Source organism: Polypterus senegalus, chromosome 1, assembly GCF_016835505.1.
Source record: "Polypterus senegalus isolate Bchr_013 chromosome 1, ASM1683550v1, whole genome shotgun sequence".
Taxonomy (NCBI): domain Eukaryota; kingdom Metazoa; phylum Chordata; class Cladistia; order Polypteriformes; family Polypteridae; genus Polypterus; species Polypterus senegalus.
This window is the reverse complement of record NC_053154.1, coordinates 237,634,372-237,778,550: the sequence shown is the minus strand read 5'-3', so window position 1 is coordinate 237,778,550 and position 144,179 is coordinate 237,634,372. Positions and strand designations below refer to the sequence as shown.

Here is a 144,179-nt window from a genome sequence, read left to right as displayed (position 1 = left end):
GCAGCTCCTGCAGTGCACAGAGACAAGGAGCAAAACACTGAAAACAATTTGCAAGACCTAAACCTATATACACAGTTTATATACACCGTACATTTACACTGGCTCTAAAGAAATGTTGTTCCTGTGGCAGTGCATCTGTTATAACTGGCTAGGGAGAAGTTAGGCTTGATGGGAGGAGTGCGTCATTATAAAGTCTGATAGTTTGAGGTTAAAAATGGCCCCTTTAGTGTATCTTAGCACACAATGGTGGAGTAAGCCAGCTATTGAAAGGAACTCTAGAACAACACTTCATTAACAGCATTAGTCATGGTGTCCTTTAATTTTGTCTTCATTATGTTTTCTGCCACTGCCCTACTGCCTTTCTGATCAGTTTATTCAAGTGAAAAAAAAGAATAGCTTGAATGTTTATCTACAGCAGTTTTTTTTTTCCCACCCAAACCAGTCTATCATTTTCATGCAGACTCAGAATTTAGAAGTACTGCACCACATCTTCTATAATACTGACTGGTTTTCCTGGGCCCCAAGCATATCAGAAGCCCACTACCAGAACCAGTCCACCTTTGGGGTTGTAAAACCTGCTGCTGTTTGCTAGAAAGGTAACATTAAAGAAGAACTGGTCTTTTCAGCACAACAGTGATACAAAGTGCATAGTGAACTTAAATAAAGAACAGTCTAACATTTTGGAGTGGCCTGGTCAGACCCAAGACCTTAATCCAATAGAACAGTGGTTCGCAACCATAATTTCTCCAGGGTCTTCCAATGAACTACGAGAATATGTGAAGATGTCCTATGCAGGTCAAGGCATTTAACTCCTTGTATTTTTACTGCAGTCTTGTCTAAGGTGCTTGTTTTTGAGCTTATATACTGCCTGTATTTTTAAAGCATAATATAAAATTAAGAAGACTTTTCAAAACTGCCCGTGTGTTTTTTTTTTTTAACAGAAATTATTTTTACTAGTGAATGTATTTCCTAGTCATAACATACATTTTTTAGGGATAAATAATAACCAGTAATTACCAAAATACAAAATGTCTCACTGCCAATATTTTTTATAAGAAAAGCTGCTCACTTGGCTTATGTATTACTTTTGAGATTGTGCATAAAATGACTTATTCCCAAAACTAAAAAATAAAAGGTAATTTTTAAAATGCAGAATTAATCACTTTTTTTTGTTTGCTTTTCATTATTTCATTATCCTCTGGTTTCACCACTAGTGGGTTTCCATCAGCACTAGCCACATTTAAGACGAGTGGAAATTCAATTGTGTTTTCTCTCCACATATAACATCAAATCAGTGGAAAAGACAGAAGAATCGAGTGGGAAAATACAGTAGCTGTAGTCAGGAAAGCTACAGAGACACCCCTGGTTGGCCCCGATACCTGTGCAGCTTTAAAAAGTGAGCGGACTGGCAACCTGTCTAGTCTTTGACATCATGCTAAAAACACCAGATTTCTTTATAATAGCATGGAGTGTCACCTTCTTCTCGCTTTTTCTTGTTGGATCATTAAGTGTAGCTGCAGTGTACTGTGCTTGTCCATTAACTGAAGCTGGCATTGGGAACACATTTTAATGGCAAGTGTAAGCGTGTTCTGGCTTAGTAATATACAGGAGCAGTCTTTGAAATGAATGTTAAATGGGATCTTTGAGAAAATTATCAGTCATTCTGGGCTGTATTTAACATATTTTGGATATTGATAAAGTGGCTCTCTTTAAAAAGACAACTTTGACACCTCTACTGTAGTTTGATTTTCAGTGATTTTTTGCATTTTGCTGCAATTTTATAATTATTTTCAATCATCTTACAGCCCACTCCGGTGTTTACTGAGGCCCCTAGCTGAGAACCGCTGGTATAGGTAATGTGTGAACTCTCCTAAAGAGAGCTGTGCACAGCAGATTCCTCGAACAGTTTCGTGGAGCTTAAACTCTTTTGCAAAGATGAATGGGATAAACATACAAAATTCTGGTGTTCTGTGTTACTGTCCACACAAACTGACTGCTCTAATCAATACAAAAGTTGCTTAAACAAAGGATTAGTTAGAAGAGAGACATATAAAAAAACTTTTAACATTTTTTTATTATTTTAAAAAATTCCCACAAGTGATTCATCAATAAAACCAGATATTTCAAACAATGTCTGTAGCATGTTAATAATAACTCCCTCTTTCCCAAGTGAAAAACATTACACTTACACATTTAAAATGCAGCTATCCATCTCTTTTCTAGGCCAGATATTTCCTGTACAGGAATGAAAGGGAGCCACAGCAGAATGCATAAAGTATAATGCAGGAGCCAACCATGAACAGGATGCAAGTCCAGCACAAGGCACACTCACTCACACACACACTTCCAACGTTTTCCACCCTGAGCCAGTTTAGTGCTGATAATCAGCCTTTAAACTGTACACAGTGAGTGGAAAAAAAACACACCAAAATGTTTTTCATCACATCTTCAACAATAGTCGGCTGATTTACTTAATGTTTGATACAAAGTGTATGTAATATGTTTTCCAACAACAGTTGTATTAATTACTCACATCAAACAAACAACATCGCTGCACTAGCTTATTGAACTTAAGTCTTCGTGTTTTGACATAAATAAAATGAGATTACCTTTTCTTTCAAAGTTATCAACAAGATGTGGAACAGTAATTTTAATAAGTGTTTTATGATTTATTAAAGAAGTTGTTCGAAGTGCGAATCTTTCGTAGCAGCACATCGAGGCCGATTTTTGTTCCAACCTTTCTGTGGGAACTCTTTTATCAGTCGACGACTGCTGTAACCCTTTAGCAGAACCAAATTCTTAATAAAAATTCGGTCTTCTGTACTGAAACCCATTTTTATCTGCAAATTTAGCAAGGGTCAAACTTGTTTACAAACTTTATCGTCTGCTCGACGTATCCATGGCAACCAAATTTATAAATAAGTAAGATCTTATACTGCTTTGACCAGGCTTTGACACAAGTTTATACAATGTTCCAAATTTTATCAAAATCGGCCTACTATTGTTGAAGATGTGATGAAAAACATTTTGGTGTGTTTTTTTTCCACTCACAGTTGGCAGTATATGCATGCATGCACAGGGAAGCCTTGAAGACTCCACATGGAGGACACCTCAGCTGAGAACTGACCCATTCGAATTGACATTATTTTTTGCTTCTATTACTTTGTTAAGTAAGACTTCAAGCAGACACTAACAATATGCTAGTGCATGTTAAATGAGAAATTCAGAGTTACTTCATGTAGATATCATGTTTAAAGCCACTTTAGAACAATTAAGTAATTTACTGACTGCTACAGTGAATCTCTATTATATAGACAATGTCACCAAACTATGCTTTTACATATATACTGTGTGTGTATATATATATATATATATATATATATATATATATATATGTGTGTGTGTTTTTTTTTTTAGGACACGCACATCTCACCGATTTTAATATAGCAACCATAATAAAAGATGGGGAAAGAGCTACTGCATTAGCTGGAACAAAACCTTACATGGGTAAGACACATTTTCATTTTTCCAGATATATTTAAAACAACAGAGCAGTTTGGCATCAGCATGTGCCTTTGGTCTTATTGATTCAGTGATGCAGTAGGTGTCTTAACATTGGGCAGTTCATGTTGAATGCCTTGGGCTATCATCTTTCACCATTACAAGGCTGAGCATTAAATGCTTTGCATTTATTTCTGTACTGTTTTGAAAACCTGGAAAGGTCAGTACTTCAAGATAGTTTTGGAAATAATAAAGCAGTATATTAGACTGCAATATTCATTCTTTACTCTCCTCTTCAGAAACTTATGAGTGATTGAAGGAAACATGCATCCTGTCAATGAAAAATAAATTTAGGAAATGATATAAGGACTGAAATCCACAACATCTTTGACAAACGTTTCTTTTCAATTCAGTAAAAATTAAATTAAATTTGTAATTTTAGTTGATTTTGCTGGTTACTTTATAATGAGATAGCAATGATCTAATCCCATGATTAAATAGAGAATTGCCTTACAAGAAGGCAGTTTATTATTAGGGCTATGTAAAGTGTATTTCTCTCAGTGATACTTCATCCATTATGTCAATTAAAATAATTTATGTTTGTTTAGTATACTATGTTACAGTTATACTTTATTAAAGATTGATTAATGATGTAGTCTTTCAATGTCTTATTTAATGTTTAATTACCTACCGCCATAGCATTGAATTTTTTTCTCCAAATAATTCCTGGTGACTTTGTACAGAGGCTGCAAACATTTATTGCTGCTTTAGAAATAAGCTGCAACATATCAGTATTGTTTTGTTGATCTTGTAAAGAAGCAAATAGCTTATAACATCTGAACTGACATTTTCTGTGTAGGTCTTGTAGTCTTATGAGGTCATAGTGCAAAACCTAGAATATTGGTGTATTGCTAAAAATAAAGCTTGCTTGCCTTTCCATTTTGCCATTAACTGTTTAGATGCTTTTTTTTCTTGATGCCATTCTTGTGATATTTTGGTATCTGCTTACTTTAAGCACCAGAAATTTTCCACTCGTTTGTAAATGGAGGGACAGGATATGCCTTTGAAGTGGATTGGTGGTCCCTTGGAGTGACAGCTTATGAAGTTCTTCGAGGATGGGTATTAATTCTTTGATGCAGAAATCAAATTTGAACACATTTTTTGAATGTTGAAAATCAAAGATGAAGTAAATAACTGTCTTATATCATATTCCAGAGACCTTATGACATTCATTCCAGCAACACTGTTGAATCCTTACTACAGTTATTCAGTACTGTGAGTGTGCAGTACTCTTCTGCCTGGTCTAAGGAAATGGTAGCTCTGTTGAGGAAGGTAATAAAGTTATGAATATCATTATATTTTTATTCTATATAATGTTAAATAATGCAATTTTTTACCATTGTAAATGTATGCATTATTTTAGCTAAAGGTTATCGCAGTTCCATGAGAAGTACCAGTGTACCTAATGAAGTGGTCACTCAGTGTATTCTTTGCAGTTTTCTGCTGCTTGATTCATCTGTTGTGACAAACCTTACTAGCCTTTGGCAGTGCATCCCTTGTCTTTCCTGAATTAAAAGGGACATCTACATAGGATGACTCTTGACATGTCTGTCATGTTATATGACCAATTAAACATAAACAGAAGAAAAGAACAAACACTGTAAACATTATTTATAAACTGTAATCTATTGTTAGTTTTGTAGCAGTCTGTTATTGTGATAAAACACAAAAACTCTTTTTTAGGTATATTCAAGGACAACATTGAAACTAGTCAGTTAGTCAGTCATTTTCTAACCCACTTAGTCCTGAACAAGTCACTGGAGTCTATCCCAACTACCACAAGACACAAGGCAGGGAGAAACCATGGACAGGGCGCCAGTCCATCACAGGGCAACCACATAGACACACACAAACCTCACACTGGGGCCAATTTATGATCGCCAATTAACCTAACCTGCATGTCTTTGGATGGTGGGAGGAAACCAGAGCATCCAGAGGAAACCCACGCAGACATGAGGAGAACATGCAAACTCCACACAGGGAGGACCTAGGACTCAAACCCTGGTCTCCATACTGTGAGACAGTAGCGCTTCCATGTTCTGATTTTTAATTACATCAAAAATAAATAATGAGTAAAGAATATCCCTTTAAAATTTTTTTGGTAAATGCAATACTCTAAGTTACATTTAGTTTTTCCAGTATCCTCACTTTATTTAGTAATGGACTGAACTATTGTTTAGTGCTAATTCTTTTCTTACAGGCAATTCTGCCCAGAAAAAAAATTTGTTAAGACTAGCTGGCTCAGATAAATGAATAGATTGATGAAGGATTTATTAATTTTATTTCCTTCCTACCTTTTTCAAACCTGCTTAACCCAACCCAGTTAAATCTGGGTGCAAGGCACAACCCTCCACGCATTCTCATTCTGACAATTTTAAATTGCCAATTAACTTAGGAGAGACTAGTAAAAGTGAGAATTCAATTTAGACATGGCAAGAACCTGCAAGTTATACACAGGGATTCAGCCAAGATTTGAACCCAAGCTGCTTGAACATCCAGACACTGTGCTGCTTCCGTTTGATTTCTATTTGTACTTATTTTTAGACATTCAGTATAGCCAAGGGGTTTGTAATGTGTGAGAATGCAAACCCTATGAGTGCTGATTCACTTTCTCCACTTACACTTTGTGAAGCCCCGAGTGAGTCATTTTACTTGCCTGTGCTCCAGAAAAAAATGGACACTTTATATGGAGATAAAAACTTGTATAAGGTATTTACTATAGTTTGGGTAAAAAATAAAATAGATTGTGTATTTTTAGTATTGCAAAATACAGTATGTATATTCTTTAAGAAACAACTTGTTTTTTATTTTGTAGTTATTAACTGTCAATCCTGAACATCGCTTCTCCAGCCTAGCAGATATGCAGACCTCCCCCTACCTGTCTGACGTGGATTGGGATGCTATTACAGAAAAAAAGGAAGACGCTGGATTTGTTCCAAATGTAAGCCTTTAATGTATATGTCATTAACTGGTTTAGCCAAATCTGACACTTCTGCAAGAAAACAATCAGCTTAGTAATATATTAGTAACCCTGAGATCCGATTAAGGCGTGTTTTATTGCCGTCTATGAGGTTAAAGAGGAGACAACACAGACAGTATGTCCTTGAGAAATACCAGCATCACCTGACAGATTTGCAGATGTGCATAGTTTGACATTATTAGATAGTGCAGCTTTATAGGACAATGTATGCTAATTTCCTGAAAAACTTGATTTAAAAGTGGCTACCAGAGTGCTATTTGTTAAATAAATTGGAACAACAGGGTTCATTTATAAAAGTACTAGCAGAATACCCGCACTTCGCAGCGGAGAAGTAGTGTGTTAAAGAAGGTACGAAAAAGAAAAGGAAAAATTTGAAAAATAACGTAACTTGATTGTTAATGTAATTGTTTTGTCATTGATATGAGTGTTGTTCTCATATCTATCTATCTATCTATCTATCTATCTATCTATATATATATATATATATATATATATATATATATATATATATATATATATATATATATGTATATATACTTGGCAGCGGAGAAGTAGTGTGTTAAAGAAGGAAAGAGAAAGAAAAGGAAACATTTTGAAAATAACGTAACATGATTGTCAATGTAATTGTTTTGTCACTGTTATGAGTGTCGCTGTGATATATATATATATAGCAAAATACCCGCTTCAGAGATGTCATGTGTTAAAGAAGTTATGAAAAGAAAAGGAAACATTTTAAAAATAATGTAACATGATTGTCAAAGTAATTGTTTTGTGTATTTGGCGGCAGCGTCACAAAGTTTTTTCGTCTAGCTGCATCAGAAAATGTACCACAACGCCTGACACGCCTCCTTTTTAGTGTTTTCTCACAGCTTGGATTGCTGCTGTCATATATATACACACACACACACACACACACACACACACACACACATACATACATATATATACACATACATATCTTCATATCTACATATCTATATACATATCTACATATACACACATATATATATACATACCCTTCTACATCATATATACACAGACATACATACATACACACAAATTATATATATGTGTGTATGTATGTATGTATGTATGTGTGTGTGTGTGTGTGTGTGTGTGTATATATATATATATATATATATATATATATGTATATATATAATGTAGATAGGGGTGTGTGTGTGTTTATATATATATATATACATACATACATATATATACACATACATATACTTGTGTGTATGTTTGTATGTGTCTATATGTGTGTGTATAGCTTTGGTCACTGAGTGCAAGGGAAAAATAATAAAATATAGTCTATAAGTTATTAAACAGTAAAACATTAACGTTTTAAGAAGTACAGGTACATTGAGCACTACTGGAGTGGTTTCAGGTAAACTACATTTTAAAGACTGTAACACAACAGGTAAGTAACTAACAGCAGCTAAAATGTATATGGATCATCTCTCGGTAGTAGATCCCTTTTGAAAGGCGCTACACGACGGCTGTGGTATAGAAATTACATTTTCTATGTGAACGCTCAAATTTGTGCCTCTGGTAATGTGCCTTACCGGCATTTAAAGAAATTTAGTTTTGTGTCCTCTGCACTGTTAAGAGAGAAAGGCTTTGGTTTGGGATAAAAGGTGTAAAGAAAGGAAAGTTGCCTTTTCTTTTATATAGTATAGAGAGATGTGTTCGCTGACGCTTATGATCGCCTTTTGGGGACAGTTGCGTTGGGTCTTGTGTAGACTGGTGAGACGTCCCTGCCATTAATCAGCTGTGATGACACTGTCAGTCCTCCACTCGTGTGCGTGTCTTCATAATCCGAGGTGAGGATCTCATAATCGTATACGTGCAAAAGAAAGTGTGAATCGCCTTAATATTATTTTGCCGTGGTGTAGAAAAGGGGTCCCGTGTTTGCACTTGTCTGGGCTATAGCGCAGGGGGAGGATGAAAAATTAAAAGTGCTCACTTTGACTTAAGGCAGAAGCGCAGTCAGCGTCTCAAAGGCCGGCACAGCTATGCACGCGCGCTGGCTCCTCGACTTTTGCTGGGCAGGAGACCACAGTTTTGCAGACACGTTCATGATATCAAAAGTCTCAGCTCTTTGGAGGTCATTCATATATTATATATATAGCAAAATACCGCTACGCAGCGAGAAGTAGTGTGTTAAAGAAGTAATGAAAAAGAAAAGGAAACATTTTAATAATAACGTAACATGATTGACATTGTCATGAGTGTTGCTGTCATATATATGCCTGCCTAAATAAGTCACCCTCGCTTTGCTCTTACTTTATTTACCGTTCATTTAATCATGGCTATTGGCGGAAAAATTATAAAATGGAAGGAGGATGGCTTTACCAAAACAATTATTGATGGCTTAATCGATTATTCATAAAGCTTGAATTGGTGATGTTTTTCTGTGTTAACCTCATATTTTTTCAGACTTCTTCTCAAACTAAGGTGGTGCCCGCGTATCGCAGCGGAGAAGTAGTGTGTTAAAAAAGCTAGAAAAAGAAAAGGGAACATTTTAAAAATAACGTAACATGACTGTCAATATACAGTATTTGTTTTGTGAGTGTTACTGAGTGTTGCTGTCATCAAGGATTTGATTATCATTATTTCTTTCAATCAGGTTCGTATTTGTAGGATGTGTTGTGTTCAAGTTACATTCCGTGTTTGTCAATCGTTGTAAAGATGACAGGTTTCATTCATCGATTCGTTTCTTACTGCATCAATAAACAGCTCGTCTTCTTCTTTATCTGAGACCTGACACACTGCATGCACGGGTTTTTTACACTGTCTTCCTTTAGCGGGACATTGACTTTTTCCAACGTGTGCTTTGTTTCCGCAGTAGTTGGATTTATGAATATGCTTGTATGTATGAACGCCATATATTTTTGCTGCCTTTTCAATTGTGTAATTCGGTTTTGTTCAGCTCTTTGGAACTGTTTCCTTTTATCTGTGCACTGCGCCAGGTTCACGTGAGCCACTCGGTGTACATGCATCGAAGGTTCCCAGCTGTGCTGGTGCCATCTCCTGCTATGTCCATGGCTGTATTTAATGTTACCTTAGTCCTGGCACTTAAAACTTTCTCTCGCAGTTTCGCTGAGTTTGTGTCAAACACCACCCTGACCATCTCATCTTCCTCTGCATAAGCACAGTCCTTCACCCGTGAATATTTAGTGGCAGTTTGCTATTGGATTGCCGCTGACGGACGGCCTTATATGGGCAGGCACTAAATTACAAACGCCAGCGCAGCCTGTCTATGAACTTACTTTAAAGTGTAGGTTTACATCGTGCTTTGTTTCCGAAGTAGCAGAACTCATGAATATGGTTGTATATGTCACTCGCTCGCTTCTTATTGTTTCGCTGCCTTCTCAATTATATAATGCATGTTTTCTTCAGCGCTTTTTTCAGGTCTTCCTGGTTTTCTATGTACTGCGTGATTACGTGGGAGGCGTGATGATGTCACACGAAACTCCGCCCCCACGGCGTTGAAGCTCATCTCCATTACAGTAAATGGAGAAAAACTGCTTCCAGTTATGATCATTACGCGTAGAATTTCGATATAAAACCTGCCCAACTTTTGTAAGGAAGCTGTAAGGAATGAACCTGCCAAATTTCAGCCTTCCACCCACACGGGAAGTTGGAGAATTAGTGATGAGTCAGTGAGTGAGTGAGTCAGTGAGTGAGTGAGTGAGTGAGTGAGTGAGTGAGTGAGGGCTTTGCCTTTTATTAGTATAGATATCAGTCATTTGTAAGTCAGTCTTCGTTTCTGTGATCATTGCACACGGAACCCACTACAAAATCTCTCTCTACCTTCTTGAAAGTTCCCCTCTGTCCTTCCTCATGTCCTCATCTTGTTTTTTTGAAGTCCTGTTTATAAAATTTCTTCTCTCTCTTAAGTCTTCTGACATTGAATCTTTTCCTAACTGGCTGTCCTGAGTGCAAACTCCATGAAATATCTGGCATCTCTTCCTCTTTACATCACATCACTATAATTAATTACCTGCATAAAGAGGGTGCTAAAGACTCTGTCCTCAGACCTCACATTCCCTTATCCTTAATTTTAAAATTGGTTGTTTTTGTTTTAATTTTGTTAGTGCTACACTCCACCATACCCCCCACAAAATTTTGGCAAGAGGTTAACTTTCTCCTGTCTGAATTTCTATGGAATACCAAAAGACCCTCCATCAAATCATTTATCTTGGCGCATGACAGATGTGATGATTTGTAATTCTATCACTGGGCATTTAACTTGAGAATTCCTGGAGTTGTCTGGAACCTCTTGGAAGCACCTCATATTGGATTTCAATCAAATCTAACCTGGACTGTCTTAGATCTCTTTCACTTCTAAACCAGAAATTCTTTAAATTAGACCTGTTAACATATAGATTATATGCAGCAAAGTCAATGAATTTATAGGTCCCTCCCAAGTGTGCAAGTTCACACCCCATCTTTAATAACTCCAGTCTCCATATAGGAGGTAACCTTATCTCTTTCCCAGGCTGTGTGGAGCATGGCATTATATTTGGTGATATTTTTGATGGCTCGGGGCTCAACACATTTTAGTTTCTGAGATCCACATTTTTTAACTCTAACTCTGGTCTGTTATCAAATCTTGAGATGTTTCTCTTTCTTCTTCACTCTTTTGTCATCCTTGTTGAACTTTCACTCTCTGTTTTCTGAGATGAAATTTGTCTCTGCTACTTACACATTTTTAAGCAAGGCTGTCTCCAAGCGTTTGGACCACATTTTTAAGAACATCACTTTTACATCTAAAAGTTTCAATCATCATTGCCTGTATTTTACTCCCTGTAAACATTTAGTTATGGACCTATCTAATTATCTCCTTTGTTTTTTTTGTTATTATACACCCCAGAAACTTACTTGCATATGGACTAGGTGTGTCCTAAAGTCTGTGGTTTTGCTGAGCTGGGTCACAGTTTATTTTGTTTTTTTTTTTTTTCTGTCTTCTGATTTCTCTTTCACTCCTCACATTTTCCATCCTATTGGATCATTCTGCTCTTTCTCTTTCCAAAAGAGATTGTTCTTTTTGGGTGCAATTGCCCCAGATAGCTTTGAGTTAGGATTTAGAGTCAGGAGAGGAGACATGCAGGTGGTGGGTGTGACAGAGCCTGATGCACAGCACATGAAAATATGGAAACAGAGGATCCGCTGTGGAGACCCCTAATGGGCGCAGCCAAAGATGAAGAAGATTTCTTTCATTACCTGAAATCCTCTTTTTACAACTTTGTTTCTTAAACTGTCTGGTAGTTGAATTATTGGTGCGAATAGCTCCCGTATTTCTAATTACCCAATTCTGTGTGCAACTTGCTAGACTTGCTTGGTTAGGAGCTCTAACTTTATGTCTACATTTTTTTTTTTGTGTAGCTGTGCTGTCTCTTCTCAGAGATTAACGTCTGCTACTTGTAGGTATATGGTTGGTGTTTTTATAGGTATTGATGTTTCCTTGGTTGTGTTTGGGGCGGCACAGTGGCGCAGTGAGTAGCGCTGCTGCCTTGCAGTTCGGAGATCCGGTTTCGCTTCCCAGGTTCTCCCCACGTGGAGTTTGCATGTTCTCCCCGTGTCTGCGTGGGTTTCCTCCGGGTACTCCGGTTTCCTCCCACAGTCCAATGGCATACAGGTTAGGTGCATTGGTGATTCTAACTTGTCCCTAGTGTGTGCTTGGTGTGTGGGTGTGTGTGCGCGCCTTGCGGTGGTCTGGCGCCCTGCCCGGGGTTTGTTTCCTGCCTTGCACCCTGTGTAGGCTGGGATTGGCTCCAGCAGACCCCCCATGACCCTGTAGTTAGGATATAGCGGGTTGGATAATGGATGAATGGATGGTTCACATACCAAGAAATACTTTTAAACAAAGATGTGGTAATTTTTCAATAACATCATAGTGTAATATATCGCATTGTCTCAAATGAGTAAAGCCATTATGTCCTACTGTATATACTGTGTCTCCTGTTGTCTGTCAAGAACTACAAACCTTCATTAGGGCCAGGAACTCCTGTATGAAAAACTTGAACGCATTTTCAAGCATTTCTATTATATATAAACACTATATATGCTCCCTGCTCACTTTGCTCGCCAACCCCTGTTCGGGCGTTACGCACTAGCCACTTTTTGGCTCTGCCGCTCGTGTATGGGGATGTGGATGTGCAATTTAAACAGATTGTTATTTTCATGGGAATTGTTGCATATGCAAAGTAGAACTAACTATTTTGCCAATGTCAATTTATTTATATAGCACATTTAAAACAACATAGGAATGCTGTGGCCAAAGTGCTTTACAATAAAAGAAGAAAAAACATACAATATCATAAATAACATAAATAGAAACAAAATAAATGAACATAAATAAAATAAATAATACATAGAAATAACATTACATAATCACATAAACCATCAGTATTACTGAAGGTCACGGAAAGCAAGTGAATAGAAATGAGTTTTTAATCTTGTTTTGAACAGTTCAATTGTAGACGACTCCTTTATGTGACGAGGTAAAGAGTTCCACAGGTGAGGAGCAGCAGTGGCAAAGGCCCTGTCCCCCTTTGTTTTACACTTGGTACGAGGGACAACAAGAGACAACTGACCAGAAGATCTAAGCACTCTGGATGGCTGGTGTAAAACACACAATTCAGATAAATAGGCAGGAGAAAGCCTATGTAAAGATTTAAAAACTAGCAACAAGATTTTAAAATCAATTTGAAAACTGACAGGCAGCCAATGGAAAGAAGCTCATATTGGAGAAACAGTATCATACTTTCTTGCCCCAACCAGAAAGCGCGCAGCAGCATTCTGGACCAACTGTAACCTGCGTATCAGGGATTTGCTAATCCTAGAATACAGTGAGTTGCAGTAATCAAGGCGAGAAAAGATAAAAGCATGAGTAGCTTTATGAAGATCCCTAGAAGATAAAAAAAGACTTGATCTTACCTAAAAGACAAAGCTGGAAAAAGCAACTTTTGACTAAAGAATCAATCTGTTTCTCAAAAGAGAGGTTACTGTCAAAATAACACCAAGACTGCAGACTTGAGGTTTGCAAAAGACAGAGAAAGAGCTGAGAAGTCCAAGACCAATTTGGGCTTTAGCTGATAGACCCACTATAAGCACCTCCGTTTTATTTTGTTTCAGATCAAGAAAATTATTAGCCATTCAGTTCTTAGTTCAAAAAGACAGTTGTGCAGTTGATTTATTGCAGAGTTGTAGACGGGAATATAAACCTGTGTATCATCAGGATAGCAGTGAAAAGAATTGTTAAATTTCCTAAAAATAGCTCCAATAGGGTGAAGGTATATAGAGAATAAAATAGGACTCAAAATGGATCCCTGAGGAACACCACATTTAAGATGAGCAGTAGACGAAAAAGAGAATTTTAAAGTCACTGAAAAGTGTCTACCAATTAGATATGACCTGGACCAGTTAAGAGCAGCGCCTTTAAGCCCAACAAGATGTTCAAGCCACAACAGCAATATCTCATGGTCAATAGTGTCAATGGCAGCGGACAGGTCAAGGAGGAGAAGGACTGCCGCGTCACCTGAGTCAGTAATAATAGAGATGTCATTGAATACTTATAGGAGGGCTGTCTCAACACCATGATAATGGCTAAGACCAGACTGGTAGATCTCAAATAAATTATTGGAGTTAAGGTGATCAAGCAATTGATTAAAAATAATATTTTAGCCAGAAATGGCAATTGGGAAATCGGGCGAAAATTGGCTAAATCTCCATGATCTAATTCTGCCTTTTTTATTTTACATTACTTTACATTACAGAGAGTAATTAACCATAGTAAAAAGTAATAAATTGAAAGAAAATTATGTTTCATGTTGCATTAGAGGTATTTGTTGCGTTATACATTTTTGTTTTTTTTGGCTTTGAAATTAACACGCAAATACCTTTTATACTTTTTTTTACTGAAGTTTTACAGTAAAAGTGTAATATTTGGAATTAACTTTTTGTCAATATTGCTTTGAATTTTGATTCTGTGTTTGGAGTTACATTGTGACAACTGTAAGATATGGCCGGCCATTCATCCCGGCCAATGCCCCCACGCCGCTAGATGGAGCCCTTCGAGGTGCCCCGAATTCCAGCAGGGCATCATGGATATTGGAATTTTTCTTCACAGCCCTGTTGGATACCTTGGGGGCCGCAAGGGGACGCTGCAGGGAGGCTCAGAGACTTTTATGTTCCCTATAGCCTGGAAGTACGTCCTGGTCACAGGGACAGAGGAAATGACGTACTTCCGGGATGAAAAAAGAAGAGTTTTGATCTGACCCGGAAGTGCTAAGAAGTCAGATGGACTGAGGGGTCAGAAGCACCTCCGGGTCATGGACTATAAAGGACTATGGGAAATCCCAGACAGACGAGCTGAGTCGGGAGGAAGGGTGGCAACGCGTCTGGGTGTGGAGGATTATTGTATTGTTATTATTGTAGTGGTTTATGAGTATAGTGGAGTGGAGGGTGCTTTGTGCACTTTATTATTATAATAAATTCAACATTTGGACTTTTACCTGATGTCTGATGTTTGATCTGAGGGTTCAAGGGGACGACAGCGCCCCCTATCTGTCACACAACGCAACATATAGCTGCCCGTGAGTGAATATCGTTTCTTTCTCTCTAATAAATAAACCGACTTTTTGGAATTTTTGGCCCTGTGATTTGTTAATTGTCATAGTAGTAAATGTTTTAAACGTTTTAATATGAATGGCATATCAAGATCTCTTTTGGTGTCTAATGTTATCCGCGGAAGATGTACTACATTACCTTTCTTGTCGCCTGTTAAAACTTTACATGTCAGAATTGTTTGACCAATTTTGAATACAACTAATCTTGTCCTATTGCATAGCCTATCACTAGTACATATATTTTGCAATAACATTAAGCTACATCCTTCTTCCAACAGTAATTCTGCTGGTTGTGAATATTCTATGGGATATTGTAAGTTGATGTTTTCATCTTCAACACCATGACCACCAACTGTTTCAGCATATTCTATTGATACGCATTTAACCAATTTGCAGTATAACCGATTAACAATTTTTGCGTTAATTCGTTTGACTTCATTGTTTCTCGGTGCTAGGATTGCTCGTGTATTCATTTCTTCTGTTGATAACCCTTTGGGATGAAATTGTTCAATAAGATTTGGACATAATAAGTCTTCTTTTATTGGGAACTTAAAGTGAGGAAAACATAAAAATTCATAAGAGATTTGAAAAAATCTAATTCTCACTAGGAGGATCTCTGCAGAACGTTTTCAAAACCTGGAAGGATGTAATTAATAAACATTTTAGAATAAGCATTTAAAGCACTTGAGGAAGCATATTCTCTCCCCATTTCTTTTTCTTCTCCATTTATCTTTATTTATCCTTTATTTACTTATTAATTTATCTATTTACTTATTTTTACTAGCTTTAAGGTTTACTCTGCTGGCTATGCTCTCTTTCTCGGGGATGATTTGTTTTCAATCCTATTTTTGTAAAAATGTATCTATTTGTATGGAACGTTGTGTGATTACAATACAATCAATTAAATTAAAAAAAACATAAGAGCTGAGAAAGCAGGAACTGTTTCTGACAAAAGCATTCACACGAATGAGAGGTGAGAGGACCAAGGTGCGGGGACTGTTAACCATAAATGTTTGAGAGGAGGGCGGGACTTGAAAAAATCTTTTGTTAATAGTCTTGTCTTGCGGGTCTTGAAAAAATGTCTTGGCAATTGTCTCGTCTCATCTCAAGATTTCCTTTTATAACAGAGAGATATACTCAGTTTGGGGAACCTTCAAGAATCTGCAACATTATAAGGTGTCACAGATTACCTAGTCTGCCTATGTTTAGGGAAGTGTCTTACTTTGTTAAATAACCATAAATCTAATGATTGCTCTTAAATAGCTTAATTCTAAACTTTTTGTGAGTATTTCTTATCTACAAGATTGAAAAAAATAGCATAGCAATTGGTTGCTTAGACAAGAAAGCACAATTACAGTATCCATTAGTGCTTTATAAAATTGCTGAGATACATTGAAATCATTTAGAATTCTTGAAAGAGAGCCACAGGCACAAGGTGAAGGCCACAATAAGAGTTTTGTTTTTTCTGGTTCATGGACTATTGTTTAATTAATTGGAAGTTCATTCAATAATTAAATTATACATTTACAGAAAGGCCGTTTGCATTGTGATCCAACCTTTGAACTTGAAGAAATGATCCTGGAGTCAAGGCCGCTTCACAAGAAGAAAAAGAGGCTAGCAAAGAATAAATCTAGAGACAACAGCAAGGACAGCTCCCAATCAGTAAGTCAAAAATTAAGCAATAATTGTTTGGATTCTGCTAATATTTGTGTCATTTCATTTTTATTTACTTTTTTACTGTCAGAGTTATTGTATCTGTTGTTTGTAGTACTGAGGTGTTGTAAAATTTTAGCCATTATGGATGTAATGAAAAGTCAATCAAAATGACACCTTTTATTGGCTAACTAAAAAGATTACAATATGCAAGCTTTTGAGGTAATTTAGGACCGTACTTCAGGCAAGATGTACAAAGAGCCTGAGTTGCTTCGAAAGCTTGCATATTAGCAAAGTTAGCCAATGAAAGTTGTCATTTTGCTTGACTTCTCATTGAGTCTGTTGTTTACAAATTTTATTACTAATTATTTTGATGTTATTGAATTTCCATATTATTTATATTAACAGCACTTGTTGCAAGTCACATGATATGGAAGTCACTTAATGAGTGATGTAATCAAGCTGCCACCGTAAAACATATCTCCAGCCACAAGAAAGTGTCTGAAACTTGACCAAAAATGAAAGGAAGGACTCAGTGGAGGAGTGGCTGAAAGGACTTCTAAATAAACATTTAAAGTTTAGAATTCTGGTTTTCACTTGCTTTGTTTCTCACCTTACTATTTTTGCCTTCTTTTTGGTGCTCTGGCTATGTTCTATGGTACATAAAATGTGGCTTACTTACTGACTACTACTTAAAATATCCCTTTTTGAAAGAACTTTATTTCTCAGTCATTTATTACTTCACAGTTCCACAAGATCTGTTTGGACTTATATTTTTCCAATTGTTATCATAATAAATAAAAACATGTCAAATACAAGGAGTGCTTCAAGGTCAGTACATTTTATTAGAACATTAGAACAGTTGTGAAGAGAACAGGCTATTTTCAGTCAAACAAGTTTGTCCATTCTATTCATCTGTCTTGTCCAAAATAACATTAAGTCAAGATCCAAAGGTCTCTACAGTCCTACTCTCCACCATACTACTTGGAAATTTGTTTCATGCATCCAAGGTTCTTTGTGTGAAGAAAAACATTCTGTCAGTGTTGTGAAATCTGCCCTTTACAAGTTTCTAACTGCACCCCCGTGTTCTTATTGCAAAATTTATTTTAAAGTCACAACTGGCATCCGCCTTAGTAATTCTGATAATAACTTAAACACTGATCATGTCCCCTCTTAACCTCTGTTAAACGGTCAAGGTTTAACTTCTTCAGTCTTTCCTCATAGCCCAAACCTCTAAATCCTGGAATCAAGTGTAGTTGCTTTTTTCTGGACTTTCCTTAACACCGCAATTCCATTTTTATAATATGGAGACCAAACCTATATAAAACTCTAGGTAAAGCCTTACTTGTGCCTTATAAAATTTAAGCATAATCTGCCTTCACTTGTACTCCACACATCATGATATATAACCTAAGATCCTATTGTCCTTCTTGATCACTTCTGTACACTGTCTTGATGTAGGTAGTGATGAGTTAATTATGACTCCTAGGCCCTTTTCCTAAGGTGTACTGTATTCAAGTTTAAGACCTCACATTGTACATTCAGCTCTAACATTTTTACTTCCTCCCTGCAGTATCTTACATTTACAGTACATATATTGATACATTTACATATATTGAATTTGATCACAGACATCAGCCCAAGCCTGTATGCTGTCCAAGTCCCTCTGTAACAGTTTCTTTGATTCTCCATTATCTGCTCTTCCGTCTAGTTTGGTATCATCTGCAGAGTTAACCACCTTATTGATTATATTCTTGTTCAGGCTGTGTATGTATAATAAAAAGAGATGCAGGATTGACCCCTGAGAATCAATACTTTTAAAGTCATCTAACTCTAAACTAATGTTCACCTAACCATAACCTTTGCTTCCTGTGTTTCAGACAATTTTATACCCACCTACACTCCATGCCTTAAAATTCCACTTTTTTTGGCTATGTTATGTTTATTTAATAAGAAATTTATTAACAAGACTGTCCATGAAAACAACCTAATTGTATTTTTTTCATTTTTGAAACATATCATCATTAGATTTAATACTTGTGCTGAAAAGTGTGCACATAATAAATGGATCTGAATGCATATATTATTCATGTGAAGCAAACTGTTTTCAGTACAAGAAGAGGACTGGCAGAAGATATTTATGGTGCTGAAAAGTAGAACTGAAAAATATCTCTCAGAAAGCTCACAAAGTAAATCATGCCCCCTCTCTGTGCCTTATTTTACAGATGTTATCCTCCCTATTGTCCTTTTCAGATGGTAGGAAAACCACACTAGAGCACTCTGTAGAACACAGTTGTTTGAATTTTAAAAAGCTAAGGTCTACAAGGGCATTTCCAGTCTATTGGATTTAAAGTCACTTTCATCTAAAGTCTGCTGCAACCTAACTGCCTCTTACCAGCTCTTGGGACCACAATATTTAATTTCTGTTGAGTATCAGGCTCAAAAATGTTTGTTGTTGTTACCCCCATGGCAAAGTCCCTTGTTACTTCCTCTTAATTTCAAGACCCTGTGTTTACTTTGAGCACAGTGGTTTTCCAAATCTGTGTGAGATAACCTTGTTCATGTTTTCCATCTTCCATTAGTTCATCAAGAATCAAGGGATGGGTCCACTGCACTTTACATTAGACATTTCTTTCAACTGTCCTTTGGATGAGCTGTAATGAAATCTGAACTATCCGTAACCCAAAATTTATTTTTTATCAGCTAAGCATCATATTGAGAGCTATTTGGCAACAAGCTCCTTTTGTATTGTTTAGTGCAAAAGTGTATACCAGTCTTTAACAGCCTTCCATTCTTGAGAGAATACACCATTAAAAGAAATGTGACTTTAGTATAGATGACATAGTTCATTTTAACTTGGGCCTGTCTTCTCCTCAGATGAGGTACAAAAAATTATGCCAGGCTAATGTGCTTTGTCAAACAACTTATGTCCTCGTGAAGAAGCTTCATATTAGTATGTTGTCAAACAAAAGTACTTTACAATATATAACTGCTTCGCATGTGTCTGCACTTTAAAGCTATGAAGCCATGGCAGACATAGGGAATTAGTTCATTGTGATTCGCTCACTGGCAGCTTTGGTAGTATACTCCTTGGGGGGGATGTAAATACTGAATTCTTGTGCATTGTAATCAAATTTACTGTCAGGTGACATTCTAACCTAGCCTTCAGATTCATTACATAACATGTATTACAAAAGAAAGTAAATATTTAGGTAACTCAAATGCAGCATGTTCTCATGCATTTTGATTTACCTATTATGATAGGTTATATTCATTTCAACGTAGGTTTATTAAAAAAGTTACTAACATGACAAAAATAAATATCTATGTACTCTCTCAATTTATCACAATACATATAGCAAATGAGACATTAGTTGTTTCTGATAGTAAAGCTTTCCAGGATGTTCTTCTCAGTCCCATGAAGTGTTCCATTTTGTAAATCATTGTATCAATGAATACTTTCAAAACTCTTGTTAAGTAAGAGAGTATTTATGTATGTGTTACAAACAAATATCACAGATGGGGAATCTTTTTGGATATATCACATAATTACATGGAAATGATCATGCAGTTACCTCATTCTAATGGATGTTCCAGCATATGCAAGCAAACAAACACTATAAAAACAATCATTTCTCATTTTGGTATCCTGAAATGTAATAAAATTATACAGAAAAGGTACAGACTTTGTCTTAAACTGAGCTTTTGGGGAGCAGGTCAACAAGAACCTTTTCAGGCTTACATTTTAACAGAATTGGTGAGAAATACCAGTGGATCTTACTGTATATTGTACTGTAATTTCCATTGCTGTGTAAATGTTTTGCTGCTTCCATTGACTGAAAATGAGACACAGGGGACATTTCAAAACAGGGAAAGGTAACTCATATATGACCATGCCTTTTCACCTTTTTTACAGGAAAACGAATATCTTCAGGAATGCCTTGAAGTTGTTCAGCAAGAATTTATGATCTTTAACAGAGAAAAGCAAGTACCAATTTCAGTGTTTCCTTTTTTCTAGAATGAAGTATTATTTAAAAATTCTGTTCTGGGGAGGAGATGACCACTTCTTGCCTCCAGGGATCTAAATTTTGTTGTTTATTACTTGGATTCTTGATGGATTAAGCTGGGTATCTCACATTCCACATGGGAAACAAGGACCGACAATTGGCTCTGCTTGTTGGGGTGTGTTTGTGTGTGATGCCCCATGTAGGATTAATTCCTGCTTTGCAAATTTTTTTGAGTTACATAAAATCTAATGAACATAATAATAAGAATAGTGTTGTTGTAACATTAAAAACCAAATAATATAATCCAGTTTTAATAAATAATCACCACACTCGCAGCTTAGCAAGGGGGCGTGGTGGTATGTGGCCGTAGTGGTTCCTGAGGAGTTCGTGATGTGAGTGTTTCTCACCTAAGTGCACAGGTGAGAAGTGGTCCGCATCCGTAATTGTTCCTAGGAGCTGCTGATTGCCACGACTACCGCGTCCTCTTCATAAATAGAAGTTCGAGTCGGCTAAAGGGAAAAAGAAGAGAACAGGAAAGAACGGGAGGTTGCAGGAGAAGGCATATATGTATGTGTGTATATATATATATATATATGTGTGTATATATATATATATATATATATATATATATATATATATATATATATGTATATACACATATATATATATATATATATTTATATATATATACATATAATTGAATTTCTGTCTGTCCAAGCATCATGTGAAAAACACTATACCAATTTCAAAAAAGCTTGCAGTTATTTCAGGTATATCCTAAATTTGATTGTTTCCACCTATACATTTCTAGAAAAAATGAAGACTGAGACAAACTCATTAAAAGCTATCATTTTCACCGGACCTTTGTACCTTTTAACATCAATATCCCTAGAACACAGCACAATATTGATGTTATTTTTTACTTTAATAAAAACTCAAGATGACTGTGTAACAAAACAACATAAATTTCAGGAGTTTATGTTGACTACAGTAATTGCTGAGGATTTTTAAATATTTTAGTGTTTAAAAAGAACAGGATTTTTACCCTTGCCACTTAATAACTTTTGTTTGAGACAATGAATGATTCCATCAAAAATCTGGGCTCTCTTCCTTGAATGCTCATTTTATGACTAACAAAAAATGTCATATATTCAGTTTTTGTCTATAACAAATAATAATATTTGAGCAAATGACCCATTTGTGATGAGATCCATGTATGATTTGGAATAACTAAGGTTCTTTGAGACTGTGGGAGTGAGGATTGGTGGACAGTTCATGAGGATCCTCAAGGAGGGCATTCGTGCCACTCAGCTCTCATTAGTCTCTCATTAATCTTCATACTGCATGCTCTGTAATGTTTCAATATTATTACTGATCTATGTTTCCAAATGTTATATTTAATAATACAGTTTAATATAACAAAGTGTGCAAGTGTATAATAGGCTCAAAGCACTAAATGTAAAATAATGCTAAAAAAAATTTATTTCATAAGTCTACATAACTACATAAGTAGTTTTTTATTTATTTTATGAACGTAATGTAGACGTTATCACTTTTCCAGCTGTAGTTAAGTAGAACAGCTAATACTTAAATTATTATTTATCATTTTCTTCTTTAAAGGTTGAAGAAAAGACAGGAAGAGCTAAGCCGTTCTGAAAGCCAAGCAGAAATTGAACCTGAAGGTGAAGGTGAAGGTGAAAGTGAAGCTGTAACAGAAGGAGAAGCTGATGTGGAAACTATAGAAGAAACAGAAGCTGAAACCGAAGCAAAAGCATATGTAGAAGACGACCCTGAAGCAGAGAGCTCCACCGTGAACATGTGCACTTCGGTTTGTTCATCAACAAGCAGCAGCTAAAGTCTGATTCTTTACAAGAGGAGTGACAGGCACTCTGAATCTCAGTTATTATCTAATGCTGCTTACACCTTTTTATTTCATGTAGATTCATCCATGATATGCTGTGATGGAAACCACAGCTTTTAATGTGGTTCTGAGAGAAAGTGTTAGCGTGACCTAGAATCTGTGACTTTAACAGCAAGGACATTATAAGATAGGAACCCTGTCAACAGAGTAGCAATGAGTGAAGAAATACAGTACAGTCATGAGCTGTTCTTTTAGGTTTTTATCTGTAACTCTCAGGATACTCTTTGAGAATAAATTACCCTGAAACACCATTCCCTTATTTTGCTTGACGTTACCAGTTTTCTGGTCTTCCTTGTAAAAAAATCTGTTTTTGCATTAGAGGACACTAAGGAAAGCACACATAATCAGATTAGCTAGACCAAGATTATTTTGAAAATATAATAATGTACAATGGCCATTTTTAGCATATTGGCACAATCAGCCTTGATTGCTGTTAATGAAAGGCAGTGAAAAAAGAAAAGCATATTGTGCTTTCCCATATATTGAGGCAGATGCTTCATTAATCCCCTTCGGCTCTTATTGTTGCCTTCATTGTAGTGATACACTGTTTTATCACATCTCACTAAATCAATATTTCTGATTATCTTAGACAAGGGAAATTTAATTACAGCTACCACATGGCCATTTCTGTTTCAAATTACATTGCCTTTGAATATTTAAATAGTTTATAGCATAACAGAATTAAGTAAGAATGATATGTTATATAGTAAAAATGCATGGTAATACTTAATATAGCTGCGCTTTCATTTGATATTAGATCTAATTGGAGCTGAAGGGGTCAGTCATTGAGCATTATAGATGTATACTATTATTATACTGTTAGAGTGATGATGCTGCCTCATAACTCCAAGGACCAGGGTCTGATTTCTGCTTTGGTCACTGCCTATATGGAGATTGCATGTGTTGCTTTTCTCCAAGTTCTTTAGTTCCCTTCCTCCTCCTAAACGGATTTTTAGGTTGACTTGTGACACTAAATTGGCTTGTTGTGGGTATGTGTGCCTTTGATTAACTGCATCCTGTCCAGGGTACGTTAACCCTTATTAACCCAAAAGAGCAGCAGTGTAGAGGTCTTGGGTTTGATTTGTGGCTTAGTCATTGCACATTCATTCCATGTTTACTTGAGTTATCTGGTTGCCCGTCACATCCCAAAGAAGTGCATGTTAGCTAAGTTGACAACTCTGAATTTGCCTCCTCTGAATATTAGAGTTCCCTGTGATGGACTTCATCCAACCTGTGCATGGTTCTTGATTTGCCCCAGATGCCACCTGGATAGGCTATGGCTCAAAAGTATCCTTTACATAACAAAAGGAGATTTGTTAAAAATGGACAAAACCCCAAAGGCATACAGTACTGCTAGTATGTCATTCTATATTTAGATATCACTGCAGAATAGTCTATGTATATGGGTCATGTAAGACACTACTTCTCAGAAAGTAAAATGACATGTTCAATCACATTTCAGTCTGATATAAAGCCTGGACATATCTGAGTTGAAAACATGCATTCCCTTTGTGAACCCTTTGGAATTCTCTGGATTTATAAATTAATTTCTCCAGAAAATGGAATCTGATTTTCAAAAAGTCACAATAATAGACAAACATAATCTGCTTAAAAACAATTCTACTTATTGTCAATACTTACACTATTTAAACTTTGAAGTCCTAGCTGGAGATGAAGGTGAACCCTTGTATGTAGTAACTGATAGGATCTCCTTCAGCAGCAGACGCAGCTCTGCCAAGTGTTTGCTGTAGCTGCACATCCGATATGCACAATGGTTTGGAGAAATTTTAGAGTACTGCTCTTTACAAAGCTGTTTCAGTTCAATGATATTTCTGGGATTGCCACAGTATGTGAGTTAGGTTGAGATCTAGACTCAGCCATTCCAGAACACACATTTTCCTTTGTTCAAGCCTCTCTGTTGTTTATCTGTGTTGTGTTTCAGGTCATTGTCTTTTTGTATCTTCCAGCTTCTGTCAAGTTTCAGGTGACAGACTGCTACTCTGAGAATCTCATTTGAATTTATTGGCACATTTTTGAATTCATCATTGACAGCAAGCCATCAAGGCTGTGAGGCAGCAGAGCAGTCCAAGCCCTGATGCCATCTCTTAACACACTTAACAGTTGGGGTGAGGTTTAGTGTTGGTGTACACTCTTTTTTTTCCTTCCAAACACAGCGATACATGAGTCTGCTAAAGATGTCAGCTTTTTTTGGGATTGTCCACATTCTCTGAGGAGTGTTTTGGAACATCCAGGTGGCCTTTTGCAAAATTGACACATGCCACGGTGTTTTTTTTTTTTTAAAGGACAGTGGTTTGCTCCATGGTGTCTTTCAATAACTACCATTCTTGGTAAGTGTTTAATCTTATAGTAGACACACGAACAGCGAGTTTAGAAAGTTCAAGAGGTTTCTGCACTTCTTTTGCCATTCCCCTGAAGTTCTTTATTGTTCTGTTCAGCATTGCACACTGCACATTTACCATCCCACTCCTAGGAAGATCCGCAACAGTACTGAATTTCCGAAGTGGACAATTTATCTTACTGTGATTTGATGAGCATTGAGGCCTTCAGAAATGCTTTTGTAGCTGCTTCCATCTTAATGTAACACTGTGATTTTCCTCCTAGAGCCTGCTGATTTTGGCTGGGCGTTGTCCATGTGAGCAGATCCTTCTTAAGAAGAGCACACTCTGTTCGTAACCAAACTTTGTGTGCCTTTTTTGTAGAGCAGGGTGCCTCTGCTGTCCACCTTTCATCCCATAACTGAAACACCTAACTCCAGGTATCTTTTTGGAAAGTCAATAGCCTGGAGGGTCAAATGCTTTTTCTATTGTGCGCTGTGTATGTTTAAGTGATGTTTTCAGTACTAACCAGATGAGGTGCGATTTCTTAATGTGTTACTAGATGAAGCAGATTGTGTTTGCCTGTCATTGTGACTTAGTCAAACATCAGACCAAATAGATATGAATATGTAAAGCGGAAACATTTTCCTCATGTCTGTGAGGTGTTTTTTTCCCAGGTACTTCAGTTTTCATCCCATATTACATAAAGAGTGCATTGTAAGTTTGCAGGTATCTCATGACATGAGCAAGTGTTGGGTTGCGTGTCAGTGTAAACTCCAGGCCTGGCTCTTCCCTTGTACCCAATATTGTCTATTGGGAAATTGAATGAGTGGATGACATTCCATGTCAGATGTCCCCAAATAAAGCTTTGCTAGCCCCCCCAGCCCATTAGACAGATGTCTACTCCCAGAAACATGCATGGAAAGGGACCAGAGAGAAGACCAACAATCCCTAGTATTTGAAATGCTTCATCTCAGATTATTTTGTTTTGTATTATTTAGCGTTCATCCCTGCAAGAACTCTAAATCTAGATTTACTAACCCTGCCAGCTGTTTTAAAATGGCATTTAAAATTTTACAGCCAGACTCGCATTGGACTGACAAGTGAACAAAAATTGCTGGTGCCAACTGGACGTCAAACAGAAGATGGTGGAGACAAAAGGAGGAGGTCCTCATTCTGCAGTGGATGAAGTGAAGGTGAAGTAAAATTCTACCCACTCCAGCAGTGACGTTTATCTTGTACCCTAATGCTTGCAGTGTTCAATCTCTCCTGTGGTTCCACTTTGATTTGCAGAGCAGTGAATGACATGGTGTACCAGTGCATGCAAGCAACCGTCCAAGATGTGAAATTCAAATGCAGATCTCAGTCCTTACAGGCTGTTGGTTAATTGTTCCTTATATTGTTTGTTTGTCACCCCTCGTAGATTACCTCTTGGTTGAAAGAGGAGCAATGCCCTTTACTTAATTTTGAATAAATAAAAAACTTTTGTAAGGAAACACTTTGTGATATGTAATCTTATTGTTTCATAGACTACTGGTAGTGATAATTTAGAAGTTACAAAATACAGTATGTGCCTAATATGGTGTAAACATGTTTTCCTTTACCTAATTTTTCTATGTCTTAACATCAAACATCTTCTTGTTAGAATAGCTACATTAACTTTAGTTAAAGAAAATCACTAAATATTTGCTTGTTACCAAAATTAGTTCCTGTTGCCAAGCTGTGCTTAGATATCTTCATATTGCACTGCTCCTATTCAAGAGCTCCTTTGGATTATACACCTATTTATATATATATATCTACTGTATGTATACATATATAATAAGATATATTTGTATGTAAACAAAATTATTGCTTGAAATAATCAGCCGTTTGCTTTTAAGCTATAGTCATAGAAAACAATGAATGTGTCTTTCTGCCAGCAATCAGGGAGAAATTGCATACAGCAGTCGTGTTTGGTGTTGCCATCCTCAGATAGAGACTTCCCTTTGAGATATCAAGGGAATATATTTTAATGTAACATAATTTTGTTATAAAATGGATAGCGCAACTTAAAACTAATCCTCGTTTATTTTGGAATAGTTGCAGAAACATTTAAGGGGATGTGAGCTGCTTATTTCTAGATATTTAGGAACATTCAGCTTGGCAATCCTTGAATTTTAATCCTAAGGACGTTATATGTAAATACAAAAAGCATAACTTTTTTCTCCACAGTTTTATGTGGAAAATTTATTAGTATTTGCTCTGGAAATAAGTACACATATAAAAGACGTATGAAGCTAACTTTTCATACAGTGTTGTTTGAAATTTTTTCAAGTGTGCAGGCACAACTTGTATAGGCAAAAGGCCAAAGCTTTTGTAACATTTACATTGTCATTTCTAACGGAAACCTAGTAAATGTCAGTCTTGTTAACATTATAGACAAAGCATATTTCAGCAGGTGGCTACACCTGCATTTTGAAAGCATTTAATATGAAGGAGTAAAGAAATAAAGAGTGCAACAAGCCTCGTTAGAGATGACCCCACAGTGCAAAGAAATGGAGCCTGGAAATGGCAGTGGTTAACCTGACATTTAGGAAGGGGTTAAATTACCTGAAGGACTGGCTCCGTCAGCCAGACTGACCTGCACATTGTCTGTAGCACCGAATCTTCATTTGAGTGGGCCAGATCCCACACCGCATGCAGCACACTGTCCTAGTTTACCGGGAGGAGCATTCTGTATAGCCATAAAAAGGGAAACTTGCGTATCTGCCTTTGTCAAAAGCCACATACGAACCTAGACTGTTAAAATCTTTCATGTAAAAATGATTTCCTGTACTCCATACAGTTGTTCTTCATTGTGAAAAGCACATTAAGGTTTTCTTAAAGTTTATGTCAGATCTCCCCAGTGTCCTGACTAAAACAGCATGATATTGGTCATGTTTACAGATACTCCTCCTATATGTTATCCTATATTAGTTGATCCCAAATGAATTGTATTGGAGTAGCAGTTCCTCTAACCTGGGAATGGGTAAACGATAAACGACGAGAGCGTGCTAACAGTTTAGCAGTGCAAGGAATGTATGTATTATGGTGTAATTATCTGAGTGTTATTGTTGTTTGTCATTTTTTAATGCATGATCGCTCTAGGCTGTTGAGAAGCAGGGACTGGCATTGCTAAGTAAACTGATGTTGAAATTACAGTATTGTATTTATGTAGCAATGAATGTGAAGTTTTTAATATGTAAACACAATATACACACCTGTATACTCAATGTAAAAATTATATTCATGTTGTAATGAAGAAATAAAGTAGATCTTGTAAAATATTTACAAGTTTAATATTTATTGCATAATACGAAGCTAACAACATCACAGTGTGAAAGTTTCAGAATGAAAACACTAAAGACGCAGCAAATTCGGTTTATGTTACAGTCCTCATCTTTTTAAAACAGACAATGACATCAGCCCATACTTTTTTTGTCCTTTATTTTGCCTTATACAATTTCTCGTATTAGGAATTTTGAGTTTTTGCATACCCCTTGGGGTCAGAGAGCAGGGTCAGCCATTGTACAGCGCTCCTGGAGCAATTGAAGGTTAAGGGCTTTGCTCAAGGGCCCAGCAGAGTAGGATCTATTTTGGCAGTACCGGTAGGAAAGGCAAGCATAGTCACTTAAAAATGTGTCTCTTGCAGCTTAACTGAAACTCGTGTGACCAGCAGTCAGGATGCAGGTAAAACGGTGCCAGCTCCAAAACAAAAAAAAAATGGAAAACAGCAAAAGAAACATTCCTGACAATAAAACAACTCAGGCACCAAAAAACTGAAATGCTATCAAATTAAATTCACCCAAAGTCAACTGACCACTCGTCTCAGCTCCTCTCTCTTCTTTGGCCTTCTCAAGAAAAATGCTACCTTTCTGAAGCTCTGCTTTTTATGTCTCGTGAACCGAAAGAAACTTTCTTTGGACGTTACTGCCAGACTTGGTTGCCCTCACTGGGCGTGTTTTCTTAGCTGTGGAAAGTGAGAGGAGAGCATCAGTGACAGCATCCCCTCTTGTCTGGAAGTGGAACTGCTTACCTCAGCTGAGCTGGTCGGGGAGCCTTCCTGGCGTGGATGTGTGACACTAACATCATGACATCCACTGTTCTAGTGGGGTATAAACCATGAAAACATAATACAGAAATACAAAATATGAGAAAACTCTTTTGGCACGTGTTACTGTTCCACAACTCTCTGCAGATATTTTAGGAACAGAAGGTGCAACTAAACTGAAATGAGAGGCAGACAGACTCACTTGTGACAATTTTTCTTTTAGCCTGAGTAATCCTTCCTTCAGGCGGCACGGTGGCACAGTGGTAGCGCTGCTGCCTTGCAGTTAGGAGACCTGGGTTCACTTCCCGGTCCTCCCTGCGTGGAGTTTGCATGTTCTCCCTGTGTCTGTGTGGGTTTCCTCCAGGTACTCGGGTTTCCTCCCTCAGTCCAAAGACATGCAGGTTAGTTGCATTGGTGATTCTAAATTGTTCCTAGTGTGTGCTTGGTGTGTGTGTGTGTGTGTGTGCTCTGCGGTGGGCTGGCGCCCTGCCCAGGGTTTGTTTCCTGCCTTGCACCCTGTGTAGGCTGCGATTGACTCCAGCAGACCCCCGTGACCCTGTGTTAGGATATAGCGGGTTGCAAAATGACTGACTGACTAATCCTTCCTTCTGATTGCTGTCCACCTGACCTACTTTATGACTCTTTTCTGCCAGAGACAATGACAGAATTAACTCATAGATAGATAGAGTGTATAGGTCAGGATGGAAGGACAAGATCCTGTATTCTTTTTTTCTGTCTGTTTATAGGCCAAGGAAATGTAAGTTAGAGTTCACAGGTGAGTAAACTTATCCCTCCACATTTTTTTTGGTATTGAGGCATCACAGTGATGCTCCATATTGATAGCCGTGTGCACCTCAGTTTTTTCTCACCATTCCAGGTCAAGTCAATTGTCACTTCTCAATTGTCCATGGCTTGTGGCGGTTGAAGGTTGATCAGTCGTGGATTACTGCAAAGTCCAAAATGGAGGAGATAAGCTTTGGCTCCCTATAGGCCTGATATGAAAGTACTATGTATAAAATGGATAAACACTCCATACACAAAAAATGTACTGTAGGTAATGGAAGTCCTATGTAAACTTATATTTTTCTCATGATTTCTAAATTATTGATGAATGTTGTTTAAAAAAAATTGTTGGCATTTTTATGTTCAGCATGCAGTTTGTACATTTGCTTTATTGTTGTGGGTTTTCTCCAGGTACTCAGATTCTTCTCCCACATCCTAAGAATGTCAATCAAAACCCTAAACTGAATTAAGTGAGTTAGAAAGTGGGTGGGTAGTTGAAACCTGCACCCTGCTTATTCTTCCTTTATACCCTAAAACTATATCTGCCCCACAGACTGTTAAGATGTGACAATATTATAGATTGATCCTCTCAATAGTACAGTCCTTCGAAAGACCACCTAACATACTCAAACCTTTTGTCCACGGCTTACTTCCAAGCACATTCTGATGTAGTAACAGCCATTATACCACTTGCAAACATGTCACTAATAGCACAACTGTATATTGTAAAGCATTCAGCTCTCTACACCTGGAAAATGGGGAGACGGCTTGCGAGATGTTTTCAGGGAACACATTCAGGCAGTTAAGTTCAGTGCCTGGTCACATCCACTCATCATAGCATCACTGGGTTCTCAGTTTCTGTTTTTGTGAAGGTTTTTAAAGACACCTTTTGAAGAAAAAATGCAAAGCCAGGGTTGGATCAGAAATTTCTCCAGAACTAAATCACGGACTACCTTTTTAATCTCTTCCTTCATCTTCTATTACAGCAATTTTTGCAAATCTTCTTGCCAGTATATATACTGTATAATCACCATATTTTAATTATTAAACAGAATACTTGGATCTGTGTTTCACTTTTTTAAATTACATTATAGATAAGTGATTGAAATGTGTCTATTCTAAATATGCAAATCTGTCATAGAACGGATAAACATTTTAGAATAATATTATAATAGTCTAAATTCTACATTTAAATTTGGAATACAAACAATTATTGTTAGCATGTTAGATGAGTGATCAAACTACTGTTATACATAAGAAGATTCATTCTGAATATGAAATTTTAGAGAGAGAAGTGTTGCTTAGATTAAAAAAGTTGAACATTTAAAAAACATGTAATTCCAGCTACAGCACTGCCTCACAGTCATAGTGTTGGCAAATTAATGAATAGGAACACAAAATAATCGCAAAGCAAAATAATTTTAGCATTCAGTATAAAATTGACAGTCAGAATCTGCTGGGACATCTGTATTAAAGGATGATGGGAATGAACACAGCAGTAATTTTCCTGCAGAAGTCTGAATAGTGGAAGATTACAGAGGGCAGCAATTCCCACAGCTGGACAGTTCAACAGTTCTGGTGCTCAAGCTATTATGGTTTGAGCTAATTTGTTCATTTTTCTTGCTTTTTGTAATTTTTTTTCTGCCATCTTGTTGTGGGTTTTTGTAGGTTTCATGGGTCAGGGAACATTAGTGCATGGTCATTTTTTATTTAAAATTAAATGACAAGTTAATATAAGTTTTATTGTTTATTTTTAAGTGCGTCATTATACCATTTTGTAGGTTCAAAATTGTGTGATTCTGTTGCTGAGAAGTACTGCACCATTGCTGAGGACTCTCTCCATGAAGGCACTACGCACCACTTTGTGAATTCTCCACTGCATAACTTACCTTAGTGTATCCGGTACAGTAGCTGAGATTCTTGATCTAGTAATCAAACAACTTCAGTCGCAACAATTCTTGTTTTGGCTTCCATACTAGATCTGTGTCTAGAGTTTATGGTTTCTACATGTTGTAGCAGCTCCCCAGCAGATTATTTTGTGGTTTCAAATCTGGACGTTTGGTGGCAGTTTTCCTTGTAATCGTCACTTTCTGGCAGTTCTCATTTTGACTTTAATCATGGTTTTACACTTCGCTTTTGGCTATGGCCCCTCTGGTTTAAGCATTCATCCCTTAAACAACTTACTCCCTTACTCAAGGTTTTGAATGTCATCTAATTTTAGATTGATAGCTGTTCCTCCCTTGACTCTATTACTAGTTTTACATCTCGTTTTGGTCTAATTTTTTTTTTTTGACTGTCAATTTCATGTTCAGGATTTGTGATGGGACATCTTTTTATAGCTGACTTCTGGCTCTTCTCATTTTGGCTACATCCATACTTTGGCACTTTGGTTTTGACAATAGTTTATCTGTTGTTCTGTATCAACCCTCACTACAGTTTCCCTAATAAATGCACATGTTCCTGTGAGGCTACTTCAGCCCTGCGGGTGGAGAATTTCGCTCATGACAGAAGGAAATTTGGGAGAGTTTGCCTGGAACTAAAAATGTGGGTGGGGGTTGCCTGTGTTGTGGTCCAGTAGAGTAAATTGGATAAAGTGACTCGCCAAGGGGCCAACACCTGTGGGGGATGAAATATCAACATGTGATAAAACTTTTTACAAATTTAAGATAATACTCTTTTGATACAATAAACAATTAAACCACAATTTCCCACCCCCACTACCATGTTAGAGGTTTCTGGCAGAGCCCAAGAAATAACTTTCTCTTAGACTGATACAGCACACTAATGAAAACAAAAAGTAAGCAAGGGTAATAATATAAAGGAAAAGCCAGCAATGTAACATTAATAAAAAAGCAGAAATTATATAAATGCTGTATATAAAAGAATAAGAAGGAGTGCAAAGCTAGGTAACACATTGAATACTGATTGAACTTCATGGAAGTCTACAGAGAAAAACTTTTAAAATTTCACAAAAATCATGTGGATTTACGTCGTTTACGATGCCAACCTTCAATGCCAATTCAGTTAACAAAGGTCTTAATACTGCCATAGATAGATAGATAGATACTTTATTAATCCCAAGGGGAAATTCACATACTCCAGCAGCAAAATACTGATAAAGAACAATAATAAATTATAGAGGGATAGAAATGAAATTATAACAGACAGACAATAATTTTGTATAATATTAACGTTTACCCCGGTGAACTTAAGAGATGCATAGTGTGGGGGAGGAACGCTCTCCTCGGTCTGTCAGTGGAGCAGGACAGTGACAGCAGTCTGTCGCTGAAGCTGCTCCTCTGCCTGGAGATGATACTGTTCAGTGGATGCAGTGGATTCTCCATGATTGATAGGAGCCTGCTCAGCGCCTGTCGCTCTGCCACAGATGTCAAACTGTCCAGCTTCATTCCTACAATAGAGCCTGCCTTCCTCACCAGTTTGTCCAGGCGTGAGGTGTCCCTCTTCCTTATGCTGCCTCCCCAGCACACCACCGCATAGAAGAGGGCGCTCGTTACAACCGTCTAATAGAACATCTGAAGCATCTTATTGCAGATGTTCAAGGACACCAGCCTTCTAAGGAAGTATAATTGGCTCTGACCTTTCTTGCACAGAGCATCAGTATTGGCAGTCCAGTCCAATTTATCATCCAGCTGAACTCCCAAGTATTTATAGGTCTGCACCCTCTGCACACAGTCACTTCTGATGATCATGGGGTCCATGAGGGGCCTGGGCCTCCTAAAATCCACCACCAGCTCCTTGGTTTTGCTGGTGTTAAGATGTAAGTGGTTTGAGTCGCACCATTTAACAAAGTCTTTGGTTAGCTTCCTGTACTCCTCCTCCTGCCCACTCCTGATGCAGCCCACAATAGCAGTGTCATCTGCAAACTTTTGCACGTGGGAGGACTCCGAGTTGTATTGGAAGTCTGATGTATATAAGCTAAACAGGACCGGAGAAAGTACAGTCCCCTGCAGCGCTCCTGTGTTGCTGACCACAATGTCAGACCTGCAGTTCCCGAGAAGCACATACTGAAGTCTGTCTGTAAGATAATCCACAATCCATGCCACCAGGTGTGAGTCTACTCCCATTTCAGTCAGCTTGTCTCTAAGGAGCAGAGGTTGGATGGTGTTGAAGGCGCTAGAGAAGTCCAAAAACATAATTCTTACAGCACCACTGCCTCTGTCCAAGTGGGAGAGGGATCGGTGTAGCATATAGATGATGGCATCCTCTGCTCCCACCTTCTCCTGGTATGCGAACTGCAGAGGGTCGAGAGCATGGCAGACCTGTGGCCTCAGGTGGTGAAGCAGCAGCCGCTCCATGGTCTTCATCACATGTGATGTCAGAGCGACAGGCCGGAAGTCATTCAGCTCACTAGGACGTGATACCTTTGGGACTGGGGTGATACAAGATGTTTTCCAAAGCCTCAGGACTCTTCCCCTGTTCCAGGCTCAGGCTGAAGATGCGCTGTAGAGGACTCCCCAACGTACAGGCCTTCAGCAGTCGTGGTGAAACTCTATCTTGACCTGCTGCTTTGCTGGCACGAAGTCTCCTCAGCTCTCTGCTTACCTGGGCTGCTGTAACTGTGGGTGGGGATGTCTCACCTATGCTGGTATCAGCAGAAGGATGGTTGGAGGATGCAGTACTCCGAGGTGAGAGTGGGTTAGGGTGATCAAACCTATTAAAGAAGTTGTTCATTTGGTTTGCTCTCTCCACGTCTGTCTCGATGGTGGCACCCTGCTTCGAGCTGCAGCCAGTGATGATCTTCATCCCATCCCACACTTCCTTCATGCTGTTATTCTGCAACTTCTGCTCCAGCTTTCTCCTGTACTGCTCTTTTGCCGCCCTGAGCTGGACTCAGAGTTCCTTCTGCACGTGCTTGAGCTCATGCTGATCACCGCCTTTAAAAGCCCTTTTCTTCTGGTTCAAAAGGCCCTTGATGTCAGTCGTAATCCATGGCTTGTTGTTAGCATAGCAGAGTACTGTTCTTACTGGAACTACAATGTCCATACAGAAGTTGATGTAATCAGTTGTGCAGTCAACAACCTCTTCAATGTTCTCACTATGTGACCCCAGCAGGATATCCCAGTCTGTAGTTCCAAAGCAGTCTCTCAGAGCCTGCTCTGCCTCAGGGGACCACTTCCTGAATGATTGTGTGGTTGTAGGTAGCTCCCTCACTCTTGGTTTGTAGTGAGGCTGAAGCAGAACCAGGTTATGATCTGCTTTCCCAAGCGCAGGCAGCGGGGTGGCGCTGTATGCGTCTTTAATGTTTGCATACAGTAGGACAATAGTCCTGTTTCCCTAGGTGTTACAATCCACATACTGGGAGAATGCAGGTAATGTTTTGTCCACCGTCACATGGTTAAAGTCTCCGGCTATTAGCACAAGCACCTCGGGGTGCTGTGTTTGTAACTTATCAACAGCAGAATGGATGATGTCACCCGCTATCTCCACATCCGCCCGAGGAGAGATGTAAACAATAACAACAATCACGTGTCCAAACTCTCTGTGCAAGTAATAGGGACGCAGACTTACGGCCAACAGTTCGATGTCCCTGCAGCAAGTGGAGATTTTAGTTTTTATATGTCCAGAGTTGGACCATCTTGTGCTGACATAGAGAGCGAGTCCTCCTCCTTTCTGCTTCCCGCAGGTATTTGCGTCTCTGTCCGATCTAACTGTGCTAAATCCGGGTAGCTCCACGTTAACATCTGGGATGGTAGTTGTTAGCCACGTTTCACTAAAACACAGCAAATTGCATTCTCTGTAAGTCCTGACATTTTTCACCAGCGCAGCCAATTTGTCGATCTTATTTGGTAGTGAGTTCACATTTCCCAGGATCACAGAAGGCACCAAAGGTTTGTAGCGCCACTTTCTTGCTAGATGTTTAGCTTTTAGCTTAGCGCCAGCTCTGCTGCCACAATACCGCCTTCTTACCTCATCAGGTAAATAGGGAAACACACCGACACGGGCATTTGTTCTCAGCACTTGGAAGCTGACTACTTGAATAGATAAGTCTCAGCGTGTAAAAATCCATGTCCAAGTGGTAAAAAAAAGTGCCCAGGGAATGAGTCCACATAAAGAAAGTGGTAGGAGTTATCAGAGAAATAGAGAAAAAAGGTAGAAAGATAAAGTCATACACGGAGCTGCTGGAATGGCTGCCACTCGTGGCGCCGGAGTTTAACTTTACTATGTTACTATTACATTACTATTACTACATTTAACATTCTCGACTATCTGCATTTGGTTGAAAATTTAGATGGCCCTGGGGATCCGGGAATGTCTGAAACATCTTGTGTAGGTCTTTACAGTGACTGCAGTCCCTGAAGTTAAATGCTGCATGTAACTGGTGGCTGTCATCAGCTGAGATGATTTCCAGTTTCTTCATCCTTACCCACTGACACATGCATCTCAAGTCATACACATCATCACCAGTTCTCTCGGGAGCCTGTCTGGTAACCTGGTGAGGCTTTTTTAAAATTCTGATCTGTGGGTCACTAAACCAAATAATGGAGCTGAAAGTGTTGACAGACGGGATCAGGCAGCAATAAAAAAGGAATCAGATCCTTTGTCCACTTCAAATAGTCTGAGTGCACAGAGGACGCATAAGCAGTAATTGCATTTGGAATAGATATGCTTTAATGAATATTCCAATTTAAATTATCAGTGTGACTTCCTATATATTTATATTCTCTTGCTAGCTGAAGGTACAGATTTCTGTCTTTCTGAAAGTCAAATATCATTTCTTTGGTCTTTCTGAAATTCGAGAGAGATAATTATTGCACCAACCCACTAAAAGGTGCACTTGATTTAAGCAATGACTTTCATCGTCCCTAGTGTTCTATTACCATAATGTCATTGGCATACTTGATAATGGAACAATGATAACTACTCTTTCTCAGGTCAGTGAGATGGAGTGTAAATAGTAAAGGACAGACAACACACAACCTTGAGGAGCCCTTGTGAATGACTGACTGCCCTTTGAAAAAGTGGTATGTGTTATATTTATCTGCAGACGATTTAAAGAAAACCCTGAGTTCATGCTGTGATAGACAGATTAACATTCATGTTGGTCACTTTATCAGTTAGCACAGGGGCTCGATGGAGAGAAGTAAATCCAATGCGGAAGTAAAAGGTCTTATGTAGAAGCCAGGCTTATCAAGGTAAGAGTACATATTGTTATACATAACAAGTTTTTGTGTCTTTTCTGTATTTTGCACTGTTCTTTACCTGAGGATTGAATTTCTGAGGTTTATTTTCTAATTTGATTTAATTTTACCAAATGTATTTTTGTTGATTTCTTGTTTTTCTTCACATGATGCAGAGTTAGAAGCTTCGCATGACCATATTCATCGCACCAACGTCATCATGAGAGTGTCATTATAAATTCCCTTCCCAGGCTCATACTTTTCTTATTTTTCCCTTAGGATTAATTTATTTTTCATTTGCATACTGTATGCATATTATTGATTTTTTGAAATGGTTCATCATTAATTTTATTTCTATTCCCCTGTAAACCGAAGAATAGTTACTTGATATTGTGATTTGTGAGACGGATTATGTTTAGCATACATACATGAAACTGAAGGAAGGACAGGGACCTTAAGAGATTAGAACAGATGCACTGCTGACAGATAGTCAAAAAAATGTATGATGATGAGGTCTTTGAAGAGCGCAGTCCATATTTATCTGAATATAAATAGTTACCCATATTTGTCACAAATAGCTCACTGAATACACTGAATGTGTGGATATTTAGGCTTGTTAGGGAACCTCTAGCCAGGAGCCCGTCTACACAGATGTGACGTTGACTTTGTGCCAAGGAGGAACCGAACAATAATTGCACTGTTCCAATCGCTTCTCTTCAGCTGTTTTTCTATGTATAAATATTATACAGTGATCCCTCGCTATATCGCGCTTCGACTTTCCCGGCTTCACCCTATTGCGCATTTTAAATGTAAGCATATCTAAATATACTATATATCACAGATTTTTCGCTGGTTCTGCTGACAATGGGTCTTTCAATTTATGTTACATGCTTCCTTAGATTGTTTGCCCAGTTGATTTCATACAAGAGACGCTATTGGCAGATGGCTGAGAAGCTACCCAATCAGAGCACATATTACATATTAAATAAAACTCCTCAATGATAAATAATAATAATATACGATATGCTTCCCACTCGGTCTTTGCATAGTTGAAAGCCCGAACAGCACGTATTGATTTTTTGATTGTTTGTTTTTCTCTCTGTCTCTAACTCTGACACTCTGCTCCTGACGCACACTCCTTTGAAGAGAAGATATGTTTCCATTCTTTTAATTGTGAGAAACAACTGTCATCTCTGTCTTGTCATGGAGCACAGTTTAAACTTTTGACTAAAGGGTGTTATTTCATGTCTAGAGGGCTCTAATAATGTTAAAAACGTATTTAGAAGGTCGTAAACAGGTTTTCTATGCTCTAACTGCGAAAATATTCGATTTATAAATAAAGAATCCTACTTTGCGGAAATTCATTTATCCCGGTAGAGTCTGAAACGGATTAACCGCGATAAACGAGAGTTTACTGTACTACAACGTATATTTGGAGGAAAAGCTAGTGAAGGTTAAATATAGCCTTTCTTTTGTACCATACTTCTCCTGCCTTCATATTTCCATCATGGTTACAGAAGGAGTATATATATATATATATATATATATATATATATATATATATATATATATACAGGTTCAAGTTATGTGCTGCATTTCTGAAAAAACACATTCCCAAGGAACGCGGGAGCATGCACCCCCTGCTGGACACTTCACCACTGTATTCTGATGCAGTAACCTTCTCGTGACAGTGGTTGGCACATACAGCGGTCCCAGAAAGTTTATGAATTACATCAATGACATTATGGTAGCGGTTTAAAGATCTGCATGATGGAACTGTAATCATCCGAGTTTGACAGATTCTGAAAAAAACCTTTGCCCACTTTCTTTTGTAAAAAGTTCATTGTAAAGATCCCGTGGTTTCTGCTTCACGTTTTTCTGCAACAATTTTTAGATTGTGTTTCCAGTTTGATGCTCTTTCTAGTAACCCCCTGGTTATGATTCCTTGCTTGTATTACAGCTCTTGTCCTGTTCATTCTGTTAGTTTTGGTGTCATTTCGCTGTCAGCCTTAACAAGGGTGGACACACAATGTGCAGAACTTCTCTTAGTATGTTTAGCTTCATTTCTAGGTAGACAGTTGTGTTACATTGTTGTTTCTACTTTGACTGCTGATTGATGTCACATACTTTTATTTGCGGTTACTCGATTTGATTTTTAATTTCCCAGTTTTGACCATTTGCTTTGCCTGACTACATTTTCATCTTCATTAACCATCTCCTGGTTAACCTTCAAGTCTCACACCAACCCTCAGATACATACCACGTTTCAATATACATAGATGACCAGCAGTGAGTCCTCTACAGGCCTCTTGGCGCAATAAGCAGATTGGCAGTTACCCTGAAAGAGCTTCATTTGTGCTAGCAAGCTGTTCTTTAGCAAGTGTCCAAAGAGGTGAGGGCTGCCGATCATTCCGATGCTTGTCTAGGAAACCTGCGCTAATGAGTGACTCTTTGTTGAGCTTAGTGTACATTACTGGGTTCCTTTGCTTTTTAAAGCTAATCAGTTCTTGTAAAAACCCTTCATATGGCAAATTGTTGTTTCCATTACTTTAAGTGCGGAAAAAATTGTAAAGCAAGAATTCGCTGCCCATAAATTGACCAACATTTTGCTGAAAAAAAAAATATGAACATTGACAGAATAAATGAATAGCATTAGTCATCAATACAAACCATTCTAAGACGTGTTCTCTTCCTTTAAATACTGTCACCTACACGTGATCACTTCAAGTTCAAACAAATCAAATTTCAATTTTTCAACTCTTTTGGAGCCATGAAGACATGTGAGTAACACACGTGACAAGCTGAAAGAGCATCGGCTGAGGAGCTGGCTGGGTGTTGGCACGGGCACCAAGCTTTTGACTCGGACTTTGTAATGGCAAAAATTCAGCTGTGGTTCATAAGATGCAAAAAGGCATGAAATGATTTCCTATGCACACATTTTCAGAAAGCAGCTGTTCATTTTTCAGGGATACCATGTTTATGCATCGAGTACCAATGTTTCTTCACTCATTTGAAAATGTGGCACTGATTAAAAGATGGAAAAGAAGAATGTGTGTTCTTTGGTCTTGATGATATTATCCTTTGAGTGTATCAGTACCTCTTATATTTTAATTAGCAATGTTCAGTTACATTTTCTTGAATCATTGTTTGCTTTTTGAACTTCATATCCAGCACTAAATAAACATTAAGTTGTCACACACATTCATTCCATCAAGACTGCCATTAGGGTGATTAGTGATAATAATTTAGCTGGTCCATGGAAGAGTTGGTGTGCCCAGCTATTATTTTTTTGATCTTCAACCAGCTGCTGTGGAGATTTTGGCAGCTTGCTATGGTATGAATGGATGATATACCATGTAGTGTAAAAGGCATCATTATCCTGCTAGCAGATGTTGAACCCAAATTAAAAAAAACAAACTTTTGTTAAAAGTTTCTAACTATGCATCCGTTATCAAACCTGCTGGATCCAAACCAGGGTCCCGAGTTAAGAATCAATTGCAGTGCAGGCTTCCATCTTAGACAGATCACACGTCCATCACAGGATGGCCAGTTAACATAACCTGCATGTGGTTGAGACCCTGGTGTGAGCCCACCTTTAGGAGACTGCTCACAGTGTATTGGTCCATAGGTGGGCACCTGCCTTTTCTGAGGTTTACCACCAACAGCCAACTTCCAGACAATATCTCTGACATTTTACCAAATCTTTCCATTGTCATCTGCATCCTGTTTAAAATGGACCGGACCCCCAGCTGAGGCAACTCTGACATTAATTAGCCCCATAAGACTCAATTAGGCCAATTAAGAGCAATTTAACATTAACGACCTTCCTGGCTGCAACCTGACAATGTAATGTACAGCACATCTATTCTGGCGGCTTTATGACCTCAATTAACTTTTTAGGATGAATAATGGATGGGTAGTTATGTATTGAAAAAGAAGGGAGTAATGGAAACGGGAGCAGCAAAGAAAAGAGGCAGCATAAAATGAATAAATGAGGTGTATTTATGAAGCCAAGAAAATCAAAGGGAAACTGGCAAACTGCTAAGATCAACAGTGATGTGACCAAAAGAAATCCTCATCTATAAATAACATAAAACAATGCCATGGATCTTCGAGGTAGTCCATATTAAATAAGCCAAAGTCCTGCAGGATTTGCTGTAAATATAATGAAGGCTTTGTACATCGAGGGATGAGAAGACAGCTGGCTGGGAGACTCGAGGAGCAGACAGGAACAGGGCTGTCCTGCCATGCCTGGTATGTCCTCTTTCACTACAAGTCAACCAAGGGAATCGTTTTGTTTTCTGACTATGATAAGGTGTTTCAAAATTAGATGCTTCACGCGTAAATGATAAACAGTGTGGACCCCTGTTCAGACTAACACAAAGGGGCCTGTGAGTTTGGTGGGTGTCCAGAATGCACTCAACTAAAGCCATCAGCTTTTTGTGGGGGATACACTGTGAGAAAGTGGTACGTGTTGTAAGTGTCTGCAAGCATTTTTAGAACAAAATCCTGAGTCCTTCCTCTTATTTATGGATTAACATTCATATAGCTTGGCTTATCAGTTAGCATGTGCACTAGAGAGAATTAAATGCTGAAGAAAATCCAGAATTAATGACGTGGAAACAGGGCCTCTCCAGATAGAAGTAAATATTGTTCTATTAGCATGCTTTAATTTGTGCATTTCTTCTGAGGTTTTTGATTTTTATTTGGCCTTTCAAAGCTTCTGTTCATTTATGTCTTGTTAGAAGTGTCACGTGACAGTGCTAATCACAACAATGACATCACAAAGATGACGTAAGAAATTCACGGTAGTCACATAGTGAGTTATCCTCAACGTGCAGAAAGTTCTCATAGTATGGTTGGCTTCTTTTCTAAGTAGACCCTACTGCTTGGTCTGCGCTTCTGCATTCACTGCTAACTGAAGTCTTGTGCTTTTTTTCCTTAGTGGCTCGATTTGATTTTTGATTTCTCGGTTTGGGCCCTTTTCCTTACCTGACTACACCTCCATCTTCATTAAGCACCTCCCGTTCAACCTTTTATTCTCACAATAATCCTCGGACCCGTAGCACGTCTGAGTATACATGTTGTGTGCATCCTCTACATGTCTGCTGGCACAATGGATGGCAGATGGGAAGCTATCTAGAAAGGGCTTACTCCACGCCACTAAGTTGTACTTTATAAAGGAGGATTCATTGACAGAAATGGAAAAATACAACAAAAGTGTACAAAATGATCAAGAATAACATCCCTAAAAGATAATCCCAAGCAAACAAGTCCCAAATCAAAATCCACTAGGACAATCCAAGTAACAGAGCAAAATAAGATGAAAACCAGAGCAAAAATACGAAAGAAAAGCAAAACTTACTAGACCCTCAAGACTCCATCAGGCTGCACTGGCCTTCAATTCCAGAGCTCCTTGTGCATTACGGGCTTCCTCTTCTTCGTAAAGCTAAATCGGTTCCTGAGAAAACCCTACATAAGGTGGATGTTTGTAAGATAAACACACCATCAACAGATGTTGGTATGTAAGATTTTGCATATAACTTGATAAATGTTTTGTATGTCTTTACTTGTAATTTAGGTGAAGCAATGTAATTTAGTTTTACTTTGGTGAGAGGGATTCGTGTTTGCCCCCCCGTTTACGACTTTTCTTTGTACTTTTACGACAGGATTTGGGGGATGTGTCTTAAACCAGTTTCATGAGTATTTCTTTGCTAAAGTCTTTCTTTCATCCTCCCACAAAGCCAGGTTAGCTTAACATATGGTCTTGGAGGGTTGCAGGTGTTAAGATGTACTATTTCCCCCCATTGGCTTGTCTCAGAGGCCTTTAAGTACCATGATATAATATTGGCTGTAGGGGGTTGGACAGAAAACCTATAAATTTGCTTGCTCAACCACATTCTCTCTCTCTAACCAACATATGATGAAGAAGCATCTCTCTTGCTAACCTGCGATGATGTAGAAGTAACTTTCTCTTACTGGTCTGATGAAGAAGACCATCACACCATGAACTGGACAACACAATGAAGAGCACAGCTTCAGCCATTTTGAACAGACATGTGGCTGAAAGCTGAGCACCAATGATGCCTTAACTAGAGATATTAAGTAACTACAAGTCTGTGTGCCACCTGAGTCACACATCACTATTTTATCAGGTTGTATGGTTGCCAATATTCAAATGTACTTTGCATTTTTGTTATTATTTAAGAATATTATCCGTAATACATTATTTTATGTGTAACTTAACTCCTGCTTGTCTTTTTACTACATCTAATTGCCTGAGGTTATAGATATAGAAGGGAAGGTGGGGATAAGTTATATACAGTGGTAAGTCTGTGAGATTAGGTATTCTAAGGCTACATATTAATAATACAATAGGGAAAAGTAGAGCAATATATATATTACTCTACCAAGATAAAACAACAGTCCTTTAAATGGGAAAAATACAGTTAGTGTTCCCTCGTGTTTATTTTATCTGAGAAGGGAGTAAATGCAGAACGACGCCATTGTCACTGCTTGCATGCTGCATGTGTTTGAATGACAGCTCCCATTTGAATAAATGCTTTGAGGATGTTCCTGTCTTGAGAACAATAAAGCTGATTTTTTTCTTCTTGGAACCTGGACTCACCTCCATCTCTTTGGTGCAAGTCTGTGACCCACACATCACAACTGGTACTAGAAGTGGGGCCTTGCGATAGGCGCAAAATGTTCCACTTCCAAAAGGCTGTAGGCTGTCCCAGAGATGTGCTTGAGAAGATGGCCCCTTTGTAGGACCCGGAGTGTTTCCCATTCTGTTTTGAATGCATGGCCACGTTGATGTGCTGGGACAACAGGGGAAGCTGGATGGCTATCTTCTTCTTCTCTTTTTTGACTGGGGATGCCCTGCAAGTCATACAAAATCTTCCTCCCTAAAGATGCCTATGATTTCCTGAAGCAACAAATCCTCCTCAGTACAGCTTTGAGTTCCTTTGGCCAGGTAGTGCAAGTTCTGGCTGTGGCAGATCGATCTGGATCATCCTATCCAGGTGCAGGACTTAGTAGACCTGATCCAAAACTGGTATAGTGGAGACACCTTTGAGCACATTGTGGAAAAACTCGCTATTGACTCTGTGTTGTTTGGGATAAGCGACGACATGAGTGAAGAGATGATTCAGAGCACTGTCAGCACTCTATTGGAGTTGACCCGCAGATTGGAGGGAGCCCAAGTCATAAGGAGGCAGAGGGGCTACCCTAGTCTGGATCCAACTCCTGTGGAGCCGTCCCCATGCTGCTAGGGAGGAGACAGGTAGAGGAAAGATTTCATTCAAAGGTGTTCAGTCCTGAAGAACCACAGTCATTACATTGTTTGTTTGAAGTTAAGTTTCAAACAAAAGAAAGATCCCTCCTTGTAAATGAACTTGTTGTTTAGCCCAGTTGATGGTTTCATTAGCTCTTATATGGAAAGGAATGGAGCACATTAGTTAACTTTTTACAACAGTTTAACCTTTCACTTGTGAATACCAGTCATAATGTGAAGAGCTGTAACCTCCTGTAGAAAGAGATGAGATGAGCATAATGATGGTTTTTCGTAATAATGGGGGCATTTCAGTTTGCTTAGTTTCTTAAAATCTAAAAATGCTGTTACAGTAGATAGACGTGATGAATTAAAACGAGATCTGTTTGTCTGCTCTTTTTCACTTGGACTTTAGCCACAGGTTTCTCCTGTCATGAAGCAGAACACTAATCCAATTTCTCCCTTTTTACTGTGACCTTTTCTGTGTCATCAACTTGTATTTTGTCTTGTTTCACTATTATGAAATAATGCATATTTTTTTCAGTAGACCATGTAATGATAAACACCTAAAAATCAATTCAATTCAATTTATTCACGTATGAAGCACTTTCAATTAGACATACTCGGGGCATTGCACATATTTACAAATAAATTACTTTTAAAGGTCATCCATGGATCTACTTTCTGATTTACTTAATTCAGTTTTTAGCTCACATGGAGCGAACAAAAGGGTTACATTGTGTCACTCAGAACATTCGCCATCCTCATTGTCCCTCAGACACCATGGAGACTTCAGCTGTGGCCTATTCAGGGTCCACGTACACACACACAGACACTGACTTGCTAGGGAGAGATGCCATTTAGCATAACGTGAACACGTAACTGTGTGAGGAAAACATCAGACTGTTCAGTGATATGTCCTGTTTACAGAAAACGATGTGCAGTAGCACGCGATGGCATTTGGCGCTCATCTGAATGTATGCAGCGCACACGCAGTACTGGCCGATGCGACCTTAAAGTACCTGGGGCCTCATGTATAACGCTGTGCGTAGAACTCGCACTATAACATGGCATAAGCACAAAAGCCGAAATGTGCTTACGCACAGAAAAATCCAGATGCAGGAATCTGTGCGTACTCCAACTTCCACGTTCTTCCGCTACATAAATCCCGATCAGCGTGAAAATTAACGCTCGTGCACGCACATTTTGTAACGCCCCAAATCCCCCAGAATTACGCCTATTTGAATATGCAAATCAATATAAATCGCCCTTAAGCGCAGCCTTCTGTGAAAAGACAATGGGAAAAGCACGGGGAAAATATAAGAATTTCAGCGAATACCAAGTGGAGGCAAAGGAAAAACATACTATTTGTTCAAATAAACCGTGGTATAATCAACAAAATGAAGTTGACCGAGTGACATAGCGTGTTGGAGAAACTTGAAAGCTCACATTCACAAAATCGCACAGTGCCGGAAATAAAAAAGAAGTCACATATCAAAGTTGCCGTGAAAAGAAGAGTTGTAAGCCCACTGTCTGAGTGTCATATGAAAGTTTATTAGGGTACAGACAAAAAAGGCACACGGTGGGGAAAAAGCACGAAATGTCAACTTTAATCTCGAATTTTCCACTTTAATCACGTAGTTTATTTTGTCATTTAGTAGAACATTATAAACTTCATCTTAAAATCGTTTAATTAACCAGTTTCTCAAATTACATCGTAATTAAAGTAGCACGTTAAATGCTTTGTTTTGTATTTGATCTTCTACTCGTATGTGCTCTGTGTGTGTGAATCACTACTTGTTTCTTAAACCGGCTCTCTTCCTCCAACTGGACACAGAATCCATTACATTTGTGATATTACAGCTCTCTGAATAACTAAAATACTGAGATGTATACGTGATGTCATTTTCATGATGATAGGAGTTAAAGCATGTTATTAAACATGTGTTTCACTTCGATGAAATAATTTATTGCAGCAGTACTCAGGGGTGGCTCTAAGCTTGTGGTGGCACTGGGCAGAGGAAGAATCGGTGGCTCCTTCGTCGGCCAATGTCAGTAAGGTAGCTTATCATGGTGGATGGCCATGTCCGTTGCGGACACTGCATAGCAGCCTCGTGCTCATGACAAGCATTTATCTTTTGTCGAAATTTGTCGCTGCGTTTTTAGCTGTGTTGTTATTTTCTCTTTCTGTTTTATATTCAATATGTATTGGCGTGGCCGCCCCAAGAGTCCTTACTTTTCTTTCCCCAGGTAACCGATCGCCACACAATCAGCTCTGTAATAGAAGTTAAGCCATCAGTAAGCTTAGAGCGCCGATTCTTCAAAACGTTTAAGGAACATTGAAATATCTTCGTAGTACATGTTTAATTATTCTATCCTTCACGACACTCCCAGTGAAGAATATAGATTATTTAAATGAAGTTAAAAGTTTTATCTGTATAATTTAACAAACATATTTTGCTGCATTTCACCTTAAAAATGATATCGTCATCATATGTAAATACGCGCTTTATAAAGTGGCCCAGGTTGTGAGATATTATAACTGTGGTGCAAGTTTACAGTGGGGTGATTGTATTTATAAGTACAAACAGTTCTACAAGGTGCAATTGATTGAGTGCATTTAAAGTTCTTGGGATGAAACTGTTTCTGAACCGCGAGGTCTGTACAGGAAAGGCTTTAAAACATTTTGCAGTGGCTGAGGTAGCGTGTCCTTAAAGTTTTATACCGATAATTCTCTTTCCGATCAGCTGCTGCTGTGATTCACACTCAGATACAGTGATATAAATACTCCGAGTCGTGCAGTGAGAGTAATATGGAAAAAGATGATCCGCTGTGGCAACTCCTAACGGGAGGAGCTGAAAGAAGACGAAGAAAAATAAGAAGAAGAGGAAGAAGAAGAAGTGAGAGTAACAACGCTAAAGCAGTTATGGTATTTGGAATACTATGGCTGTTCCCTGGACAATTACATTGTTACAAGTTAATTACAATCAGATGCATTACACTAATAAACAATATGCGGTTAGCTTCTGTGTATTTATAAAGCCGCGTCATGAAAATAATGAGTAACCACACAGGAACAGTACCATTGCTTTGACGCTGGGTGCCGCCAGTCTGCAAAACCGAGCGGAGAACTTGCGTACGACAAGGCATGAGGTACTGTGGAAAAGTGCGTGGCTTTACGCCAAGTGTAGGTTTTATACATCGCGATTTGAACATGGAAAAGTTCTTATGCAACATTTCTTTGCGTACGCACCGTTTATACATGAGGCCCCTGGTGCGCAGGCTATGGTGAGTGGTGGGCACGAGATATATACAGTACATGGTGGCACGAGATAGTAAGTTGTACGCACCAAATTGTTTCCTAGGAAGAAAAAAAAACACCAGATCTCTTCAGGTGCTCCGTACGAGTGTGCAGTAGAATACCTGTAAACATAAAGCACGTAACTAAACCGTTACCCTCCCACAAGCCTAATCTTAACCGTAGTGTAACGGGGTATGTGATGGGCATTTCGTGACTGATGTTATGGGCATTACCTGACGTACGTCATAGGTATTGCAAGCTGCAGTTAAACCCATCTCCAACCATCCCACACTCGTTTAATAAATGAAAGCCCAGCCGTCTGCTTTTTTATATCACTGCCCTACCACAGCTGGAAGTGACATCAAACTGAAGCGCAGAAGCCTTCGTAAAGACGTAATTAGGTAGCCCCGAAGCGCACTTTTGTCATATTTTAATTTAATATTATCTCGTACGTACGTGAAACTATTCCATACATATGCGAAAACGTACGTGAAAGTATCCCATATGTACAAGATATTTTCATGTACGTACGAGATAAGGGTTATCCCATAATTTGTTTTCACTGTGCGGTTCAAAGCTTCCGTAAATTCGCACTTTCAGGATCTGTGCAAAATCTTTTCAAAACCTGGCAGGATCTAATCAATAACATTTTAGAATGAGCCTTTAAATTGAGGAAGTGGATTCTCTTCCCTTTTTTATTCTATTTATTTTTATTTATTTATTTACTTATATTTCCTATAATTAAAGTTTTACTCTGTTGGCCTAGTTCTCTTTCTCATGGTTGGGGGTTGATTTGTTTCAAACCTAGTTTTGTAAAACTAGTTGCTTGTATGGAATGTTATTTAATTTGAATAAATTCAATAAAATGTTAAAAAAAGAAATGAATAAGTGTAATGAATAAGCAAAAATAGAGTAAATCGGGAAGGGGACAAGTACGTTTTCATGGCACTTTTTTATATTGTTTAATTGACAGCACACATGGGATGGCATTCCATGTAGGAACGGTTCCAGTCTGTTGCTGACTGGGAGGTCTAGGGAAACAAAAGCAGAAAGGAAGGAAGGATGTTCCCTGCCAGACAACTAGTTACACTGGTAACCCCGCAGGGACAGGCCGGGAGGCCAATATAATGGTAGAATCGGGGGAGATATCCTGCTAGGACTATTTGCACCACTGATATGCTAGATGGCAGAATCTCTGGGTTAAGATTCTTACACAGACACCTGCAGAGCATGCTGGGAGCTGGAGTCCCATTTGGCATCCCTGTTGGATTCCATGGAGCTGCAGGGTGTTGCAATTCTTACTTCCATAGCCTTTCCATTTAACTCAGAAATGCTTCCAGTGAGCTAAGCCTCAGCACCAGAAGTGCTTCTGTGTTATGCTGCATATACTGTCCTGCTCCACTGACAGACTGAGGAGATCGATCCTCCCCTACACCATGCGACTCTTCAATTCCACCCGGGGGAGTAAATGCGAACATTACTCAAAGTTACTGTATGCTTTTATATGCTTTTTTATTACTATTTAATATAATATTGTTTCTTTGTATCAGTATACTGCTGCTAGATTATGTGAATTTCCCCTTGGGATTAATAAAGTATCTATCTATCTATCTATCTATCTATCTATCTATCTATCTATCTATCTATCTATCTATCTATCTATCTATCTATCTATCTATCTATCTATCTATCTATCTATCTATCTATCTATCTATCTATCTATCTATCTATCTATCTATCTATCTATCTATCTATCTATCTATCTATCTATCTATCTTCTACATGAAAAAAAAACTAAAATGCACCTTCATGTACACTGCACAGGAAAACCAATTACACTGAAAGCCACCCTTCCCCCAAGGTGTCACCTAGCAACCGCCTCCTCCTAGTTGAGGAGATGCTCACTTTGGTGAGATCTTTATTTATAAACGACAGTATAGCAAATTAAAATGTGAAAACACCTTCAGACATAGACCAAGTTGCAGGGGTGCAACAAATTTCACCAGAAGCAAAATGCAACCAAATTCGCAAAATTATTTGCAAAGTGAAACCAAGTTTTGCTCCAAATTTTGTTTCATGTAAATCATTTTGCTCATCACATTGTTTGGTGATCTCTGGTGTCTTCTGCATAAGGCCTGGTCCTCAAACAACCCACAAAGGTCCAAACCTGTTTGCTGTTTTTCTGATACAAGTGGGATGGCCATGTAAGCCATGAGAGCCACGAGTCCCTTCACATATTCAGACTTTACATGTTATGACCATGCCAGAACGCTTAATGTCAGCAAGCAGAATTCAGTATTTCTAATAATGCAAAAAAGAGATGCAAGACTTTTGTGAATTCTTTTGTATCTTACAATTGTAAAAGTAGGTTTAGACTGACTTGGCAACTCAGTAGGGTGCCAGGTGCCAGCCAGCCAGCCAGCCAGAACACATGACATTGTTTCTGACTTTTCTGAAAACAAGCAGTAGATGCTGCCACTCTGGCTCTCTCCATATCTTCCGAGTAACTCAGACATGGCTTAGTAAAGAGCCTCGTTGCCACTGACAACCTTTCTTTTATTCTCAGTCCCCAGTGAATGAGCAAATGAACTGGTCGATGGGCCGCATATTGATGGTGTTCTTGAGCGTAATTAGGAACATGTTCTCCTGAGACTTGCCTGATGTCTTTTGTCTTCCAAATGAAAAACAAAATTCCATTTCTGTGGAGAGCCTTAGCTAGTGCTGTTTGCCTGAACAGATTCTCCTCAATACCTGGTGTGGTTCGAACTTCACTGTCACTTCATTAATATCTTTTAAAGTGAACTTTAAAGATTGGGATTGTCTCTGGGAGGCTGGTGCTCTAGTAAAGTCACCTCCTGTTAGGCAAAGCTGAGGAGTAATCTGTAAGCCTGTGGTGGAAATTCAACTTTATTAACTTTTAGAACATTTTAAACTCAAGCTGAATATCAAGCAACTGTGGAGACTACACCAGCTGGAAAGGAAGTTGTCCACATCTCTTGCTTTTTACATTCAGTTATAATCCACTGGATGAAACACTTTAGTGCCATTCCCCAACTGTTTGAGAGGACTGGGTCTGTACAGGCCAACACTGCCATTAAGAACAAACAGACATGTATCGGAACAGCTTTATGAATAGAGTGCAGTGGTTCTCAAACTGTGTGAAAAAAAGAAGACAAGAATCAAAAATATAAAAAAATACATCTATTGAAACCAAAACAAATTAACTTAAACTACATTCTGATACTAGAAAAATAAATATATAGTTAGATAAATGTCGATAAAAGTTAAGTAGGTATAATAAAATATGTATCTATGATATATCATTAATTAAAAAAGAACAAATTGGTATTAGTGGGCTCCTTTCAAAAAAAACGTTAGGGGGGCGCAATTAAAACTGTTATGAAAACTCGAGTCGCAAATACATAAAGGATGAGAAACGCTGATATAGTGTTTGTGTGTGAATGTATGGACATCTAAGAATCTCCTTCCAGGCTCAGTTAAGGTATGCAATAACCTGTCTGAACTAGAGGGGACACCAACAGTAACTGTATCATCTGTTTTCTCCTCCCATCTCTGAGAAGCTACCCAATGAGGCTACCCCGTCACACCCCCATTCAATTAAGCCACACCCTTGTGGTTGGGACGGTGTAAATAGGGCAGCAGTAGCTCAGTCGGTAGAGCAGGTTGTCCAGCAATCGGAGGGTCGCAGGTTTGATCCTGGCTCCCGGCATGAGAATGCAGCTGTTGTGTCCTTGGGCAAGACACTTAACCTGCCTTGCCTGCTGGTGGTGGTCGGAAGGATTGGTGGCGCCAGTGTTCAGCAGCCTGCGCCTCTGTCAGTGCGCCCCAGGGCAGCTGTGGCTACAAAGTAGCTTATCATCACCAGCGTGTGAATGGGTGAATGACTGTTGTGTTGTGAAGCGCCTAGGGGGGTTCTTGAACTCTAGTAGGCGCTATATCAAATACAGGCCATTTACCATTTAAATCCGAGGGCTTCTGGAAGATCACGTCTCGGTTGATGGAACTAAGTCCCCTTTGAACTAGCATCCAGACAGAGCTGATTATTTTAAGAAGCTACTGAGGCTAATGAGGCTGCCACCACACACCCACTTTTGTTCTGTTTTTTTGGACACTTGCAGTAAATGGGGTGGCCCGGTTGGCATCTCACATTTTCTTCAATTCTTGGATTTCTTATTTGCTTTCCACTATCTATCTATCTATCTATCTATCTATCTATCTATCTATCTATCTATCTATCTATCTATCTATCTATCTATCTATCTATCTATCTATCTATCTATATGTGATACAGTTTATGCCAAATATTACAAAGAGTACACTAATTGGGGCTCATCAGGTGTAAGCACCTTTGTTTTGTATTATTATGTTTGCAGACTGGGCGACCAGCCACAAGTGTTACCTGGTAGGTAACCATCCGATTTATCATATTAGGATTCAGACCTATGGATATAATACGCCAGTTTTCACCCTGTCAAGTAAGCGAACCAGCTGCCATGGTATAATGCCAGAGGCTTTGCTTAGGCGCTGATGTCCAAGGTTCGATCCCTCTAAGAGGAAGCAGAGGTGTGTACAACTGATGAGCCCCAATTAGGGTGAGACACGGGTACTCTTTGTGTCATTTGGTAGGTTTTGTGTCTCAATTCTATGAGCTTCCTCTAGCAACTGGGAGAACATTGCGGATATTTGCAGACTGGCCGACCAACCACAAGCATTACGTGGTAGGTAACCACCTAAAAATCAGATTGCAACTCAGACCTATGATAATATATAGCTATAAGCTTGTGGCATCATATTCAAAAAGACTTGAGGCTGTAATTGCTGCCAAAGGTGCATCGACAAAGTATTGAGCAAAGGCTGGGAATACTTATATACATGTGATTTCTCAGTTATTTTATTTTTAATAAATTTGCAAAAACCTCAAGTAAACTTTTTTCATGTTGTCATTATGGGGTGTTGTGTGTAGAATTCAAAGGAAAAAAATGAATTTAATCCATTTTGGAATAAGGCTGTAACATAACAAAATGTGGAAAAAGTGATGTGCTGTGAATACTTTCTGGATGCACTGTACATATATATATATATATATATATATATATATATATATAAATTTAATAGTCATTTATGAGTGAAAATTCATTATGTTTGCCTCTTTGGCTTTTCCTGATGTACAGTATGTGTATCTATGTATGTGCATCATTACTGAGTCAAGCTGTTTTTGTGTAAATAAGAGGTCTAAATGCCTATACATTCCAGATTTCTTCCCTTTTTACTAAACATTTATGCCCCCCCCGACCCCCCCAACCCAATGTTTAATAGGATATTGCTGTCGGCATGCTACCCTCTAGTGGCATTTGAACAAAATGTAGCGAAAAAGTCATATTTGTCAAAGTACATTAGAGCATACAGTGTGTCCAATGTTCTTTTCTTTTATCACACACAATACACTGAATGGAAAAGAAAGTCTAATTAATTGAATATTCTGCTGTACGCCATATTAATCTTGAGCTGGGATTTATTCTGACAGCAGAGGAATCAGAGCAGAACCCGACCGGGCCTGTGTCGTCAGTCGAGCACGAGGACTGTGCAGCCATATCCACAAAGACTTGCAGACTCCCACTGGGAAATCCACACGACAACCAAGGGAACACACTGTGTTACAATATGTTGGTGTTTGTTCTTTTTTTCCTGAGATTTCCTGAAGTTTCACATTTCTGGGAATTTTATGGTATAATTGTTTTTTTTTGTATTTGTGGATTTTAAATTCTTCCTCACATTATTAAGACCGTGAAGCCATTTTGATGCTTAGTTGCTATGAAGCCCCAACGCCCTTTCCGGGGTCATGTCCTGGAAGTCACATGGTATGACATCATCACTGCAACAAAATCCGGGCTTTGACTTTCACTCTCCTGCTTTGACTTTGACTCTTGGTCAACATTTTGGCTGACTAGAGTGTCTTTACTTTATGCTTTATAAAAATCCCCCAACTGCAGCAGAACACACAGAAGGCACTTTAGAAGGCAGCAGCTGTACATGGTGAGCCCCCCACAGCATATCCTGATTCAGCGATCCTGAACTTGGGGAGAAACGTTTGGTTTTTATAACATGCAGACAATTGTTAACATTTCTCTTCCGACTGCTTTTATCATTTACACATTTCCCCTTTCATCATAAACTTTCTCTTGGGTGGAGTCTCCTATTAGATACTTTAAAAGAACAGCTACATAATCAGATATGTTCAAAGTTTAAAATTTCTCTAAAAATTCAATACTAGCAAGGATTTTGTATGCATTCTATGTGTTAGGAATTCATGGGAGATGCAAGGCAATGTTGAAATAATGTTGCAAAAATTCTAAATGTTCAGTACTTGTTTTCTTTTGCCTCAAAGACCAACCTTTCTGCCACTGACAGCAGACATAACGACAATCGTGTCATTCCTTTTTACAAAATGGACAGATTATTGGCTCAGAATTTGAGTTGATTTTTCAGATTGACTGCACCTGCCATGTCATAAACACCTTTTCATCTTCTCCATAGGATGTGCTATATATTAAGATTCTGTTACCTGAAGGAGTGTGACATGGTGGTGTAGTGGTAGGCCTGCATTTTGTTTTCTGTACTGGGAGTTTGCATGTTCTCTTAGCATCCGTGAGTGTGTTTACCCCTGGGATTCATTTTCTGTCCAAATCTCCAATATGAGTGTTTTGAGTTATATGGCGACTCTAAAATGGCTGGATGTCAGCACACCCCAGGAATGGTTCCACACCCCCCATTACCCAGCAATTACCCTTTCCTGTTTCAGAATATGCACTCTTTGGAGCTTCAAGTTTCTTTTCTGTCTCCAGTGCATCTTTAGGATTGCGATCACCAAGATTGCCATTCATTATTGGCAAAGCTGGAAATCGTACTCCTAGAACATGGCTTCCAACACAAGAAAAATATCTACACGTGGTGTCCAATGGGTTTTACTCCACAGATCTTTATCTAAATACTAAATTACAGGTAGGCACTTGTGGAACTAATGAGGAAGAAAACAAGCTACCTAAATATCAAGTCAAATGTGAGATGTTCAGAAATCTAAAGCTAGCGTCTGCCTACATGAATGTACACAGAGTCTCGTGAAAGTACAAGAAAGGGACAGGAACTCTGGAAGTCTGGCTGGGTAACTTTTTCAGGCCAACAAATATCAGCATAGAGATTCCATATTTAGCAGTTCAGACTTAAAACAGTAAGACGATGCTCTGGCAGCATTATAGGTCTAGGGAGGGAGCTGACCCTAAACCTGCACACCAAACTGACCATAAACATCATTATTGCCAAAAGAATGGCAGTCGGTCAAGAGCCGGGAGGTGAGTTGGAATGAAGGCTTATTGGTGGGATGAAGAGAGGCCAGGATTTTGACAATGAGTGCAAGAGCATGGCAGAAGGTGAGAAGGGAGACTTCTTTTTGCTAATTTGAAGGTAAGAAAATGATGGATCCACTCCATCAGGCAGTGAGGGAAAAAGACCTGGTTAGGCCTGGCGGGGAGGCAGGTTTTATAAAATGTATAAGTATTAATTCTAACCCTTGGAATTTTGGTGGTAGCACATGTTTCCGATAAAAGGTTTCCAGTCCTCCATGGATTTCTTCCCTAATACTTTATAGGGCAGCAGGTAGAGCAAATACATCACAGTGCAAACACAAGAGCAGAAATGACTCACTGTGTGATCAGCATAGGTCAAGTTTACTAGGCAGCTCTTCAGAAGTTGTGGAAGATGTCACAGGGTAAGTGAAACGGATCAGAAGAAACTGATGGCTACCTACATCAGTAACATCTGGGAATGTAAAGGAGAATATCTGAAATGTTCCCATACTCCTGTAGCACTGTGATCACAGCTGCCTGTTGCACCTTAACGCAGGAGCAGCTCATCCAAAGAAGGAAACAATACAAAGTAAGGATAAAAGTAAGGTGGAAACTATTCAGAACTGGCCTGTCTCCATAAATGTGGAATATTCAACCACCTTTAAATAAGCTGGATGAACTTTTACACGTCATGGAGAGTCACTGTGAGATCACGTACTGTGGCATTTGTTTGTTGTGGAGAACCAGCTTTGACTCCATATTTCAGATAATTTTTTAGTACTGGGTGATTTTTCACCTGAGAAGATCAGATGGAATGGAAACAGCTTTTATGCGGTGTTTGAAAGTGACTGACTGAGCAAAGGTGAAAAAATGAGTACATTACAATTTAAACAAAAATGCGTTATCCAGTCATCTAAATACTGTTCATTGTTCTAGCTAAGGTGATACGTTACAACATCTTGATAAATGTTTATTAACTCAGGAACAGGAACAATTCACTCTACAGTATACTAACCTTATAATGAATGAATGATTCCGACCCTAAAATGCTGTTGACTTAACCAGGAGTACATCGGAGCAGACAAACTTCAATTAGCATTTTAGATTTATGGACACAACCAGCGAATGCCATGCCTTTATTTGTAAACCTGTAGGACAACTGAGGAGATCTGACCACATCTTACTCCCACCTACAAGCCTGTGACTCTTTTATTCAAGCCAGAAGGTCTTATGCGTGTTTTGGGGGTGTTTGTTTTGTTATAATATCACAAGCTATAATAATATTTTTTTTCTTGAGTTTCAGTGAAGTTTTAATTTCCCCTTGGGGACATATAAATAATATCTGTCTAGGCAGAAGCAATAGTAGAATGCTGGAAAACTCACTGAGCAGAAAAGAGGTAGACAGAGTTGAGTGGATGTGAGGAGTGAGGGTCCGAGGGGGCCGCCCTGCAATGCTGGGATTCACTGTTGATCACCCCAGAGGTGTTGTGGACTTCAATTGACGAAACACCTGGGAAGGAGGAGGTCTACCTGAGAACCAGAAGAAGATTCCAAGGGCCCACACTACGAAGCATTGCCAAGAAGTACATTTGTGAAGGTGTGTTACTTGCCTTCCATCTCATGAAAGGTTCAAGGAACTTCCCTGCTAATGACATGGTAGTGATAAACCCTTCATTATTGAAGATACGAAGTGTGCCCAGCAACGGACTGGCATGCCTGCCTGGGACTGACTCTTGCCAGGACAGGCTTCTGCCAGCTACTGCCCTAAAATGGTCAGGTTAGTAAACTAATTCCTTTTCTTTTGGACTCTTTTCCAAAGGTTTCCTACTGATGAATAGTGTGTTTGAGCTGTTGAAGACTTACAATGACTGCAGGCACATCATCCATATTGTGAGAGGATGATAGTGTTGGACCCTGAATGGAAGAATAACTTGAAGCAGCATACGTCTAATGAGCTCTTGCAGGCATGCTTACCGAGAGATCTAATTAACCATCTCTTTGAAAAGAAAGCAAAGAAACTGCTCAGAACTGTTGTCTTGGCACAGAGCTCTAAACTAAAGAAAGACCTGGGTATTCACAAAAGCGCTTTTCCTGTAAGAACTTGGTGGATTCTACCTAATTTCATGCCTTACCAAACAATACCCTTTAGAGAGAAATTTGCAGAACTACATTAGCAAAGATGGCAAACATAACAGTGTTAAATACGCGTCATCTTTTTCAGGGTCATGGGACTGCTGCCTTTTGGGCACAAAGCAGGAATCAAATGGGGAAGGCAGTGCATCACAGTGACAACTCTTACACCCACCATAGCCTCACTCAGCTGGGAATCAACCTAAGATGTCCTCCTTTGAAATAGGGGATGGAAAAGCAGAAGGAAAAAAACAAAAGAAGAATGGGCATCAGCGTGTCTCTCTAGCAGAGACAGTATTTGAAACAAACTTTGCCAAAGAATACGGCATGTGGTAAAACAGACTGGGTCCTTCAGTGGACTGGAGACCTGCCCAGGGTTGTGTTGCACTCAATGTAGTCAGGATGACCGTGAATTTCATTAAGTATGTTGGAGAATAGATGAATTTCTAAATGAATTTAGACTCTTTTCATCCAGTAACTCAATAGATGGAGCACAGGTCAGATCAGGTCAGGTTGGGGAACATGCACATTGCCTCACCCGTCACACGACCAAACAACTCGGGATCCTGATTGACAATCCCCGAAACAGACACGCGGTCCAGTCCCACCCTCCGGAAATGACCCTCTATCTGCCGCAGCCAGGTGTTACGTGGGTGACCCCTTGGCCTGGTCCAGTCACTCAGGTCCCCAATAATGAGGATCCTGCAATCCAGATCACCCTCGGGGAAACGTGCCACATGGCCGTAGTGCCGTAGTTCTCTCACAATGCAGGTAGTGTGCATCATCCGGGACTCCATGAGCAACCGCTCATTCAACACGAATTCAAACCAACGGTACCCAAGGATTTCCCGCAGAGACACAGTACCAAAGGAGTCCAGTCTTCATCTCAGGTCAATGGATAGCGTCCATGTCTCACAACCATATAGTAAGACAGGAAGCACCAGGACTCTAAAGACTTGGACCTTCGTCTTTTTGCATAGATATTGGTAGCGCCACACACCCCTTTCCAGTGACCTCATGACCCCCCATGCTCTCCCAATCCGTCTACTGACTTCATAGGAAGAGTCACCAGAGACATGAACGTCACTGCCATGGTAAGTAAACCCCTCAACAAGGTCGACACTCTCTCTGCAAACAGATGATGGCTGTGCCCAAGAGGTCATTAAAGGCCTGGATCTTGGTTTTTATCAAACCTTTTAAAAATCCACTGATCTTGCATGGTAGTTGAAGTGGCAAAGATCTACATGGGACATCTGTTTCTAAGAAATACAAAGAGCTGCTTGTAATTTCACCCAAAATATTACAGACAGTGTGTTTAGCTGACGAGGCTGTGTGACAGAAGGACATTTCACAAGACACGCTAGTTTCAGTTAGACCCTACTGGGATGAGTGAGGTACAGTAAACAGCAGAGGGCCTCTGTGAATTAATGAGATGTCAACCTAAAATGTCCCTTGCTTATTTATAACTTGGCTGGCTTCAGTTTGTGTCACTGATTGAAGAAGGAGCAATAAAAAGTTCCAGTTGAACTACTAATAGTACTTTTTAGCAGATTTACTCACTATACACAGAAAGTGAATGAATAAGCAAATAAATTGTGGAGGACTAATACCAATGGAGGGACTTTATGCTTAAGCACCAGTCAAGTTTGACTTGATCCAGTGATTTTAAGCTCCTGAAAAATTCACTTAAACAGCAGACTGCCTGGTTTAAGGCCTCAGACAATGAATTATTATTTAATGTGAAGTGTCTCACAGAAGAAGTAGTCTCCATTAATTGTATTTATGTGAGTCACTCGTCATTCTCTTGTACAATAGCCCTCTCGACTGCAGACCTCATTTACATTGCGGGTGAAGGCTGCTTGTTTGAGCCTCAAAGAGCACTGCCACCATCTTGTGGTCTCGAGCTCACACTACAGTGAAAAGATCTGTATGCCATACGCTGACGCAGCTCGCATTCCCAAAGGACCTCTCTTGTAGTAAAACCAAATCAGCCCAGGTGGCAGACGTCCAGAGATTTACAAACGAGAGGAGAGTGTGAATTCCTCCGATCTACGCTTTTTAGTTTCCCCACTTGTTCCACGGCACAATAAAGAGTCTAAATAATTCAATTTTAGTCGCATACGTCCTCCTACTTGTGCCCAAAATAAATACAGATTTATACTCCATACACACTGAATCATATTCCACAAAATTTATTCAACGTCAAGGTTAAAATGTGCCGAGGAGAATGAAGGAATCACTACAGAAAGAGACAGCCAAAGACTGTAATGCTTTTGTCTCCTTTTCTTTATCAATAAATACAGTACACTGTGTCGCTCACCATTCAGTTCAAAAGTACAGATGGAGGTTTTTGAGAAACATTACTTTATCCTTCAAGTCATATTAGTATGTAATCAAAGTAGAAATATTAGGCTTACAAAGGTATAAGAACACATTAAACCTTTAAGAAGAAAAAAATCACATCAAAGTTGTAGACAAAAGAGCTTTTATAAATAACTGTGTGTTGTCTGGTGCGCCCCGTTCTCCGTTTGTCCACAAATGTCATCATGCTGTTATGTAATACATGTCACATGCCATCATGGGTACAATACTTACTGCTAATAATACCAGAAGTGTAGAATATGTGGTTATATAGCACCGATAAAAATATATATAGAAAACAAATTTATCAATACCTATTTATATATGTACTGTATATATAAAAAAAACATGTCCACAGTATGGAGGGTTAAGTCTTCATCCGCCATGATGCAGTGCAGCCGAAAGCCGCATTACACGGTAGGCGAGTTTGTTCTCAGTATACTCGTACACACAACAACATAAATGGAACGGGAGGAGAGCGTTTGCAGACTTTGAAACGTAAAGAAGCTTTGAAAATAACACATAAATAGCGAACTGCAGATTAAGGAATTAAATAAAGGACAAGCTAACGGGTGAATCTAATAATGGCGGTTCCTGAACACGGGGGAGATATAGAAAGTGTGGATGTTTGGCTTTATTCTGGCTTGCTAGAAATTACTACCATAACTAAAATCAAGCTTTTCTGCTGATGCTGGGTAAGCAGGTGCATATAAACAAAATCATTCAAGTGACGCATTTAGAAAAGGATCACAACCATTGACACCGCTTTGAACAGAACAAGTTTGGAAGATTCCACCGTAATTGTTGAAAACACCTTTTTGTCACATGCGTTTCATACAGTAGTCAAAATTCTAAGGCATGATGTCAACTTTCATTGTATAGGAAACAGAAGGATTTGTTCATTGGGAGTCAACCCACGGTTTCATTCTGACAGTCCGTAAGATTAAAAAGGAACTGGCAAAACCTTTTTATTCCCCTTTTTTTTTAATCTGGATGTGGCGCTTGGCAGTGTTTGACACTTCGGGCTATCGACCAAACTGAAGTCAAGGAGCATGAAAACACAGAGACAAGAATCAAGACAAGGAGTTAATGTTGGAGCGACCACCGGGAGGAGCCATAATCCGCTGGGCTGTGCGTCGAGGAATGTGGTCATCCATCTGAGTACCTGCAATCAAAGAAGGCACGGCGATTAAAAGAAACGGAAATGAATTGTAAATCGCATATTCATCAGATTACTAGGGCAGCATGTTTTTCACTTAAGGAATATAGCAGCAGTTAGATCACTTATAACCTTGCAAGATGCTGAGAAATTATGGCGCTTTTCCACTGCATAGTACGGCACAGCACGGTTCAGTACAACTCACCTTGGTTCGGCTCAGTTCGGCTCGGTTTGCGTTTCAACTGCAGTTTAGTACCGCTTTAGAGTGGGCGGGATTATTCACGTGTCGTTATAGTTGCTCCGCCTCTACTGCCGTGACATCATCGTAAACGCGCCACAAACAAACACACAACAATGGAGCATATCGACGGAATGTTGTTCTTCTCCTACTCCTGTAGTCGCTCTTCATTTTTTTTAACTTGTCCCTACACTGTTTGTGATGGTAGCCGTGTGCGCCCAAGAGCTTAGTGACCTCCTGAAAAACTTTTTCATTCCGCGTCACCCCATCCAGCTCTCGCTGGATCCGCTCCTCGGCTACCAACGAGAGGAACGTCTGTACTTCCTCAATAGACCACGAAACAGCCATTTTTGTTAAAACAAAATGGTGCGTCCGAACCTTCGCTGGCTGTGCTAAAAATCTAGCGGGTCTGTTGTGTCTCGTGTCGCAAGTTCAGTGACGCAGTAATGACGATTTTCTCCAGCCAATCAGTGACCAGCAGAGTTTACCGCCACGCTTTGGTAACGGTTCGGCGCTTGGAACCTCGGCTGAGGTGGTACTAAAAAAAGGACCAGGTACCAGGTACTGTTCCCAGTGGAAAACCCCCCAAAAATGAGCTGAGCTGAACTGAACTGTGTCGTGCCGTACTATGCAGTGGAAAAGCGCCGTATGTTCACACTTTTGTTTTCAGTCGACTAGATTACTGTAACGCTCTCCTCTCAGGACTACCTAAAAAAGACATCAATCGATTGCAACGAGTGCAGAATCTTAAGTAGGAAAAGAAAAAAGTTTTGATGTCACTACATTGGTTACCTGTGTCATTCAGAATAGTCTTTAAAATACTGCTTATGGTTTACAAAGCCTTAAATAATCTCGCTCCATTTTATATATCAGAATGTCTTAATCGTAACCTCAGATCTTCAAATGAGTGTCTCCTTAGAATTCCAAGAGCTAAACTTAAAAGAAGTGGTGAGGCAGCCTTCTGCTGATATGTACCTAAAATCTGGAATTGCCTGTCAATAGGAAGCCGCCAGGCAAATGTGGTGGAGCACTTTAAAAAACTGCTGAAAACACATTACTTTAACATGGCTTTCTCAGAGCTTCAGCTTGTTTAATCCTGATATTCTGTATATGCATTTAATTATTATTCATGGTGGCTCCACAATCCGCACTAACCTCTACTTTCTCTTCTGTTCTTTTTCCAGTTATCTGGGGTGGCGACCGGTGCCACCACCACCTGATCAAAGCACTGTGATGTCCCTACATTGATGGATTAAAGGCCAGAAGTCCACATGACTGTCATCATCAAGTTCTTCCATGTGAACCCTGACTAAGGTCATTTATGTTAGGTAGAATGCCTAAAGTGGGCTGGGTGGTCTAATGGCCTCAGAACCCCTGCAGATTTTGTTTTTTTTTTCTCAGAACCCCTGCAGATTTTGTTTTTTTTTTCTCTCCTCTTGGCCATCGGACATCACTTTATTCTTTGTTATTTATTATTGCCTAATCTTATTTTTGTTTCATATAAACTTTTCTTTCTTCATCTTGTAAAGTACTTTGAGCTATACCATTTGTATGAAAATCCATCCATCCATCCATTATCCAATCTGTTATATCCTAACTACAGGGTCACGGGGGTCTAATGGAGCCAATCCTAGCCAACACAGGGCGCCAGCCCACCACAGTATGTATGAAAATGTGTGATATAAATAAAAGTTGTTGTTGTATGTTAATCTCAGCCTCAGAATCCAGTCTTACTCAATTCCCCATAGCCTTTACAGTTACACAAATCTGTGGTGGCCTTGGTACCCCTAGAATACTCAAGGCCCATTAAGCATATTTATTATTGAAAATAAACAACATTATCCATCCATTTTTTGGGGTGCTTTTTTTTTAATAAATCTTAGAAATGTGTCTTTTTTATGTGTATTTAGGCAAATTGAAAATTTCAACTTCATGGCATTCTTTTGGGAAATACAGCATATTATGCCAGTAATTTTTCTTCATGATGGTTTGTGGTCATCTCTGAACTATTAGCAAAGTACTTTGATTAACATTTTAGAGAGGAGGACAAGAAGCATATTATCAACTGATGAAACTCATTCACTGACTGTTCTGAAAATGTGAAAACTGCCCATGTTTTATTTATATCACACCAATTCTGATATTAATTCATTTCAGATTGTTGACCTCTCAAAATAAAACAAAACAAAACTACAGCTATGTGCCATTACTGGTTATCCAGACACTAACATCAGTATAAAAGACCTGGTGTCGTTGTGCAAACTGCCCTGATTCATTTGGGGGTGAACAAGAGAGAACAATACTTTGTAGAGTGTTAGTATAACTTTTAACGTAACCTCGTTTAAAAGATGCTTATAGTTTGAATTGCACTTTGAGCTCCATTTTTTTTGTATGAAAATGTGCTATGTAAATAAATGCTGTTGTTGTTGAATTAAATCAGTTTTAGCAATGCAGTCTGAAGTTGCAGTCATGTTGCTGTATTGATCAAATTTGATCATTTTACTGTGTTGGGGTCTCCTACTATGTGCAGTGGCAGTTTGATTATTATTCTAATTATGGTTAGGGTTAGGGTTACGGCGCACTGCACGTTATTGACTTGAACATTCCTACTGTAGTTCTTCTACTCTTTCTCTGTACGTTAGCATTTGTTTGCTCAGAGGTTGACGCGCTTGCTGCTTCCTGAGCAGCTCTTCTGTTCTCCACCCTAGTGGCCCGCTGCTTGTCTTCTTCTGTCGGCATCTTTTCGCATTGAAACTGATTACGTCAGTGTTTGTGTTGCAATTACTTAGTACGTTTTCCTTAATTTTTCAGTTAAGCTGGCACTTAAGTCTTCAATCTGCTTCAAGAATGATTTAAGATATGAAGAGGTAGGGGAAGTGATGGCGAAGGTGGTAGGGATGAGAACAGCGCCCGTATGCATGCACCGCATGGCTGCCCTACTGGCAGCTGCCAAGAGTTCTACAATAAAATAAAATAAAAATAAAAGGAGGAATAACCTTGGAGGTCAATCATCACCCCAAAGGCAGACAGTAGACGTCACGTAGTATATGTGTACCAAATTTCAGGTCATTAGGTCAAACAGTTTGTGAGCTACAGGTGATTTAAGATCCTGGACAGACAAACAGACAGCCACGGTAGCGTATTACCGTATATAAGAAGATGATTATTGTTTTCATTGTTGAATTGTTGTCTATATTGTAGCCTATCATTTATGTACCCGTGTTGATATGTACAGTTTCCGCCTGCTATTACTATTTTACTTTCTAAATGAATGCAGAATGAGCCTGAAAAAAGCTTGTTGTGACCCTGCATCGGTTTCTGTCATTTGGGATTCATCTGAACCTGTTTGTCAATGCAAATGCTGAATACACTCATCATTACCACAATTGCAAAAATCGATTTAGATTGAAATATTTCATATTACTAATAATAGCTGTTTAAGAAAGAAAATATGTTGAATCATTTTCTAATGTACTTACCAGATAAAGTGAATCCTGATTGGTGTAAGTTGCGAACAGGTACCATCTGGGCTTTGCCAGGGCATACTGAACCTCTTGATGAAGGGGTGGATGGCACTGCTTTTGTAACATCATGCACTGGCCCATCATAAATTCCTCTAGGCACACCTCGAACTTCAGCCATCTTTAAAAACAAAACAAAAAAAAAAAACTATGATGATGCATAATTTCATATGTGAACTCAAGTAAAGTACAGTGGAACGTCGGTTTGCGAGCATAATTCGTTCCGGAAACGTGCTCGCAGTCCAAAACACTCGTATATCAAAGTGAATTTCCCCATAAGAAATAATGGAAACTCAGATGATTCGTTCCACAACCCAAAACTATTCATATAAAAATGATTAATACAAAATATAAAGTAAAATACATAATACAAATTAACCTGCACTTTACCTTTATAAAGAATCATGGCTGGTGTGAGTTAAACTCATGTGGGATTCCACCCAACGGGAGGACACGCGGAAGAGCGTCCCAAAGCAATCGCAGTCTCCCAGCGCTGTAGCAGTTTGCCATATAAGCGCATCCAAAAAGATCGCAGACAAGCTATAAGCGCCTGTCGTCAATGGGTCATACAAGGAACATTATAAAGATCCCGGTACAATAAATAACAGCGCTGTTGCTGTTTCAAGCTGAATAAAGCTGGTGTTAAAGTACTGAGACTCAGCTTCGTGTTTTGGGGAGCAAGATGGGGACTCGCACTTCACAGCGCACTCGCACACAGGCACAATGCTGTAGTAAACAGATGTTGACTATATGAGTGAGGCACACAGACTCAGACGGAGAATAGGAGACGATTGCCCGAGAGAGAGAGAGAGAGAGAGAGAGAGAGACGCGCTGGGCGGGCGAGCGAGATAGATAAGGAGAAAGAGAGAGGCGCGCTGGGCGAGCGAGATAAGGAGAGAGAGAGAGAGAGAGAGAGACGCGCTGGGCGAGCGAGCGAGATAAGGAGAGAGACCACCATCAGCTCAGTTGTGATCACATGACGCTCAGCAGACAAAGTGTATCCATACTACTCGTATTGCAAGACTTCGCTCGTTTATCAAGTCAAAATTTATTAAAAATTTTTGCTCGTCTTGCAAAACACTCGTAAACCAAGTTCCTCGTAAACCGAGGTTCGACTGTATCTTTTAAGAAAAGCAAAAAATGTGGGCTTCATAAAGTAACAATGAGTTAATGATGATTGGCATCTCTTTGCTATGTTTTTCACTGATGACAAACTGGCACAATAGGTGCCAATTTAAGCAATGTGAGTACAGGTTCGACTCAGTGGGTGTGGAAGCCTCTCACAGTCCACGATATAAGGAGCTGAACTGATCCACTATAAAGTATATGGGGTTCATCATTTTATATAAAGTCTAAAGACTTCCAGCGCATGTGGCAGTGTTGGGGACAGGCAGAGTTCAATAAGGGCAGCTGTCTTGCTCAGGGTCACAATATAATCCGACAGGAATGGACAACGCTTGTCCTCATCCATAGTTTTGCTCTTGAGTTTCTCTCCTTTGCCCAAAGACATGTTGTCAGGTGGACTTGTGCATCCAAACAGTGACACTATGCCAGTATTCACTGAATAAATGCCTCAGGCCACTTGTCACTACAACAGCAACAACAACATTTATTTCTATAGCACATGTTTAAACAAATGATGTAGCTCAAAGTGCTTTACAGGGCGAAGAAAGAGAAAAAAGACAAAATATAAAAATAAAAGTAGACTATACTAATTAACATAGAATAAAATTAAGGTCCGATGGCCAGGGAGGACAGAAAAAGCAAAAACAAAAAAAAACTGCAGACGGCTGGAGAAAAAAAAATAAAAATCTGCAGGGGTTCCAAGACCATAAGACCACCCAGCCCCCTCTAGGCATTCTGCCTAACATAAATGATCTCAATCAGTCCTCAAACTAGTAAGTGGGTTTCTGGATGGTTTCCAGGCAGACGTCTTAACCCCTAAGCCCTATGACTATTTAATACACGTGTACGTGATCTACCAGCGGAAGAAACACGAGGGAGAAAGAAATGATCCTGGGGATGCTCACAGCTGGAAATTACGCAAAAATTGTTCCTTGTGCTTCATTTGAATTATTTTCATAATTCGGCACATAACAAAAACGAAGGCTGCCTGTGCCAAATGTTCGGTGATATCTTTCAGAAGACGTCAGACAGTCCTTTGTCCCGACTTCAAGTCAAGCTTGTTGCTGGAATGTAATTCTACAGAACGTGTGAGGCTACTGGAGAACCTTATTGCTTGAGCTATCTGTAATAAGTACATAAGTTTAATATGTCACTGTGCTCTGTACAAAAACTAGTTTATAAATCCACTCACATGTTGTTATGATAAGTTTGTTATATTAAGAATTGTGTCACTGTATCTGTTTTAGATCTTTTTAAATGTATTTTTTTTCATTCTTTTTCTGTGTAACATGCCATAAAGAGCTGAGCCAGATTTAGTTTAGAGTGTCAGCATTCAGAAGTGCTGGGCCAAGCAAAGCATAACAGACAGGGACAGCTGGAAGACTGAGTTGTAAGCCCTAAAACATTGAACCGCCTGATTGATGTTCAGCCTTGTTTGACAGTGTAATGGGGGTTTGGTCGTGTGGAAACAATATAAAAGAAGATGGAACCTTGACAACTTTGAGAAACTGTGTAGACGAAAGGAATTGGTCTAAAATCCACCTCCGTTGTGACAAAAAAGCAGTTTCTACACGACCGAATCCCTAAAAAGAACTCTTCGGTGAAATGAAGCTGACTGGTTTCTCCTGTCTGTACAGCAATGTAAGCCGCATTAAACAAGCTAAGTATATTCTGTCTTTTCTGTGACTTTGTCGCCGCCTATCGCTGAAAAGAGGGATATCGCCGTTATTATTTATAATTATTTAAATAAAGGTTTATTAAAACGCTGCAATATAAAAGAACATATTTCCAAGGAGCTAACACTCCCATCGGAAACACATGTACAGCTAACTCAAGGCCAGATTTAGCACAAAGGGGCTCATCATTTAGAACTGCCAGACAAGCATTAGAAGACAAGAAAGGAACAAACTGCGAAATGAGTACATCGTGCTATTTCTGTGTGACAGAGTCAGCATGACATTGGACCTTCTTTTCCTTGTTTGGAATGGCATGATTTATCAAAGTGGGGGCCTGCACATGAAGAAAGAGTATAAAGCCTTGGAACGTTGCCCGGCACACCTTTGAACGGATGGGAGATAACATCATCCGATCCGGAAAATCCTTCCAACGCAGCGATGAAAATGGCAGACTGTAAACATTGAGCTCCCACTTCAGTAATGGTCTTGTCATGGCTTCCTCGTCTGTTATGCCGTGTAAACCATCTTTAAAGAAAGCTAAGTTATTTCTCCTATGTGATTTCTTACCGCCGTATCACTAAGGGAGGGGTATCGCCTTTTTATATCATATCTATATAGTTTCGGGTTACGTAACATGCTGCAATTACAAAAGAACTTATTCCAACAAGGGAGCTAGCATCCCCTGCTGGATTCATTATCCAATTGGAGAAAAACTATTTGGGTATTTTAAACGTGTCAAAGGGCAGTAATCGGGACACATAACTGTCCTTTGATGCTTTAGAAGATTCTCGTCACTCTTCACATTGGATTGCTTTCCTTTGTTTAGGTGCACGCTTACAAGCAGGCTGTTTGCATTCAGCTTGGTTTCCAGTGATTTGGCACCATGCCCGTCCCCATCAATGTCTGCGATAGTGAAGCTACTAATCCATTTTACTTTGAACTGCTTTTTGGTAGTATAGTGTTGCCTGTGTGCTATTGATTTGTCTGTCTATTCACTCATTTTGCATACCTGCTTTATTTAATTTAGGACAGAATGGCAAGCCGGAGCCTTTATTTAAAAAGACACGTGTACAGCATAAGTTACTCTGAACATATGTCACAGTCTGTATATGTTTTCAAGGCAGACAAATTGCCCAAAATGATGTTTATACTGAAAATGCCATTTCTAAACAATTGCATATTACACTTTTGTTATGTTTGGTGAAGGTCTTGCCATATAAACCAATATCAAATATGGATGATTTAGTTCAAAAAGATTTCCAATTATAAAAAGAGCTTACCCAATTTCTGGCTTTTATTCTTTTGTAAACATAGTCAGAAAATGTTTTCCTCGGTATGAAACGACCAGTCCCTTCTGTTACGTGGAGGTTACCTTCCTCCAAGACGATTTTCCCCTGACTTATTACAACCACTGGGGCTCCGCGACACTCCATCCCTTCGAAGATGTTGTACTCGACAACCTAGAAACAGAGGATGGATATGACAGTATAACAAATGCCATGCCAAATGAATACGACAATTACTGGAGAGGAGGATGAACTTTGAGTCACAAACTAGTGTTCTTTTTTTAATTTAATTTCATTTTTTAAAATCTTTATGATACTGCTACACAATTGATTTACCAAAAGATTGTTCTTTATGTCCTTATTGACCATTCTACTTACAGCTCAATAAAACTAATATGAAAATCTATCTATCTATCTATCTATCTATCTATCTATCTATCTATCTATCTATCTATCTATCTATCTATCTATCTATCTATCTATCTCAAAAGAAAAACCTCTTGATCTTTAAGATTTAAAATGTTTTCCCTTTAGTTGGTGGAACTTCTGAACGTAACTGGATTATCTGACTGCACAGTAAACCCTCGCAATCTTCTTCCATGCAAAACACCATTAGTACCATTTCAAGTTTAAATTACAAGAAGAACTTAAGAAATATTTTGATGGGAGGCCATTTACTTTAACATAGCTCACAGATTCCAAAATATTATCCAGTCATTTCAAAAATGTGCCAAAATCCAAACAGCCATTTCAAATTCTCCATACTCACACAGTCAGTCCTCCATCTGAAGAAATATATCCTAACATTTGTGTGCATCTTATATTTAAACCGCTTCAATCTGAGCCCCCATGATCTTGATAAAGAGTTGATTTTACTGTTATCGATGGCATCCTCCTAACATATTTAATACATGCAACAATTTTAAGTATTCCCCTTATTTGTTTAAACCATGTGGTACCCGGCCGGGGCTGGAGCCCAGCCGGGACGCCCAGGAGGACCGGAGGAGGGCTTGTGCCTCCTCCAGACCGCGAGGGGGTGTCCGCCCTGGTTATGTTGGGGGCCTCGGGTGAAGGGCTTGGAAGCCCAGCCCTGTAGGGACCCGTGGCCACCGCCAGGCGGCGCCCCAGTGCCTGAATATCCCGGGAGCCCAGCACTTCCGCCACACCAGGAAGTTCTGGGGAGAAGACGACAGGGGACACCCGGACGGCTTCCGGGTGCGCAGCCAGCACTTCCGCCACACTGAGGAGGAATGCCGGGAAGCAGCTGGAGCCCATCCGGGTTCCTATTTAAGGGGCCGCCTCCCTCCAGTCATTGGTGGATGTCGGGTGGAAGAGGACGGAGCTGGAGAGAGGATGGGAGGCGGCCAAGAGAGAGGCACAGAGACTGTGAGGCCTGGACATTTGGGGGACATTTGGAAGTGCACTGATTTAAAGATCGTAAATATTGTAAATAAATGGGTGTGTTGGGTCAGAAACCGTTGTCCGTCTGTCTGTGTCCGGGTCCCAGTTCACAACCATTACTTTTCAGATATATGATTAAGGCCTCCATGGCTGTGGATTTTTATTCTAACCAGTTTCATAAGCAGCTTGTCATTGTTACTTTTAATGGATCTCACTTTTTTAGCTATTTCTAAGAAGTATTCCTTGCAATAGCTATAAGCTTTTTCTTTTGTGGTTTTCTTTTTCTATTTGCTGTTTTCCATAGAATATTTAAAACTTAATTAAACTCAAATACTCATCATTAGCAATGAGCAGTGCAGACACGACGGCAGACATTGACTGCTTCCTTCAGCAGAGTCTCACATCCTCTGCTGTGATGTTTTTAGGTTTGCGATTCTGACCAAACACTCCCACTACTTGACTACGAGAATATCAACGTGCTAGTTGAACGGGCCGCAAATGTTTTTTGGTCCCTCGGCGCATACGTGCACACTTATATGCAGCAAGTATAGGGTGGTCCAGTTCTAATTATGCAGTTTTCATTAAGCTATAACTTATTAAGTTTATTATATAGAAAAATCCATTGAGAAGTTTGCGAACTGACGACATGAAGAATCGCCTTCATGCCGAACTGGAATCGCCCCTGCATAAATCAAAGTCATCCAGACGATCTGGATCTGAATTATTAGATCTGGACCACCCTGTACAGACACCTGCTAAAATCAACTTTTCTCATCATTTTGATCATCATGGAATCAGAATCTGAATGTAACTCGATAGAAAATGTTTTACTCCATCACCAAATTACCATTATATTGGAAGATAAAAAACGACAACAGTTTCGAGTGTTCTGAGGCTCAAAAATAAAAACAAAACACAACACTTTCCACTTTAAAGACGATACGCATAGAAAACAAATGTCGGACATTTTATGCATTTGTTACACATAAAACTAACTGGAATCGTCTCCGCATAAATCAAAGTCATCCAGACGTTCTCGATCTGCATAATTAGATCTGGAGCACCCTGTATAAACTGGGCTTTATTATCCTTTCTGTTGCTCAAAATGAAAATGAGTCCTGAATTTTTTTAAAAGTTTGAGAAGTTCAAAGTAAACTTTGTGTAATCTGTTAATGATTTACTGTTATTACGAGGGCCGTTCAAATATAAACAGGAATTTCTGAGCTACACTTTTTTTATTGAATACGATGAAACGACTTACATAGTGTTTCTGTGTTGTCTCCTGCCACTGTAATCCACTTGTTCCAGAGGAGGAAGCTTCTAAATCCCAGAAGAACAGAAGTCTTGCGACCAGTTCTTGCACAGTGTCAGTAACATCCTCATTCGACTTGAATTTCTTCCCTCCTAAAAATTCCTTAAGTGGACCGAAGAGAGGAGAGTACCTCTCTGAATGACTTGCACCAATCATACACTCTAGACTGACAGAAACCCTCATCCTCAAACTGCTTTTTAAGTCTTGAATAAATCTGAGATGGAATGACTCCTTCGTTTGTCAAAAATTGAATAATGATTTGCTGCGTAACACTACTGTGTACCTGCTGCTCCGACATGTTGATTACAACTGACACGAAGGGGGCACAGAGCAGCCAGCACTACTAACGCCAAGTTCAGAGATGCACGTGTTTGTCCAATGAGTCGTATCTGCCTTGCAAAATTCCTGTTTGTAACTGAACGCCTCTCGTTTATGTCATTTCTTCTGGGGAATTTGCAGAACATACCATTGGGTATAACTAGTTATTGCTAACCTGTAGGTAACCTTCAGGTAATGTTCTTATAACAGGAGGTTTACTTTCTAGTGACATTCCCTGTTAGTTAAAGCAAAACAAAAAATACTAGAAAACACATTTTTTTTGCTACAATCTGCAGTAACTACAGAATTAATTACAACTCTTAGCTCTTTTATCCTTTCCATTATTATGCATTTTCAGCAAGTACAATTCAATTAATTTAATTTGGCAATATAAGTGGTGTCAAAAAGTCCTTTATTCAATTTAATAGTGTCGTGTAAAGGCAGAGCACCGTAACAGCCTTTGTATATCTTTCTCTACTTCCTCCCAGGTTGTAGTTTTGTTTCTTTTCCCCTTTTTCTCTTTTTTATTTTTGCTCACTTAGTGGACGTTGTTCATTTCTCATATGCTGCCCTCGTTATATGGTGGAGCTGGGAGGTCAAAGTTACAGTGGCATCTGTGTATTTGTGCTCCCTGAGAGGGCTTGCCAGATGTGTGGTTCTCACACCAAATTGGGCGATTTTTGAAAGAGCTGTGCCGGTAAAACGTTTGATTTGGTGGTGTGTGGTTTTTTTAGTAGGCCTATTTTGTGAAATAGCATTGTTATGTGCTATTGTACCTGCTACTTAAAATAAAAATGTTAAAAACAGTATCTGAAAGAAGTACAAAATCAAACTATTAAGCAAAACAGGGTGGGGGTAAATTTCTATTCGAAAAACTGCCACAGGGGGTACATGGGGTGGAAAAGTTTGGGAACGCTAGTCTTTTGCTCTCTGTTACTCTCAAAGTATCATGTTGTTTCGAAGTAAAAATTGTGATAATTTGCTTATTTTTTGAACTAATAAATGCTTTATTTCATAAGATCAAGCACCGTGGTCACATGATGGCATGGAGATGGGAGATACCATCTGAAAAACTACGAGGATTTAGGGCATCCTACACATTGAGGGGAGAAGGGAATTCTGACATTTGGGGAGCTTTCTATTAATTGAGTGATATTAAGAATGCAATTTGTGGACATATACTCTATGCTGTAAAAGTGTAATAACGTTGTTATTGGACATAATATAGTACAGTAAAACCTTGGATTGCGAGTAACTTGGTTTGGGAGTGTTTTGCAAGACGAGCTAAAATTTTAAATAAATTTTGACTTGATAAACGAGTGAGGTCTTGCAGTACAAGTAGTACATATATGCTTTGTCTGCTGAGTGTCATGTGATCACAACTGAGCTGATGGTACTTCTCTCTCGCTGCGGGATTGTGGGTAATCGTCTCCCATTCTCTGTGTCATTTAACGTGCCTCATTCATATAGTCAACATCCGTACGAGCGTATTATAGCATGTCCGCGGTCTATTCGTATTTGCTTTTACGACGAACTGCTACAGCGCTGGGAGTCTGCGGTTGCTTCAGGACGTTCTTCCGCGTGTCATTCCATTGGGTGGAATCCCAAAAGAGTTTAGAAACTGTCCTACACAATAACCCTCCTCTCTCTGATCTCCCTCACACCAGCCATGATTCTTTTCAAAGGTAAAGTGCAGGTTAATTAATATTTTGTATTAATCATTTTTATATCAATAATTTTGGGTTGTGGAACGAGTCGTCTGAGTTTCCATTATTTCTTATGGGGAAATTTGCTTTGATATATGAGTGTTTTGCACGTTTCCGGAACGAATTATGCTCGCAATCCAAGGTTCCACTGTATTTGCTAGATGGATAGCTAAGACAATTGTCATAAACAATAGACAGCACCTATTATTTAAACTTTTACACTGCCTATGTATTCTGACAGATAACTCTTTTGCACTTGCAAGTCTTGTTACTGTAAATTATATAAAACTACTTCATCCACAAAGTAACACAAATTTAGAAAAAATAAAGGAAGTTCTAAAATGCCCCACACAGAATAAAATAAAATCAGGTCACATACACACTTGAAGTTACTTTTGTTTGTATACTTAATACAAACAAAATGTCACTGTTTAGTGACAAGGGTCCATAGCAATGTGCAGTTGTAAATAAATCGGGGCGCTCAGGCACAGGGCAAGTGCAGATGCGCATGGAAGCTTGGATGGACAGCAATGAGGGACATTTTCACGTGTGGATGTGTGTGGCAGCCAATTTTCTTGTTAGCACTCTGGAGTTCTGTGACTGCAGCACCTGCATCTGAAAGTAGTATAAGGGGGGCCTAGGCAGAAAATAGAGGGGCAAAAAGGAGAGAAGAGCAGAAGGAGACATGAGAAGAATAGAGGTTAAAGTGAAAAGGAAAGTAAAAGAGAAGGAGAAGGGAAGGGTGCTGATGAGGAATGGAGGCAGGTGTCTAAGGAAAGTAACTCCAAGGAGAGTGAGTGTCCGGCGCTCCAAGTGGTGGATCTTGCTCTGCTGAGCATTTATGAAGGAGCAGGTCTGGTCCTGAAGGCTCCTAAGGGTCCTGTGGACACCTAGTGATGGCACAGTTACAACAGAGTCAGGCTTAGTGCGGTGCCCCACTGAATGCCTGGGTTGGTGGCGGGGTCCTGAGCTGGGTTTTTAAGGATGAATGTCAGTGGGCTATGATGACGTGTTCAGGTGAGTGGCAGAGTTGCAGTCTTTAGATGGAAGCACTGAGGCTTGTGGATTTAAAAGGAAGGATTCTGCTAGTGATTTTACACTCATTTTATGAACATACTAGCTGAAATACCCAGCATTGCCTGGGAGGAAAAAACAGCACTTTTTTAAATTGTTTGAGAAAAATATGTAGCGGGGCTACTTGAATTTAAAACTGTAACTCCCAGCAGTCCCTGCAGTGGCTCTGATTGGTCTTCTGCTGAGGGTGCAGGGGCCGTTGGGGTCAAAGGCTGTCAGCGCGGCTTTTAAAAAGGGGGCCGGTGACCACAAAATGAAAAAAAAATGTTTTTGTAATTTGTGTTTCAAGTTCCTGTCTCTCTGCCTGCCTTCTGTTGGGTTATCTGTACTTGGATCGTTGCATGGTTGGGGTTTGGATTAATAAAAATAAATGAACAAACAAACAATGAAGACTCACTAATGTGCTTGTCTTTGTGGTCTTGCATGTATGTTATCATCCAGTTGACGCTCAGAACCGGCCAACTCTATTTAATTTCAAAAGCAACAGGAGCACAGTGGTGCTCAAACATAAAAAATGCTGGCAGTCACCTCTAGTTCGCCCTCTGGTGGTCATTCCGAGTGTCAACTGGATGATAACATTCATACAAGACCGCAAGATCACCTCCCTCCCTACCCAGATGGGGGTGGGTTAGGGTCGATTTCACCCTACAGTATTTTTAGCCGACCAATGAGAAACGTGTACCAAGTTTCATGAAAATCGCTCCAGCCGTTCGGAAGTGATGCTGGAACATACATACACACAAACATACATTGACTTTTATATATATTGATTTTTAAAAGCATACATTATATCCTGAATTATTCACTATTTGTGTAATGGATGAAGTACTGCACTGTTTAGCATGCTGTGAATTCGTACTTAAAGCACCAAAGCACTTTTCGCCATCTCTTGCTGGTTATGTGTCCTCATTGCCTGGCTCATCTCGGTACCTGACTATCGGCAGTCTTGGGTTCAAAGGAGTGTGGCAGCTGCAGCCAACCTGGACTGTCATACACTGGTGTATTACATTATTATATTATTATACTGCTCTTTTTATTTTAGGCAAGATGAAAGAAACCCAGGCCAGATTGTTGAGAACTGAAGAAAAAGATGAATAATTTAGAAGTTGTGTTTAAAGAAATGTAGTCATTTTGAGATGGCCTATCTGGGCTTATAATCTCTAACACAGGTTAACAGGGTCGCAGAGCTCATTCCTACAGCATGGTGTAAAGCGTAAGCGATAACACCAGAAAATCTGCAGCCAGGCAGGAGCCCCTAAAAGAGCAGACACGCTAAGTTCTTTAATGAATCCCAAAAGGTCATTGACTAACAATCCCAGATAATATTGTGGAAATACTGACAAGTCTTTCCACTTTAACTTTACAGTAACATTCCCGAGTAACGTTATGGTAGCCAAAGAATAATCTTCCAGTAATGTTAAATTGTTTGCTGAGATGTTTTTGTTGCTTTCTCTTATAACTCCACTCTATTAATGAAACCCAATTTTCCCTGATGAAGCCCACGTGCTGTACAGCTCATTCTCTAGTTCATGTTTTACAATGGCTGCCAGCAAGAGGCTACTAATGCGCATTAAGCTAATGACTAATAGTTACCAGAATAAACTCGACATGCATGTGTAGTATTTCTGAGAAATACACATTAAATGTCCAGAGATACCTGTAACGGTTTTCTGGCACTGGTGATCTGTATTAGTTATTTTCTTACAAATGGGTCAAGCATGTTTCAGAATGTCATATTATTCATTTAAATCCCTTTTAGTTCAAATAGCTCTTTACACATTTTAAATCTCCAAACTTTTAAAAACTTTTTTGTTTTCTCATTTTCTGAAGTACTAGGGTGTTTTTTACTGTGTTAGCCATTGTGAATGTAATGAGAAGTCAAGCAAAATGGCGGCTTTTATTCAGTGGCGTAGCTCAAGTTACTGCTGCTCAGGGCGGGTTGATGCCCTCCAACATATCTGAATATGTTAACCTATTTAAATAGAAAATAAAAATGATGTACAGTGGTACCTTAAGATACGAGTGCCCCAATGTATGAGTTTTTTGAGATACGAGTCATCACTAACTCGATTTTGTGCCTTGAGTTACGAGCCAAAATTTGAAATACGAGCCATCAAAGAGCTTGTTGCCACACATTTCGAGGGACTGACGACAGAGGAGGTGACGGAACTACAGAAGCAGCAACATACGGAGGTTCTGCAGGAGATCGGTATCGTGGAGGAGGTTATCTCTTAAAGTGAGAAAAAGGAAGTGTTTGCAATGTGGGAAAAAGTTTCGAACTTTAAAGAAAAGAAACACCTTGAAAGAGTTGCAACTGATTGTGCAGCGGCGCTAAAAAAACAAGTGAAGAAGAAAATTAAATTAAGTAAAAGTGAAGGGAAAGAAAAAAACATTACAATACGCTAATCGGCTTCGCCAACATCTGTTTATTTCTTTCAATTCTCTTTTATGTATTAGGTTTTATTTTGTTTGTATACAATATTTTTTCATTATAAATACATTTTTTTTTATGTTGAAAACACTTAACAAAAAATCGGGGTTGGTTTTTTGGTGGCTGGCACGAATTAATCTTATTTCAGTTAATTTCAATGGGGATAATTGATTTGAGATACAAGCATTTTGACTTACGAGCTCGGTCAAAATTAAGATGAATTTTGCATAGATTTATTCATATATAGAGAAACAGCAATCATTTTTCATATATAATTTATTTATAAGCATCAACTAGACAAGAATATAGTATAGAGGCACTTAGTGCTGGGCGATATGGAAAAATCATATATCACGATATGGATTATTTTATATCACAATAACGATATATATCACGATATACCACCCACAATAAAGTACGTTTCCAGTTATTCTCTGAAAAGTTTGACAAAAATATCATTGCATACTTTTTTTTGCAACTTTATTTTGAAGTGACGTTTAACTGAACTGTCACAAAACCACAAGATAGAGTTTCTTTGCGAAAAAGTTCATTTTTATTCTTGATTATCACTTATATAAAGGGTAGAGTATGCATTGCATAGCGACAAGACATTATCATTCATTTGTCATAGCCTATTTAATGCAATATTTTCTTTAGTAATTGATAAAATTAGGTTAGAAACGATAGAAACGATAGAAGAGAAATAGGACGATAGACACTTTTCTATCGTCCCCACGATATATATCGTCATATCGCCCAGCACCAGAGGCACTGATAAGCCGTGTTTTTATTGTTAGTTTAATATAATTACGCTGTGAAAACCAGAACCAGTGTGGTGTACAAGTGATAGGTGGGGATGTTTTCCGCGCAGAGCAACAACGCATTCAGATTGATAACGAAATTAAATTATAAATTGTAAATGTGTTGCTTATCTTCCCAGAAATTATTATCGCTGTAATGTTTATGTTTATTTTCGTTATTGCCTCATACATTTCAACTGCTGTGTCTGATGCCGTCACAGAAGGACAGTCTAAAAATTATTTTTGAAGCATTTGTGGAGAAAAATCAGAGAATTTTACTTGTTTCATTCATGATTGATATTTTTCCGAACCCTGCTGCTAAAACACACAAATTGTACTGAGCCTTTTGGCCAATAATGCCGCCCCCAAAAATGTGCTGCCTGGGGGGGAACCGCCCCCTCCGTCAGCCCGTAGCGACGCCACTCAAACGATTAAAATATGCAAGCTTTTGAAGGTAACTCAGGCCCCTTTTTCAGGCATAAACCCTGGAGTTAGCATTGCTTTTGTGAAGCTCTTTCCACTGTAACTCCAAGCTCTGTTCAATTCCTTACTCCTTATCATTTTTAAACCAAATATTCACAACTACTGAAAGACTTGAGACAAACGGCCAGACCTTGCAACCATTGCTACAGTCACATTGAAAATCAATTCAGTCATTCTTAAAAGAATGCAAGAGCTAAGAGTTAATGCTGATAAGTGATGTCCGTGTGTTTATACCGCTAAAGAACAAATCCAAGATAATGGCACTGCAACAGCTCAAGCCAATAAAATAAGTACAGGATGACCTCTAAAGCAGAATGACCTTCGATTATTCCCTGCAATTCTGCCTTTTTACAAGGACTCTACGAGACAATAATAGTTACCACCATGTTGGTGCCCCAAGCTGATCTTACTTCTGTAACATAGATTTATTATTCTTAAGGACAGCCATAAATTAACACTCTATACTGAGCAGTTTCTCAAACGTTGTACATGTTATTCATTTATTATTCTTTCCACAAAGCCTTTGCTAAGAACTGCCCTCCAACATCCACTCTGCCCTGGGAAGTCCAAGTAAACAAAAAGAGAGAGCGGTTACCGAGATGTGAGATTTGGCAGAGATGATCTTTGTGCCCTTTGGGTTCCAGACGACAAGATCAGCATCCGAGCCAACAGCAATCCTTCCTTTTCGTGGATAAAAGTTGAAGATTTTAGCAGCATTTGTACTGGTTACTGCAACAAATTCATTCTCATCCATTTTTCCTGTTGCCTAAAAACAGAACGACATTTTGTGAAACAGTATTTCTAAAGTTCATCGCAATAAGTAACTTTCCTTCAACAAAAAAATTCAGAAGTGAATAACCGAATAAGGAGAAATGAATGAATTACTTCAGCTGCTGAAGCTACTACAACATTTCTATTTTGGATCCATTTTATTTTTTGTGATCAGATTTTTATGAAAACAGATGACAACAACAAACAGCAAACAACAGATAAATCATTAACAGTAATCAACAGTTAAAAAGAACAATTGTAAAATACGCTAAAAGAAACCCCTATTAGCGTCCACTCCCCTCCCACTCCACCAACGTCCCAACCTAACCTGAATAGGAATAGGAATAACTAAAAAGATATCAAGAAGTGAATTTCTTAAAAGCTGAGGAGGAAGGAACTGTAAATTTGGATTTTAGGGATTAGAACTTCCAGAGCCCAGAGAGTCCTAATGCCCCGACTTGACTGACGAGGACAGGACTTGGGGTTACCACCAATGCAAAGGGCTGAATTACTGAAGATTGCAGTAGACGAGTGCCCTTGTGGGCAGGGGTCCAGACGCTTCACAACCTTATGTCATGTTCCGAGTGCATGTGAAATTAAGGGGCACAATCTGGCATTGCAGGATCTTAATCTTAGTTTTTAAAGAAACTATAAAATTTCTATTATTTTCAGATATCTCTTTGATTACAAGAGGCTACTGAACAAATGACAAAATTTCAATAACACCTTCCCCTCTCCACTTATATGCCAACAGTAGTCGAGTGATCACAAGAACATTTAAAGAGAACATGAACGGAATATGAATTCTTATTTATCTGCTCAAGCAGTGTTCAATTTACCAGTATAGCTGAATATTATTTTCATATGACATGGATGGTCCACAGTCTTCATATTAGTACATAAACCCCTATCCCCATCCTCTTGTATATTTACAACAGCTGATTCAAGGCCACATAAAAATTAGGACTATGAAACACAAGAGAACAAACAGGATGAAATGACCATTCATGAAGACGCTCCATGCAAACCTGGGCCAGAATATCAAGAGAGTTGAGACAACAAGAAGAGCAATCCCTCTGATTCTGTGACACCATCTCCTGCACCCCATAGCTCCTATCCTGACCACTTAATACACACTCTACTCTACTGTTGTATTCAAGAATTAAAAAAACAAAAAAATCAAAGCCTCTGCTGTGCTCGTAATAACCTACCACAGACTTGTCCCAAATTATTGACATCCGTTCTTCAACTCCATTGACTCCTTCCGGAATTAGTGTGAAGTTGTCTTTGCCAACAGCTTTCTGCGCTGTTGTAAAGGTGCAATGAGCACTGCCAGTAACTTGCAAATCTCCACTATTCAAAACAAACAAAAAAATTTTGAATTATAACGTTAAAAAAAAACCAAACAAACAAAACTTATTTTGCTTTCAGTGATACAGAAACTTCACTTAAAATCTCAAACTTCTTTACTGGGGGTGCGCTTGCCATCTGCAGTGGAAATTTTTGAAAAATCATTCTCTGATATTTTATTTGAGTTCTTTATCACCAACCTCTCAAGGTGTGCCCTATTAATTCATTCCATTTTCTATGAACAGAAGCAATCTGCTTTATAAACTGTGTTTTACTGACATCAGTCATATTGAATAGATTGGAAAATTAACAAAAAGTACTGTATTCACAATCAATAAGCCCTAATCAGTTACAGCAGGCATGGCTCACCAGCATAATTGTGTTTTCAGAACACCGCGAGTTAAAAAATGATTCAGTTCAAGCTAAGACGGCTCATACTTCTTATTTGTAGGACGTACTGTATGCTCTATGGGTGTGAGACATGCCAGATGAAAGCAGAATTTAAAAAATTATAAAGAACAGAGACCTGAATGATCAGATAGATGTGAGGAGTGTCACACAGTGAGAGAAAGAGGAAGGCTGAGGTAGGAGAAAGACCTGGTGTGGAGGCGATAGGTGTTGTGTTAAGGAGAAATAGACTAAGGTGGTTTGGGAACACAGAACGTAAGGGAGAGGACGATTGGGTGAAGAGCTGTATCGAGATGGAGGTGGAAGTGATGAGCCCAACAAGGAGGCTAAAGCAGACAGGGTTGAAGGTGGTGTAAAAGGTATTTGAAAAGAATGGGTCTCAGCCCACAGCATGCTCAGGACCATGGAGAGTGAAGGAGGAGGAAGGTCTCAGGGCAAGACAATTGGCTAACCAATGATAATGATGAAAAAGATGATAATGATGCTTTGTACTCTTCATACACATGTCTCAATATGACATTGTGATCTGCAGCAAGAGTAGGGAGCAGGCTGAGGAGACCCTGGAGAGGTGGAGATATGCTCTAGAGAGGAGAGGAACAAGACAGAATGCATGTATATAAATGAGAGGGAGGTCAGTGGAATGGTAAGGATGCAGGGACTAGAGATGGCGAAGGTGGATGAGTTTAAATACTTGGGATCAACAGTACAGAGTAACGGGGATTGTGGAAGAGCGGTGAAAAAGAGAGTGTAGACAAGATGGAATGGGTGGAGAAGAGTGTCTGGAGTGATTTGTGACAGACGGGTATCAGCAAGAGTGAAAGGGAAGGTCTTTAAGACGGTATTGAGACCAGCTATGTTATATGGGTTGGAGACAGTGGCACTGACCAGAAAGCAGGAGACAGAGCTGGAGGTGGCAGAGTTAAAGATTGTAAGATTTGCACTGGGTGTGATGAGGATGGACAGGATTAGAAATGAGGACATTAGAGGGTCAGCTCAAGTTGGACGGTTGGGAGATAAAGCCAGAGAGGCGAGATTGTGTTGGTTTGGACATGTGTTGAGGAGAGATGCTGGGTATATTGGGAGAAGGATGCTAAGGATAGAGCTGTTAGGGAAGAGGAAAAGAGGAAGGCCTAAGAGAAGGTTTATGGATGTGGTGAGAGAGGACATGCAGGTGAATGGGTGTAACAGAACAAGATACAGAGGACAGGAAGATATGGAAGAAGATGATCCGCTGTGGCGAGCCCTAACGGAAGCAGCCAAAAGAAGAAGATACACATGTCTCAATATAATACTTCAGCCCTTGAATAAAAAACATTTGGAAGGCCTTATGGAATAGTCTCACGGGGTGAGGAGTGATTCTCAAACAAGAATACACATCTGGGGAGAACTCGTTAAAACATGTGTAGTGAACAGCAGAGAAATCATCTGCTGTCAAGGCTACACGCACAGGGCTTCTTCTTAGAACACCCGACCCCAATTCCTCCCGTCCATACACTTTAGAACACTGCAGTTTCTGCAGGAGAGAACTGAATGAATGAAACTGAACTTGAACAAATAAAACTTGATGCGGAGATAAAATAAAAAGCTAAAATTGCTGTTATCATTTCAGGAGCTCAGTGGTAAAAGGTAACTGAAACCTAATGATTAATTTGTACGTTGTAATGGGCACAGCAACAGAAGATTTAGACACACACACACACACACTCACACACAAGTAAACCAATGCAGCTACTTGGTTTCACACATTTAAGAAGTGCTTCTGTCTGTTCCGGTATCTTTCTGTCATTTTGATTATTGTGTCACTACATGGCATAACAACAGCAAGTTGTTTTTACATAAGCATTGTGGTCTAGATATGCATTAAGTGTTAAAATGTTGTGGCTATATACTAGCAGGGCATGTCTGCATTTCCAATTAGACCGTAATGTAATCTTTCTTTGGTCCTTTGTTTAGATGTGCAGTTAGAAGATGGATGCTGTGCAGTCTTGTCTGTACCTCCACTGGTGTTTTCAGGCAGATTTGTTGAATCAGGTATTTTGAGTACTGAAATCTGCATCTCCTGTGGTTCTTCATTATCAACTCTCTTAACAGCAGTTCTGTCCACATCTTTTAATGTGATGTAACACATTGTTTACTTCAAACGCATAATTTGTAATTCATAATTTCACAAACATAGCTGTCAATTCTTTTAACTTTACACCGCCTCCAGTACTGTCAACATAACTGAACAGAGAGCACACACTGCACCTGCGACAAAGTATTGTTCATGTCGTTGAATATCAATGTATAATCTGATGTTACAGAAAAGATTTTTTCCTTGCAACAACAGGTTATGTTCTTTTTTAACACAAGCAATATCCACTCCGCAAACACAACACTCATGTACGTATTTAATAGGAGTCTGTTTTGGAGACTTTTTGGCTGTACACAGTTCATCGAAGTCAGAAGCTATCAGTCTGTCAGATCAGATTAAGACAGAGCACCTCTGATCTCTGCCGTTCAAAATCACCATCTCTACTTTGGCACCGCTTAAAATGTAAATCATATATGAAAAACGAGTATATTCACAATGCTCTAATGCTGTATGAATTATTTAAAACTTGGCCACCATTAAAAATGTAAAACCTCCTTAGTCGTCTCCAAGCAATGCTTGTGGAGAGCCTTAGTTTACTTCGACGGCATTTATCACGGGACTAAAACCTATAGTTGATGGGAAGCTGGGTAACCGAAGAAAAGACCATGAGATTCTGAAGTGCAATGAAACGTTGAGCCGTCTCACAAAGAAAGCTTCTCACTTCAATACTTGCATTATTTATATTAAAGGTTATCTCGAAACCCTGTCCAGAAATCACTACATATATACTGTGAAATGAATTTTAAAGATGTTATAGAAAAAATAAACATCTTAGAATATACTGCTACTGTATAACCATCTTCTAATAGTCTGTACTACACAGTGTTTTCGTTTTAGTATGCCGAAATATACTTTTCATACATAAATATATATTTTAAATATAAATATATCTTATCATCTGGATCAAATTTCAATTCAATACATATATTCTTAAACCAACTGAACCCATTTCAGAATAGGGTGGTTACTTTTAATGTGCAAATGGTTGTTAAAGTGCACTTACTGAACATGCGATATTTGTTTAAAAGAAGAAGGGGTTGATGAACTGCACTAGAGCCTTTTCTCCCTCTTCCACAGATCACCAGAAGGACAGCCCACCTAGAACTCCACCCACTTCCGTTGCCAGACCACGCCTTCCTACAGACCCCACTTCTGCCTAAGAACCCGCCTCTTTCTGCCCTGCACCTATAAGACCCGAGCACTCCAATCTTCACTTCAGCTTTGACTCGGTCTTTTATTATTACTCAGTTGCACTTAGTTGATTCCTGCATTTGTCACAATATATGGGGTGGATCCCCCAAACTTTTCTGTTTTGTTTCTGTCTTCATTACACCAGGGACTCTGAGTTTCCTAGCATGCTTCAAAAGCTGTGTAAGTTAGGTTAAGCAGTGACTCTAAGGTGGTGGGATGCGTGTGATTGGGCCCTTCATGGGACATGTGCCCAGTGCTGCTGCTATAAAGTAGGCTCTGCAACCTCTCAACCATGAATTGGATTAGGCAGATGGGAAAATGTTGCATTATTTTATAATACTAGGGTGCTCTGCCCCCTGCTCGCTTCGCTCGCCCATCCCCGGGTTTGGTTAACCGGATATACAATCTTAAGAGATTGTCATTTTCATGGGAATTGTTACATATGCATTATTTTCACTTTAACTTTAAAACTTTAGCAAAAACAATATTTGGAATGAGCTTTTCTTCAAGATCGCATTGAATTTTGATTCCGTGTTTGGACTTACATCGTGCCAATGCAACGTATAACTGCTTTTGAGTGAATATCGTTTCTTTCTCTCTAATAAATAAAACAACTTTTTCAAATGTTTGTCCATGCTCTTTTTTCTTTGCTCAGTCGTTGACATGTCATTTAGAACGCATAAAATTATTGTTCTGATAAAATTTATAAGCGCTGAGAGCGAAGGAAGTGTGTCTGACAAAAGCATTCACATGACTGAGGTTAGATGACCGTCGTCTTGTTTGAAATTAGTTGTAAGTAGGGCGTGACTTGAAAGAATCTCATGTTAAAAGTCTCTGTCTCATCTTTTAATTCTCGCTGGCAACAAAAATTTGACGATCTACAAGCTTCTGACTTAAAAGTTTAAATCCTAACAATATTTTTGATCTGTTTTCGCTGTTCCTTTATTTCACTGAGTAATAATTTCTGTTTGTGTGCACTGTGATCTTTCCTATCCTTTTTTTTTTTTGAGACTTTCAAATTTTTGTACTTCCATTATCTCTAACCTGCTGTGCATGTGTACCGCACCAACATTTTTGAATTCTTTACGATGTTCTACTTTGTCATCTACTGTTTGTCCTTCATTTCCAGCCCGGACGTGGACTCGTCTTGTGGAACGCATAAGTGTCTCTCCGAGAAAATCATGTCTTTTTTTTTATAATAGAGAGATGTCCATATATACAGCATTTGCTATAATCATATCTGATGTTTACAGTGTTATTATTATATTACCATCCGTCTGTTTTTTTGAAGCAGTGTATTCCATTATGTTATCATGGAGAGCCAGAATCTCACTGCAGTCTTGAATGCCACCTTCAATAGGAGGACAGTGAATCACAGGGCTCAATTAAATAAAGACATCTTTGGAATTTGGAAGGAAATCTTAGCGATCACAGAAAATGTATGAGGAGAAAACACAAACTTCACACAGCTAGTCAAAACCAGGACTCAAACCCGGGTCCTTCAAACTGGAAGGCAGAAGTGCAAAATGCTACCCCGTAGTATTGTACTAACCAGTTTGCTTCTATTCTCTTACATCCAATTGACATTATTTTTACATTAAAAGAATAGTTTTGAGTCTAGTACTGACCATGACAGCAAAGAGTTGAGGTAGTCAGGAGTGGAGATGTCTGGACTTAATGGAGGAGACATGACAAAAGCAGCAGCTTTAGCCCAGTTCTTGCTCCAGTAGTGAGACCCATCAGTCCCCAGGCTGGCTGCTGTCGGCTCTCCATAGATAACCATGCCTGAGAAAAACGAATTACCAAGAAAAGACAAAACAAGCGTTAGCACTTAACAAACACTATGTCATTTTTTTAGTTTATGGTTTTTAAATTCATTTAAAAAAATTCTAAGCTTGTTAGAGAAAATGCAAGTAAGAACCAGGAAATAATCCTGCATTATCACACTTGTGAATTCACATTCATGATATGGTGCATGTGATAGAGTTATTCACATGAATTTTAACCCGTTTTTCAGGATGATGTATTCTCTTTAAGAACTACCGAGCAACGGCAAAGTTCTCAGTTATGACAACGATGTGAGTTAACACAATCCACACTTCTCAGAATTTCAGAACAAGCAAGTACTTACTTTATACGACATGAGCACAATGAGGAAAGGAACAGTGATATGCTAAATCAAAATACAGAAAAGCATAAAACATGACATATTAGAGAATACAGTGAAAAGACAAAAAGCATATAGTGACTCAAAATATAATGCTCATTCTGGCTAATATTTGGGAGGTTTATGGATGTGGTGAGAGAGGACATGCAGGTGGTGGGTGTAACAGAGCAAGATATTGAAGACAGAAAGATATGGAAGAAGATGATCCGCTTTGGCAACCCCTAACGGGAGAAGCCGAAAGAAGTAAAACATTACCTCACGCAGTTACGTGATTGAATTTTAACAAATTCAGCTCAGTGGATTTCCCCTTGGGATTAATAAAGTATCTATCTATCTATCTATCTATCTATCTATCTATCTATCTATCTATCTATCTATCTATCTATCTATCTATCTATCTATCAGTTATACTAAGATCAGTTTTAGAATAAAAAAAAGCTGCAAATGGGACCAGGGCACCTTGGGTCTAATCCCACTTCTGCACCATTTTCCAATATAATAACGGCACAAATCACTTAATCTACTCTCAATATCACTGAGAAAACCGTACCCTTAAAAATACCAGTTTACTTGGAATATTAATCATGGTGAGATGCGGTTCACAATTAAACATGCATCTATTCAACATTGTGTGAAGGTGCTTTTCTATTATAGGGTTGTGGGGTTTCACATTCTCTCCTAGGCATCTGTTTAACTCCACTGTATGTTCCATCCATCCATCATTCCACGTATTTATCCTTCCCTTTTTCCTTTACAGTGTTGAGAGCAGCTAAAACATATTAGCCAGCACTGGGCACACGGCTAGAACCAAAAAAGAGACAGCAGTCCATCACACATACACTCTCAGTCTCTCCACGTCAATTTGGAGTCGTAAGGAAACATAACATGAACATCTATGAAGTGTGGAAGGAAACAGGAGTGCCCTGAGCAGACTTCTAGCCAAGTTCATGGATTTCTGTATGGTATGGTGCTCTTTATAGTGTACAGGCTTAGAGCTCTTCAAAGAAGCAATAACTGGGCGCAGGACTGAGCGCAGGTCTCCATAACTGTCAAGCAGTAGCATTAATAAATGCACCTCCAGGGCTCCTTGGCACTGTCTTTCTCCCAATCCTACCTACAAGGCAGTAATTAACCCTGGAGGTGGTATCAGCCCATTGCATGGCACTCATGCGCACAGTTGTACAGAGTGAGACAGTTTATAGCAGTTTGTTAACCTAACCTGCACAGTTTTATAATACATAACCCACATAGACATGTGTAGAGCTTGCCAGCACCACCCCGGTAACAGAGACTGCACTATTCATGAAAGCCTCTGTATAAACACTGAAGCTCTGTGCTTCCTCATTAAAAAAAGCAGGAGTAATACCGGACGGCTAAAAGCTGTGCTATGAAAAATCGGCTGTAATATCCTAAACCACGCAACTTACACAAAGACTTACTTAAATGGGAGAATCCCAATCCATCTTCTCTAACTCAGTGAGGAAACAAAGTTTCTAAATTATCTTGAAACAATCAAATTCTGATTTTTTCAAAACTTGGCAAGAACTTATTAATGTAATATGAAAGTAAACATGTCCACTAACTGCTTAATCTGTACTATTTAATTGGTGTTTTATCCTATAACTAGCTGTGCTACCCATCTAAGACGGGTTGAAATCTAAATAATCGGCGTAGACCTCAGTGTTAATGCATGCAGTACACCATGCAATGCGTACATCTCTGTTATAAACCGTTTGGTAAGGGGTTCATAATAGCAGTGGTAATGTTTGTGATGCAGCGTCTATCAGAATGACAAATGCAATGCATTTTAGTACTTAAAATGTTTGTGACGCACCAACTTTTGGAAGTACAGAGACCTAGCAACCGGACAGACAGACACAGTTATCCATTGATTGAGGCGGATGAGCCATTTTAGACAGGACTCAGTAGTCATAAAGCTCTCTTTGTCAGGTTGGGGTTGAAAGCACGGTCTTATTGATTTGTTTTAAAAGCCTACTATTGTATTTTCCATGTTGCTTCAATTTGTTTGATTGAGTTGTCTTCTGTTATTATGTCTTGTTTCCAAATAAAGAAAATCATATAAATCAGAATGGAATGGTCCGTGTAGCACGTTTAGGCAAATGTCACTTTAGTGATACCACAGGAAATCACTCAACAGTACAGTAGATTTTACACTAATACACATCCAACTGTACTGCACAATAATACACAATAAAATACATTAACGTGTGTTTTTTATGTACACAAAAAGTGCAGAGTAAAATGAACAGGACATTGAATAAAATGAATAACTTAAATTATTTTTATTTTGAAACCAGACGCATTAGATCAAATGAAATAAACAAGCTGAACAGACAGACAGACAGACAGATTGGTACAGGAGTGGCTTCATGTCGATCTTTTCAGATCTGGTATGGTGTGAGTGTTCATTTGTTTCTCTTCATCATTCAGCATGTGCTCTGTTGTTTGGGCAAACAAGCTGTCAGCCATCTTAACTTATAAATGTCTTTGCGCATGATTGTGTGTGCTTATGTACAAGTACATCTAAACACATTCTGTATCTCAGTAACTACTTGTGCAAACAATTTGGAAACCAATAGGCCTGATTCCATAACTAAACGGAGCAAACTGCAAAAATCATGATTAAACAATTTCAACGGATGGTGTCACTGGACATAGGACAGAGTGTTTGTGAAGGCTTTGGTGATACGTATTGGACCAGACTTGATAAATAAACAATAGGTCTGGAGCTTGTGATAAGACAGGACACAATTGACATTGTTTTAAGAAAGACAGGTCAATTATTTCGACTTGTATGTAGGTTTCATGCACATGAATATCTCAGAAATCACTTGTTCTTAAATGTTTACTAGTGTGTAATCATCCTGGAAACTCTACATAACACCAACAACGGTGTCAATTTCTGACAGAAATTGTAATTTTAAGATCGATTACCCACTGACACACACACATACATATAGGGTGGTCCAGATCTAATTATGCAATTTTCATTACGATATAACTTATTAAGTTTATTATGTAGAAAATCACCCGAAAAATCCCGGACCATCAAGAAGTGTGTGAACTGACAACATGAAGAATTGTCTTCGCATTGAACTGGAATCATCCATCCATCCATCCATTCTCTTCCGCTTAACCGAGGTCGGGTCGCGGGGGTAGCAGCTTAAGCAGAGAGGCCCAGACTTCCCTCTCCCGCCACTTCTTCCAGCTCTTCCGGAGAATCCCAGCGTTCCCAGGCCAGCCGGGAGACATAGTCCCTCCAGCGTGTCCTGGGTCTTAACCGGGGCCTCCTCCCGGTTGGTCGTGCCCGGAACACCTCACCAGGGAGGCGTCCAGAAGGCATCCTGATCAGATGCCCGAGAACTGTAAAATACTGTAAAATCTGATGAACTGGAATCATCCCCGCATAAATTAAAGTCATCCAGACGATCTGGATCTGCATAATTAGATCTGGACCACCCTGTACAGACACCTGCTAAAATCAACTTTTCTCATCATTTTGATCATCATGTAATCAGAATCTGAAAACAACTCGACAGAAAATGTTGAACTCTATCACCAAATTACCATTTCCATGGAAGTAAAAGACGACGACAAAGGTTTGGGTGTTCTGAGGCTCAAAAATAAAAACAGAACACAACACTTTCCACTTTAAAGACGAAACGCATAGAAAACAAAAGTCGGACATTTTGTGCATCTGTTACGCATAAAACTAAGAAGGAGAAGATACCAATATATCTGGGTCATAGCATATATGTTAAGATGTTAAAGAGTTGATGGCAACATACAGTACCAGAGAAGAACTCAGTACCATCCACCCATTACCGAACACAGCTAATCCAGCTTAGGTTTGTGGGGCCCCAGCCCTCGAGCGACCGTTACTTCAGCACCACTCACACTCACTCTGCCAGGAAAACTGAAATTCACCAATTGGTCTAATGTGCAAAATACGGGAGCTCCTCTTTCTCAGAGGGAAACAAAGTGAAGAGCTTTAAATGAGCTAATACACCAATAGGTGGGTGTTTGTAAATGGTAAGAAATAAAGTTCATTGGTTGTGTTCAATCAAAAACAGCTAAAGAAATGTAAGCTCCCTTAAAATAGACAGTATCATCCTCGAAATGTTCTACAAATCAATCATCCACTCTCTCTTAAATTTTTAGATTATAAGCAAATTAGGTGAGCAGACTAGAATATCTGCCAAGAGGTTTCAATCGAAGCTCTTCACACCGGCGTGGATAACATTGTCTAGTAGAGTTCTCCTTTGGTTTGACATTCTGTGCTTTCCTCTTTAGTCACCATTCCAAAGATGTTCATTCTTCAGGTCCAAATCAAAACTTACTGATTTAAAGGCTCACAAGCTAGAATAGCTACCGGACTATACAATGAAAAGATAAAAAAACAGTTAACACCAACATCTACCTAACTGTATTTCAATGCTGGCAACATTCTTCTGCCTTGTGTCAGGGATGCCAGGGGGCAACGACCCGGCCGGGACGCCGTGAGGGACCGGAAGAGGGTCAGAGCCCACCCTGGATCACGGGGGGGCCACCTTCCTGGCTGCTCTGGGGGCCACACCAGGAAGTGCTGGGGGGAAGACTTAGGACGGCACCCAGAGAGCTGCCGGCGGAAGTGCTGGGGTAACAGGTCCCCAAGGCATTGGGGTGCCTCCTGGCGGTGACCACGGGCCCCTACAGGGTGGAGCGTCCATGCCTTGTACCCGTGGCCCCCAGAGCAACCATGAAAGGTGGCCCCCCGCCCCCGTGATCCAGGGTGGGCTCTGACCCTCTTCCGGTCACTCACGGCGTCCCGGCCGGGTCGTTGCCCCTGGCATCCCTGACACTTGTGAATACTGTGTGAAGCGTTTGGTTTACAAAAGGTGCAAAAACATTGAAGAACAGCACATTGGCATTCATTTGCGCATAGACTGTGTTTCTCTATGTTTATGATGCTTCTGAGTCACTCATCAAAAGATAAAAAAATAAATAAATAGTTACCTTTTCGTCTTGCTTGAGCAATGACATCAGCCGCACCTTTGCTCATCACTTTTGTAATGTAGATTGGACAGTTGGCTTGCTTGGCTATAGTTATAGCGCGGTACACAGCCTCAGTTTCTACCTGAAAGCAAACAAACACACAGCACTCTCAGTATAATTCAACAAAGTCTAAACTCTTAAGCAGCATTGGTATTTTAGAATTGATAATATAAAGATATTACAGGCGTGACTGAGAGAGAAGGCTTGCAGAACCGTGACGCTCGCCAGTGCTGGCCCAATGGATCCTTGCTCATTTCATCGCTCTTTCAGGTAGCTCTAAGCTGTCCTTGATATGTAGGCAGGCATACCTTCCTGTGTGGAGCTACAGATGTAGCAATTGTTTGGTTGTCCCAGATCTCAGCTTTGAGACTCTTCCTCCTCATCTGCTTCATTTGCCTCATTCTTTGCCTGTGCACCCTTGGTGCCAGCTTACCTGGGGTCATTGGGAAGCACACTTTCCCCAGCTCTTTGAACAAATCCACATTGATCCTTTTCAAAGCTCTGCTGTTGGCCAGTTACCCAGGCCAAGTGACCTTAGCAGATGGCGAACTGAATTGAAATGAAGTGATAATATCCTACAGTATGCTGGGAGCCAGCACAGGTATGACTAAGAGAGAAGGCTTGTAGATCCGTGGTGCCAGCCCAATGGTCATTGCTCTTTCTGGTAGCTCTAGGCTGTCCTTGATAAGTGGGCAGGCAAACCTCCTTGTGTGGAACTATAGATGTAGCAAATTTGTGTTGTCTTCCTTCATGAAATAACTGTGGTCCCAGATCTCAGCCCTGAGACTCTCCCTCCTCATCTGCTCCTTTTGCCACGTCCTTTACCTGTGCAGCCTCGGCACCAGCTTACCTGGGATCACTGGTAACACAATCTACCATACTTTCTCCAGCTCTATGAACAAATCCAAGCTGATCCTCTCGAAAGCTCTGCTGTTGGCCATATACCCAGGCCAAAGGACCTTAGCAGATGGAGAAACATTTATGAAATAGTGGAGCTGAACACAGGTATTCTTTGCTGGCATTTTAGATCCTGGATCTCAGTCTTGAGACTCTCCAGCAACTACTCAAAAGAGCCCAGTAAGTCCATTTTGGGTCTCAGCCCATTGTTGAATCATACTGTATGTCTTCTCCTCATCCCAAATCTGACACCAATGTAGCACTGTGAGGTGCCTGCCATGTGTTGATCAAATGGATTCTTGCTTTTTACATCACTGTATTAGGTAGCTCAGTGTTCTTAGAAGAACAAGTCACTTAGTCACAACTGACCGTTTCTCAAGAAAAGCTCTCCTTCTGCTGACATGGCGATGAAGTCAACCCTGGCTGTTGCAAGATTCAGCACTGTTACAATAACATATTCCAGAGGGCTGAGATGTATCAAAATAATGCAAATTTAAGCTTTTTTTTTGTGATCGCAAACCAAGCACCGTCCGAGTTTACCCACCTACTTACTGAACCATCTTAATCCACTTTCAGAGGCTTGGAGAGAGTTAGGGAATCCCAGCAACACCACATGCAAGTCCAGGACCAAACCTGGGTGGGCCACCACTACATGACAGGTATAATCTAATACAGGGTACGGCAGAAATAACTCCCACATTTCAAAGGGGGATTGAAAAAAAATGCTACGAGGTATCACCAAAAAATGTTATTTCCCAAATGTAGATATAAAAAAGTTTTTTTACTTTAAGTTTTAAAAATTATATCGTCCAAATGGTGGCCTTGATGGCTGATACACATTTGGAGCAGTTCTTGGAAGTTTCCCATCACTCTCACTAGCATGTCAGGCGAAATTCCTTCAATTTCTTCTTGAATAGCCTCCTTTAGTTGGTCCAAGGACCAAGAACGATGTTTGAAAATCTCCAGCTGCCCTTACTCTTTGAACCCACAGCAAAATCGTTTTCTGGTCTGGATCACTTTCATTAGCTCGTAAACCGAAACGTGTGCGAAACACCCTCTGCGTCGTTGCTACAGGGTCACTATTTTTGAAAAAGGCCTTCACTACAAAGCCTCGATGCTCACCCGACTACGGCATGGTGACGACTGAAAACTTTATTATGTACCGTACCTAACGGAACGGACCGCACCCCTCCACCTGCTTTGGGGACCCCACAGTGATTTTTCGAAATGTGGGAGTTATTTCTGCTGCACCCTGTACTTTTCCAGTCATCAAAGTTTTAAAAAGGGTGAACATACTGTTTATATACTTGTTTATGTAAACTTCTGAAACATGTTGACCTAAGATCTTAAAATAAAAAAATGGAAAGTTTCAGATAAGAGGTTGTTGACACTGTATGTTTTCTAAACATTAACATTCCTTATGTTTCACTAAGTTATAATATATTTTATTACTCATGGTGGTTCATATAGAGCAAGCTGAAATAGGCTTGTGGGGATATTCAGAATTACTTTTTGCTTGGCTATCTGCTACAGTGTCTTGTCTTCTTATTGTTTCTCATTCTTCATCACTTAAGCGCCTTCTGCAGTTTGCCTGACGCTCAGCAGATGTCACCGCCCTTCTTTCTTTTTCCTGCCATTATAGTGGTTAGCGCTTTGTTTTACAATCAGTTTGCTGTTAACACAAGTCACTCTGCCGGTTAATAAAGTTCAGTCTTTAATGATGAACAAATACAAAAGAGCATGTTGTTTTTCTAAGTACATGTTTAAGAAGGTAAAAGTAAGGAGCCTTACGAGTTACGCAGCAGGTTGGGTGACATAACGAAAGACATATAAAGAACAGTAAACTCTCCGCCACATGTTTACAAATTCTTATGAATTTTATGAGTTCTGAACACTTATTTGATGATCGCACGCGTTTCCCCATCTTTGTCGTTCTCACATTCTGTATCCCGCATTTGATGCTCAGCAGATGGCACTGCTTTTCTTCTTCTACTTCTTCTTCTTCTTCTTCCTAGTATGGTGTTCTTAATCACGTTATCTGTCTCTACAATTTGCTTGATGCTCAGCAGATGTCACTGGTCTCATTTTACTTTTTGATTTGCTCATCTCTTTTTCATAATAAACCTATGAGCACAGTTCATTTTGCCACATATCAGGACATATCAGGTTATGAGCTTTTGATCAATACCAAGATTAAGTTTCTAGCCCCAGTCGATTGTGAGTTATCATATGACAGATGGACAGACCTTAGCATTTTATATATACAGCATACTGTAGATATAAAAACTGGCAGCGAATATAAAGAAAAAAGGTTAAGGTATAAAAAAAAACAGAGTCTGCAAACTAAAAATGAGAATCGCTGCATAAGGTAGTATACTATAAATAATATTAAGGCTACAACAATGTAGCTCAGACTTACCAAGGAGAGTGCAGTGTGCCCAGACATGGCATTTCACCAGGCAGTAGTGCCAAGTATTGAATTATCAATTATCGCCCTGCCTTTGAATCAGCGTGTGATGGCTGAGCAAGTCAGTCAATCTGACAGAGCACCAATTGCAAAAAAACTACAATTTTAGTGTCATGAAAATAATTGTTGTATTGTTTCATATTTGTGCGACTTCATACACTTTGTAGAAAGGCACTATATACAATTAAAGGTGATTGTTTTACCTGTTTGCCAGTCTTGTACTTTGATTTCTTTAGTGCAACATCCCACCAGTTTTTGTATGTGTATGTGTCCTTTCTGAAGACCTGTTGGCCTCTGACATTTGTTCCTTCCTGCAACATCCACTCATTAAGAATGACATTTTACTGCTTCCGAAGCCAGTGGGCTGAGTTGGTTTCCAAAGGATATTTCGGCCATTATAAATCATGACCTCCCATACAGTGCATATGGTTTTTCTAGTTTTAATATGTTACATGTCATAGCACTTCTAACACATTCTATTGTGTTCTGCCATAGACTGCCAGCCTTTGGTCAGACTCTGATTTAGTTAGCTAGTTTAAGTCCCGGGGGTCTAACCAGCGTCAAACTGGCCTCTGGAAACAACGGTTCATTTTAGTGCAGTTCAGTCTGTTATGCTGAGCAGGATACATCACCCTTTTGTAGTTAACTTTACATGAAAATCCATTTACAGCAAGCTTATACATTTAAAAAGTCAGAGCTCTGTTTAGTTGTAAAGTAAATGCCACCCCATGATCTTTATATTTTAAAATGCAAACCCTACCTCTTCAGGTCGACTAAGAACATGTCCCTCAGGGCCTGTAATCCCAAACTCCAGCAATCGTTTCTGCTCCTTGAAAGACACAAAGAGATGTATTGTTAAAGCAGAAGAATCGCCTTGACCTCTTGAGACACCGAAATTAAAGAGCCTATTGAGATCAACTGCATGCATGAAGTCTTCATACCGTAGCTGATTAATAAGGAATGTGGTGGAGCGCGGCACACTGACTTATTGTCATGCAAAATAAGAAAAATCCCGGGTGCACTTTCTGCCTTTCAAATCTGTAAAATTATGTTTTTAGAACAGATGAAAATCCTTCAGTTATACTTAAATCTTTTACCATCCCTCAGATGGTTCATACAAGTAGAATTAAGTCCATGCTGATGTACGTTTTTACATAAGAGTTTCATGACTACAATAAGGTGTTCTGTTCGTCCGTGTTTGAAATTTCTCTTAACTCTACACACACGCTTATGTGTGTACAGTGTTTTCATACTGGAGTAAGTGAGTGAAAGAATTTGATTTTTTTTTCAGCTTGAGCGACCTCTTTGGGGCTGCGCCTCACATTCAGAGGAGCTGGGCACCATGAAGTTCATGCAGGACATACTTAATATGTATCAGTGAGGTATGCCAGCTGTGCCAGGTGTTAGCCGGTGTGATGAAACACCTCACCCTATGATACTTTAAAAGTGCTTTGCTCCATTTGTAATTAATTCTTTGCAGGCACTGTTCTTATAATAAATGAAAAATGCACTTGTTTACTTACTGGTTTGTTCTCCGGGTGCACATGTGGAGCCACCGACTGGGTTTTGTCGGGTTTGGGGCGGACAGGGTGGATACATGTGCCTGATACCCACAGTTGTTCTTCTGGCGTGACCGTGGTGTTTGGGAGTTGCGGTGCTGCATAGTAAGTACTTGCTGTATTACGGTCACTGGGTATACAGGACAGACGTGATGCAGAGTGTCGGCAATTCAGGCGCACGTGGGGCACAATCAGTAGAGATATCACGTGACCAGGGAGCCTAGTCACATGATGGCTGACAGCTAAGTGGTTCAGTTCAGGCCAGGAGAAAGTCAGCACGTGAAAAATGAATCTGGCTGCTGGGTGATTTACAGGCAGCAGAAAAGGCCGTTATTCTGATTTGCCAGGGCAAGCGAGTCTTCCCTCAGAAGGCAGGCTAAACAATCTATTTACTTGAGGGCTGATCCTTTAGAAAGGGATTTGTTGTCTTTTGTTTGTTTGGAAGATTCTTTTTTAAGGTGCGTGACATGTGGTGAATGTCATTTTTTACACTTTTTTTTGTTTGTCTTTTTTTCATGGTAGTTAATTATTGTAGTATTTCGGTGCATTTTTATATTGTCTCTAAGGAACTGGGTTTTTTTTTTTTTTGCTGCAGTGGCTGCAAGGTTTTTGCTCCAGTCAGTTTCACAGTCAGTGAGAAATTTCACCTCTGATTGACCAAATTGAATTAGTTTCTCTTTTTAATTCTTTTCTTATTAGCATTCAGATAATTATTGTAGTGTCAGATTTACATTTATATGAAATTTAGAAAAAAGAACATTAGAAAAATGTCGACAAAAACAGGAAATTCAGCCCAACAAACTTACAAATACTATTTATTGAATTTCTACAAAATAACATCAAGTCCAGTTTGAAAGGTTCTTGAAGTTCTACTTTTATCACTTTGTTCCATGTTCTGTGGTTCTCTGTGTAAAGAAGAACTTTGTAATGTTTGTTCATTTACATCGGCGTCGCCATGTGTTGTAAAGCTGCATTCATTTTTATGAACTTTTCTGCATGGGATATAACTGATCTGTACATCAATTTTGACTTTGATCCTTACATTGGTTTTTGCATTAGATCTTGTAATGTACAGTGGAACCTCGGGTCAATTACCCAAAGTAATTTCCCCCATAGGATTGTATGTAAATACAAATAATCCATTCCAGACCGTATGAACTGTATGTAAATATAGTTTCTTTAAAGATTTTTAAGCACACAAATAGTTAATTATACCATAGAATGCACAGTGTAATAGTAAACGAAATGTAAAAACATTGAATAACACAGAGACAAACACCCAGGCTCCCTGCTCAGCATCTCGCTCACTCTCTCTTTCTCTCTCCTGCACCGGCTTTCTCCTCCTGCTTCCTGCCTTCACAGCGAATGCACAGGGAGAGACTGATCACGTGCAGAAATCATCGGCGCATACGAACAGGAATGGAAACTGGCTTGTTTGTCACCCGGGTGTGTGGTCGTGAACAGATGCAAAAGTTTGGTGAACTTTTTGGTCGTAACCCGATTTGTATGTGTTCAGAGACGTTCGTAACCTGAGGTTCCACTGTACCTATATATAATATATAATATTGTGGCAATACCATCTTTGTTTCTTAAGGGTGCTGCCATTTTGTGAAATTTGCCTAATCCCCCAGAATTCCCCAGGTAACTTGCTGCTTCTGACGTCATAGAAGAAACTGTGTAAAGGCAAACCCGTCACCAGAGAAGAGCGACTAGGCTGACTCCAGGGCTACAGCGGTTGAATTATAAGGAAGTTAACAGTTAAAGCAAAAGAAGATTTAGAGGTGACATGACTGAAGTGTTTAAAATTATGAAGGGAATTAGTACAGTGGATCGAGACTGTTATTTTAAAATGAGTTCATCAAGAACATGGGGACACAGTTGGAAGTTTTTCTTTACACAAAGAACAATAGACACTTGGAATAAGCTACCATGGGTCAAAAATGATTGCAGAGTTCAAAATCAGCAAGGAATCACACACTTATTAGAGAAGTTAGAGCGTAAGAAGGGTTTTGGAATCTGAGTAGATGGATTAGGACCCTCTGGGCAGAATAGTCAGACGGTTCAGCAAGTGAAACATTTGCCCTGATGGGACCCTTTTATCCTGATGAGTAACGACTGACAGGATCACGACCTCTGAAGCCATGTCCCTTACTGGGTAAAACCTGGCAATTTAGTACAGCTGAACAAAAAATAAAATGGTAGTGGAAAGATGATACAAATCAAAAATGAACTTTAAAACAAAGCATTGAATCAAAAAACAAACAATTTCATCAGATTCCTCTGTGTCGAAAACCCCTATAACAATATGCAGCTCAACGCCAGAGCCAAAAAATAACCGGCCAATAATTTACAAGCAGTCCTGGGATCCTGATACTGGTTAGCAAGACATTTTTGCTCTCACTCTTGACTTTACTTTTTGGCTCCGACAAAGATCACATTAACTCTCAACTCTGACCTTAACTTGTTTTTTATCTAGGCATATCTACCATTCATCTTCTTCAAAATCAACTGACTCTCTTGAGTCAGTCAGTCATTTCCCAACCCGCTTTATCCTAACTACAGGGTCACGGGGGTCTGCTGGAGCCAATCCCAGCCAGCACATGGCACAAAGCAGGAAACAAACCACCACAGGACACACACACCCACACACCAAGCACACACTAGGGAAACCTGCATGTCTTTGGACTGTGGGAGGAAACCGGAGCACCCGGAGGAAATGAGTCAGTACACCATGTTCCTGTTTAACTTATTTTAAAGTAAGAGTCTCCATCTACTGTACTAATACCTTTCATACACCATTTTAAAAATTTCATGACCTCAACAATCATGTCACTTCTTAATCTCTATTTGCTTAAACTGAAAAGGTTCAACTCCTCCAATCTCTCCTAACAGTTCATATATTTGTATTTTTGCCATCACTTTCAATGCTTAACTCTTTTTTGTTGTTTTCCTGTTAATTATCATTTTTACTGGAGACTTTGCCAACTTAATTATATCTAACTAGACATTAAGCCTGTAACAATAACGGGCGCTAGAACAGTAGTGCATAAACATTAGTAGGAACAGTCTATATTAAATGGCAAGGACCTTGACCTCATTCTGTTTCTTGTCTTAATTTTTTTTGGTCAAAAATATTTTTGCAAGAAGCCTAAAGTAAAATAATAATAAAATAAAATAGAAACGTACATGACAATACAGTAAGTATAATTAATATTGCCTTAGTGTAAAACTTTGTAACATATCGATCATAAAATCAGACCCTGACTTATACGCCCGTTCAAAAATGCGACATTTAATTTTTTTTTTTTTTACATCTTCTTGCCTCCTCCAGTCTCGCATCAGTTTTTCAGACGCATCCAATTTTGTTGCAGCAGCGCGGTTACCAATTTCTTTCACTACTTCAATGACATTTAATTTAAAACCAGCTTCATATTTTCTTCTGATCGAACGCTCCATCGTAGATAAGGGATACTCTTACGATAAAGATGTATGAGGGTGTGAGATACAAAAAACACACAACAGTGCAAACGTTGCTTAGTTTGGCTATTACCGTGTGGTCACGAAGGCACAATACATAGAAAAAAATAGGCAGTGTGCTCCATGGTTACTCTCTCAGGTGGGCGTTAGCATATCATAATCACTTGGATCAATAGCACAAATTTTCCGCATTCAGCTTATACAACCGACATTATAAAATACCAGAAATTATACGATAAAATCAAGTCCCGACTTATCTGCGGGAGAACGTATTCGCAAGTATATATGGTATCTGTAAATATTGATTTGGCTTGCCTTCTTCATGATTACTTCTGTCAAGTGAGCACCAATGGTGGCCCTGCTGCCAACGCTGCCACCTTCAGGTTCTCTTCCCACATCGGTAAAGGATTAGGCTATTGACGATTCTAAATTGTCCAGCTCTGGACGAGTGTTGCCTCTAATGGTGGGAGCTCCCTCGTGGATTGAATCCAACTTTAACCCTAAAGCAGTCAGCTCCGACCTCTGGCCCTTCAGAGCCCTGAACTGAATGCGAAGACTTCAAAATGGTTGACACAGACTTTTGAATTCTGTTCTCACTTTCTGTATGTTTTTCTTTTACTTTCGCCTGTACTGATTACATTTTTATCTCCCATTATGCTGTAATCAACTGTTGAAAGTGATTACAAAATCCCAAGTTCAGTTAATCGATTTCTACAGCATTCATCGTTGGACTAACATCAAACCGTTTTTGAAGGATACGGACTAAATTGGATAAAAAACAGTAGGCCTGGAGCCTGTAACTAGCGACCTTATTGTGCTGGCCAGGTTTACACCTTTTTGATGCTGAGTGTCTTTGCTTAAAGTCCAGTTCTTTAAAATTCTGCTTTTTGATTTTTTTTTTACTTCATACATCATGCATTTTGAGACAGACCTCACTCTTAAAGCACATGGATCGATGGATTATTTGAGTTCATGTTCTTCCAAACCAGATGTTTATTTTTTCTTTGCGGACACTTTGACACACTTTGATAAACTACTTCCAGCATGAAGCTCTGAAGTTATCGTATGAAGCCGCTACTGTTCCCAGTGCTAGACAAACTAAAGTAAAGTGTGAATAATATTTTGGCCAACATATGCACGCTTGTAATTTCTTTCCAGGATTATTTGTTCTGATCACCCCCCAGAGACATTGTTTTATATTTGCTTCAGAATCCTTTAGATTTATTACTGGACAATCCAACTTTGCTCAACTAAAATAAAAGTGACGTGTAGCAAGTTCTGCGGTGGGCTGGCGCACCGCCCGGGGTTTGTTCCTGCCATGCCCAGTGTGGGCTGGGATTGGCTCCAACAGACCCCCGTGACCCTGTGTTAGGATATAGCAGGTTGGATAATGGATGGATGAAGCAAGTTTTAATACAAAATTAAAAAACCCTAAGAAACATGAGCTCTACCTCTTCAATGATGTCTCCATTCTCTGCATGGACAAGAGCAATGGCACCCAGTTCTCTCATAATACTGAACATTTCGTATACCTGTATCAGAAACACAACATAAACAAAGATGTAAAGTGCTTATTTCATTGACAAAGGTTTTACTTTTTTTTGGTCTACAAGGTTCCCACCTTTGGCCAAACTGACAGTGATGAATGATTTAACACCAACTTAATGGAATAATTATTTACTACTTTAGCATAAAGTGCTTTGGATTTTCTGGGTTCAACCAAAGGAAATAGGAAAAGCTGCACTGCAAGTTCTTTAAAAGGATTAAAAGTAAAGAAGATGTTTACCTGGGAGTCTGTGCATTGATACTTGTCTTTGTAAGCCATGAAAACAAGAAATGAGTTGACACCTGTCAAAAATAACACAATACATGTGAATATGTTTGAGTTTAAGATTTCCCAATAACAAAAGACAAGAAAAAGGTGGAAAAGATGCAGGAATAATCAACAATAATCCAGGCGTTTATAAGACCAGAGGTTTACTACAGTTTAAAAATATACAAAATCTCACAGATTGATAACAAGTTATTTGTAAATTATCAAAATAACGAATGAGAACCTATCATGGCAGACATGGGCACACAGTAGGAAAGAACTCTTGCAGAGACACCCGCCAACCCACACACCCACCTACTGTACACTAACTGACAGTTAACAACAAATGTACACATCTCTGAGATGCTGAGGGAAACTGCAATGCCAAAAAAAAATGTACACAGGCAGAAACAAACCGAATACAGACTGGCTGAGATATAGAATGAGCCCCAGGACCCCAGAGCTGTGTGACGTGACCACTGCCAGCTGCTTGTTTCATTACTCCTCAAAGATCTCCATGACAGCATTGCTGATCTCAAAATTCCCCTTGAGTGTCTAATGTGGTGAGCCAGAAGAGTAGTATGTGCCTGGACGGGAGACCAGATGTAAAGTAAGACTCACATACTCACATAAAATCAGGTGCAAGCATTAAAGTCAGCATTACTCAACACGGGCATATTCTAACAACTACGTTCTGTCTGAAATTTAACGATATGTTCATTTTTTTACTATTTACAGTGGAAGCTCGAGATACGAACAGCTCTGTTTACGAGAAATTCAAGATACGAGGAAAGTATGAGCGAAAAATTTGGATCTAAATATGAGCATTGGCTCGCGTAACAAGCCAGGCTGTGGGTATGCGTGACGTGTTTCCCGATCCGCCTCGACTCGGGGATTCACCCAAGCTGACGCTGCCTGCCCGTCAGCTCACTCAGTGTTCCTTGTTCTCCCGTAGCGTGAGGATCTACGCGTTTGTGCGCTTGTGATTTCATTGTTTTTTTGCAGTTAACGTGAAAATAATTATTCCATGATGCCTCTCAAGAAGATTGTTGCCTCAGATAGTGCTGCAAAGTAAAAAAAGGAAGCCATGGTCGTTGAAATTAAGAAACAAATCATAGATAAACATGAGCGCGGTGTAAGAGTGATGGAACTGGTGAAGACTTAAGGCCACTTGACATCGACGATCTGCACTATTCTGAAGAAGAAGGAAGAAATTAAGAACCTTGATGTGGCCAAAGGAGGGGGACTCTTCATAAAGGTAAACTACAGTTATATTATTTACCAGTGTTATTTATTAAATGTAAACTACAGTATATATTATTTATCAGTGTTATTTGTTAGGAAAATTGATTTTTATGTTGATATTTTTGGGGGTGCGGAACGGATTAACTGGATTTCCATTATTTTCAATGGGGAAGTTTGTTCTAGATACGAGAAATTCGCTATACGAGCTCAGTGCTGGAACGAATTAAACTCGTATCTCGAGGTTCCACTGTATTTTGAAAGCAGACAGTGTAGACTAATGGCTAGAATGTGGAAGCATGCAATATTTAGACTGGTGTAATTCTGAACGAGCCAGTCAAGCACTCTGAGCTCAATATGCCGCATATGCTATGGTGTATTAATTGTGCAAAGTGTTTAAAGAGGTGCTCCCCAAGAAAGGAGTTGTTTAAATACTCATTAATAATGTAACAAAGAAAATTCACAACAGCTTCCTCTTAAATGCAAGCCTAATGGAAAACAGGAAACAACGTTAATTATTCATAGTTTAAACTCTATCACTAGTAAATATATGGTCATACCACACACATCTTATCCCACTGCCTGTTTAGATTTAGCGAACATCTACAGTGCACTAATTTCACACGTGATCACATTCTTCTCGCAATCAGCTCAACATCAGCATCGTACCTTTGTCTTTAATTAATGCCTCTATTTCTTCTATGAGACTTTCATGCCAGCGTGTAATGTCCAAATGTAGAGAATAATCACAGCATGCCTTGGTGTCAGCCAGCTCTCTCCACTGATCATACGCTGCTAGGAGGCTTGATCCAGGCTCTGGAAGAACGTGGTCAACTGTAAGGGGGATAACACTGAGTTAGTATCAAGGACATAATATACTGTGCTAATTGGCAGTTTCCTTGGGGACAGTAAAGAATCTATCTATCTATCTATCTATCTATCTATCTATCTATCTATCTATCTATCTATCTATCTATCTATCTATCTATCTGATCTCAAAATTACTTTTTTAGAGTTTTAATAACAAAAACAACAACATTTATTTATATAGCACATTTTCATACAAATAATGTAGCTCAAAGTGCTTTACATGATGAAGAAAGAGAAAAAAGACAAAGTAAGAATCAAAATCAGAGAACACTAATTAACATAGAATAAAAGTAAGGTCCGATGGCCAGGGAGGACAAAAAAAAAAAACAAAAAAACTCCAGACGGCTGGAGAAAAAATAAAATCTGCAGGGGTTCCATGCCATGAGACCGCCCAGCCCCCTCTAGGTATTCTACCTAACATAAATGATCAGTCCTCATTGTATTCAGGGTTCTCATGGAAGGACTTGATGATGACGGTCACGTGGACTTCTGGCCTTTAATCCATCAATGTACGGACATCATGGTGTCCATTTTCAATACCACGATCATAATTATAGAATTTTTGAAGCTGTAGAGTAAGCTGTAGAATATAATTTCTTTATTAATACTGTACATTGAAAATATAATATCAATGATACACTATGGAATTCTATCTGCCTTGAAGGTTCTGGCTTGCACCTGATTCAGCAAGACAGACTCAGGCCCCCAGAAAAAGCACACTCAATTAAGTGAAGTGGATCTAACTGCAGTCCACAATTGGTATGGCGTAGGTCAAGTAACATCCAAAAGATCACGGAACGCCCACAATGTTAGTTACAAAACCCCTCTGAATCAGAGAACCCCCACACAACCCTCATCTTAAACACAGTGTAACTGAGCATTCATTGGGCATTTTGTGACTGATGTTGTGGGAATAACGTGATGTTGGGATGTTATGTGACTGACTTCATAAATATCGCGGGCTGTAATACATTCTGTTGAATTAAGTGGGTTTGGTGACAGATGAATGAATCTGTTTCTCCATCAAGTTGCTGTGTTGCTGTCATTCCAACAGATGATACATCACAAACATTTTGTGATAGACGGCCGGGGACCGTGCCCAACCGGGAGAAATAGGGGACTGGGAGAGGGGCAATTTCTACCCTGGGACATAAGGGGGCAGCCCCCCTGGACAGCCTTGGCATGCAGCACTTCCACCACACCCCGAAGTGCTGTCGGAAGGTGATCAGAGAGCACCTAGTGCACTACCGGGTGCATTTTAAAAGAGGCTGGAGTCAGGAGACAGAGGACAGAGCTTGTGGGAGAGGAGTGGAGGTGACACAAGAAACGAAAGACAAAGAAAAGTATAGTATAGGGACTGAGGTGTTCAGACTGTGGATTTGGGCACTGTGTTGTGTGAAAGCACCATAAAATAAATGTGTGTGCTTTTGGACATTGTGTGTCCTTCATGCCTGTCTGTAGCCGGGCTGGTCTTTCACAATTTGTAGTAATGCATTTTATTATGTTCGTGATGCCATCTGTTGGAATGACAAATGCACTGCATTTTATCACTACATGAAAAACAAAATATATTCCAACAGGTGGTGCACTGCAGGTCTACATTGATTACTTAGATTTTGGCCCATCTTAGATAAGTAGCACAGCTAGTACTCAAAGATTTGTACATAAATACTGAATATGACCCCTGTGACATGGAATTTGAATAAGGCCACAGATCCTCTGTTGTGTTGTAAAAAAGGAGTTTGGCATCAAGAAGAACATCCACCTGTACAAATGTGGGTTCTAATATAAGCACATTTTGGTGATTCTAGGTAATGGCTGCTAAACTGGCACAGAGACAGGTAGGGAAGAAGAAAGTAGATGTGTGTAGACATATTTATGGCCACAATTCATTCTGCTTCCTCTTGAGAGAATCACAAGATGTACAAAGAGAAACACAGTGGAGGAGTTTATGAGCTCTGGATGCCTTATGAACCATTATTTCTTTTAAGTATAAAAAATAGAAATACTCCAGCCACTGCAGGCTCCTCCAGGCCTAACTACAAACTCTAGACATGAACTCCATGCCAACCGATGTACTTGAAAAAGGAACCATTGGTTAAACTACTCATCAGGTACCATAAAAGCACATGAAGTAGTGGAACAGTACATTCCCAGGTGCTAAAGAGACAGGAATTTTACCCAAGATGCTATGTTGGGCACTATCTGTGCTTTAATATTGTCTCAGACTACGAGACAGTGAAAGGGCATGGAATCAGACCCCGTCTCCAGAGTGCTGAGGCACCAGTGCCAAGTCTGCGACTGAATTAATAGGCATTGTAAACCCCTTGGTACACAGCTCCAGAAGGCAAGGTTTGAATCCTGGCTGGGTTGCCGCTTGTGTTGAGATTCCATGTTTTCTTTTTCTCTGCATATTTTATTTAATTATTTCCCTGTATGATGTCAAAAACGTGTGCATGGGCTCAAATGGTGTTACTTCAGTCGGACCAGAGGTTGGTGCTGTCGTCTGATCCTTTCTCCTTTTGCCTCTCTGCAGACCAGCAAAAGAACACGCCTCCCACCACCAGCCCACCCACTGATGATGTCACTTCCAGCTCTCACTGATGATGTCCTGCCAATTCCAGAACTCGTCTACAGAACACCTCATTTCCTGTTCTGGCTGCCCTGACCCGTCCTCGTCCTGTTTCAGCCATATTTAAGAACCCAGGCTCCCTTTGTTAGTTAGTTCTGTTTTGAACTCCACACTGTAACAATGTGCTTGCTTTTGCTTTTGATATTTTTCCAGTATATGGGATGGCCATCCCCAAACCTTTCTGTCCCTTCTGCTTTGTTCATTTTACAACACTAAAAGAAAGAGAACTGTATGGACACCTATTATGGCATGTGCCATCTGTGTTTTGCTATTACCGACTACTCTTGGATTAGATGCTACCTGTTGTTCGCAGTATACCCTGCCTGAATTAGCAACCTGACTGTTAGTTGGATGTGCTGCATGTCGTTATATATACTAAGTCTGACTGCGACATCTATCTGTTATTCCTGAAAATAAGTTGTTGTTCGAGCACAGTCACTGACTTGACCCCATCAACTTAAATGTGCTAAGTCTGTTGTTCATAGGAAAAGGAATCAAAAATTCTTCATTTGGAGAAATAAATCAACTTTCCATTGTCATGTAAGAAAAAATGCACAAAGCCATTTTTGCTTAAAAAAGAAAACCTCTTCGCCATTACACTCCAAAGATAAGCACTATCTTTTCCCCCATTACTAAAAGGTGTATTTGTAGCGCTGGTTAATGATGTCTGAGACACACTTCAAAGCTGATTGGTTAATGCTTAAAACTGTTGTGTAGTGACAATAACTCTGCAGTTTGAGAAACGACCTAAAACCCAACAAAACTCAACGGTGACAAGACAAACAGCCAGTGTTGGGTATGTGGAGACCCAGTGACAAGGTGATGAGGCATGACAGACAGCAAGTGACACATTGACAAATATGGTCATATTTATTTCTCACATGTCACTTGTGCTGAACATCCATTTTCATTTAAATTGATCCATTGCTTCTAGTTGGAATGACTACATTACATTCTATCTCTATCTATCTATCTATCTATCTATCTATCTATCTATCTATCTATCTATCTATCTATCTATTGTGGAAGACGAATGTTCTCTTCGTTCCCTTGTACTAATTCATGTCTGAGAAGTAAGCTTTACTAAACCAAGTAACAGCATGCTTTGTTTTAGCAAACAGAAAAATATTTGTGCAAAGAACTCAAGGTCTGAGCATTCCACACATGAGTCTGCCTTATCACGTTTTCCCTTAGCTTACATCTGAACGCTATAACAAAAGGAGCCAAGAAATCAAGTTTTACAAGGGACTTTAAAGGGGCTCAAGGTTTGTGTATAATAAATGTGTTGACTGTTAAATTTTATCCATCCATCCATCTTCTTCTAACCCGCTGAATCCAAATACAGGGTCACGGGGGTCTGCTGGAGCCAATCCCAGCCAACACAGGGCACAAGGCAGGAACTAATCCTGGGCAGGGTGCCAACCCACCGCAGGACACACACAAACACCAAGCTCACACTAGGGCCAATTTAGAATCACCAATCCACATGTCTTTGGATTGTGGGAGGAAACCAGAGTGCCCAGAGGAAACCCACGCAGACACGGGGAGAACATGCAAACTCCACGCAGGGAGGACCCGTTAAGCGAACCCGGGTCTCCTAACTGCGAGGCAGCAGCGCTACCACTGCGCCACCGTGCCGCCCGTTACATTTCATAATGATATTAAATCACGCATTCTAGGGGTATAAAACTGGACCCCACCCAACAGACGGGGTTCAGAAGAGCCCTGACGCTGTCATGTATATTTGATTGTCTGCTTTTCTGAAACTCTTCTCACCGTGACTCTAAAAATAAAGCTGCTTTATAACCACACCTGCTGTCTGGTTGAAAACTTCATACACACTATCTATCTATCTATCTATCTATCTATCTATCTATCTATCTATCTATCTATCTATCTATCTATCTATCTATCTATCTATCTATCATTATCAATGCACTTGAGTTAACTTTACCTTTTTTCTTCTCTTTTGTACTTCATGTTTATTCATACAGTCAAATCATTTCCTTAATTTTGCTATTTAATTCCTGTGCTTACCTTTTTAGAATTCTACTCACAAGAGTATGACTTTATTTTGTGCTATCAAATGTCATCAAACTGGTTGTTCTTAAATGAACTGCTGATTTATAAAGTCATCACTTCACATGAATAAACTAGAATAGACAAGTCATGGTTTCTGGAGATAAATGTCTCCCATTTAAAATTACATACAAAATTCAAATCCATTATTATTCCTTTCCATATAAATCTAGTTATTTCTTACATTTATCTCAAGGTATCCTGTAGATTTGCTGTTACTAAGCCAATGCCAATCATAAATAATATTTGTTTCAAATGATCATAAATAATATTTCATTATTCAAGCACTGCAAGTCTCCCATTTTGTTTCTTTATACCATCTAAAAATAAAGCAATGGATAATTAGCAAATAATGTGACCTAGAAAAGAAAGGCCTCTTGAAGTTATTTCCTTTTATGATGTCTTTTCATAAAACTGAAATGACAATTTGGCCTCCCCAGCCATTAAATGATCTAACTCCAAGAGACATTCTTAAATATGTATTTGCTTGAATGAACTGGTTGCAAAAAGTCTCAGTGCTTGACTTGACAACTGAATGATAAATTTGGTTTCCAGTCCTCATGCAACTGCTAATGGTTTCATTACATACTAATCATTGTGGTTCCTCCGGCCAGTGCGGCCTTTGTCCCGTTGTAGAAGTCGTCTGCTGGGGTCATTCCCATGTAAGGCATGTGCAGGTTGGTGTTGACATCGATTCCTCCAGGGATCACCATGTAATTGCTAGCATTGATCACTTTCACCCCTCCAGGGACAATCAAGTTCTCTCCTATTTGCCTTAAAAACACAAAACGTCATTTATGTCATATAAGTGTTACATTTTAACACAGGATAGTAGAATCTAATCTAAAAAATATCTATCTATTACATATGCCTATCTATCTATCTATCTATCACATAGTGCCCTATCTATCTATCTATCCACCCATTTTCTAATCCGCTGAATCCGAATACAGGGTCACAGGGGTCTGCCGGAGCCAATCCCAGCCAACACAGGGCACAAGGCAGGAACCAATCCTGGGCAGGGTGCCAACCCACTGCAGGACACACACAAACACACCCACACACCAAGGCCAATTTAGAATCACCAATCCACCTAACCTGCATGTCTTTGGATTGTGGGAGGAAACCAGAGCGCCCGGAGGAAACCCACGCAGACGCGGGGAGAACATGCAAACTCCACGCAGGGAGGACCCGGAAGCGAACCGGGTCTTCTAACTGCGAGGCAGCAGCGCCACCGTGCCGCCTCTATCTATCTATCTATCTATCTATATTACGTTATCCAGCATTTGCAGTAAATTTCAACTTAGAATAGTGTCATCTGTTTAGACAAAATACGATTGGTAATCCCAAGTCATTCATGAGATTTGACTCTGCTGTGTGGTCACAAGAACCTGAAGTGGTCAGCAATGACAACAGAGAAACAGTGTGGAGCAGGTGGAGACGGCAGTGTAGTGGTGAGAGGTTACAAAGCTGAAAGAAATAACTCTGGATACAATTATGGCCTGGCCAGCAGTGGTGTGGGGCCCTGAAAAAATAGGGATTTGTGCACAATACATGAACAAACATACATATAAAGAGATTCCAATGCAACTTTATTTGTATAGATAATGTAATTTTTTCTCTGTCTATCTATCTTACATAATGCCTTTCCTATATTCCATCTGTTTGTCTATCTCTGTTTACGATGAAATATTTTGTGAGTAGTTACAGTGATGATACTTACTTGATTATCCCATCCTCCACATAAATGTCAGCATAAAAAGACTGGTCATCATTAACGATCTTCCCTCCTTTGATTACTAATCGATCACTCTGAAAAAAGATTACAGAAATGATGGTTCAAGTAAAACAATAAAAATAAATTAAATCTTTTCTTTTTTCCAAAATGTAGTAGAGGATAACAGTTTCTTGTTTTGCCACACGCCGCTCCTGTTTCTTTTTGTCTACTCTTCCCCCTGTGCTAATGGGGTGGCCTTTTGTTCTTACTTGTGTCACTTTAGTTTTCTCTAATCGCTTTGTCTTTCAGTGACATGGACTTCCATGAATGTTCATTTGGTGTGCTCATTTCAAGTGGTGTTATTATTTAAAGGTTGGCAGTCAGAATTTTTGTAAAAATGAAGATCTGCTAAAATTATTTTCCTTCCCCAAGATGTACTATTCTTTTTAAAGCAGCTTATTCTCTGGTGCCGAGTATGGCTGCAGACTAGCAGCAATCAAATGTATTGTGACCTTCCCTGTAAAACTCGTTTAACTAAATGAATTAAAATAATCCAGTCATTTCCCAAAGGGATTAATTAAATAATTTTCAGTGATAATGATATGATTGTTGAGTTTTTCTCTAGGAAGTGATATTTAGATAACATAACATAATCACCTCAAGCCTGTTTAATCCATTACAGAGTCACACGCAGCCTGCCGAGGCAGCATCCGACACAAGACAGGAATGTCTGTGCTTGAAGTCCACTATGGGATACAAATGGTAATTTAGAAACGCCAGCTAACTTAACATAAATGTGTTTGGGTGAGAAATGGATGGGGAGGAGATGCAAACTCTACACAGAGAGTCACTGGGCCATAAATCAGACTGGGGATGCTGGGACCTTCAGGCTTAAGCAGTAGCCACTGACTTGTACTGTCCAGAGTTGCTCCACCTTGTGTATAGAGCTGTTGGGATTAGCTAACCTCCGCTCCCATGTGCCCCTGAACTGGATTAAACAGGATTGAGAAGATCATGTTATGGTATTATCACTGTCACAGTTTATTGGTAGGGCATGGACATTTTTTGTGATGTTTCTTGGCCAGTGGCATTTGAATTATTATACAGTATATTCTTTATGAATATACTACTGGTCAAAAGTTTTAGAAAACCTCTGTTTTTACAGTTTTTCTTCAAATTTAATCAGTTGAAATGCAATGAATGACCTAAAATGGTGAAAAGGTAAGCAGTAAATTGCTAGAGGTTTAAATTTAAAGTTTAGGTTAACATAACTGAAAAAAAGGACGTTTCAGAATATTACAATTGTGCTTAGTTGAGGGAACAACTAATTGGTTACAACCTGCAAATTAAACCTTGCATGTTGAAGCAAACTATTTGCACAAGTGTCCCAACTTCTGTTGATTACTTTAAATCCCTCTGTCACTCTTAAAGCAGGGTTGGAACAGACTGTGAGCCTCATGTATAAACCACACACATGCACAAAAATGTTGTGTACGCCCGTTTCCAAGCTCACTTCGAGATGTATAAAAACTAAACTTGTCGTAAAGCCACACACATTTTCACGGCAGTCTCACACCTTGCATATACATTTTACTGCTCAGTTTTGCAAACTGGCAGCACCCAGTGTCAAAGCAGTGCTGTTGTTTCTGCATGGTTTCTCATTCTTTTTTAGATTAGCATCCATGATGTGGGCTTTATCAAATACACCAAAATTAATTGCATATCGTTTACAAATTTAATTCACTTGATTATAATCATTCTGTCACAATATAATTGTCCCAGGAATGACCAAACTACTCCAACTATCATGGCTGCTTTAGCATGTTAGAAGACATCACAAATGGAAGAATTAGAAAAGAGTACATAATTATAGATGATGATGATGAGTAGCTGCTAAGTCTTTTTTGATTTCTAAGAGCTATCCTCTTGGAGCTGTGTGCTGAACTGGCGCCGGCTTTGCAAAGGCAGACTTTGAGTAATTCTGCTCTACCTGCTTCTCAGCTTTTTAGCCACGAGTGCTTTTCTATGTGAACTTGCTGACCAATCAGGAATTTCACAAACATCAGCGAGGTGCACCATGCCAGCTGCATAGGATGGTATTATCCACTTGTCATCCAGATATATAAGATTTCATTACACTCATCAAAGTGCAATTTGCAGCAACGTCCTGTTTTCCAAATGGAGTGGTCAACTGCACACACATTGCTATTGTAACCGCGCCAGGGATGAGTTGCCAAAAGAATGAACTGGCATTACATCATCTATAGCAGGAGAGCCTATAAAAACGGCAAATCCACACATTCACAGGTGCGTTTTCCAACTAGTGCGGCAAAAAGAAAGGATAATGAGTCACCTCAAAGAGCCATGTATAGAGCAGAGAATTGATCCTTTGTGGCACTTGGTGTCAATGCTACACTAAAAAGGCCCATTCAGAGAAGTAATTGGCTTATGTAAATAGAAAGCATTTCCACTCTATTAATGTGCTGCTCTATAGTGCACAGAAAGTGTGATGCATTGGGCAAGCATGTAGCGTGCTGTATAATGTGGCACCCAATTGTGGCTTGCCTGTAACTGAAGAGATGCACTATGATGAACCTGACAGACCAAATGATCGGCCAATTCAGACAATGTTACAACTTTTTTTAAATTGTAATTAGCAGGCTGTAAAAACAAGTAATCAGATGCAGCATTTATTTTTTAACCAATTAATTTAATTTGTGGTCAATATCACATATCACAGCCCTTATATTCTATTAATTCATTGGCCACATCCCTTACAGCACAGCACTGCTGCATTATGTGACTTCCGAACAGCATCCGTCAGCACACAGCCAGATGGTCAACCAGCGGTTTCCAAGGCAGAAGTGTGTGTACACAGCAGCACTATCATTGTGTGGATTCACATCCTTGGCATGAAAGTCTGATGTCTGAAACAGAATAAACAGACAGTGGACAGTGACTTTTCACATCGACTTTGATATCTGACCACTTCTTTTATTTTGGGGCAATGTATTACTTTCTGAAGTTGAACTTTTGTTGAACACTGTGTCACTTGATCACTTTCCTTTTGTTGCTTATACTACTGCCTAAGCCCACAAATAGTACATTTTCTTTGTCTCCAATTCACATTTGCTTAAATTCTTAATTTTTCCACATGCTTTTGCCATTGTCTTTTAACTAAACACAGAATGGAAGAGGCTATTTAAATTGCAAAATTCTGAGAAGAGTTGGGTTGGGGCTGTAGGTCAAATGTGTCAAATTTCACGTTCATTGGGATTTTTAAGGAGGAAGTGCGTGGAACCTGGCGTATGCACAGTTTTATGCATCTGGATTTTTTTGTGTGTACGTAAATTTCGCCTTTTGTCCGTACGTCATGTTTTAGTGTGGATTCTACGCACGGCGCTATACATGTCACTACACTTTCTATACCCTAGACACTAAATTCCAGTGATAATGCCAAGATAAAGCGAAAAAAGAACAACTAAATTGGCATCATTGTGCACATTCTGGTGTATTTAAAACATTTTTGGACTCTTTCTGGTTGCTCATGTTCATCAATTCTGCAATTGTCTTTGTTTTTACATGTACTGTGTTTAAAGTACTTCACTAAAAGTTCTTCTTCACTGCCAATATTATTTCAAATATTTGCCATGTTTTATGTTGTATACTCATAGTTACACATTTTAGTATTTGAGCAGCACAAACCTTCTTGTCCTCACCTTGGCAAACACAACACAAGGTTGTTTGAGGTTAACAAATCCTTTCAATGAATTAAAATGAGAAGTGTTATAACTAATAACATAAAGAAGGGCTCAAATCACTGTGGGAGACAAAACCCTGAAGCAACTATGAGCTTCCAAAATCCACAATTTGAAATAAGCTCGTTAGAAATGGGACCACCCCAATCCACATCTGCTGAGAATGAATCTGCAAGGGGCTGGAAATGGTAGGGTCTCTTGTTGGAAGCCTAACGTCACAGACTGTCTTCTAGCCAGAGACGACAAAGCCATCTCCTCAAAGGTCTCAGAACTCAGCTATGCCCAACAAGCCATCTATAACAGATGACAGAAAGCACAGTAGGGTACACCTTTATGCAGCAGGAACAAGAACTTCACTTAACAATATTCTGCAAATGCTCCTTTATTTCACTTAGGAGATATTTACCACAAGCCCTCCAGAAGGTGGGAACCTACTGCTTGACTTCTCATCAGCCCTTTTTTCCTCTCACAAAATGCAGAAGTACAATGCAGTTAGATCACCAGGAGCACATACGTTCAGCAGTATTTCATATGAATATGTTTAGAATGTAAGCATTAAAAAAGATTCAGTGCATTTAATATTTTGTAACCAGGGCTGCCATGTCCTGAAAATAGCCCAATGAAAGCTGAAAATCCACCTAATGGTGCTGTTGACCAGTCCAATGAATGATGCAGGGTTGGGTGCCTCTTGAAGTATGGCTGCTCTAGGCATCTTGGGTGAAGGGGTAGGTTTGGAGGTTTTGGCAAGCCGCACATTTCATTTAACAACTAGCAAAGTACTGCCTTAAAATTTTTATTAAGAAGAAAATTAAACCTTTTTAAACTGAGGGAAAATATACCAATAATTATTTATTAAGGATCTCTTTGTATACCACATTGTGAGTTCGGCCCTCCAGTTGTAATATGAGCAAGCTGTGCGCTGAGCTTAGTCTTGAGCATGCAACGTACAGTTGGCCATGTGAACAGTAATCTTGTTTCAAATCTCACAGCTTGGATTGCTGCTGTCATAATCGGTTTGAGTTTCATGGTTTGTTTCAATTATGTTAGTATTTGTAGGACTTGTGTTGAAGTGACATTCTGCGTCTGTCAAGCGTTGTAAGCACACAACCGGTTTCATCAATAACTTCACATCCAGTTTTTGAGAGTTTAAACATTCATAAACATCAAAGTGTCCACTACTGAAATTGTCACCTGTCAATCTAAGATGTTTAAGAGGCATTGGCGGTTGTCAAAAGGTGTAAAATATTTGGCTATTTCGGTACACTTGAAAGCGACAATCAAACAATTCAGCGGCAGCCATCAACTCACATGCAGAATCAGAGCTCTCTACAGCTTTATTTATTTTGTGCTTCCTCTACTTGGTTGTTTTTTTGTTCAGTGTGTTTTGGAAAGATGGATTTTTTTTAGGGTCGTTTTTGCTTGCCACACTTTTAGTTTCTTATTAGGGGTGTGTGGGGTGGGCCGGCAGCTCTGCAACGTTGCTGAGAAGCGGAAGAGGTTTGGAGGAGCAGAGGTCTGCTGTGCGTTACTCCTGCCAGCGATGATCAAGCAGCAGTGACCAGGAGTGGCGAGGATGGAGGTGGAGAGCAGGGGGACAGGCAACAAGTGCTCGCCATTACGATAAATTTAAGGATAAAGATAATAAGCATTGCTCAGGTATATTAAAAAATAACAGGAATGGGTGTGGGTTAGGGGGCCAACAGGAGGAGTTCATTGATAAAGCAGGAGGACAAGTGGCAGAAGCAAAGAGTATTGTCACCAGGAATCGAGGTAGGAGATACAGAATGAGCCACAGGGTGAATGCAGCAGTGAGTTGAGTATTGATGGTCGGTGTTGGTGATGGAAAGAGTGCCCCTCTAAAAGGTAAAGGAGAGAGAGATAGCATTTTTACACAATAAAAGCTGATAATTACTGTATATGTACACTTCTGGAGTCTGCCTCTTATTACTTTTCCACTGGTTCTCAGTCCTGATTCTTCACATTTGTGCCTTAACATTAAAACCCTTCAGAAATAAATATCGTGGTCTTTTTTTTATTAAGGGCCAGTGCCATATCAGATGTTGTGCAAAATAATAATAAGCTTCCTTCAGTAATTTAAGTGATAATTCAAAGGTTTCTAACAATCTTCAGCTTTCTCTTCTTACACAAATGCTCCCCAATGTTTTGTCACTTGCTCAATGTCCTTACTTGCGTAGAAAGATAATGCTTCTGGTAATCTGTGAGGGTTCTTTGTGTCTTTGTGTCTGGTGATGTAAGCCTGTTTGTGCTTGAGGGCCTGGACCAGTTGGCCCTGCAGTGTCCTCTATACCAGTTTACTTATGGGCCTTGAAGATCATCTCTGTGTTAAAATGAGCACCACCTGCTGTTGCTGCTATTGTTGTTGTTGCTTTTTTTCATTATGCATTTGCACAGCTTTTTCCATTTACGGCTGTGCAGAACACATAAGCAAGAGGTGTAAAAAGTTGAGCAACATTTCTTCTATTAAAGGTAGACACAGTAATTGAGAAATGCAAAATAATAAAAAGAGTTCAATATCAGGAAGACATCATTCAGAAGTCACATCGGTAAATTTGAAGAAGACACCAAGGGAGCCTACGTGTGCTCCTTCCATCATGGAAGAGAAGCCAGGAGTATAATGCTCCTCTTTCAAAGAAGTGCAGAACTGTGGTACAGAAAACACGAGTCTGCAGAAAATCTCATTAACCACCACACAGTGTTTAGCGTCCTACTGGATGTGCACGGTGCAATTTGCCTCATGCAGTCTGCGCTGTCTGCATGTTCTGTTTGTGTCATTGTGGCTTGTCACTTCAGACACATACGATTCTAAATTTGAGACGTGGTCATTTCAATGTAGGCCGTTCATAGCCAACAGATATTCCTGAGCGGTGGGTGGTTGCGAAGGCTCTCACTTTACTTAATGTTTACATCTGTATTACTGTATCTTGTCAGGTTATGACAATGGCAGAGGCGATCATAATGACCTGATGCCAGTCGAGACAGACCAGGTGCCAGTATCCCATTGTCTTTTTGTGATTGGGAAAGATGCATGAACCTGCCTGTTTCACTCATCATTAGCCAAAGAGAGACAGACATTATTAGGGAAGGTCATGTAACCTTACAGAAGCCTTTACTATTCTAATATGGGCCCACCTGAATTGTCATACTTAAAATGCCACTTCATGTGTCATCTTAAATTGAAGTTGCATCTTTATCTTTTTAAAAAAAGTTGTCAATAACAAAGCTATGAATGGAAACAGAATACCAAATCAGTTGCTAAAAATCCCATAAGCTGATTCAGTCAAAGTGTTGACTTTATTGTGTATGCAGCTTATGGAGATCCCTGTAATCACCAAATAACCGAGAATAATTGTGTAATTAGACAATATTAAAAAAAATCTGCACCTTGCAAAATACTCAAAGCAGCAGACAACTTCAAGACTGCAGCTACACGTGCAATGGGAGTGAATTTTCGGAACTGCTTAAATCGTAAAGACAGATTTGCAAATCCCAAACACACTATAAAAACAGGCAATCATTAGAATTCAGAGTGGAGAACGTGAAGGGGTAAAATGGGTCTTGGTGTATACTGAGTGCATCTGGAAGAAACTGAAACAGCTGTCAACAATGGTGTAATAACTATAAATAGAAATGCCGAAGACAGTGCCACAGATTAATGCAAGGAATACTCGAAAACTTCATGTTGAAGATGAATGAAAAAAGAACAATCGCTGCTTTGCCCCAGAGCATACATAAAATCATTGCTGTGGAAGCTGAATTCTTTAATTAAAATATTACACATGCTAAAAAAATACAGACAGCTTCCGATGTATCCTCCCTGAGCGCAAACACCAACATAAACGGAGACCACAGTTTAAAAAATAAGAAGAGGTGTCAGTCAAAGGAAAAAATCCACATACAAGCTGAGTGAGAAATTTCAAATAATCTATATATATAATTCACTAAGGCAAGACACCCATGGAAAGCACGCCGGAAGGGGCGTGGATTCACTGAGCTGCCAACAAGTAAGATACCTATGGCTTACGCAGGAAGGAGCCACGCCCACCAACTCCAAGACCATTGGATACGACGACAACTCGCAGAGCCACGCTCATCAACTCGGACGCGATGACACAGAAAAAACGCCGTCATTTATATTCGTCTGTCGTAGAGGCCACATGCACCTTCGAGCCACGTTGACTGTTCATAGAGGCATGTTTCTCGCGGAGGTGAATCACCATATGCAGCGTGTAAAACGGTTTGCGAGGGGTATCCCATGGGAACCTTAAAACAATCCTTTACATCTGAGGTTAAAACACAATGAAGTAAGCAATCTTTAAAAACCGAGTTTTCGGTTACGACGCACGACCGCGTGCACCATAGCAAACTGTTTTACACGCTACATACAGCAAGAGGGAGCGTAATGGACGTCCTTCTTCTCTCCGTTCCACCCTCCGCGACTGAGCGCTGTGCACCCCCATCCCTTCATCTGGCAGGAGAAGGCGCAATGGCGGTTCACCAGTTTTCAGTCACGGACGATTGTTACAATGTTGCTTTTCTTGCTGATTTATTACATTACCGATTTTTCAAATGTTAATTTTCTCCCTGTGCTTAAAAATCATTAAAAAACCGGCCTGATTATGCAGCGTATGGTACGCTGCGGGTTGGCTAGTTTCAAATAAAAGAGAACAGAAGTCATAATCATGTAAACAAGTGTTGCTCCAGTAGTGCATCACTGGATATTGAGAATATATTAATATATATAAATAATATACTGTGTGTGTGTGTGAGGGGGTGTATGTGTGTGTATGTACTTTATATAAATACTAGCAGAATACCCGCGCTTTGCAGCAGAGAAGTAGTGTGTTAAAGAAGTTATGAAAAAGAAAAGGAAACATTTTAAAAAAAAGTAACATTATTGTCAATGTAAGTGCTTTGTCACTGTTATGAGTGTTGCTATCATATATATACAGGTATATATATATATATATCAAAATATCCGCGCTTCGCAGCGATGTCGTGTGTTAAAGAAGTTATGAAAAAGAATAGGAAACATTTTGAAAATAACGTAACATGATTGTCAAAGTAATTGTTTTGTGTATTTGGCGGCAGTGTCACTAAGTTGCTTTCGTCTAGCTGCATCAGAAAATGTACCACGACGTCTGACAAGCCTCCTTTTTACTGTTTTCTCACAGCTTGGATTGCTGCTGTCATAATGGGTTTGAGTCTACATATATATATATATATATACTGTATATACACATACATATCTTCATATCTATATACATATATACATATCTACATATACACACATATATATATATACATACCTATCTACATCATATATACACACACATACATACCTACATACACACACACAAATTATATATATGTGTGTGTGTGTGTGTATGTATGTACTGTATGTATGTATGTATGTGTGTGTGTGTATATATATACAATGTATCTATATGTGTGTGTATAGCTTTGGTCACTGAGTGCAAGGGAAAAATAATAAAATGTAGTCTATAAGTTATTAAACAGTAAAACATTAACGTTTTAAGAAGTACAGGTACATTGAGCACTACTGGAGTGGTTTCAGGTAAACTACATTTTAAAGACTGTGTAACACAACAGGTAAGTAACTAACAGCAGCTAAAATGTATATGGATCATCTCTCGGTTGTAGATCCCTTTTGAAAGGCGCTACACGACGGCTGTGGTATAGAAATTACATTTTCTATGTGAAAGTCCAAATTTGTGCCTCTGGTAATGTGCCTTACCGACATTTAAAGAAAATTAGTTTTGTGTCCTCTGCAGTGTTAAGAGAGAAAGGCTTTGGTTTGGGATAAAAGGAAAAAAGGTGTAAAGAAAGGAAACTTGCCTTTTTCTTTTATATAGTATAGAGAGATGTGTTCGCTGACGTTATGATCTCCTTTTGGGGACAGTCGCGGTGGGTCTTGTGTAGACTGGTGAGACGTCCCCTGCCATTAATCAGCTGTGATGGCACTGTCAGTCCTCCACTCGTGTGTGTGTTTTCATAATCCGAGCTGAGGACCTCATAATCGTATACGTGCAAAAGAAAGTGTGAATCGCCTTAATATTAGTTTGCCGCAGTGTAGAAAAGGGTCCCGTGTTTGCACTTGTCTGGGTTATAGCTCAGGGGGAGGATGAAAAAAATTAAAAGTGCTCACTTTGACTTAAGGCAGAAGCGCAGTCAGCGTCTCAAAGGCCGGCACAGCTATGCACGCGCTGGCTGCTCGACTTTCGCTGGGCAGGAGGCCACAGTTTTGCAGACACGTTCATGATATCAAAAGTCTCAGCGCTCTTTGGAGGTCATTCATATATTATATATATAGCAAAATACCCGCCTCAGCGAGAAGTAGTGTGTTAAAGAAGTGATGAAAAAAAAAGGAAACATTTTAATAATAACGTAACATGATTGACATTGTCATGAGTGTTGCTGTCATATATATGCCTGCCTGAATAAGTCACCCTCGCTTCGCTATTATTTTTTTACTGTTCATTTAATCATGGCTAGTTGCAGAAAAATTATAAAATGGAAGGGGGATTACACCGAGTATGGCTTTACCAAAACAATTATTCATGGCGAATTGATTATTCATAAAGCTTGAATTGGTGATCTGTTTTTGTGTGTTAACCTCATATTTTTTCATACTTCTTCTCAAACCAAGGGGGTGCGAGGGTAAAATGAATCGAGAAGAAAAGGAAACATTTTAAAAATAACGTAACACGATTGTCAATGCAACCTTTTGTAAGTAGTGCCTGGAAGATTCAGTGTGGAGAAACTCTAGAGACAGCGTGTGTATTAACTTGTGGATTTTTCTGTGAGTATTTGGTGGCAGTGTGACGAAGTTGCTTCGGAAGACAGCGTTAGCCGCGGAGCTCAGCTCAGAGCAAAATGAGGTGAATGGGAGGGGAGAGGATGACGTTACTCCTCCACCCGCCTTAACTGTCAATCCTCCACAAACACAGTCTCTCGGAATTTGCATAAGCACAGCCTTTGACCAGCAATTTGAACTTAGTTAGAAAGTGATCAAAACTCTCGTTTATACCCTGCGTCCTCTCATTAAACTTGTATCCCGCATTAGCCGTGGGCATGACAAACGCCAGCGGCAGCCTGTCTATGAACTTAATTTAAACTTTAGGTTTACACCGTGCTTTGTTTCTGAAGTAGCTGCAGGCATGAATATGCTTGTACAGTATGTGTCACTCGCTCGCTTTTTATTGTTTCGCTGCCTTCTCAATTGTATAATGCATGTTTTCTTAAGCGCTTTTTAGAGCTCTTCCTGGTTTTCTACGCACTGCGTTGACAGTCAGTTCATGTGATTACGTGTGAGGCGTTTGATGATGTCACACGAAACTCCGCCCCCACATTTTTCGCGCTCAACTCCATTACAGTAAATGGAGAAAAATCGCTTCCAGTTATGACCATTATGCGTAGAATTTCGAAATGAAACCTGCCCAACTTTTGTAAGTCAGCTGTAAGGAATGAGTCTGCCAAATTTCAGCCTTCTACCTACACGGGAAGTTGGAGAATTAGTGATGAGTCAGTGAGTCAGTCAGTGAGTCAGTCAGTGAGTCAGTCAGTCAGTCAGTAAAGGCTTTGCCTTTTATTAGTATAGATATATACTGTATATATATATATATATATATATATATATACAGAGTAGCAGTATATATAGACAATCACATTTACAAGTTATTTTTAGTTCAAGAATTTAATTTAATTTTTGTATTTTAATTAAACTGAAGATCCAATCATCAGATATGGACCCTGATCCTCATTGTTTATCAATAAGAAACTCATTGTAAAACAGAAAATAGATGATTGCGTTTTTCCAATGATTTTGCCACATCATTGAAGCAATGATACTTATTAAGCCCAAAATCAGGTTAAGAATCATATTACAAGAAGCAATTCTTCACTAAAGACTCTGGAGTAGCATGTTTGAGCGATGTCTGAACTGTCCTTTGTGGTTTGTGTGATCTCTTGCGCTTTCTGTTGAGATTTTGAGTTATGCCTCATCTGGAGCTCTGGAGGATTTTTATTTTTTTATTTCAAGGGGGTTTAGTTCACTTTTAAGATTACTGTGACGTGACCTTTGTGATACTGGAGTGTTTCTGTTTGTATTTGTTTGGTACGGCCATGTTGTTGATATAAATGATGCCTGTCACTACCACGTCATCGACCCAAGTTGTCCTTTTTAAACACGATAGCACAGACATCTGTGTGTTGGATTCTTTTCAATCTTTTTCTTTACTGTACCAGAGAGTAAACAGCCCTTCCAAGGAGATATTAGTGTTACTTCTCTTTGCGCCTAATCTTTTGATATTGTGTTGATTTGTCATTTTAATATTGTCGATCGGCTCCTTTAATCTGTATGTGTTTTTTGAGCCCTGCTTCCCTCTCTCATTACAATTCAGACAGCCTCCAACTGGATTACCACCTCAGTGCATTTCAGCGCATTCTATTTTCATCCATAAACGTTTTTTCTAGAAGTGGTTTATTCAACAATATCTTAATAAAAATATGTGTGTTTGGGATATTGAGAGCATACAAGTAGGCAACTTGACATTTACTTTATGCGACACGAGTATCGGGAGATTTTTTCATAGAATTTTAGATATTGCTTGCTGTTGTTCAGTGTTGGTCACCATTGAACCCTATTATATCAGAAACTTATTTTTTTTCGATCTGCCTGAAAACATGAGAATTTTTCCTAAGCCATCAATACAAACTACATGAGATAAGTAACATATAAAACAAATATTATTTTTGGATGGAGTATTCCTTTAATCATTTTAGTAAAGATTAATAAGTAGTTTTGTGCTTGGAATGACCAAAGACAATATACAAAAGCACTGATGCTGGCTGTTCGTCACTGACATTTATTAAATCTGGAAAATATCTAAAGAAGAAAGAATCGTCAAAAATTCCTTCCTTGGAGCTTAAGTAAGTTTTTTTTTTTAATTACTTGTCAAAGACATGAAACTCCCATATGTTAAAGCAGCTCAGTGTGTACTCAATGGCCTAAGCTGCCTTTGCTTTTTGTTTTGAGATGACTCGGCTGTTATTATCACATCAACTGCCCACACGAGGGATGTTCTTTCCAGTTCAGATGCCGAAATGATAGGCACTAAGTGACTTTTTAAAATGCTGATTTAGCTCTTACGGTAAATAACATATCCTGTTAAATAATGATTTGTTCAGTTAATATTGGTCAACTCTGAGTAGTTTTATTATGTGCTATTTCCTGAAAATGTTTTATAAATAACACAAATAGTAGAGGAGATGTACTGTAATTTGTCAGCATAAATACTTGACCACACAATGCTGTACAAAGAAACCAACATTTTCAGCCACAATTTGTGAAACCCCGTGATAACCAAAAATGAAGTATGATATGTAGCAATAAATAAAATCATCTTGTGAAGTCTATGGTATTCCACATCTGTTTGCACAACTATGTCGGTTATATTTACTCTATCCTTTGAATGTATAATCCGTGAAAATAAGGAAGTACTGTGAAAGAAAATTCCATTGGTTGCAAAAAGACAGGAAATCTCAAGACCACTCAGGACAATTAACCTTGAATTAAATCTCCCTTCAAAAACTGGATATTCGCATCAAGCTATTGCAATGTTTCTCCACCCTGACCTAAAGCTTGTGGGTCCCTTTCATTTAACATTTTGTCTTTTCAAGTAATTAAACTACTTATATATTCTTTATTTCCATTTTGTAAACTGTACGATCATAACTTCTCTTTGTCTGAAGTTTACATTTAAAGTTTAGGTTAACAAAAACTGAAAAAAAGGAAAATTCAGAGTGTTTCAACTGGGCCTTCTTCAGGGAACAACTAATAGGTTACCATCTACAGATGTTCTGCAGCAGTTAAAGTAAATTAAGCCTTGCAATTTGAAGCCAACAATTTGCACAGGTGTCTCGACTTCTGTTGATTACTTAAAAACCCTCCGTCTGTCTTAAAGCAGAGTTAGAACAGACTGAGTTACTACATCCTCTTTAGTACTGTGTGGACAATATTAACATAAAGAAAGTTGTAAATTATAGTGATAATGGCAAGAAAACTGCAATTAAAAACTGAAATGAGACAGAGCATTATTAACCTTAGAAGTGTAGGCCTTTCATTTAGAGAAAAGACAGACTTTCTGAACTTAAACTTTCGAGTGTCTCTGCCAAACAATATCACTCAATTACTTTCCTTTTATTGCTAATACCACTGCTTAAGCCAACAAATATTACGTTTTCCTTTGCCTCCATTCCACATTTTGAACTTCTTCCTTTTTTCCACGTGCTTTCGCCATTGTCTTCAAACAAAACACTAATTGGAAGAGGCTACTTAAATTGATTTGCAAATTCAAATATGCAAAATTCTGAGAGGATTCAGGGTGGGGCTATAGGTGCATGCAAGTGCATTCAATTTCATGTTCACTGGGATTTATACAGGGAAAGTGTGCGGAACTTGGCATACACACAGTTTTATGCGTCTGGATTTTTCTGTGCATACGCACATTTCCAGTTTTGTCCATACACCATGTTTTAGTGAATTCTATGCATTATACATGAGGACCATGTTACTACACCTTCAACACACTAGAAAGTTGTAAATTCCAGTTATAATGCCAAGAAAATAGCAATTAACAAATAAAATGAGACAGAGCATTCCTATACTTAAAAGTATTGGCTTTTCATTTAGAAAAACTGCAAAAAAAATCAGTGTCAGTTAGTATGGTGTAGTATGGTGTCCTACACAATCCAAAGGCAATTGGAAACTGGAAGAAGCTCTGATAGGAAGAGATGTGGCAGACCCAAAGTCACAACCTAATCAGAAGGCAAGTTTCTGAGAGTCACCAGTATGCATGTTAGGCACTTCACAGCACAACATCTTGAGGCACAGCTTAACAGTGGTTGAAAAAAGCAAGCCACTTTTTTTTACTGTGAAGAGGAGACTGTGCTAAGGGTTTGACAGGGTGAGTGGCAGAAAGAAAGCCATTCTTTAAAAGACATTGTTTATTTGTTCTCTGCCTTAATTTCATGATAAATTAAGACTTTAAACTGTGTGAATTTCCATAAAAACAGAAAAACCTGAGGTGTTCTAAAACTTTTGACTGGTAGTATATACACTCCAACGTACTCCTGCCAGGCCAGTTTAGGGTCACTAAGCAGCCTAACCTACTAACATTGCTAACCTTAGCAATATGGGAGGAAAGTGAAGTGCCAGAATAAAACCAAGCAGAGCAGTGAGGCAACAGGGCTAACGCCTGTACTATGTCATCACTCGATGTTTAAGGTAACACAAATGTATAAATCAGGTATACAAAACAAGCTAATGCTGTCAGATGCCAACAATTTATTTGTAAAAATGAATACTGTACTACTATTGGAATAATTTAGTTATTCGATCATAAAACAATTTGTGTTCATTACTTGTTTTCAAAGAATTTGTCACTCCAGGAGCCTATAAAGCATCTTCTTCAAGTACCTCATGAACTCAAGCATTACGTATGTCAAACTACAACAATTTTGCTCTTACTTTGAATTTCAGACAAACTGAATATTACATCAAATGAAAGCAATGAAAGCAGCGAACTACACAGCAAATGAAAATTCTGTTTAGCCGTTCCATTTGCATAGAAACATGCATGTTAATGACAGCGATCAGCCCACCAACATTCAAGACAAAGGGCCTTCCCACTACACTCAGTATTCTGTCGAAATTCTCTCCATCTATGTGATAGGTATTCACTACAGCCATTTTGCTTAGTATTTGTGTGGAATTGTTTTTTTATTTTTGGATTTGATACATGTAATGCTATTTTGGGGACTTTCAGGTTATACTTAGTGAGTGTCCTAATTCATTTCATACCATTTTTAAACATTTTGATTTTATTATTGTTGTTAATTCTGTCATTAATTTTCTGGTGTCTTTGTATCCTCCTTTTGTTTAATGAGATTGATAAGCAAGAAAGCAGAGTTTTGTCTCACGTACAGTTTTTCAAAATCACCCCTACAATTATTTTCTCATGCAATTTTGCAATTGTGAAATGTAAAACTCTGGCATTTTCTGGGGTTTTAAAGATTTTTAGGGTAGAAAGCAGGGCATATTGCCAAGTAACGGATATTCTTCAGCTGAAAACGCTGTCTTCTTCCTAACCCTAAGCTTAACCCTACCCCTCCCCTCCAAAACCGCTGCTGCCCCATCTCTTACCTGCCTCATGCACTGCCGGTCTGCACATTCACAACACAAGTTCGACCTCACACTGCTTATCTGCAGTGAACCACTACATTCACTATCCTCAATTTTGTAAGCCAATCCAAGCCAGGATCCTTTTAGAGTCTCGCCTGTGGACACGCACACAGGTCACATGATGTTATCTCTTTATCCACACTTATCCTTTTAATATTCTGCACCAAAATTCTTGAGCTTTTACGTGTGGAGAAAATGCACAGATGAAATAAAAATGTATATTCAACTAAATTCCGTTGGTCAGTAAAACACAGTTTCTTTAATTTTCTGTGAATTCAATTTCATGTGAATTGTTTCACTGATCACTAGTAGCAATAACATGTGTGGAAATCACGTGATGTGTGATGTCATCTAGTATCTTCTATAAAATATGGCGACACCCACCATGAAGTGTCTCAACTTTGACTCTTTCAGTAAAAGTGGGTGAGAAGGAAGAGGGGTGGAAAGCAATACACCACTAACCTAAGAAACAATCTCAGTTGTAGCTAAAAGAAAAAAAGAGCAATGGATGGAGAACCAGGACCTTATTCCCTGTAATGTCCAGAGTCTCAGGTCATCAATGACATCTCCCACAGTGTTAATACTTAAAACAGACCAATGTGGGAAAGAAATGGGGTGTCCACAATTATGCAAAGCTTCATTATTAGATACAGGGACATCTGTGCTCCAAACAAGAATGGAACCTAAAAAACTCTTCTCTACACATAGCCAGGAGTTTAAAGCATAACAGATGAAAGGACAACATTTAGAAAGCAGGAACCTTAGCCTCAAGGTTGCGACTCCAGTATAGTGTTTGATGCAACTCCGAAAAATCTGCATACTGTATGAAACAGATGTTCATGAGATTTGTTGCGACTGAACCTGGATGACCACACAATCAGTATTCATTACAATTCATGTTGATAATCATGTACGAAATAGTTAATAACAGGATGAACTTGATTGTCAGTTCTACAGTTTAGTCAACTCATATTAATGGTACAAATGCTGGTGTACGCGGTGGGCTGGCACCCTGCCTGGGGTTTGTTTCCTGCCTTGCGCCATGTGTTGGCTGGGATTGGCTCCAGCAGACCCCCGTGACCCTGTAGCTAGGATATAGCGGGTTAGATGATGGATGGATAGATGGATGCTGGTGTATTATTTGGGGCCCAGAAACACATTTTAAATCTGAATCCACTGACTGCTTTTGCACCTTCGAACAATTGCTCTCTAAATTTGGCATTTACAGGGTTTTACTGTATTTGTTTGTGTTTCGCTTTCTACTTCTAAATAGGAAATTCTGAAAGATTCTTATTAAGTTCTTATTAAATTCTTATAAGTGAGCTTCTTATGCAAGGGAGTTCAAAGGCAGCCATTTTGAGACAACTTAACGATATAATAATAACAGTTGAACAGTTTGACGATCCTCCATCTCAAGCCAACGATTCATGTAGGAATTTTCTTTGATTCTCATTGTTATCATAAAGTTGAAATTCTTAGCTCTCCTGCGTTTAATGTGAGAGGGGCTCCATGCAGTTGGCCAAATTGAGAAATTTGTTCTGCCTAAATATAATTTTGCCATGATAACATTTCTTTAGCATATCACAGGCCAAAAATTGTGGACACAGATTGAGGAGTTGCAGTGAATTCTGATAAATGAGCATTTGGGCCTGGACTGAGTTAAAGCTTTGGGTGAATTTTGGAAGTTTTCAAGAATAACTGAATATGTGCAGTCCGAATTACAAAATGGATCTGGTGCTTGTTTTCCTAAAATACTTCAATGTACGCAAACTTCATGAGGCTTATAAAGACACAACTGCTTCTGTCCAAAGATGAAAACAGTCAGGAGAACAAATGACTCACCTTCACCAGGGCACATAGCAGGACATTTGTAGCGGACTGGGCGGTTTACAGCTGTGTTGTGTCAAATTCTGTTTATTTTGGATGATATGAATGCTCTTTCAGCAAAAAGCTGATTGAGTCGTTCCTGCAATCTACAGGATAAAAAACCTGAATTTCATTACTCTTTCAATCAATTCCTAAGTTCTTTCTCCCATTGATTTCAGGGACAATATTAATAGATCCAGTTATTAAAATGCAATGAGATGAATTATTATTACAGTCATTTGGCAAATGTATTTTGATTATATGGAATTAAGGACAGAATTAAATAAATATTTTTAAAAATTAGATGAAATGAATGATGAAATGTGCATGTTTGTGAAAATAATAATTAGCAGAGAGGGAGATGGGCTGCAATTTTAAAGCAGAAAACTGCTTTACGCTGATGTGAAAAAAAGTCAAACGTAAATAGAGTTATTGACTTAATGACTCTAAACCAAAAAGAACATATTGTATTATCTGATCAAATTTAATATCACAAATATACAGGCATTCAAGAAATCATAAGGCCACAAACACATTTTAACTGTTACACCATTGCAGTTAGAGTAGTCGTTCATTGAGTGTGCACTCATTATAAATAAATCACAGAAGAATGATATCTCTGTCGGCCAGAGGTGTGCAGTTTTAATTGTTATACTGCAAGCCTCGGATAATATTACTAAATCACTAGAAATGGGATGCATGAACTCTGACTGAAACTTATGGGAATCATCCATCATGGGGATGTTTCAGCTTTAAATCAAGCTAGCCAATCAGCTCTCATTCAAAATGAAACTCTTGGATCCACAGAAGAAGAAACACTCTGCACTATTCCGACCCACCTTGTGTACGTGAGTTAAAGCAGATGAAACTTCAAGTTGTACATCAGCAAAAATGACTCCATTCTCATCTTCTTGTTGGCATTTCATTTATTGATCCGTCCCTACACTCATTTCTACTAAGAAATATACTCTTCTTGTTCAGCTTTTACCGCTAAATTAAAGGTTTTTGTCAAAGGCTATGCATTCGAACATGGAGATATGAAAAACATTCAGTTTATGCTTGTATGGTCCACAGTTACTTTACTATAAATTATAATAATGATTGTGCTGCTTAACAATGCAAATGTCTTTATTCATCTACATTGTGCATCAGGATCATAAATGTAAATAGCAGAAACAAGAATGTAACTGTAAAATTATTAGGTTTTTTCAATGTAGAAAATCTGGCCTTATGTTTACAAAGTATGTTCAGGATCCAAAGAGATACACCATTATGTTTATTCCATGTTATCCTAGTGGTCCTATCCAGTTATAAAAGGTCATTCAGTATCAAAATCAAACAATATTATCAATTATGTATGTGATGTCTCATGTAAAATGGGACAGCACAGTGGTGCAGCAGTATCTGTGATAGCAACACCACAGTAGAACATTTTCTGTGCAGAGTTTGCATGTTTGTTTGAAATGTCAGCATAATGACCCAATACAAATAATTGCGCCTGAGTGTTAAAAGTGGTAGCGCTGCTGCCTCGCAGTTAGAAGACCCGGGTTTCCTTCCCAGGTCCTCCATGCGTGGAGTTTGCATGTTCTCCCCGTGTCTGCGTGGGTTTCCTCCGGGCGCTCCGGTTTCCTCCCACAGTCCAAAGACATGCCGGTTAGGTGGATTGGCGATTCTAAATTGGCCCTAGTGTGTGCTGGGTGTGTTTGTGTGTGTCCTGCGGTGGGCTGGCACCCTGCCCAGGATTGGTTCCTGCCTTGTGCCCTGTGTTGGCTGGGATTGGCTCCAGCAGACCCCCATGACCCTGTGTTCGGATTCAGCGGGTTGAAAAATGGATGGATGGATGGATGGATGTTAAGAGTCATTTATAGTAGAATACACAGCACTCCCAGCCTCATGGAAATATACTGATTAAAAAAATCCAACTTGTGCAACAGAAAGCAGTGTGAGGGTGGAAACAAAGTTTCCCTGATGCTTGCTGTCTTGCCCTTCATACTGTTTTTTGCATTTTTATACTAGCTTATATTAGCTTTACCTTGATGTTTATAGTATGTAATGCTATCTATCTATCTATCTATCTATCTATCTATCTATCTATCTATCTATCTATCTATCTATCTATCTATCTATCTTCAGCACCAAATATCAGAAGTGGTCTACATGCCTTCATAAGGTTCCTTTCAGTGTAGCACTGCATACTCTGGGTAGAGCTGCTGGGGTTGTGGTTCATTTTGCAGCTTCTGACCAGAACTTACTGAGTTTCAGCACACCTCAGGTGGTGCCACACATGTGTGTCTGTGGCTCACTCTCTGGGCTCATCGGAAGTATGTACTTCCACCCTGGGTCGAGGGGTGAGGGATGCTGGCCCTCACTAACCTTCTCCTCTCCTATTTCCGCGGCAGCACTGAGAAGATGCCCAGTGAGGGCAGTTAACTCTGCCCCTTCCATTCCTCCACTAATAAATCCAACAGCACCAGAAGGAGGTGTCCCTTGTTTTAACGGAGCTCCTACCTAGTGATCTGTGAACACTAAAATACCTAACCCGACAGCTTTACTTTCATTTTAGAAATTTTCTGTTGCTTTAATGGCCTTAGAGGGCTTGTTTTTTCTTATTCTTCTTTTGTTGGGTTAAACATGGATGATCGGGTTTGTACCCCAACATTTATTCCTGTGTCTTGCAGTCCATTAACCTGACCACAGTAGCTGGCATTTCCTGTCAAATGTAATGAAACCAAGTAACTTCTCCTGGATCCACCAACAACAGCAACCGCATCACCAGTTGCAAAGCCGACATGAGTGCTTCCACCAGAGTCCCTGCGCTGTGTGTGTAGTAGAAGCCCAGGGAGACACTGATGGACACTTAGTTTTGGTCAGGGAGTTGACGATTTCCTTTTTTCTCAACAAAAGGAGGGCCACAGAAATGTATTTTTATGACATCATTAAAAACTGCCAATTGAATTTAGCTCAGAGTAGCTTGGCTAAATTAACTTGACATAACATTAACTTTCACTGGCGCCATTATTAACTGCAAAAACATAAAAACATGTCCTGTACATAGTGCAAATGCCAATAAACATTAATACTGCTATACTGTATCTGGATGTACTGTATATACTGCATGGTGTTTGGTGAATTTATGTAACTGTACTTAACTTGTACTTTAAATGTGAATAATGTTTTCACCACACTGCTTCAAGTGTATTGTATAAGAGCAAATTAATAAAAAGAAAGGTGAAGACAATAAAAAGAGCCAAGAATCTTCACAGGAAAGCAGGAGTTTGGAGGCGGCTGGGCAGGGAGTGAACCCAAACATGGAGTCTAAGTGACGCGTCTCGTGAGCTGTCAGACTGAATGAATGTGTGTGAGGGACTGTGCTTAGGCAGCCACTCTTCTACTCACGTGCTTGGTTACACATGGCACCTTCACATGGCATGTTGGTCTGAAAGTGAATTTGAGTGTACGTGGAGGATCCTGTGCCTAATTACCAAAAATCAAAAGGTTTGAAACACAAAGCCATGCAATGTTTTAATATACAGTTCATTGACAAAGTATTCAGACTCCTTTGTGTTGAGCACACTTTATTTGTGCTGTAGATTTCATTTTAAAAGGATACATTTGCCATTTTCCCACAACAATCTACACTTAATAACTCATCATGACAAAGTGAAAACTTATCTAAAATCAAAAACTGTTATTTATATAGTTATTGTGGTCAGTTGTCTCCTGGTTACTTTAATTATCTTTCAGATGGGACTAGAGCTTGATTGGAGTCCACATGTGAGCTTCAGAGGTTCTCTGCTGACATAGGAGAGCCTCTTAGAAGGATGACCACCTCTGAAGCACTCCATCAATGAGACTTCTTTGGAAACGTGGCTAGGTGGAATCCAGTTTTGACTGAAAGGCATATGACAGTATAAGAGCATAAGGAAAAAGGATTCTTTGGTCTGATGAGACAACAAGAATTAGCTCTTTGGGCAGAACTCCAAGCAATTGGTCTGGTGAAGACCTGTCACTGCTCATCGCCTGCCTAATATCATCCCTGCGGTGAAGCCAGGTAGGGGCAGCATCATGCTATGGGGGTGGCAGCGACAGGGAGACAGGTCAGAATTGAGGTAATGTTGAATGCAGCAAACATCAGAAAGGTTCTTAAAGAAAACCTGCTCCAGAGTGCACACAGTCTCAGACTGGGCCAACGGTACACCTATCAGCATAAAAACAACCCAAAGTATACGGTAGAGACAACACTGGTGTGGTGACTTGGTGACAAGTCTGAGTGTCCTTAAGTGGCTCAGGAAAAGTGGCCCAAACTGGGACCTCATATGACATCTGTGGAGAGACCTGAAGATGGCAGTTTATAGACACTAATGGAGCTTGACAGGCTCTGCCAGAAAGAACCAGATAAACTGACCAAAACCATGTTTTCACTTTGCCATCATGGGTTATTAAGTGTATGTTGAGGAGCAAAAATGTCCAGTTCATCCATTTAAAATTAAATCTACAGCACAATAAAGTGTGTCGAAAGTGAATGGGTTTGAACACTTTCTGAATCCACTGAATATCAGCAACACAGCAACTATTGACAACATGTGCAAAAGATGGATAAGATAGATAACAAAATGGAGTGCTATCACTATGTGATAGACAGATAGATGGATGGATAGAAAGATGCATAATAAAAGTACTTTATGATAGATAGATAGATAATAAAGGCACTGTATGATGGATAGATAGATAGACAGGAAGGACACTATATGATAGGAAGAAAGATAATAAATGGAGTGCTATCACTATGTGATAGATAGATAGATAGATAGATAGATAGATAGATAGATAGATAGATAGATAGATAGATAGATAGATAGATAGATAGATCTATACTAATAAAAGGCAAAGCCCTCACTGACTCACTCTTGTTTCTGAATATATAAAGTCATTCCCAAATATATAAAGTCAAAACCTGAGTATATAAAGATGGCGCTGGAATATATAAAGTCAAAATTTAAATATATAAAGTCAGCGCATTATATATTCTGACGCTGACTTTATATATTCAGAAAAAAGTTTTGACTTTACGTATACCGATGCTGACTTTATATATTCAAGTTTTGACTTTATATATTCTGACGCCAACTTTATATATTCACAAAATCAATGTATTTGCCTGTTTGGCACCCCATAGTATATGTGTGTGTGTATATATGTACACATGTATGTACTGTATATATATATATATATTAGTATATATAAATATATATATATAGATATGACAGCAACACTCATATCAATGACAAAACAATTACATTGACAGTCATGTTACGTTATTTGTAAAATTTTTCCTTTTCTTTTTCATAACTTCTTTAACACACTACTTCTCCGCTGCGAAGCACAAGTATTCTGCTAGTAGACAGATAATAAATGGAGTGCTATCACTATGGGATATATAGAAAGATAGATAATAAAGGCACTATTAGATAGATAGATAGATAGATACTGTAGATAGGCACTAGCTGGGCTACCTGTCTGAGGGGTTAGGGTTAGGGTAATCGACATAGATCTCAGGGTTAATGTTTACAATGCCCCACCTATATGGATGTCCCTGTGTGTCTACATGAGGATATACAGGTGTGTGTGCCAGTGTGTGTTTAACTTGGCCCTGCGATGGACCGTTGCCCGTCCAGCCTTACACCCAGTGCTGCCATGACAAGCTCCTCTTGGTCCTGACCTGTGTTAGGAGGTCTCATGGATGCCCTTTTCCTCTTTAAGCAGTGTGTTGTCCTCCATCAGTGTGCAGTCTAAACAGTTCAATGTGGAAGTGGATCAGTCACAGAGGCACTGCTTTGGAAATCATGAGGCTTCTGCTTGCTGCCACCCAATTAAGATGACAAAAAGTGGAAAATGAATGTGCATTCAGTCTGAAAATTTCTAAAATAAATGAGAACGAAAATGGCACGTAATGCTATTTGAAAGAATCTTTCAAGTTAAAAATAATTAGGCATGCCCAGTTCTGGTCTCCCTGCTGCAGGTCCTGCTCCCTATGTGTGTGTGGGGCCTGCTGGTCCCCCGATGTCACAAAGACACATGTGTTAAGTCGAGTGACAGCTATGAGCTAGTGTGGGCGTGTGTATGGGTGTGATATGTCCTGCCACGGACTGCTGTCTCTCCCAGAGTTATTGTGTCTTGCACACAGTGCTGCCAGTAATGGAGTAAAAGGTGGTGACAATGACAGGATTTGTTATTATTATTACTTATTAGTTGGGTGACACTTTTATCCACCCAATGGAGCCCAGGCAGGTGAGTAATGGGATATGAACCCACAACCTCAGTGTTCAAATTCCAAAATTCAAAGCTTTAACCGCTGACGGGTGACACATGAATTAACGTTAATTGATTCTCCGAATGGCAGTTCCCTCAAATATCTTTACACTGGCAGACTCTGAAGAAAGGAAAGAGCACATATCAGGCCAAACGTAACAAAGCGTGCACGGATTTGGTCCAAAGGCTGGCCAGGCCCCCAGCGCCCTACTGAGGCACAGCTTTCTCCAGCCCAATCCTGATAAAAGCACTCCTGGATTAATCGGTATGGGGCATCTCTGAATGAAGACTGCCAACTGGGCCAAATTGTGCGGAAGTGTGGAGGCTTTGTTTTTGTGATGTTGACAACAATTCATTAGGGGAATCAGCAAACACCAGTGAATGCAACCAGACAGGCACAAGCACAACACACGCCCCCCAACCCCCAAAACACACAACCCCAGACAGGCTCTCTGCATGCAATCCACACCTTTACTAGCAAATCTGCAATTCAATGCCCTCTGTATCAGAAATGGCCTTCAGGACAAAAAAAAGTGTATTGGTGCTATGACAACATCTTCACAATGGCAGGTGCAGTCGTAAATCACATCACGATTGTCACTACGGTGGTCCCTGGATTGAGGAGGTTACGTTCTGTTCAGTCTGGCACAGCTCTGCTGGACAATAAGCGCCTTCGTTTGGGCGGACGGCGACACCTTCACGACGAGCCACCCTTGAAACGTTTAAAACATTTATGGTATTATCTGTAATAATAATTCCCTGACGGCGACTTTGCACGATTATATTATACGTTTTCTTGACGCTCTTAACAGCTTTGCCAGACCCTAACAGTATTAAAGCCGTCCAAATAAATTTATTTTAAAAGCACGCAAGGGCAGCAGCAATAAAGCGCCCAAGCATCTCCTTTTAAGCCCCGGTGTTAGCGAGTTAGAGGCAGAAAAATGCTTAGGATGGATGGTGCATGACAAACACATAAATAACAACAAGCCGTTCATCATAACAACAAAACAGTAAGATGATCGCTTGTGATGTCTGCTAAAGGCAGCCTTTGTGGGCGACTGCCGCAGACGCCCCCGAATCCCCCTTGTTCGTCATTTGGTGTCAACAGCAACTTGGCTCTAAAATAACAGGAGCAGCTTGCCTTCGCTTTACATGTTTACTCTGCGACTGGCATTGCCTTCCGAGGCTGCTTACCGTTATCCGAGGAATGTTCTTCTTTCCTTGGTAAGACATGCCGAGATGAGAGCAGACAGTCCCGAAATTCACCACCAGTGATTTATAAGCGAGCGAGAGCAGGAAAAGAAAACGAACGAGCGCCGTGTACGTGAAAACCAAATCCAGCAGCTGGGATGGCAGCAGGCTCGGCTCGGTCGCCGCACTTGCTGTGTTCTCGCCGAGCAGTGTGCCTTGTATTCCCACTAATGATTCGTTATTTTGATGGGATTTTTCTTTAAATTTCCCGTCTAATGTCGTCGGAGAGTCACAGCTGATGAGCTCCCCCTCTTTTCACAATACAGTCGCGCTTGCCATCTGTCTGATTAGCATTCTGGACTCATCCCAGCGGTTACGAGCAGCCAGTCGGCCTTTTGCGGGTGGATTTTTCAGGCTTTAAATGGGAAACAAAGGGAAAGCCGTGCACGTTTGTCTGGAGGATTGGAAACGCTGATATATCCCGGCCGATCCCCTTTAACTGTTTCCATTGCGTTGTGGGTGTTTCAAGTGTTTTCCTGCTGACGGGAATGATATTGAGGACTATAATAATAATAATAATAATAATAATAATAATAATAATAATAATAATGTATTATTATTATTATTATTGATGTTGATTCTTTTCTAGAACAATACTTCATTCACATCTGTCTTAACACTTGGCATATATTCAACGGTTCATACATATGCCTGCACAAATATGTTGATGATCACTTAATTTCCATTTTTTGTAAATATTTAATATACTGTAATTGTATTACCTTCATTGAGGGCTCCATGTTGGCGCAGTGGTAGTTGAGCTTGCTTGTTCTCTCCGTGTTTGCGTGGGTTTCTCCGGTTTCGCCCCACTGTTTAAAGACACATCTGTTAGGTGAACTGATGTTGCTAAATGGTCCTAGTGTGTATTTAGTGTGCGATTGCCTATGGACTGTTACAGACTCAGCGGTTCATCCCTGCCTTATGCCCGGATGCTACTGAGGTATAGCAAGCGGGTTATTGAACATTCTGAACCCAACAAACTCGCCATTGATTCTCCAAAATAATATCAACTCGGGATCTGAAGGTTCCTAAAGTCCTGATCTTCAGCACCCTAATAACCAGTTTATAACACTGCCTAAGGTTCTCTACGTGATGAAAAACTTTCTAACATCCATCCATTATCCAACCCGCTATAGCCTAACTACAGGGTCACGGGGGTCTGCTGGAGCCAATCCCAGCCAACACTGGGCGCAAGGCAGGAAACAAACCCCGGGCAGGGCGACAGCCCACCGTAGACTTTCTAACATTTGTACGAAATCAGCCCTTAATAACTGTCCGGACACGGCCCCGTGGGTTTGTTGCAGAATTTCTTTTAAAGTAACAAGTGGTAACCACTGTTCTAATTACTTTTATAATTTTAAATACTTTCATCGTGCCCCTTGTTAACCCCTGCTTGCTTAAACTTAAAAGGTTTGTATAATGTCACTTTAAGTGACAATAAAGGAGCCAGTGTGGCTCTTCAGAACGATTCCACAGGAGAGCCATTTTTGGTTCCAAAATGATCCGTCCACATGAAGGTTCCAGAAAGAACCTTATATTTATTTAGACCAGTAACGGGCACCATAACTAACAAAGAACAGATGATAGCAGATTTGTAAAATACCTGCCTGCAGACTCTTCCTGCATACTCACATTAACGTGCCCAGCAAACATACATTCAAGACTTCAGTTGCAAGGGTGCAATCGAGTTGAATATCTGAAGGAGAACAGAAGTTCCAATCAGGATCTTATCTTCGGCGCTATTCGGACCCTCTGGGACTTTTTGGGAATACTTACTTAACAGGACATAGAAACATCGAGACGTGTGTTTCGCTCAAAATGTCGTCGTGACCAAGTTCTGTGTCAATAAGATGGATCTCTCTGTTTCTAGAACTGAGCTGCGGAATCGACTATTAGGAGTAAATGTTGGACGGGATGCCAGTCTATCACAAGAAACATCGTGATCTGATCTTTAAGGTGAATCTACGGATAACGAACGCTGTGAAGCACCACAGCGCATGCTCGTAATGTGACCTGAGAGCTGCGTTTTATTCAGAGGCTGCCCTTTTAAAATGTCCAAGGACGGAGTTTTGGGTGCGCGATATCAGTTTACTCCTGTAAAAACTGTTTACTGTATTTGGATGCCTGGCTGATAGGTGGCGCCCAACATATAGTATGTTTGAATTCGTCACATCAGCTGCCTTTTGTCGATTCAAAAGCTATTTAACAGGCACAAGTGTGTAAGTTATGTGTTTTCCTATGGTACCACACGTTAAAGACACTCCGTACTGAGATGGATTGACACATTAATCCACAGTTTACATACATGGCACTTGCAGCTTCTCTCAGCGACTTTTTCATTTCCAAAGCCGTCTTTACGTTCTAACAACTGGACGTGCATTTCTCAAACGCGTTTATATGCTGCAGAAGCACAAAACTTTTGGTTCACCTGCTATAAACAAATTATTTCTCTTAAAACTCTTTCTCATTTGTCAAAATGTAATAATTGTGTCAGCGAATATGTCAAATTCACCAAAATGAGAAGTCATCGTGGATGATCATCGCGTAGAGCCAAGCCAGTCGAAGTCAATATGGAAGTGTGCCATGGATGTACAGTATTTTGAGCAATTAAAGGATTAGCAGTGACGGCTCGATTTACAGCACTACTGTAAATGAACGTCTTAACGTGGCTGATAAACTGACTGATTAACTGCAGAAATCGCACTGCACTGCAGATGATGCCTCTTGCTGCATGTGAATATTGCAAACGCTGAAGGGCGGGACTCGTTGCGTGAATATTAAAGCAGAGGAAGGCGTCCGAAACTGACCAGGCTGAGGCGAGGCTTCCGGTTGGAGATTTTGGGATTGAGCGATTATTATTATTTTTTTTAATCATGACTGCGGGCCTAAAATGACTTTGAACAATGCTGGTCACAATTTCGGGATACTGGCTAAACTTTTAAAGACGGACTGCAAGATTCTTTCAAGAAGAGAAGTTTAATTAATGCGTGAGTGAGAGAGAGAGACAGAGAGCGGTGTGTTTTATCTTCGGGAGGGGCTGATTAAAAGGTGGGGTGGCTTTTTCCGTATTTAATGCACAGTTGATATGTATTCACGATCGATTGCGGACGAGATCGTTTATTTGTTATAATGTATTCTTACTAATAGGTTAGAAGTGAATTATTGTGTGTTCACAAAGTAGTTAATGGTTTGCGTGTTTCTTTTATTTATATATATATATATATACACACACTCAGATTCATACTGGATCTAATCCGGTGATTAAAAAGAGGGGCCTCTGCTGTCGATAGGCACTCTCTCTTGTAACAATCCGTAAAGGATCAGTCCAGAGTTCAGAGTATCGTTTGCTGAAAGCAGTTGCGTATAAAGCCAAAAAGTGCAGGTATCTGTGCTACTGACACCAAAGTACTGAAAACTCTACGAGGGTTCATTCTCGTTTAGCTTAAGAACAGACCTCACTGGAAAAAGCTTCGGGACGACATGAAAGTGAACTTTTAGTTTATAATACGTTTCTTGCAGTAAAGGAAACAAAACCAGAGAAAAATAACCTAAGCCAGCACTGTATACTGTATTACAGTACTGAATATATAATTGTCCGTTACGAACTCGATGCACGGTTACTGTTACCTAATGGACTTTATAATAAACGTACAAATCACATCACCCCTTTTTTTGACACGCCCAGCCTATGTTAAAAGGGGTCTCTCTTTGAATTGCCTTTCCCAAGGTTTCTTCCATTTTTTCCAATAGGTTTTTTTTTTCTGGGAGTTCTTTTCTTGTCTTCTTAGACAGTCAAGGTTGAGGGCTGTCAAAAGGTAGGGCCTGTTAAAAACCATTGCGGCACTTCTTGTGGGATTTTGGGCTATACAAAAATAAATTGTATTGCATTGTGTATTGTATCACATCCCTGTAGAAAAGAATTCAGGGATCGGATTCTGAAATGGGGACTATGGGGAGAGTCACTCAAGTACTCCGCATCCTCTGGTGGACATCAGGCTATTCCCTTATGACATTTGACCGTGGAAAGCCGAATTTATCCCACACGACAACAGAAAGTCAAGATGGTTGTTTTAAGATGATAGAAGTTCCCCTTCGTTAAATGAAATTAAAGATTCAACGAACAAGTCATTTATCCATTCACAGTAAACAGCCATTAGGTCAATACCACATCAACATGATTTGTAAAATGTGTGCTTCATATATTTCGAGAAATGAATGTTTTTTTGTTTTGTTTTTTTTTTTTTTTTGGCATGTGTTGACTAACACAGTACATAGGCGCCTACATGTAAATAAGAATTAAGAGTAATGAGAAAGAATATTATCCGTTTTGATTAACTTGACTTATACGACTGGCGACTGTGCAAATTCAAAAAGATTTGTACTTAACCATTTAGATAACGGTACTAAATCATCTGCAAAATTTTAGAAGCAATGAGACATGTTATTAAAGCTTAGCTGTCATTCCAGAATTAGTCCACAGCAACTGAGAAAACTAGAGTAGGATAGGAGTCGACAGGAGTCGTTGTCAATGATCACTTATGCGAAAACGGACGTTCAACCCAAATCCCAATGTATTTTGGCACCCCCTGGAGGCTTCATTTAGGTAAGCCCGCGTTTGGGTGTTATGAAACAGTCAACGGCATTTGTGTTAATGAAATTAATTGGCCCAAGGAGAAGTTTGATCGTTCAAGTCCAAGCTGGTAAACCCATGTTTTAACTGCAGATTATCCTTCGAGTTTCAGATTCACTGACAGAGAATATTACTTTTATCCCTTCATGCACCTGTTTTTTAGTCTATAGTTAATATACATTTCACGTTTAACTGTGCCCCCGATGCTGCGCAGAATGGACTCAAAACCCTGATATGAAACTAAAACTTAGTGTCACTCTGATTAAAGACGAACATTTGGATGACTGGACAAGTGTCTTTGTGTAACATATTTTAGTTAATTTGTATGTGGTTACCAAATTGTGTTAGGAACATCTACCATCGTCTACATCACATTGAATGCTGCCTTAGCATTCCGGTCTAACACATACAATGAAAGCCACAGAGTTTGATGTCGAAAGGTTAGAGGTTCACCTCTTGTGGAATTCGAATTTGCTTACCAGTTTCATGTTCTCCAGATCACAATGTTCATACAAAGACTGCGTCTCTGCTAAGATGTCCACTGGTTCCTCTTGTTCACGGAGGCCACCGACACCAGGGTTAGGACTCGTTCCATTGCGCTTTTCACTCGGCTCCTTCGTGTCTGTTGAGCACTTTTGGTTTCTCTCCACGAAATTCACTTTGTTGACACCTTTTCTCCCAACGCTGAAGGAATCAAAGTCGATGGTTTTGTTCTCAAACGCTCCTTCTACGTTGCAGAACATGCCACCGAATTTGACTCTAGGTTTTGGGCTGTTGCTTCCAAGTTTTGACACTAAAGACACGTCGTCGTCTTCTTTCACTCGGGTAATGTTTTCTGCCATTCTGCCTGTCTTGGACGGCGAAGTTTCTCTACAGTGGGCTTTAGAAAAGTTTCCAAAGAAGCTACGCGATGGTAAACTCTGTCCTTTGAGCCATCGTGTCGGCTTGTGTCAGAGAGTGACTGCGCGCCAGTGTTTCTCGCAGGAGGTGGGACGCGCTGTCCAAGGGGTGTGGTGCTGAAATGGGACTGTGTTACAAATTCTCGGGGGAGCGAAGTGAGAGAAAACAAAAAAGAGCAGAGGTTGAAAGGTGCTTGAAATAATGTCATTTTGTTTTTAAGGCCATCTCTGCAATGCTATTTTGTTTTTAAAATCAACATAAATAGAGTTAAGCGCAATCGATTCGGAACCGGTTTAAAAACGCGCTCGTATAAACAAGCTGTGCAAACCCACCACCCGTTTGGGGGGATACATACTTTACATGCATTCATAAATACACACAAACAGTTAAAAACAGCTTTAGGTCCAAATTCACAGTTCTTGTGCAGTATTTCAGGTCTTTTAAACGACTGATTCGGACATTTAGGATTATTCATTTACCCTGCACAAATGCTCTCTTCTAAAGCATTTGTCGTTAACACTGCATTTTTTACTGCTTGATTTATCTGCTACTTCACATCGTTAATAGTTCAGTGCGCTTTGTTGCCTGAGGCTGTAGAGCAGACTTTTTTTTACAATGACATTCAGAATATTACTACCCCAAATCATTTTTAAATTAAAATATGAAACGATTTTGTTTTATGGGGGAAAAGGCCAGCTTTAAATATCTGTGTGGCAGTAAATAATGCCCCCAAACATGCATTCTATTCACATATTCCTTTCTAATTTTAGTACTTTATAAAGAAAGGAAAATGAACTAAACATGTTTATTTTATGAGGTACACCTTGATATTTAACATACCTTTCGGGTGTTTCATGCGATCAATAAGATGAAAACAAAATCAGATTAAATACTATCTATACATTTTTTTTTGTTCTATTAGTACAAATACTACTATTAATAAAACTAAATAAATATATACTATCTTCCTTCAGCTTTGCATGTGACCTCAGTTTAAAAAAGTTTCGTCCGATTTGTGTAAATCATGGAAATATCAATATGAACAGCAGCTTTATACGGACTGAGTAAAGTGCATGGAAATGGCCATGAAGCAGGAAAACAAAGCTTTATTAAAAATGTACATTATTATATGTATTTTACAAATGAATAGAAATATCTAATATACATGGGTCACAATACAAAAATATGTGTAAAATTTGTAGCTGATCAACAAATAGTCCTGGTTTAAGGGCTGCAAATGACAGTTTTATCACTTACTAAACAGTACATATTTCAGATATGGGTTGTAAGAGAATATAAGAGAATATCGATAACTTAAAATAGTTTACATTTGACCTGTTTAGCCAGATGCAAGGATCTATGGTATTTATATATCTTGCATAAATTTACAGTAGAACCATTATATAAAATGTACAAGGAACAAACATGAATACAAATAAATACAAATATTTATAATATGATTTCCTGAGTCTAAACTAAATCCATAAAAATGTTGAGTGTTATCTAACTATTTAAGTGCTGACACTGTGCAGTTCAAAGTTTGGCATCAGGTTACCAAAATATCCAGGGTATCTTGCTCCTCAGTTACAGAGATGAAAGGCTTCTCGAAGAAAGCTAAACATTTTTGTTTTCAAGCTGTGTAAGGCACTCAGGGTTTCATTGAAGGCTAGTAATTATTGTTTTGAAATGATCAAATAACAGTTACTGTCCTTTAACAGCTTGAGTAAGACGTTGGAGACATTATGTGCTGCTTATGCTGTCAGCTGTTTGAGGTTGGCTTCAAATGGATTTTAGTTTAGACACTCTCAGAGACTCTTATTATTATAACCATGTAAATTATGACTTTTCAAACAAAATACATTCACCGTTACACCCATATTGCACTTATTACCTTGACATTGCTTGGATTAAATTGGTTTTATAATTTCCACAAATAAACAGCAAGAACTGTTTTTCATTCTCTAGCCTCCGTAGTGTGCAATAACAAAAGGTAATGTAGAATTAAATTCATTTTGGATTACTTTTTAATGCCTTTTTCACTTTTTGTCATTTTTGGAAAAGATTGGGGTTCCTTTTAATTAATTAACAGTGTACTGGAGTTTGTTTGGTGAAAAGAAAATTACAATGGAACATTTGGCCACTATGTCTCTCTGTACAAAAAATATACTTTATACATATAAACAACACATTTCTTGGAAATAATTTTATCATTCATTTTTTTCCTCTATATCTTGCTGCAGAAATATGTAATTCAATGCAACTTTACATAACATTACATCAAGTCCCATGAAGCAAACATTCAAAGTCAATGTGCCTCTGGTGCTGAGCCAGAAAGCTCAACCTTCAGAGTCATTCTGTGCACAGAAGATGAAGCTTCAAGCAGAAAGTGCCCATTCTTGAAGGAGTAAGTCCTTATTTGTTATTCTTGCTCATGCTGGAACAGCCTAATTAACGCAAATTACAACTGCTAATTCGTGGCAAAGATATACAAATTGGCATGGCAGTGAAGTGCTCCACCAGCTCGATCACATCTCCATAGCTTGTTATAGATGGCAATGCAATAGTCAGCATCTCGCTATGGACTGTGGAAATGAAGCTACTTTAATATCGATACCATGTAAAATGTTGTCAAAAATATCATACACACTTTAAAAGCAAATGTATCATGTGACTCGGTTTCCTTAGCTTATGGCTGGCCCGCCTTTGCATCAAAAACTCTGTTTCCTCAGTTTGTTCTTACTGCTGGATTCTGTAGGGGTACACAGTAAAATCACCAGGGTTAAAGACGTCCTTCAAAGCGTAATGTTGGGAGCCATATGCACTCTTAAGGGGAGAGACCTCATGATATAATCTGTTGATTCTTGGGTCATAATGCAATTAAACTATGATTTTTTTTTTTATGTTTTGGAATTTATTAAGTATTGTGATTTGATTTTGTGTTATAATGCAATTTATTCTTTTTTTTTTCCTTAAAATTAAAAATCTAAATAGGAAAAATGTTAATTTGTTAAATCCAACTAGATTTTTTTTTTCATAACTTAAGTGGTTGTTTGATATCTTAGCCTTCTTCACAGTAGGACTGGGAGGTTTACTTGGACTACACCACACATACTGGTACAAATCTGGACCTTTCAGCAGGGGGAGCCCCTCTGAGATGCACTCTTAAGTTTGTAGAATGCCTGCCAACAAATAAATTACTTTGAAATATTTCATATTTAAAATACTGTTTGAGTATACACTAAACAATTGGGTATTTATAATTTTAGGGGCTTCATACATGTGTGTGTTTGTGCAGCATTAACTTTC

General features: G+C 39.3%; 2 protein-coding genes across 5 annotated transcripts in view; one reads left to right on the top strand and one right to left on the bottom strand.

Moving 5' to 3' along the window:
• LOC120540031 (serine/threonine-protein kinase 32C) overlaps nt 1–23,020 on the top strand; it is a 422,829-nt gene extending 399,809 nt beyond the window's left edge. For all 3 annotated transcript variants that reach the window (XM_039770492.1, XM_039770484.1, XM_039770499.1), the window contains 7 exons: nt 3,418–3,507; nt 4,517–4,620; nt 4,717–4,833; nt 6,377–6,502; nt 16,711–16,842; nt 20,750–20,817; nt 22,461–23,020. In XM_039770492.1, coding sequence (XP_039626426.1) covers nt 3,418–3,507; nt 4,517–4,620; nt 4,717–4,833; nt 6,377–6,502; nt 16,711–16,842; nt 20,750–20,817; nt 22,461–22,695 — 872 coding nt within the window. In that variant the 3' untranslated portion in view covers nt 22,696–23,020. The remainder of the gene's footprint in view (nt 1–3,417; nt 3,508–4,516; nt 4,621–4,716; nt 4,834–6,376; nt 6,503–16,710; nt 16,843–20,749; nt 20,818–22,460) is intronic.
• Nucleotides 23,021–59,378: 36,358 nt separating this feature from the next.
• dpysl4 (dihydropyrimidinase like 4) lies at nt 59,379–140,952 on the bottom strand. Of its 2 annotated transcripts, none has more exons than XM_039770464.1 (14): nt 140,453–140,952; nt 109,883–109,971; nt 108,749–108,933; nt 103,248–103,412; nt 101,310–101,371; nt 100,975–101,055; nt 95,248–95,316; nt 91,085–91,205; nt 85,530–85,686; nt 80,030–80,171; nt 78,643–78,813; nt 68,517–68,696; nt 64,394–64,556; nt 59,379–60,682 (listed from the first exon to the last, which is right to left on the bottom strand). In XM_039770464.1, exons 1-14 carry the CDS (start codon nt 140,813–140,815, stop codon nt 60,591–60,593), a joined length of 2,040 nt encoding a protein of 679 aa, XP_039626398.1. In that variant the 5' UTR covers nt 140,816–140,952; the 3' UTR covers nt 59,379–60,590. The 2 variants fall into 2 exon arrangements, with proteins under 2 accessions (XP_039626398.1, XP_039626406.1); XM_039770472.1 differs by lacking the exon at nt 140,453–140,952 and adding an exon at nt 135,287–135,743.
• Nucleotides 140,953–144,179: the final 3,227 nt, after the last annotated feature.

What these genes read in the sequence shown, in the direction of transcription:
- dpysl4 (XM_039770464.1), bottom strand. Translation starts at nt 140,815, where the DNA reads ATGGCAGAAAACATTACCCGAGTGAAAGAAGACGACGACGTGTCTTTA. An exon ending in CGGAGGAACCACAATGATTA is followed by an intron (nt 103,413 to 108,748) that starts GTATGTAATGAA and finishes TCCCCCTTACAG; the next exon opens with TTGACCACGTTCTTCCAGAG. An exon ending in ATGGAGACATCATTGAAGAG is followed by an intron (nt 95,317 to 100,974) that starts GTAGAGCTCATG and finishes GTGTCTTTCAAG; the next exon opens with GAGCAGAAACGATTGCTGGA.